This window comes from Chamaea fasciata, unplaced genomic scaffold (genome assembly GCF_029207755.1).
Source record: "Chamaea fasciata isolate MVZ Bird 193981 ecotype frontalis unplaced genomic scaffold, bChaFas1.0.hap1 SCAF_4, whole genome shotgun sequence".
Taxonomy (NCBI): Eukaryota; Metazoa; Chordata; class Aves; order Passeriformes; family Sylviidae; genus Chamaea; species Chamaea fasciata.
Genome location: NW_027094089.1, coordinates 45,603,946 through 45,727,901, shown reverse-complemented (window position 1 = coordinate 45,727,901; position 123,956 = coordinate 45,603,946). Strand labels below are relative to the sequence as shown.

Here is a 123,956-nt window from a genome sequence, read left to right as displayed (position 1 = left end):
CCCATGCTAATACCTCTCTGACAGTGCTGGGGTGATGGTTGTACCTTGAGGTAATGGGCTAGAGGGGAATGCATGGGGGAAGGTGGGCTCCTACTATGTGCCTGGCTTACAGGAACTGGAGCGTTTGTCACGGAAGTGACAGAGGTATCAACAGACTCTATGGGATGGTGAAGTCAGGCATTAGGTCCAAAGGCATAGAAGGAAGAAGAGTTTTAGATCAGGTTTGGGTCATCTCCCCTCTACTTGAGTAAGCCCACGACATTTGCTCAGGGAGACAATGGAGTCTGGTATTTCAACTTTGTTTCTAATTCCTCAGAGGAGGGGCACTTGGGGGAGAGCAAGGACACACACCATGAACATTACTCACATCTGTGAAGCATCTCACATCTGTGGTGATAAAGGAAACACAATGAGCAGTTTTAGCACCACTTAGCAGGATTGCTCAAAAGGCTTTCAGCTTCCTCAGAGGCTGAGCCCACACTGAGCTAGTGATGATGGGCTGAGGATAGGGACAGGAGGCATCTCCCTACACTGCAGGTAATGGCCAACAGCAAGTTAACCTGTCTGGAGCTGATGGTGTGAGATGAACAATTAATTACGAGGTCATGGGGGCAAGTAAAAGCAAAGGATCCGAGTTACGGCTTGCTTGCTTCAGTACTGGCAGAGGTGTGAAACATTAATTTTGAAGAATTAAAGATTTTAGTTAAACCAGATATTGCTGAAGTAAGACGGATAGACTCCCCTTTTGATAAGCAGAAGCCGGACTTAAGGAACTGATAAATCATGAGGCCTGTCAACTTATGTTTGTGTATTCTGACTAATCAATAGGCTTCAAGAAGGACAATGAATTCATAAATCAAATACTCCTGGGGAAACAGGATTCAGTTGTCATGCAACACTAAAAGGTTAAAAAGTCAAAGCGAAGAAGACTCACTTCATCATTTTGAGACCCTGCCCCATAAAAAGGACCACCGACCCATTTCAAAGAACAAACCACGCATGCTTAATAGCTTTTGGCTAATTACCATACCAAGCGGGGAATGGGATGAACTAAAGTCATGAATATACATTTGTGTTTTGGGTATTCAATACTTCTGTACATAAAAAGACCCTGTGATCTTCTGTAGGGGCGCGGGTGTTTGGGAGCTATCGCGCATGCTGCCTGGCGTTGTAATTAAACATACACTTTCTAACTTTAAACTGTTAGAGAGTCTTTTGTCCATCATAGTTGGATATCAGCATTAGGGCGATATTCATATTTTTTTTAACAATTCAGGTGCTGGCAGGTTTAAGGTTGGATTTGATCCAGGTGGGGAACAGATCTCACCTCACATAGGAATGGATGCTGTGGCTGTGCCATGGTGTCTCATGACCACTCCTGTGGGCACTGACCCTGGGGGGACCATGAGAGAAGCTCATCAGGCAGCAGTGCATTCCAGGGATAGTTCCCTGCTTTCAACAACCCACAGCCCTTTGCAACAATTCCCAGTGCTTCCTGAGGCCACCTTTGGTGTGGCAGGCCACAGTGAACTCCTGAAGCAAGGTACCCACTATGTCCTGCGTTCAGAGAAGTTATTGCCACCAGCCCCAACTTGACAGTGCTTAGGAACAGGACACAAAAGTTGCATATTTATTAGCCTGGAACAACTCCGGAGACTGCTTCATTTTGCACAGGCAAGCATAAGGTGTTAAAAAGTTAAACCACTACTCTAGAAATAATGATATGTATAAATTAAGAACTGTTTAGCCAACAAATGATGAAGCCTGCAGCTGTTTACACTCAAGATTAAATAAACTCTTCCTCTTGCTCTCATATATGTGGCTATTCTTAGTTCATTTCCCAATCATCACTCTACTTTGAAACAAGTTTGTTAATTCACTGGATTTAAAACAATTCAGTATTTCAGGACCTGCAAGCCCTCTGAAAACTCCTCAACAAAAGGCCACCACACAACAGCACACCTCTACTCAGTGTATCTGAAGCCTATTGACAATAAGTTCCCTGTTTTGGTTTACTGCTTTACATGATTTGCGGTGCTATTAGTCCACAGATCTTTCTTAGTGGCCAATGTAAAGCTGCAGCATGGGAACGAACTCAAATTGGCATCTCATTCTCCTCAGAAAACACTATAAAGCTATGAGAACCTCTTCCCTACTTGTGCCAAGATTCATTATTTGACCAGTTGACCTGCATTTCAGGCTGTGTTTCGTTAAGTCCACTCAGCAAGTATTATCAATCTATATCTTAAATAAGTGATCTCTTTGGTGACATACAGAGCGTCTAAGCCTGGCATTGCAAATTAAGGCTGCTTGGGATCTCTCTTCAAGGATCAGTAATGAAACCTTAAAACTAACCAAGAAGTCCTCCACAGTGACTGAAAATGGGTCATCATCACCTTCAATGCCTGTCCATATCCCACAGTAACAGGTCCTTGTTCCTCTTCAGAACATCTAAGTATTTAGTATTGCTAATCTGTGTGTCTCCTTTGCTTGGCACATTGTGTGCTGGACACCAGTTTAACACAGTAGGGCCATCATGTTCAGTCATGTTCATCTCACCTTTCAGGTGAGCCAGGATGAACACTAAGGTAAGGTCAGTTCCAAGCTTGGACACCAAAAACAAGTTTCTCAAGGAAATTAGTAATCTATCCATATCACATGGACTGAAATCTGCTGGGACAAGCAAGTTCTTGTTATATTTTAGCTCCTCTGTGTTAACCACAAGGCAGTGAGAGTGTTCCACAAACAGAACTATAACACAAGGAAAGTATACATTAAGATATTTACTTTTCTTTTCCATATTCTCAGAATAACTGAGATAGCTACACAGTGAATATTAAAAAAAAAAAAAAAACAAAACACAGCCAGCTAGAAAGGAAGCTGGAATCCCCAGGTGTTGTTAGTTAGCTTGTTCTCCGGTCCTTGATATGGGTTAAAAAAATCCCCCTTGCAAAGTTCTAGGCCAAATCAATGGGTAAAAATTAAATGTGCCATCAATTAGCAAAGCTTTTCAAATTGATTTTCCTTTCTACAAGTCTGCTTGTAGAAAGGTTCAAGCTATTACCAAATCTGTTACAGTTCTAATTTGCAGCAATTCTAAGGCACTCAATTACTTTGGGAAGCAATTCTCAATTTCTTCAAGAGTAAAGCAATTGGAATATACTTCAACTTATTAGCTGTTATAAATGATCAGAGCCAATTTCCAAAATCAAAGATTTATTTAACAAATTTGAAAAGCAATTTTGGGAAACGCCACAATAAACTCGGATAACATCGATCGAATGCTGGGTGGACAATCCGGGAGCAGCAAAGGGTGCGTCTCCGGAGAACTGCCCACAAATTCGGGGTCTCAGGGTAGGTGTTTTATAGCATTTTTCTACCCTGAGGCATAAACAAAACGGTAACAAAGAACCCAAAGAACATGACATCATGTACATAATACAAACATTGAAATGTCCGGTATCCAAGGGATATCTGAAAGAGTTTCCTGAGAAATTGAAAGGATGTCTGAATGAAAAAGTTTTGAATCTTCTGTCGGAAGGTTTCTGCCACCCTCCGCCCACATTGGTATTGGATCTTCTGATGAACTGTGAAGATGTGGTCAGCCCGTGATTAATGGGCCGTTTCCCGGTTATCTCTCTGGCAGATGTCGATGTAACACCCTTGGACTGTGAAAAGACTGTGGTATGCAAAGAGATGCCCTAGAACTGTTTTTAAGAATTCAGGGGTTTTTACATTCCACTGCGAAGTTTTAATACACACAATTTTAATCCACGAATTTAATACTATGTATCTATTACATTAGCCAAATTATTAACAGATGTTACGATCATCAAACATCCAGCAACATAATTGAAACATACTGATTGTATGATCTGACAAGTGAATTAAAAGCATTTAATAGAATCACATTCTCCTGTGCCAGCCTTCCAGGAATATCTGATCTTCACACTTTTACAACAGCTTTTCCAAGATTTTCTCCCTTTAACATCCCCATAAAAGCCATTGGCATGTTCTCAAATCCTTCAGTGACTTGTTCATGGCACTTAACTTTTCCCTGTCAAAAGAAAGGAAATTGCTGAATTTTCATGCATGAAAACTGAATAAATTGCAGTAAAATTTTCTCCAGTATATGTATTTCATTTGAAACATGCAAGCTGGCATGCACCTGGATAACTGCAAAACCAGGTAGGCTCTTGTGAGGATGTGTCTTTTTTCTAAAACCTTCTACTTGGAGATATAACAGGAAGCAAAAGTCACTGCTGTAAAAACATACCAGGACAGATTCATTGCTACTTGCTCCACAAACAACTGACAGGTAGGGGGTCATACCCCCAAAGCCAGGCCTGTCTCTACCCATACAGAAGTATGGAATTGCAAATCCAGTGATCAAAACCTGACCCATCCCAAATCCTCATGACTGTAAAAGCTAGAGTCTCTTAGCCTTCAGTGTTCACACTCACAAACTTCTCACAGCCATGAATCAACTTGGTTACTAACTCAACCTCCATCTAGAAAAATAAAATATAAGAAATTCCCTATTAAGTCCCTTTAAAGCCCAGGTCCCAATACTATAAAAACATTAATTCTTGCCAGTAATTTCAGCACAATACTACAATGGAAAACCTGGCCCATACTACAAATGACTGAACAAGAAATACAGGAATTACTCTAAATAGTAAAATCTTCATTACCAGACAAGTATTTTGACTTATTCTGAAAGCATGCTTCTTCAAAGCCTACATGTATTCTGGATTATATCAGAGTCTACAAGCTGATATCACATGTCTCAGCAAAACAGAAGTGATCAGGCATATTTACTATGGTTTAAGTGTCCCCAAGAGTCTGAAGGATCAAGTCAGGGAGAAGGAAAGTGCCATGCTGGGACCTCACTTCAACACCTATGACAAGAGATCTCTTACAAAGATGGAATCTGTGGTGTGAGTACACCTTACAAACAACTGCTCCTTCCCTTCTTACCTCCACGACCCATTTTAGCAGGGCCTGCAGACCTTCCTCCCTGCGGTTGTTCCATCGGCTCACAATAAACCCTTCCATTTGAAGCTCTTTGAAAATCATGGGAATCTGCACATAAGGCCCTGCAAGAGAAAAGAACCAGCAAGCCACCGGTAATATCAGTTTCATAGAATAAGTCCCAATGCATAAAGTGGCTAAAAGCTCAGTAAACACCACTGAATCACTGTTTCAGCCAGAAGCAACAGATATTTTTTCCAAAGAGAATTTCCACCACAAAAGACCAAAGATTCATGGACAGACAGTCACCTAGGGAGACAAAGGCCTGATCTCTAAAGCTAGGGACTAAACAATTCTGAAAACAGTTCCACTCAGAAATAAAGTGGCCTCAGCTCCACCTGGGGGACTTGAGCTGAGTCTCAAAAACACTGTTTTAACACCTTGTTTGATAGCCTGACTCTCATGCTCTACCTCTCAAAATTTAAATTACAAACACCAGAAAAACAGTTTCTTCAACCACAGAAATGTGTGAAAGTCTCCTCATTATCAAAAGCCCGTTCCATTTTTTTAAGGTGATGTGGGAGTCGAGAGCGGGTCAGCTACCAAAGAGATTGCAGTCATCCTATTTCTTTTAGAAGGCAAATCTGGAAAATTTAATGCTATTGAAAATGATTATTCATTCAGCCACATTTTTCAGCAGTTTTATTAGTAGTTGAAATCTTAAGGGGAAAAAAAAAAACCCAAAAATTTTAAGCTGAATACTCTAAAAACCTGGGGGAAAACCATTATCTCATCCTAAAGTATGTACTTCTGTAAAAATGACATCCTGACACAGCACCTGGCTTCTGCTGCTCTATATCTGCATAGGGCTGTGTGGAGTCCTATTTTAAGCATTTTAGCCACTCCTTCATTTCTAATCAGGAGATGTTCACCATATAGTGTGCACAAAGGAGGATGAGTGCATGTGCACACAAGGAGCATGGTCCCAGTGTCCCACAGCAGGAACAAGTTACCCAAATGTATGCACATATAGACTTAAATGGCACAGGGAAGTAAAAAGTAGAATGCCATTATGTCTTTCTGCCATCACCAAAGAGAAAATAAATTTAGACACAATAAATGCCCTCACCTTTCTGAGGCACAGAGTCATTGTACTGAGAGATGGCACCACAGACTGCAATCCTTCCATATTTCTTCATCTGGTTGATAGCAACACTGGCAAATTCTCCACCCACCTACAAGAACCAGAGCATGTGCAGCATTAAAGAAATCCAGTGTTTAACATTGACTGCCAGAATCTGCTGACATTGTATTGTTGCACCAACAGGTTCAGTCAGGGGCAGTGATTTCCACTACCCTGAAGACTTGGTGGCTGTAGAAACCCTTGCATTTATACAGTGCTATGAGGATTCAATCTCACTCTTCTAAAAACTAGTTATGAATGTAGGGAATGAGTTTTAATTCCAAATCTGCTTCACGAGGCTTGGTTTGGAAACATCAGGCAGGACTAACACATAGATCCCTCCTCCTAAGCATGCTAAGAAGCACCAGCTCTGCTTTTCCTACACACCAGTATCTTTACATCGTGGTGATGTAAACTTTTTACCTTATGGTTCTCATCTCCAAAACAGGGATGTGAAAAGAAGCTTTTAACAGTGAAAAGCTGTTAGAAAATTTACTGCTGTGGAGAGTTCTGCACTGAAGTTGGAAGTGAAAATGAAGGGAATGGACATGACCATAAAACCTATATAACACCTTAGCAGCACAGGACATTAAATTTGGAAGGCTAACACAAAATGGCAGGAGCTCCTGCCACAGAGATAAGCACTTTGCCCTGACACCAAACATCCCTTTCAACTGCCAGAGAAAGGCAAAACACCACAGCCTTTATCCCTGGATTGGCAGAAGCACTGCTGAAGAAAAGACATGCTAAAGAGGTGATGATGGCTTCTTTTAAAGCAGATAGCTAGCCAGAGAGTTTAAGGCCAGTGTATCTGCTAATACCCCTGTGGCCAAGTATTGTATTTTCAGATATAATGCATAGGTTAGCTGTAGCAGGAAACCAAAAGAGACAAGGTTAGTTCCTTATGTTGAAAGTGAACTGACATGAATTACCTGCACCCATACTGTTAAACTTCCTTAGCCTCAGAATAAGATGTTCATATTCAAACACCTATCAAGAACAGCAGATAGTCCCCATTAATTCCAGCTATATTTGGGAGATGTCAGAAACTTTCTGAGGGCTGAATCAGGAGTTTTGCAAGTGGGCCTTTCTACGTTTTGCCTTCAGGTACCAATGCAGCCCCCATGACCACATAATGAGGAGCCATCCACACTCACTCCCCTTTCAGCAACAGCAGAGAACTGCCTGTGGTCGAAGGTGGGGCCAGGAATGGACTGGATCAGTTTCATGTTACTGTGACCATCACCTCCCCAAAATGTGCCCCGCTTTTCAGAGAGTGAAGTAAAACTTCTCTCTCTCCACTCACAAATACTGCCAACAATCCAGCTTTGCCTTTTGAGTTTTGTTCTTTCTGTTACTGCTCAAGTCAGCTGAAGGAAAAATATGTGGGAAGGGAACAGAAAAGCAGTAAGCTCCTACAGAGACCACTGCTTGATTAAATGGATCTCCATATTGAAATCCTGGTGTAGACTCCAATTAGATTATTACAATATTGAGTTTGTGCCACAGTTTAAAGAAAATGACGGCTTCTCAAGGCAAGGCCTTCTCTCTCAACTTACATTGTCAAAGAAACAGTCGTAGCCATCAGGAGAGGCTTTAGACAGTGCTTCATCCAGAGATTTAACAGTCTTGTAATTAAAGGCTTCATCAAAGCCTATTTTTTTCAGATAGGCAACCTTGTCATCTGAGCCAGCACAGCCAACCACTTTGCAACCCTGCAAGGAAAGGACAAAGACACTTATAAACATCCCCTGACAATACAGGCTGACACTCAGAGTGCTCTGGGTGAAAGGCTCACCCTTAAAGTAAGGCTGTTGTCAGCATATGAGTTCCTGAAACATTCAACTAGATTTGCTGTGTTTTCAGGAGCTTTTCCATCTCAGGACCCTAGTGTAGGCATGCCTTCCGAGATGCTTGTCCTACTGATCATTCATGGCCTTGTTGCCTTTTTTAAAGCTATGTCTTCTCAGCAGCAAGTTCAAGTCACTCACCCCAATTTTAGCGAGCTGCCCCACCACAGAGCCCACAGCGCCAGCTGCAGCATTAACCAGCACTGTCTCTCCTGGCTTCATCTTGCAGACCTCCAGCAGACCAAAATATGCAGTGAGGCTGCAAAGAAAAAGAAAGAATGTCCAGCCATGAATAGAAGATGACAGACACAGAGACATGACTTGACCCCCTGAACCAAAATATCATCACCACCAGAACAAGATTAAGTTTTCCTACATTGTGAAATATAAAACTTAGTCCAACCTTCTAAATTTGGCTTTTTCACAGTCATCACAGAAAAAATCCACAGATACACTGCTGGGAAGAGAATGTTGAGGCATTTCTCTCTAAGGTGAAAACAGCATTCATTGTGCTTATTAGTAAAAAGAAGAAACACAGATAACTCCATGACAACTCAGTTACATACTGGAAGAGATAGTAAATCCAAGTGAGAGGTCAGTTGCCAGTTGGCATCTAGTAGATTAAATTATACTCATCACAAATCAAAGATGGCAGAAGAAGATAAAAAGGGTGAGAAAACTTGCTGAACTGATGAGCTCACTGCTCCTGAGGACAATTGTGCTACAATCTTAAGGTTGGAAAAGACCTCCAAGACCACTGAATCCAACCTTTGACCAATTATCACCATGTTAACTAAACCTTAGTGACAAGTGCCACATCCAGTTGTTTCTTGAGCACTTTCAGGGATAATCCACCACTTCCCTGGACAGCCTGTTCCAAACCTTGACTACCTCTTCTGTGAAGAAATTTTTCCTGATATCCAACCTGAACATTCCCTAATGCAGCTTGTGGCCACTTCCTGTTGTCCTGACACTTGTCACCTGGGAGACTGACCCCCATTTGGCTACAGTCTCATTCAGGTAGTTGTAGAGAAGAGTAAGGTCTCCTTGAGCCTGCTTTTATTCATGCTAAACAAGTCCAGCTCCTTCAGCTGTTTCTCATTAGATTTGTGCTCCAGGTCCTTCATCAGCTCTGTTGCCCTTCTCTGGATATGCTCCAGCAGTACAAAGTCTTTCTTGTAGTGAGGGAAAAACTGGAAACTCTGTTTCAGGTCTCACCAGTGCACGAGCAATCTGTAGGAACCACTAAAGTAGCTCATTGACTGGCCAAGAACACCACAAAACTCTTCTTCTAATTTCTAAATTAGAGCTTAGAGTTTCCTACGAGGTCTCAACTGAAAGAACTAACTCAATCCCTCTGTAAGACATCTAGAAAAAACATGGATCTTGACAGATGTTAAAATGAAATCTGAGTAGTTCTCCACTACAAACAATTTTACAATCATTTTGAAAGCCTTCCAGATCATTAGGACTGACTAAGTCCTGATCTCCCATAAAAACTACATGATGGTAACATAAAAACTAAATGAGGTAAGAAATGCAAGCAAAATGACTGAGAGATTCCAATAGTAAATATGGATTCTAGAGCACAGCAGTTCTGTCTGCTTCAGTGCAATTTAAAGGACATCTATTTTGCTGCATGATACAGCATCTGTCTTTTGCATTTTGGGGTTGACTCTGGAAATACAGCAATAGCAACAGAGTCCAAGCAGTAAAGCAGACTAGTCCAGGTGCCAGTGAAGTTTGAGACTTTCCACTGAGGCTGACACAGACTGAACTAGATTCTTTCCAGCTCTTCCTGAATCCTCCTTCTGACTTACTACAGCTCCTCAAGGAGAGGCACAATAATCTCCAAGACAAATGTCCTCTGATGCAGAGGATGGGCCAAACTTCATGCCCTATACAGGGCAAGGGCATCCAGAAGCACACCTCTTTTACCAGTGTGAATAGATAATACACTGATAGAACAAGACAAAGGTCAATACAGACAGCCAGAAACCTCCCGGAGACAAAAATCCAGGGGATAGTTGCCTTTTCATCTCGAAACTTACCCTGGCATGCCAACTGTTCCAAGAGCTAGAGATTTGGGGAGTGATTCCGGCCAGTTGGAAGGAAGGAGTTGTAGGTCTTTCCCATCAGAGATAAAATGAGTTCTCCAGCCCTTATCACCCACGACAAAGGCCCCCACCGCAAAAGCAGGATTTTTGCTTTCTACAATCCTGTTTAAAAAGTAAAAAAAACAAAAAAAAAAAACCCAAAAAACAAACAAACAAACAAACAAACCCCAAAAAAATCCCCACAAAACCCCCCCCAAAACCGCACCAAAACCCAGAAAAAAACCCCAAACAAAGCAAACAAACAAACATATCAAACAAAAAACCCCAAAAACAAAAGAAAAACAAACAAAAACAAACAAACAAACAGAAACAAATTAATACTGGCTCTTCCATTCTTCCTGTGATTCAGAAAAGAAATATTTCATGTCATGATTTTTATCCCATACTTGCTGATGCTGTAGGTGTCAATTGTCTTTCCTAAAATGTCTACAACCTCTTATCATGAGGGAGATACTAGCAAAATTATTTTAGATTCAGCCCCACCAACAACAAACTAAATTTTTCCACACAAGTGCCAATTGTTTCTTTGACTAGAACCAGTTTGGTTTGAGATGAGACCAGGCTTTTGTGAGTAAGAATGCAGGAAAGAGGATGCTGGGATTAAGACATGGAACAATAATAAGGAGCTGCTGATAAGCTGTCTGTTCTCAGACAACCTGCACATCATTTAAAAGTTAAAGATCCTGAAGATGGAAACTCTTATGGTAATGAAACCAAATAAAAAGCAATATCTAAAATCAGGGAGATATCTATATGAGCAGATTCTATGCCAAATGAAAATTCCACTTTCTTAGCTCAACAAGAAAACTGTGTTGGAAAGGGGTATATAGCCGCCTTAGAATTATTAGAAACAGTTGACCTTCTGTTCATCAGACTCAGCTGTTAATGTATCCCAGCCCTCAATGTTTCTGCAGAGAAACAGAAGAATGAAAGGCCACAGATGTTCCTAGGCAGCACAGCAGGAACAAGCTGACAGAAGAAACATCTGTGCAGCTACATTGTCACAAACTTGGGAAAAGGATGGATTTAAGGTTATATAACCCTTTGGCTAGAGCTGTGTATTTGGTCATGCAGAGGCATTTTCAGCTGGAGTAAATAGCATGTGTAGGAAAAGAGAATACAGGTGACCTTGTCCCTGATAAGTACCAGCTGTGTTAATTACCCAATACAGCTTCACCATTGATGAGTCACAGCTATAGCCAATAAGTGTGATAAAAGGCAGTGGATTAGCTGGTGAGGAGGATTACCATGGAGGATCATGAATGTGAGGCTCATGAAGAACGAAGATCATAGGGAGAGAGAACCACTGCTGTGAGGTCAGTCTGGGTCTGCAGTTAAGAGTCTGTTGTTGGAACTTGCAGTCATAGTCTAGCCAGGTAAAAGCCTGCATTCAGAGTTTTCAAACTAATACATGCAGTCAGTTTAGCAGGAAATAACCAGCAGTCAGAGGCTGCAAGGGAAACATACAGTGGGGGCTTGCTGCAGCCAGAGTCAGTGAATAGTTGGAGTCAGAACGGTTCAGCTGTACAGAAGAATAAACGAGGACCTTTTTCATGATGTGATAAACAAGAAGTCTGTGGCTCAGCTCATTTCTACCGTCTAACAAGAGGGCTGTTACAACAAGCATATATGGTTGGAGCCATGCAGCTACTAGCACATCAGGTTTTAAAATGAGAAGTTTAAAATGTGTGGCAAGTACAATGGTCAATCCTTTATACTTGCAAAAATTGCCTTTGAAGACATTATCACCAGAAACAACACACAGATTTTATCACAGGTCTAAATGCTCTCCAGAAAGGCTAAAGAGGTTCTTAGAGGAAAAACACATTCCAACCAGCTACAGGTAAACGTCAGTAGCAGAAGCATGTACACACAAGTCAAGAATGGGTAACAGGCTGCAGATAGTCTCCAGTGTCAGCACACTCATGTTGAGCTCTGCCATGCACATTGATAACAGGAACTGAAGGTCTTACCTGGCAACCTGTGTGCCTATCATTATGTCGCCTTCCTTCATGTACCTTCGACTGTAAGGTCTGCAACAGAGGCAAAACACAGATTACTGTATGCAGCTTTAATAATATTCCAGACACACAATGAAGTAGTAGAACTGTTTCACCCAGGGAGAGAGTATCAGCAGCGTTGTTGAACAGATCACAAATAGCTTATATTATCATAACAGCATAATCAGATGTTTTCCCAAGCTAGCCACTTGGGCATCCTGGGCAGGAGTGTTGGAGGGATGATAGCATTCATCTTCCCAGCATGGTCCACCACTACAAAAAGCCTGACACTCAGAGAATTATCTCTGACTGCGGTGTCCACAATACCTACCAGTCTCCCTGTGTTTCAACAACTGCCTACTGGGTTGTCCTGGCTTAGGGCAAATTTGGGAGGAAACCTCCAAATGGGGTCCCTCCCCCAACTGGTCCAGGAAAAAGTTTTCTTAGAGAAAAGTGGAAAAAACTGTTTATTCAACGAACAAGTGTTCACAAGCATAAAAAATGAATATTAAACAATAAAATCTCTCTCTAAAAAGAGAGATGGCAAAATTGAGAAAGTCCTTGCTGTGGGTTGTAGCTCAGCTTGCCCAGTTTCTCATCAGCCCCTCCGGCACTGGAAAACGCCGTCCTGGGCCCCAGTAGGCCACAGGCATGAGCTCTGGGTGCTTTCTGGGTTTTCAGTCCAGAACAGGTTTAAACAGTTCCAAGAAAAAAAAAGTCCAGGGAACGTCTCTGCCTCAGCTAGCTAAAACCTAACTAACAAGCAAAGGAGAGCTCTCTCTCAGTCTGTCCATAGACAGCACAGTCCAGGAGCAGAACGTGGAGGAGCAAGTGCAGTTTCTGCAAACAAACTGTGCTTCTTCTTTCCCCCCTTTCGCTCTCAGAACCAGTCTTAAACATGTAGAACTTAATACCCAGCATAAACAGAACAGACAATTGGGGATACAAGCATCACAAAGTCACCCTAAGACATGGGTATATCAGCAATGTCCAACTTAGAATATGTGTCCTTAAGTACTAGTTTGCTACATTAAATTAAGCAGGAACTGCTATGAGGCTGCGGTCTCATTTGAGTACATTGCATTCCACCTGAAGACATGACAAGGAACAACAGCTGATTGCAAGGAAAGTCTAGGGAAGCAGAAATGTTACCCCAATGTCTAGTTAAATCTGTCACAGCTCCATATTTGGAGTCTTGTAACATTAACATAAGTTTTTTAAAAAGCTGACAAAGGCATTGGGACTCTAGCAAAAGTGGGTACTGCCCACTGTTGTTTTGAGGTTTAAGTGGCACATCAAATGAGGTGCTTTAACCAGAAATTCAGAAATGACAAAAAGGCATACCTCATGTAAGGATCAACACTGAGAAACACTGATTCAAGCAGCAACTCTGCAACGAAAGACAAAGCAAATTCCTGGATATTAACAGTGCAGTAGAGCATAGTTTCCACAAGTCAGTCTTTCATCTAAATTGATATTAACTCCTGACAGCCCAGAACTCCCATATCTCATCTTTATTTAGGGAAAACCTACCTGAAACAATTACTACATTCATTAGTTTTGGGTTATTGGTATGCTGTTGAAAAATAAACTTTCCCCAGTGTAGCTTTAGGAAACTATCTTATTTTCAACCCTGCAACTTTGCATGTGTTTCCCCTCTCTACAGATGGGTCAAGCAGCCAGAATTCCTAAACTAAACTCTCATTTAATTTTGATGTATATAAAATGTCATCCCATGATTCAGCCAGAAGAGGGTGGCACAGGTCAAATACAAACTACTTGGCTGCCTTAAACAGAAGGCATTAGTTAATCTTTTTTAAGTAGCCTAATCCACTTTACTGTCTCTAATAACACCAGTTCTTGGGAAAGACATTGTTAAACATGTTTTAAACTTCTCATTTACACAGCACTTTTAGAACTTCATCTCCACCTACTAATATCTTTCACTGCCTGTACTGCAGTGGTATAGCTAGTACAAGCTAGAAATGTACTCAGATGTAAATACCTTTCCATTACTTGAGAGTGAGTTGGAAAGCCAGGTAACATAACAAGGAAGGCCATTGCCTTTAAAAGTGTTATGGTAGTGTGAACTTATGCCTCTTTTTGCTTTAGGTATTAAAATAGGAAGGAAAACAATACTCCATACTCCATATTCTTAAATAAGTGTATCCGTATATGTAAGAGAAATTAGTTTTCAAACATTTAAGTTGTAAACATAATTGGTACTTTAATATCCTTCTGCACAATTCCTTCTGCACACCTTATAAATTGTGGTGATTTTTGTAAATTACAGGTGGTGGGATGAGACTTAAGAAAATATGGTACAAATATCTATGCGAAACCAAAAATCCAAGTTCATTCTTTTATCAACAGCTCTTGATGTTGATAAAGATTATCATATTCCTTACTCTTTACAAAACAGAGAAACACAGGAATAAAAACTGTCCTCTTTTTTTCTATTTATATTCAATCCCTCTTCTTGTTGCAACAGATCAAATAAGATCAGGACTGGCAAAAAAAAATTTAATGCAGGGAGAAATCCTGCCATCCTACTTCTTGAAAAAAAAGACCAATCCCCACTGACTTCAGTCCCAAGGTCCTTCAGCTGCAAGTTCTTTCCCAATGCAGTCACTCTGCTCGCCCACAGCACTATCCTCAGTATTTTTCCTATCAGCATGAAAAACTCTACTGAAAACCTACTCCTATAGGGTATAACGTTCTGTATCTTTTTCCAAAGGATTTTGCAAATTAAAGTAGATAAAAATATTTTACTAGTAAAATGTGTCAGGGTCTTCATACAGTTACTTCATCGGTTCTGTGTCACAGTCCACTTCTCTGTTACTGCAATAAACAAATCCTATTTTCCTCGAGGTTGTCGGTTTCGAGGCCATATCACTTTGGTAATTTTTTCCACTTGCAAACACATTCAAATGCCTTTGTCATCAGGCAGCAAGTGTGATTAGGCAGCATGAAACTGTGAAAGGTATACCACAATAGCTGTGTAATGGACTTAGAATTCAATCATTGTTTCTAATGGCATTATCAGAAGGCAAGGTGTCTTTGAAACCACCAAACCCATACCCCAAGAAGTGTACTTCTTCAGCAGCTGTCCTTCTCCCTTAAGGTGCACAGCTTGTATTTCTGAAAGCCAGCAATTTTTGAAATTCCAAAGAGAAATGTGCAGTTTTAAAGATTCACGGCCACACATCAGCAATCATATAACCTGCAGAAAAACTAGTAGTAACAGATAGCACTCTGCTTACCTCCATCCTTTAGATCTGGTAGCTCTATCTTTTTCAGGTCAAAGTCACTGGTTTTGGGAAAACCATCAAAATGCTTCTTTAGAATCCATGCTTTAGCAACCACCATCCTGTGCAACAAACACAAAGCACATCTGTCAAAGCGATGTCCAACAGTGCTGGGCTGCTCATAGGGCTTGTTTAGATTTAATCAGGCAGAACACCTATTTTGATAATGTGCCATCACACAAGAAAGCCTCTGCTTGCTTCTGTGTTAATATCAGCAGGTTAAGAAAATGTCAGAGAAGTCCCCTCATTGCTTTAGCAACCCAGATCTTCCTGTCAGACTTCTCTTCCTGTCTTCATGTGGGAAGTCATCTCAGTAAAATGTACAACTCCCACTCTAAAGATACTAAAGAAGGAAGATCTACTATTTTTAGAAGGAAAAAAATCCCTTCAGAAAAAAAAACATTAAAACTTAAGTCTACTGTCCCCCTTACCTGAGGCATCTACTGAACCTAAACTTTTACATGGTTGAAAAACAAAGGCAAGCAAGACCTCTTTCTGTGATACCTTCTGTCATACTGAAAGAAAACGCTTCTCCCGTTGCAAAGCTTGGAGCTGGGAATTGGGACCATATTGCATACATACATTGCAACATTTTCCATACAAGACAGAAACAAACAAATTACTTTCGTTAATTCTATCCTCACAGGTCCTTTTCCTTTCTTACACCCAAGTGCATCAACATGAACAAAGAAAGAGAAGCTTATACTTAGAGCAGGCAGGTGAAAACTGGGTCTTCTGCTGACAAGTCAATAACCTTCTGCGTCCGCTCAGTCAGTGGCTGGACTCCTTCAGTCACACACCCTTTAAAAAGGTGAAAATGTCTGCTGTAGGCACCCGCCCTCAGAACACTTCCCCCGGAGTAAATGTAAACCCGCAGTAAACATAGCATAAGGCACACCCACTGTGATTCACCTTCTTCCCATTAAGATTTGAGATAAACCCTCCCAACCCCCCCAGTTCAGTGCCCAGCCAGTTGCATAGGCACGCTGTCAAGGACGCAACACTAAATGCATAAACCCCGTGGTTTATGAACCCACAAAATACTGCAGTCCGGAGACCAAGACTATCCACCTCAACAGAAGTTTCTTCAAGTGATATTTTACCCATCCAGCCCTGAAACTCTTAAGAGTTCTACCTCTGTGCAAAAATATTTAATAAAAATTAATGTCCATTTCATTGCTCAATTCATACTTTAACACAGCAAATGACCCATACGTTCGCCAGTCATGGTGTGTGCCCTAAACATTTTCGCTGTTCCCACCGCAAGGAGAGATTGTATGGCTAAGCCTCTATCTAGGAGCCACCTTAAGAAACAATAGCAAACTTTATCATTTTGCCCCAGCTATGTTGCAATGAGGTATGTTGCAATGAGGTATGTAGCGAGGGAGAAAACAGTGCAGGGGATTGCCTTCAGCTTTTGTTCTTTTTGTGAAAACGCACAAGTACAATATGAAGGGTGAAAAGTGTAAAGAAACCAATACATAGCCGACGTGTTCAACTACAAAACCGCTGAAGACAGAAGTGCTAATTAGTAACAAGGACCTGAGGAAGAAAAACAAGATGTGTTTATTAAAGATGTACATGCAATGATCAGGGAGAGCAGGGCAAGCTCTCAACTATTTAGATAAAAGAGTAAATCACCAAATCCAGAAACTAATCAGCACTCAACAACTTTCTGTGATGAAACAGATATTCCGTGTTTCTCAATGACAAAGAAAGGCAAGTGAAGGTTTCTTGCGCCACAAATGTGTGCTGCGGAAATCACCTTTCACAAAATGAAGAAAGTATCATCAAAATCAATGTCAAAGCATCCTACAGTAGGTAAATGGGCAGCCAAAGCCAGCAATTATATCTGCTCCTTTATGTATATTTGCTTTGATATCAACAGTGTTTGGCTGTAACAAAGGATACCATCGTGACGCAGCGGCAACAACAAAGCAAAGCCAGGAAACACGTTTACAGGAGCAAAAGGTGAGTTCAGAGTAACACAAAGCTGATCCCATTCACTAGCTTACACTCACAGGCATTGAGAGGGATTAGTCCCACCTGTGTGCCCTGCATTCGGATAGGTACCCAAGTGCTCCAACCAGGAATTACAAGGGACAAATGGATGCTGGCTAGGCCGGCAGCCACTCGCTGATGTGTACCTGTACCCTCGGGGAGCCAACAGTGATACAGAAATGCTTTGTCTTCGACCCTGCCACGTGTTTTTGAACCATCAGTACTGACTCCCTGCTTTTTGTCTCCTTCGTCAGTATGCCTCCAAGGCACCAGCCCTGTTCTTTTCTTACCCACTATCCTATCTTAATAGCTTGAGTCTTCAAGTCTGAGTCCAGGAACCTGTTACTTGCTTCGGGATGTCCTTTGTTTTCCCTACCTGGCCCTTTCAAACGCGCTGTGATCATGACGATCTGCAAATTTACGTGCCATCAGTACTGGCCATTTCTGTCTCTCTCCTGTTGTTTCTCTGGGTGCTTCCACTCTCAGACCTCCCATTCACACAAATCTTCACCTTTCTATCGAAGACCTCTATTTTTGGAATACACAGGTTTTTTTCAGCAGAGCAATGATCCTGCCTAGGAACAATATTAAAAAACTAACTTCACTAAAGTCCTTTTTTTTATATTTAGGCCTAATTTTGGAAACAGGACAAAATTTCTGTTTACTATTTCTCCTTTTCTACTGAAATCATATCATTATAGCCACTTCAAGGCTAGGAGACTTTCCTGTAGGTCATAAAGCAAAAAGTCCCAAACCAAATAGAAAACAACACAGACACATGCTTGATCTACAACCTAATTTCCAGGATAATGAACCAAGATTATTTATATATTTAGATATAAAGTCATAAGAAGTGGTAAGGACTGCATTACTTAATTTGTTATATTAAATAACTCCAAAGGATAAACAGCAGTGATACAACATTTGTGGGCTCCAGTTAAATCTTCCTGGACTAAGCATGTCATAGCCACAATCTCAGTTTCAAGGACAGTAACCTGCTCCTGTAAACTGTAATACTACTTTGTTTTCAACGCCAGTAGGTTTGAATAATACATTTCTTTTGACAGTCAGTTATATTTTAGTTGGCCAGGAATTCTGTGATTTTAAAAAAAAAAAAGTGCAATGAACTACATTTAATTAGTTTAAAAATGTTTGACTGTGATTTTAGCTGGTTTTGATTTAGATTTGCACTGACTGAGTGTCAGTAGAAAACCCTGAGACATTGCCCCACTGCACTTGCAGAAAGGAACTTCATGGACCCATACATGTTAGAGAACCTAATCCACAGTTGAAGAACAAAGTTCCTTAAAGAATAATTTAATGGTTATCAATTAACTAGAGATTAATTAGATGTCATAGAACAAGATTAATTAGATGTCATAGAACAAGAATGATATCTTGAGAAAGTTGAGGAGTCAAAGGCGTATACATCCCAGAAAATTAGATTAATACATCTCAGGTGCAGTAAGGGAGCCATTTCATAGTTGAGTGCACCCCAGAAAACTTAATCAATAGTAATTGTCTAACTGGGCCTGGAAATTTAATAAAGAACTGTTTAGCTGGATAAAACTTGGGTTATCCATTAAACAAAGGCAGATTAAATGTTCTGGAAGTAATTAAAAGAAACAAAACACATATACCATGATGCAATAAATTAGGCAGATTATTGGGAGTGTCTGTAAAAAATCTTGGATGTTTTACTGTACATAAATGCCTGAAAATTGCTGTTTCTTTGAACACATTTCTGACAAATAAATTCCCAATATGTTCCAAATTTTGACTCAAATTTGTTATTAGGAATGTTCATTGAACCGCTTTTTGCTGGTAGATTTAAAACTCTTTGTTGCACTTCCATGTGTTTTCAGTATACAGTGTTTCATAGACCATTACAATCACTGCAGTAAAGAGACTGCTATGATAACTGGAGAACGAACAGCCCAGACAGTGGTAAGAAGACTCCTTTAAAAAGAAGGTGATGCATTTCTGCTTGATTTTTTTACAAAAGAACCATCGAAGCCTTTGCTGAAATTGAAGTACAAGACAGCATTTATTTTGATGTCCTTCAAATCCTCCTTGCCCTGTGGTCAAGCCCACCAAGTTATCAAATAGTAAAGACTATCAAGGAAAGAAGTAATGGATTGGGAAATCTTGGCTTTTTGCATTAATACATGTAACAAAGCAAAAAGCCCATGTCTGTTCAGACACTGCAGTTGCTGCAAACTGCAGCAGAGCTGAAAGCAAAGCACCTTCACACAGGTAATCATAGCTCAGTCCCCAAAATCAGCATGGGTAAGGAGGTTCACAATTCAGGGGAAAATGGAAGAGAAGAAGGAAGAGGTGAAAACTGGAATACCATAATACATACTAACAACTAGAAAAGGAGGTCAGGAATAAAAGAGACAGACAAGTTTGAGAAAATTGGAATAGTTTGACTGAAGGTTGAAGAGCTGATGGTGATACCTGAAATCTGGGAATCATCATATTAAAGTAGAAAAGTAGTAAAGCTTTCAAGAGAGCGTGAGTCAAATCAGAAAAGTTTACCTTTCTTAAGTAACCTCAGCTGTTATTCCTGACTGGTGTGGTACGGTTTCCTAGCCTGGACTTGCCCAAATCTAACCTTGAGGACAAAATCTTCTTAGAAATCTGTCAGTTGCATGACTTCAATTCAAATTTTGGGTTAGCTTAACAATTCATCTTCCTGACAGTCACAGTTTGCAGATGTGATTGTGCCATTTTCCCTTTTATCTCCTTTCTGAAGCAGTTACACCTATGCTCACACCCACAGTGGAAGAAAAGGGTATGATTAAAAGCTGAGTAAAGTGTATCTCAGACATAGTTTGTAGATTGGTTCTGAGGAGAAATTCACCCATGACCACAACAGCAAGTTTTTTTTGGTAATTGTCACCTTATCTATTTTCTGCCCCCAGATCTAATTTATTAGTCTTCTGCAACATTTCAAAGCAAAGGGCCAAGAACAAGCATAAGGGACAAATACCTTAAAAACAAAACCAAACAAATCAGAAACTACAAACACCCCCCCACCCCCCAACATAAAAGGACTTCTTGGCAGTAGATATTGCCAAGGGAGTAATAATGCAGAGGCTACCTCAGGACTTCCCATGCACATACAAGGATTACCAATTACCTGGGAGCGAACATGGCCTATATGCCTGCAAGCTTTAGCAAAAATTACCTGATCCTTCTCTCTGGCTTAGTTCTTACAATACTTTTTCAATTGTATTTCCTTTCCCCTGTGCTAAGAACAAAGTAAAGGCAAACCATTCCCATGCTACTTCTGGCATACTGCAAATATCCAAGCAAGCATGACACTGCATTATGAAACAATAAAGCTGCAACTACACTTACTTACGCAATACTATCAAATCTTGGCAGAAGGTCAAAGATTGGAGGTGACTAGTTATCACTCTGCTAAATGACTGTGCACTTTGTTACAAGGTTGCAATTCCAACAGAGGTTCAAAGGAGCAAGTTAACATGGGGAAGTGAAAACAGAAATCAACACCATTATGGAAACACTGCATTCAGCTCTCAGAAAATGCACAGAAAGTAAGACCTTCACACTCTCTACAGCGATCTGAAAGGAAGCTGTAGCCAGCTGGGGGCCAGTCTCCAAGTAATAAGTGACAGGATGAGAGGAAATGAGCTTAAGCTGGGCCAAGGGACATTTAGTATAACTGTTATGAAAATATTTGTTACAGAAAGGACTGTAAAGCATTGGAACGTGCTGTCCAGGGAACTGGTGGAATCACCATGCCTGGAAGTGTTCAAAAAACATGTGGATATGGCACATGAGGCCATGTGTACTACATGGACAAACTACATTCATTTACTGTTGAACATGGTGGTTCTAGGTTGGACTTGATGCTCTTAAAGGTTTTTTCCAACTTTAGCAGTTCTCTGGTTCCACGGGGCACAGCAGCTGATGTGGGCTGAAGCTTCAAAAAAAAGCTGAGGCTTCTTGAAGGGCCAGCTGTACTTCCCCAGTCACTGCACAACACCCTAAACTTCTTTCAGGCACTTTTTTTTCTTCTGCCTTACTTAAATGTTGATACACAACAAACATGTAACATCAGTAAACGCAAAATTTCATCAAAACTGTAGAGACATCCTACAGCCCAGTTTCACTTAGATTTGCAGCAACAGGCCTGTTACTGCCCCACAGAGAGAAATGTTTAATCTGCTTGATTTTACAGCTGCAAAACAAAACTTTGAGTCTTTAAAAGCATAGATTTCTACAAAGGTCGAACACCCCCTTGCGGCGTACACATCTTTTGCAGCATAGTGTGTGCTAAGTGAACTCGGAAGGGAAGTGACAAACTTCAAGCTGGTGCTTTCAAGCACCAGTGATCTCTCTGAAGCCCACTGCTGGATTTCTGTAATATTACAAGGGTAGTTTCACCACTGAACAAGTTCCTGCTTTTTATAAGCACAAGCAATTTCTCCCTCAAGATGGAAAGTCACTGCTCCATCCTGCATAGCATATACATACCTCTGATCTGGTATCTGTTACCTGTGATCTTGTAATATTAAGGAGATGGATAAATGAAAAATTAAAGGGACATGAGGAAAAAAAGAAGAGAGATGTCAACTAGAATCCAAGAAAACAAATTTTAAGAGTGGAAGCACAGATCAGATTGCACACAGACATGTGAAGTTGTATTGCTTTCAAAAGATAAAGATTTTACAATCTCTTCAGGCAACTTGTTTGAATATCTGACCTTGACATGGTTTGGCAGAAACCAGGAGGAAATCTCAGGACTCTCCATGTGCCGTTGGAAAACACTGTTTAGCAAACAACATTTATCATCTCTTACTGTGCATTCCCCTCAGATGAGCTGGGTACCATTCTCTTAATACTGTCTTGCTAAGCAGCTAAAGAAGGCAGCAGAAACAGTAACTTTTGTTTCTGGATACTGAACAAAGCCATTTCTCTCTTGGTTTACCTTCATCAACTTGGTGATCCTACACTGAATTTGTTCATGTGTATCAGCGACCTTCTTCTACTACGGAACTGAGAACTCTGGATGCAGCTGGATCCAAGTTCAGGGTAGTGGGGAAAGATTCTGCCCTTCCAAGTCATGACTGTCTAGGTCTTTCATAAGGATATCAAAATTTATGGCTAGTAATGGGCTGCCAACTGGACTTAGTCCTGCAGCGGACAGTCCTCCAATTTAGGGACAAGTTTAACTCACCAATTTGTCTCTGAGGTAGGGCTAGATGAGTACTCACATTTACAGACCATAGGAAATATCTCAGGCAGGGCTCACTTCCATGACCAGTGTCAGTCAGGGGCAAGAGATAAATCTGTCAGGTGCCATACGTCACTGCAGAATGGCTTCTCTGTCATGACACTGGGACCCCTAGGATGGCATTTTTCACAGATGCAACCCTGCCATTAGACCTACAGTTATAGTAGGAAACACTCTGCTACTCCAGTCCCCACCCTGCTGTTCACCTACTCCAAGGGTGTGGAAAGAGAAATGGGTTGCCAGTGAAGACCGAAGCAAAAAAGTCGTTGAGCACCTCAGCCTTCTCATCCATTGCTACCCATTTGCCAGCCTTGCATTTCCCACAGTGGTACGTGTGTGTACGCTTTCTTTGACCTCTCCTGAGTCACATATCTGTAGAAACCTGTGGGAAATGGATTTGTAGAGAATTCTCAAAGCCTGACAGAAGGCTCACATAGTATGCATCTGTATGCAAACATCGAGATTAAAAATGCTGACTTTGAAATGCCATGGAATAAGACAGACATTGTTGAGAGAGAAATGGAACTGTAAAGAAGTTTCAAAGGATGGCCTTGCAAATAAGACTAGATACTTTTGAGAAACAGAACTATGAAAGGTGCATTGTAGTAGCACCCACGAGGGTTGATTTTATATGATTGGCTCTAAGGCAATAACAGCATTGTGTGGTGAAACCTGATAGGCCAAGAAATGCTTATAATGCACTGTAATTAGGAAATAGTTGGCTTCTGATTGTGATGGCATGAACTGTAACATCTGTACTGTCTCACCCTTCACATGAGACTGAAAATGGAATAAAAGTTTTTAAAAAGCCTCTCAGTTGCCCCATCTCTGGGTCAGAAAAGGGGATAATCCAACAGAAACCCTTCTTGTTATTCTTCACATGCCTTGTCAAGTTCAGCTCCAGATGACCCCTGGCCTTCTTCAGCCCATCCCTACATAATTAGACTCCTTATACTCTTCCCAGACACCTGTCCCTGCTTCCACTGCCTCTGCATTTCCTTCTTGCCATTTAGTTTGACCAGCAGTTCCCTACTCACCCATGCTGATTTCTTGCCTTCCTTACCCAATTTATTGTGACTAGGGATCACTAGCTCTTGTGTTTTATGGAAGGTGTCCTTAAAAATACGTCAGCTCTGTTCCATCCCTTGTCCAAAACGACAGTTTCCCAGAGGGTTTTACTGACTGGCTCCTTGAACAGCTGGAAGTCTGCTTCCCTGAACTTCACTATAAAGTTATTGGAACAATAACAAAACCCCTCCTAGATAGCCAGCTGCTAAAAATATATTTTCCTTCCTCAAACCATGTGTTATATTCATTCCAGTGTGCTAACTGCATGTTAAGTAGGTACAACTGGATTTTGTTTCTTAAAATGAAGCACTAAAATTTAAGCCTTATAATGTAAAAGCTATTACAGATCTATTTAAGAATGTATTTCTTAATATTTATTATTTTTCTTTCCCATGTCATACATAAGTAGGGAACAAACCTGGCTTATAGAACAAACCTTCATAGGATGAAGTCTCTCATATCAGAATTGGTTTTGCTTTATTTCTATTTCCTTATTTCAGGCTGTGGTTAGTCTGGATGGAAAAGGAGTAGCTGGAGTAGGTAGAGTACTATTTCCCCAGCTGCCAGCTCCACCAACCACACTTTCAGAATGACTCTAGCCATTTGAAGGTGCCACCTGCAGTGTAGTCCAAGCAGCCACTTTTAACAGGAACAAAACAGAAACCCTCCTGCAGGCAAGAAACACTCAAGCACATTTGCCACAGAAGGTAGATTCAAAAATAATTTGGGAACACTTTCAGTTTGCCAAATAAAGAGTGGGCTGTATAGTTATACAGTATCAATCTGATTCTTGTCCATGCTTCAAAATAATTTTTCCCAGTATAGTTTCCAGATACAAGCAAGTGAACAGCAGATGAGGGACTATCTGGTGCTTCTGGCCGCAGTACTTCCAGCGGCAGTTCTGTCACACTAATTCTTTAAACAATTGCATCCAATGTAATTCCCAAAGCAAGCAAATATTTTTCCCTAATGTAATGTAGACCCGCAGTCCGGATTATTTCAGTAATCTGAATTATTTCAACTTACTGATATAACATCAAATGCAGTAAGTTTTGCAGCAGACTTCAGCAGTAACACGGTCCAGCTGACAGTACAAGACTGGAGCCCGCCTGCAAAGTCCTGGTCTTACTGCACAGCACGACAAAATCAGGCTCAGGAATGAGTAAATGCATCCAGCCGACTTCGTTTCCCTGCTTTGACCAGTGCAGCAATAAACCGACAGCTACTGTTCCTCCAGTAACACGTACTTACAGATTTTGAACAAGTTCTCCTAATTCTGCTTGAATGGAAGCATGTCTATATAAATTAGAGCAACAGACTTGAACAGGCATAGATGGCGCTCATCTGTTTTTTGGTTTTTTTTCTTTTTTTTGGGGGGGAGGGGGTGGGGATGGCACAGGAGGAATGCACGTAGAAAGTACAGAACAGCACTTCCTTCATTTTAATATAATTTCAGGGAGATGCAAAGACACTTCCCGCCGCAGCCTGGAGTTAACGCTCAAGCTCCTCAGCCCCGCTACAGAATCGCCACGAAAGCCCGAGTGCCTTCCCGCCCGCCCCCTTCTCCCCCGGGGACCTCAGGCCCTCTGCCGCCCTCCCTTACGGGGCCGGCACCCGCCATTTTCCGCCGGGTCCCGCCCCCATCAGAACCGGAGGAGCCCTTTCCCAGCCATGCCCGCCGTGCCTGCCTGCCTGCCGTGGGGCGTGCGCTGTCCTTCTAGGCCGCGTTTTCACTGCGCGGCACCTCTCCCATGAGGAGCTGGGCCCGGCCCCGCACCACCCCTCTCCCGCCGGGGGGGGTGGGCCGGGCTGAGGGCGAGGGGCGGTCGCCATCAGGCGCCTCCCCTAACGGCTGCGACGCTCGGCGCCAAAATTTGATCCTGGCGGGCATCGGGGAGCGGCGCCGGACGGGGCTGAGCGAGTGAGGCAGCGGCATCAGCGAGCGGCGTCGGACGGGGGTAGGCGAGTTTCTCACCGGGACCGGAGAGAAATTCGGCATCAGAGCCGGCAGGGAGGGCCTGCTGGAGCAGGGTCACTGGCGGGGCCGCGGGGCCAGCGCGATGAAGGCGGCGGGGTCGGGGCTCTGATGAGTCCTTGTTCGTGGTGCCTCAGAGCCGAGGCTGCCAGGCCGCTTCCCTGGGATTTGCCCCTCTCGGGCGGTGTGGCTCAGCAGGTACAGCAGTTCTGCAAGCGGGAAAGGGAGAGGCTCTGCCGTGTTCTGTAATACCCGGGCCTTTCCTTCCCCTTCGCTGGCAGCCAGCTTTGCGACAAACCGTGGTTTTGCGTGCGGGTCTATACCCAAGTGTCGTGATAAAATTTCTGTAAAGGTAGGTCGCTTAGAAATGCTGAAGTACAGGTTATTGTTGGTCTGGATCTGCTTGGTCTGCCTGAATCTGTGGTCTTCTCGGGTTTTTTCGTTTACAAATGCATTGTATTTTTGTTGTAAAAGGCATGCATTCCGTTTTCTCACAGATCTAGTTGTTTGTTTGGCAGTATGATTGATTTGGTTATTCTTTTTTCTTTACTCTGCAATGTATAGGCTTATAATCCAGATACCTTTCTTAGTGCTTCTGAGAGGAATACTTTGCCTGGTCCCTTAGGAACATTGAGAAGATGTACATCAAGTCAATCGTTCTCGAAGGTTTTAAGTCCTATGCTCAGAGGACAGAAATTAAAAACTTTGACCCGTTATTCAATGCCATTACTGGGTTGAATGGTAGTGGCAAATCCAATGTCTTGGACTCCATCTGTTTCGTGCTGGGAATCAGCAATCTGTCGCAGGTAAAGAGACGGGACACTTAAGAGAGGTCTTCTGTCAGCAACTTCTTGTGTTTCTCTAGTGAGTAACCTCCCACGGAAGACCGGAAGTGGTGCTTCTTTGAAAGAATTAGTTTCATTATTTGGATTTTTCATTACATATATCTGGGTCTCTGTCAATCTTAGTTTCAGTTGATCAATCTTACATTAAGGCTGAGTTACAACTTCGTTCACATACCACAGTTACACAAGGTATGTGGCTTAAAACAATAGATTGAAAATAACCACTTGAAAGCTAACAAATTCAAACTAAAGGTCTTTTGCATATAAAGGCACTAATTTACTCACTTGTAATAAATGTTTTCAGTTCTGGATTGGGTCTTAAAATCTGGCTACTTGGTTCATCTGAAAAAAATTTAAAAGGGGTTTTCATGCAGCACCTTCTGTTTAAGAGATCATAGATCTGCTTTATTTTCATAAAAAACTGTGTGCTTTGACATCAATTTTCATCTCTGTTTGAAGGTGATTTTTTAATTTCCTTTTTTTCCCATCCCTATCTTCCCCCAGTTGTAGACAAAGCCAGCAGATAAGCCAGGAACACTTTCTGAATCATTTTCCTGTGAACTGAATTATGAAAAATAAATATTTGTTAAATTATTTTACTATCAGCTAGCTTTTTTTACAGATGTATTCAGTGTTTGTCAGGAGCCTCATGCAGAAAAAGGTAGCTGGATATGTAAAACTAGACTGGCACACACTGGTTGTGGTTTTACAGTGGTAGCACCTTGCAGGTTCCATATATCAGTTCACATGAACCCATAAATACGCAGCTAGATCTTAATTTTTTTCATTCATTTCTTCAAAACCTACAGTAGTACAATGAAAATGTGAAGTTAATCACTTTCAGAAAAGTATTTATCTGTTTCCTGGACGTAGGTGCGAGCTTCCAACTTGCAAGATCTAGTTTATAAGAATGGGCAAGCTGGAATTACAAAGGCAACCGTGTCTATTAACTTTGATAATTCAAACAAGAGTCAAAGTCCACTGGGATTTGAAGCTAATGATGAGATCATTGTGACTAGGCAGGTGAGTCTTTAATATTTGTATATTTTCATAACTTCTATAAATTTTTATCACGCTCATGAGCGGGCAAAGAAAAAGAGGTAATTTTTAAAGTCCCTGAGTTTCTACAGTAGAGGCAAGGCTTCTATGTTGCCACTACAGTGTAGTTAGTTACACAAACTCTAGGAGTAGATCCAGTGTACTAGCTAGAAATGTTCATAAAGCAAGTTAAATTTTTCTATCTTGTGACTTTTTCTCTTAATATCTGAACTGTGTATTAAATTTGGTGTCCAAGAACAAAGAAACCTTTATTTTTCTGATCAAGATGTTGGGATTTTGGTTGTTTGTGGGGTTTTTTTGTGGTTTGTTTGTTTTTTGTGGTTTTGGGTTTTGTTTTTTTGTTTGTTTGGTTTTTTGGGGGGTTGGTTGGTTTTTTGTTTGGTTTTTTAAAGCAGAGTTTTTGGAAAATTTCTTGACAGTATTGTCCTCAATGACTAATCTTTCTTGTATTTTAGTTGAATATTTTAAATGTCAAATAAGTTCGATTTTGGTGTTCTGCACAGTATGCACCTACATGTGTATACAAAGATATAACACGTGTGATTTGCTCGGACTTTTTATTCTTTATTACAGTTCATATACTCACAACACCAAGCCATTTTTTGTCTTTGTTCTTCAGGTTGTTGTTGGAGGTAGAAGTAAGTATCTTATCAATGGTGTAAATGCTACCAGCAGCCGTGTGCAGGATTTCTTCTGTTCAGTTGGACTCAATGTCAATAATCCTCACTTTCTCATTATGCAGGTATTGTGTGCATCTTTATAAAATCCAGAAAGAATAGGGCTAGCCCTAAATTTAAGACAGGGGAGATAGTCAGAAAACATTTAATTTCCTAATTAGAGTGACTTCTTATCAAGTATAAAATGAAGTCTGTTAAGTAGGTAAGATTTCCAGTACAGCATTGTTTGACTCTAAAACACATCTTGTATCACAAGACCTCATGTTAGCAAAATTTTCTGAAATATGTTTCCATTTTATTTTCTTTTTTTTTTCTCCTTAAGAGATAGGTATTGCTTTTATAAATAGTCTAAAATGATGGATTTTATTTACTATTATTTGTGCTCTGTGTTAGACAATATCTTGAATGGAGATATGTACTTTCTTAAGTCACAATTATCAAAAGAAAGCTGACAAATTGAATAGACTGGAAGGGACTAGGCAAATCCTGGAAATATTTGCAGGAATAATAAAACAGAGCAGGATTTATTGTTTCAAATGTAACTGCCCCAAGTGGATGGCAAAGGTGGGGACAGTTTTGTACATACTTTCTTTCTCCCTGTTATGTATGAGTTACATCACCAAAAAGCTGGTTTGTGATTAGGAACTTATTCAATATTAGCAACCTAGTAAGACTCTAGGAACATTTGCATTGCTCCTTTAAGATGTAATCAGGACTGTGGAGGATGAGCCTAAGATACGATGTATATCCATTTCAAATATATTACATGGAAGAGTGACTTACTTGAACTTTGAAGAGCTAAACAATTGAGTAAACTAGATTTTTGTTGTAGAAAAAAAAAATGCTTGAACTTATAATGCAATGTATAAACATGAGTGGGGGTTTGGAGTTTTAGTTTTTTTTACTACTGCATGGTATACAACCACTGTTCTTGTTTTATCTTTCTGTCACCAGGGACAAATTACCAAAGTTCTAAATATGAAGCCACCAGAGGTAGGAAAGTTGTGCGAGTATTTTTGTCTGAAGTTTTACTGAACTGATTTGAATGATAAGAATCTATATGTTGAGAGGGGGACAACAAAAATAAAGGTTGGAGGGAGATGAGATGTTCAGCTTAATTGAACCAATCTAACCTAAGAAGAAACACCAAAGTTTTTTGCATTGCTTTGTTTTAGATTTTAGCTATGATTGAAGAAGCAGCTGGCACTAGGATGTATGAGTGCAAGAAAGTAGCTGTACAAAAAACCATAGAGAAGAAGGAATTCAAACTGAAAAGCATTCAAACGGTACTACGTGTTGTAAACTATACTTTCATTCATGTTTGTTAAAGATATCTCAACAACAAGTAGTTTAATGGTGACTTTAACTTGAAGAATATTTAATTTCTGTGCCTGGAACTAGATATCCATTCCTATACATGTTTAAAGTTTAGAGTTCAGTAAAATTAGAATATAAATTTTCTCTTATGTGTTTCAGGTCTTAAATGAGGAGATCACTCCAACTTTACAGAAACTGAAAGAGGTATGGAAAAATTAGATGGGTGGTAAGGTAGGTCCTTCAAGTAGTGGAAAAATTACTTCCAACTACCTTGAACCAGTATGTTTTGGCTAAAACAATAGCATATTTTCAAGCTCTGTAGAGTCTTGTAGGAGAGGGAATTTTGTCATATTTCCAAATACAGACAATGTGACGTTTTGGACTTCCAGGAAATCCTAGAGAGAGATACAGGGAGAAGGAAGAAAACAAGAGAACTAGATAAAAATAGATTTTAAGGTGTCTTCGTTCTTAGAAAAACTTAGTCAAGTGGTATTTCTGGTGTGCAATCAGTTGTATGAATATTATTTTAGCTGAGAATAACATGAAGAATACTTCCTCTTACTTACAAATACTGATGTTTAGAGGTGCTTAAAAGATTTCTGTAGTAGTCTTATGTAACATTGTTTTTCCATCAAATTTTAGAGCTTTTTCTTTGTCTACTCAGGAACGAGCATCCTATTTAGAATACCAAAAATTAGCACGAGAAATAGAATATTTGAGCCGCTTTTGTGTAGCTTATCAGTTTTTTCTGGCTGAAGAAACAAAGACATCCTCCACTGAAGTGTTAAAGGAAATGCAGTCTAATGTACAGAAGTTTCAGGAATCAAGGGCTGAAATTGAACAGAAGGTAAAACAACTTAATGAAGACATAGCGGAGATGGAAAAGGAAAAGGATAAGGTAAATGAAAACAGAGTTGTGCTCCTCTGAATATCTGAATACAAAGAATTTTAAGACACTGGAATTATTTTTATAGATAATATACCCTTGAATTTTTATCTTCTGGTGTGTTGCTTAGATTGTGCATTATTCATTGTCAGTTCATTCTTGGTTTTGTCCAGAAAACATCCATTTAAGGGGTTGTTTTTTGTCTGAAATGCAAATGAAAAATAACTGAAGCATAAAATCTGTTTGCCCTCATGTTTCCACTATGTGCATTATAAGCTTTGCCAGAGACTTTTTTTCTCCCTTTTTGTTAATGTCTCAAGTAAGCAATGTTTCGTTTGACAATAGTCAGTACTGACTTCAATGTTGAAGGCAGTAAATTTAACAAGATACAGGATGGCCCATAGAGTCTTTGGATTTAGATATCTAAATCCACCAGAGGTACGGGGGCAGTGTCCCATCTACGGAGTGATGTGTCTTCAATCGTACCTTCAAGTTAGGTTGGATTTCAGAGATACAAGATGGTCTGAGCTATTGGTATTGGAGACTCTTACCAGCTTGATCAGATTTCCTTCTACATAAAGCTCTGAACGGAAGACAAAATACAAATACTGCATTTGTTTCAGAGGCTAAATTAAATTTCCTTTATTACTGATTGTAGGAAGTTGGTGGTAGACTCCATGCGTTGGAAGCTGCTCTTTCAGAAAATCAAAGACTTAGTACAAAAGCACAAAGTGCTCTTGATCTCAAGAAGGAAAATTTAAAACGTGAAGAGGTTAAGTACAATGAATTGGTAACACATATGCAGAAGGTAAGATACTTGTATATAATTTTCTTCAGATACTAAATTAATTCAGATTGTGGGAACAGCTGGGGTTTTTTTCCTATTATGGTATGAAGAATCCTGTGGTTGGCAAGAGTTACATCAAGAAAGCAGAGACAAATGCTAAGGGCACTGTTTAATTTGTACAGCTAAGGTAGTAGGTTCCCATTAGAAAAAGATATGATGCAAATACAAATAAAGTGCAACTCCTTATGGTTCCAAATTTTCTCTTAAGCTCAGCAGAGGTCCCTGTAGCTTCAAACTATTATGCTCTCTGGACATATGTTACTCTTAAAATTAAATGAGAAATCTCTGCCTTGCATATTTTTGACAATCAATTTTTTTTTGCAGGAGGATAATTTTTTAGCTATTGGGAAGAGCAAGATAATTCTCCTAGTTCTTGGGCAGTTGTTATCACTTCCTGTATTTCATGTCTCTGTAGATATTCCATACACTCATGGAGGGAGTAGCACATTTGAAAATGTACAAAGACATATTGCAAGATCACAAAATCTGACAAATGTCATAGAAATATAGTTGATGAAACTACTTAAGTGCTCCTCACCTAAACAACATGAATTTCAAGATAATAGACTCAGGTTTTTTCTTAGTGTTGTGTTTTCTGGTTTTTTTTTTTTTTTTTTTTTTTTTTTTTTTTTTTTGTTTTGTTGTTGTTCTTTGTTTTGCTGAAGGATTCTAAAGCATTTCTGTCAAAGGAGGAAAAAGTAAACCATCTAGAGAAAGAACTGAATGTTTTACTGGAAGAAAGTGAAAAAGATGCACATGCTTTAGCTGCAGCACAACAGCATTTTAATGCTGTGTCTGCAGGCCTGTCCAGCAATAAGGATGGTGAAGAAGCTACTCTTTCTGGACAGATGTTGATCTGCAAAAATGAAATTAGCAAAGCAGTAACAGAGGCTAAACAGGTAAGAAAAAAACCTCTGCCTGTCTCAGACCTGCCTTTATGCTTTTGAAAATTGTCTGAAAACCAATTGACTCATGCTTGAAAGATCAACAAAAGAGGCACAGGACATCTATGCAAGATATTTTACATTTTGGCATATTCATTAAACTAACTTTTTGATAAAATATAAACAAAATATTCTTGCACAGGAAAATGCTGTAGCATTGCTGCGAGAAAGTATTAGAAACTGGCATTTGAGATGTAAAGTATGATTTACTGTACTCAAATGATCAATAGTATTGAATAGGAAAAAAAATAGGACTGTTATCCATGATACACAATTGAAGAGATTTCTACAATTAAACTTAATGGAATCAAAATAAGGATGCCTGTGATTGTGAAAGGGAGAGTTAGGAGAAACTATTTTCTCCTTAGTTAAATTGTATGCTCATCACACGACTGAAAGAGGCAACACTTGTTTTGTCTTAAGATAGAAAACCTCTGCTGGACTAGTTCTGATAGTGGAGCTTAAATTTCCAAAGATCGCTTTCCTTGTCTGACAGAAATTCTTCTCCTAAGAGTAACAAGGACAGCTGTATCACACTTTTTTTACTTTGTTTCTTCTCAGACTATTCACATTCATGTTACAATAGTTATGATCTGTGTTTTTGTTTCCAAATAACCTGTGCCATTATTTTCAAAAGCCAAGGCTAGTTTTTGTCCTATCTGCAACCAGTGGAAAATTTTATAAAATACATAGGCAGCTGGATAGTGCAAGTGTTCTAAATTTGCGCTTGCAGTATTGTCTTTGATGATCTAGTTCCATATTTGCTTATTCCTTATAGGCTGAAATGAAATTGAATTATGCACAAAAAGAATTAAAGGCAAAAGAAGCTGAGGTTAAAAAGGTGGATGAAGGCTACAAGAAAGACCGAAAAGCATTTGAAGCTGTTGAAAAAATGAAAATAACCCTAGAGAAACAAATAAATGAGTTGAACTACTCAGGTCTGTACAGGCTTCTGATGCATAATTTTGGGGCAATCTGCAAAGGAGCATAGAAGTGTTGTGAATTGACTCTGACTTGATGGTGCCAGGTGTTCACCAAAGCTGTTCTATCACACCCCTTCTGAACTAGACTGAGGAGACAATATGCAGCAAAAGCTCGTGGGCTGACATAAGGACTGGGAGACATCACTTGGAAATTACTATCATGGGCAAAATAGACTTGACTTGGGGAAATCAATTTAACCTAATTTCCCAGGCTCTATTTTGTTTCTGATTTTCTGTACCTCCTCTCCATGAGTGGTGCAGGGGGATAGGGAATGGGGGCTACAGTCAGCCCTTCACACATTGTCTCTGCCACTCCCTCCTCAGGGGCACCTTTCCCCTTCTCTGCCATGGAGTTATTTCCAAGAGAATCAGTCCTCCCTGAACTTCTCCAGTGTGAATCTTTCTCATGGCCTGCAGTTCTTCACAAGCTGCTCTAGCATGGGTCCCTCTCACGGGGTACAGTCTCTCAGGAATGGGCTATTCCCATGTGGGTCCCATGTAGGGGGTCACACATCCTGCCAGCAAACCTTCTCCAGCATGGGCTCATCTGTCCGTGGGTCTGCATGTTCTGACAGGACCCTGCTCCAGTGTTGGTTTCCACTGGCTGCACGTGCTACACTGTGGACCTCTATGGTCCATGTCGCAGGGCACACCTACCTCAGCATGGTTTGCACCTCCTCCCAATCCTTCACTGGCCTTAGTGTCTGCAGGGCTGTTCCTCTCACATATTGTCATTCCTCTTTCCAGCCACTGCAGATAGATTTGTCCTTTTTTTCCTCTTCTGTAATATGTTATCCCATAGACTTCACCACCATCATTAATTGTCTTGGCCAGTAGTGGCTCTGTCTTGCAGCCGGCTGGGGGATGCAGAAACAAAGGAAAACAAAAGAATTTATGTTCTGTTTCCCATAGGAATTAGGAGGCAATGTTCAGCCACTTCCTGTGAAGCCACTTCCTTCCTTCCTTTGTCTTTGTTTTGGAAGACAAAGGCCTTGATAATGGATGCTCCCTTCCCTCCCTCCCTTCCTTTCTCTTAGCTTTTACTGATGAGCACACCTTCATAATAGCACAGAATATCCCTTGGACCCCATATCATGTCTATGTCCCCTCCCAGCCTGTTGCCCACCCGCAGCCTACCTGCTTTTGGAAGAGGGACTGGAGAGACAGCCTTGGTGCTTGTGCCAGCATGCTTAGCAGTAGCCAAAACTCCTTTATGTTTCTACTAAAAATGCCTTTTTAGTAGAAACATAAAGAACAACACTTCGAGGGCTGCTGTGGGGGGTGTTAACTCCATCTTACCCAGCCCCAACGCAGGAGGGAAATGAAAAATCAAGCACACTGCTTTCATGCTTAAAGAAATTTCTCTAAGCTGATCTTCTAAATTGATCTAAGTTCTGCAAACTCTCAAACTTCCACAGAAAGCAGCTTAAAATAATTTGATTATATTAACTTTGTGCCAAACATTTTGAAGTTTGACGGCAAAATTAAATCCCAGCTAAAATTTAGATGGAAAAAAGGATCAATACCCCTATTGCTTTCTGGTTTTCTGTACCTAAAACATTTCTTAGAGTTCATTTCTTATGCCAGGTAACATTTGTTTCAGACACTACTTAAAACTGTTAGCTGACATTCCAGATTAACCTTTAGAAAAGAACATTGCACTTGAAACTTTTTCTTTACATGTTTGGTGTCATGATGGTATTAATTTTTTTAGTTTGAAAATTTACAAAGGTTTTTAGAAATTTTTCTTTACATATATGGAGATAAACAGTGTAGGATACCAATTTCTAAGCTAATAAATTTCTCTGCTCTGGATATATGTCTACTGCTTGCATTCAACCCTGAAGAAGAGAAAGGAGAAGCCCTCCTAGCAAAAAAGAAGGCGTTGATTTCTGATATCAGCCAGCTAAGAGAACTGAGTGAAAATTTAATGGCAAAATTTCCTCATCTACAGTTTACATACAAGTAAGATCTCAGTGTGATCCTGGAAGACACTTGAAAGGGCTTTTGGGGGCCTTTTACCAGATAATTCTACCAATGTCTTAGCTCTTTCTTTCCTTTTAGTGCCAGTGATTAATGTCTTACCGTGCTGCAAAGTGAAGGGGAAGGTGAGGGGGAAAGTCAGGAAATGTTATAATCTTACCAAAGTCACTAGAATTTAAAAGTTTAGTCTGATGGCGTTTTCAAGTCATAACTTCAGTAGCGAAAGTCATAGAATCCAAAGGTCTAAATTGGGAAATATGTAATTGTTTCCTGCCTCTGGACACAAGTAGATTTGCTCTTTGGAGGTCAAGTCCAGTTAAATATCTGTCTCCCCAGGCTTAATTTTTTATGTAATAGGCTGAACATACTCCTATAGCTGTGGTAATAACCCATTGCAAAAAATATTGAAAAAATGTGTAAATAAATCAGGAATTACATTATTTTAATGACTAAGTAACTGACCCTTTATTATCAAATCTCTTCCCATGAAGTATTTAATCCAACCATTTTTTTGCGTGGGGTTTTCTTTCTGATAGAGTTTAGAATTGCTTATACGAGAATAATAAGCATCATGGGGTTTAAATAAAATTTTTTAAAAGATATATGAGAGAAAAACAAACATGATTCATAGTCGTAATTTATATTTGTTTTAAGACATCCAGAAAAAAATTGGGATCTAAACCACGTGAAAGGCCCTGTTGTGTCTCTTTTCACTGTGAAAGATCTATCCAATGCCAAAGCCCTGGAAGCGGTGGCTGGAGGGAAGCTCTATAACATTATTGTGGACACAGAAGTAAGTTTTTTGCAGTAGTACAGAACTCTGAATTTTGAGATGTGATAATATAATTCGGGGTTGGTAAGCATGTGCCTTGCTTCTGAATGCTTGAGAGGGGTTTGGACCCATGTACCTGTTTTAATTGAGTCAAGAAAGTCATGCATAGTCACGTCAGTGGCAACCGTACTTCCAATGCCGTACTGTCTCACTTTACAAAATCACTTGTGTACTCAGGTATGCTTTTTAACTATTTTTCATTTGAGGTTACTGGCAAAAAGCTTTTAGAAAAGGGTGAACTAAAGCATCGATACACCATCATTCCATTAAACAAAATTTCAGCCAGGTGTGTTCAAGAAGACACAGTAAAGCTGGCCCAAAGCTTGGTATGTAAATAAATGTACTCTTTACACTATATTGCTTCTGTCCTATTTTCATTTTATTTTTGTACTACAAACTTGGGATTCTTAATGGTTATTATAATACAAATTTCTACAGAGTTTGAGGATATACTGATTTTGTTTTCCTTTGTATTCTTTCAATTTTGTAAGGTTTAAATGGGTATTAATTGTCCCACTTGTAACTGAAATAGTTTTAAAATGTAATGGTGCTTTTAGAAGAGTTATTATCAACAAAATACAAAAATCAAATTTGAAACTTCTTCTAACTTAAGGCATACTAATTGCAATTCATTTGATTTCTAGGCTGGCCCTGCTAACTTGCATTTAGCCCTTTCTCTAATTGTATATGAATCTGAACTGCAGAAAGCAATGGAATATGTCTTTGGAACAACACTGGTCTGTAGTAACATGGATAATGCTAAGAAAGTGACTTTTGACAAAAGGATAATGACGAGAAGTGTTACTCTTGATGGAGATGTGTTTGATCCCCAAGGAACTCTGCATGGAGGCAATTGCTGGTTCTATTCATTTAACACTAATAATATTGTGTGTCTGTTTTATGCTTGCTGCTCTTGCATGTTTTTTGTAAAAATCAACAATTACTTTTTTGTTTAGACCCATACTGGTAATAATCTGAGCTAAAGTTTTCTTGAGCTGAAATATTATTGATTACTCTAAGAGAAAATTACCGACAAACTTCACATAAAGTAATTTAGATTTTAAATACTTAAATCTTATTTGACTGTATAATCCTTATGGAAGCAAAAGTGCTTGGAATTTAAGCACTTTTTGTAGTAATTCATCATTGATTTGCGATAATTTCATAAATTACAAAAAGTTATCTGTTTGCATAAGACACACGTGTAGTATTCAAAGCCCACAGAACTAAGTTCTGGAACAGAGAAGGTAGCCTTTCTTCTCTGAGAACTCTTAACTGTAGCCTAGCTGCCTTACCTCAACTAAAATCATCAACCTGGCTCATTGTTGATGTTTAGAATTTGCAATTACCAGTGCTGAATCCACTGGTCTAATTCCAATTAGCCTGGCTTTTTAATTTTTTAATTGAACAGGTGCATCCTCACAGGCTGCAGCAATATTGTCTAAACTTCAAGAAGCGAAAGATGTTGAAATAGAACTCAGGAAAAAGGAATCTGAACTTGAAGCTGTAGAGAATGAGTTGGCAAGCTTGAAGGTGGTTGCTGAAAGGTAAGGTTGGCACTATATGATGCGTATCATTTCTCTTAATGCGACTGAGTAAATTTAATATAAGGAGTTGTTTTGGGAGGCCATAGGTTTTTTGAGAATGTAATATGCAGAAAATAATTCCCTTCCTCCCTCTCCTCCCAATATAATTAATAAGTTCAGCAATCAAATAGCAAATTCAGTTTTTAAATAACACATGCAAAACCCCTTTATTTTGGATAATACAAGGCAAAAAAAGGGTAAACACTGGTGGCTCATTGAAATTGATTGGATTTTCATGAAGTCTACTGAAGAATGGATATGTTACAGACATACTTTTAACACCATTACAGAATTCCAATTTGTGGTCAGTCTTATTTTTCTCACAAGAAAATAAAATGATGTTAAAAAGAACTATCTTTGTATTGTGATACTACTGTAAGCATTTAAATTAAATAATTTTAGGTATATTTGATTTTCAGCTATTCAGTTACTGAATACCGTATTAAAAGATGGAATAGAAAAATATATTTAGTTACTTCTGCAAAAATGCCATAAGGAGGTAGTGTTGCATAACTTGCTATCTACCGGCTGGATTTATTTTTTCAAATTGTTTTGAGCTGCAGTAGACTTCCAGAAATATAGCCAAGAGGAGGAAAGAACTTCTGCTTTTAGATATCTTTTCTTTAATTCTTCAGCCTAACATCTGTCATGCTGCCAGTTGGGAAAAAAGTGGTCTCTGAATTGCTGCCAAATTCCATGAGTTGCATTTGTTTTAATATCTCAGATCAGGGCTAAATAGCAGGAGCAGCATATATAATAACTTACATGTGTACAAACCTCACAATTATTATTGAAGCAATTATATTGGATTTTCATTCATTTAAGCTTATTTACCCTACTGTCATCACTGTATTTCACATGAGAAATGGAATATAGATATTCATCTACTTACTTCAGCTTTGAAAGTGAGATGCTGAGTACCCTTCCATATAACAGTGTGTGTCACTACTGTCTCCAAAGGTACCAGCAACTGAAGCAGCAATGGGAGATGAAGTCTGAGGAAGCAGAGCTGTTGCAGAAGAAGCTTCATCAAAGTGCTTACCACAAACAAGAGGAAGAGCTGCTTGCCCTGAGGAAAACCATAGGTGACAAATGTGTTCTTACTCTTTTAACTGAAAACTAATTGCTGAGAATGAGATGGATATCAGGCCGTTTGAGGAACAGAATCTTTTTTTAAGAAAGAAGTGCTTTTCACTTTAAAACTACTAGCTTTATATTCTGGAACGTGCAACAAACACAGAAACACAGTTGCATAGAGGTGATCCACTTAAAAGTGGTCATTCTCTTATAGTAAAGGTTATACTCTTATTTAATGTTTTTACAAACGTAATAAAGGAAAATATGTCTTTATAGAGAAGCTTAAAAATGGATTTAATCCCATATTTGAGTAGCCTTTGCTTTTTTCAAGCTATCTGTTTCTGTAGTGCTTATTGTTAGTATTATAGTTTGCATAATGAGAAAACATTGGAAAGAAATAGTGTTTCATATAGCTAAGAAAAGACAAAATTGCACAAAATGCAGCAACAAGTAAAACGTCTAAAAATGGATAGACGTGATACCTCTCTGGACATAGTGTTCTAGGGATGAGGTGGTATATTCTTAGGTAGTCATTTGATTAATTACTTTTTGATCCTGAGACTTGACGTAGTGACTCCCATAGTCCTCCCTCCATCAGAAAAAAGGTCATATTTTCATAATGACTTTTTGGTCCTCTACCAATAGCCAATAGCAACAGCACACTGTATTAGAGTAATCATTGAAATATCTGACTTCAGCAACAAGTGAGAGTTCAACCACTTTTTTTCTGTGGGAGGCAAAGAGAGATTTATTTCAGTTGGTGTTTAGGATGTAAATTTAAAGATAAGAACAGTGCTCAATCTCAGTACTCTACTTTTGATTCAGCGGATTGTGAAGAGACATTAAAGGAAACTGAAGAGAGCAAAAAGAATGCAGAAAAAAAATACACAGAATTAGAGAATAAAATTAAAAACGCAGAAGCAGAGTGTATAAAAGAACGAAAAAATGCAGAGCAGAAACTAAACATTGCCAAGAAGAAGGCAGACACTTCAAGCAAAAAAATAAAAGACATGCAGCAGGTAAAGCTTCACTTCTGTTGGCAGTTCTTTCTATGTTGAAAGTGGCTGCAAATATGAGAAAGTTTGATTCTCCTGAGGTTTTAATGCTCTCAGTTTTGGGACTTAATATATTACTATGTAGTCACTGACACAGTCACGGACTGAGGTTTTTTGTCTTTCTTTGTTTTTGTGAGATTGCACCCTTGCTCAAGAATGGGTGCTCTTAATCTTCTACAGCAATTACTACATCAAACTGAATCTTAATTCTTTCCATTTATGCATAACTAATAAATTTGAAAACATCTCTCTAGGAAGTCAAAGCTTTAGTTCTGGAACTTGAAGAGCTGAAACAAGAGCAGGTCTCCTATAAGCAACAGATAACAGCTGCAGAGGAAGCAATCAAATCCTACCAGGATCAGGTTAATGCTATGATGGCTGAAGTGGCTAAAACAGAGGTAAAAGTGAATACTGTGTTTCATCATCTGTTTTGATGTTACTCCCTGTGATCCCCTGAATCTCACATTATAATGTGTATTTTTTTCTGCATAACTGTACCACACTCAATCAGCCTAGGTAGTTATTTTTTTGCTTCACGTGTGAATTTTTTCTCCTTGCTCTGTCAGTTCTGATCAGGCTTTAATGCCAGCTTTAAAAGAGGCCAATAAATGTCTGCTGATATGCTTTTTCAGGAATCAGTAGAGACAACACAGAACGAGCTTGCCAAGCAAAAGGAAGTAATCGCATTACATGATAATGCAATTAAAGACAAATCAGCAGAGCTGGTAAAATACAGAGAACAAAATAATGAATTACAGCTTAAAGTTAAAGAATTAGAACACAGCATCACCAAACGTCAACAAGAGTCTGCTGATGCTGCTGCCAAGGTATTTCAAAACGGTATTTTTCTTCACATCTTGTGACCAAGAATGGTTATTTCCCTTGCCACATGCAAAGGGAATAGCCTTTTTTCTTTAAGCGCTGTCATATTTGCAGCTCTTAATATGAAAAGTTTTATCTGAGGGAGTGGAAACTGTACATTGTCGAAGAGCTTATCTGTATGGAGTAACAGAGGATAGATCACAGTGAGAAAGTGATCAGTAAGAACATTCTGGCTATATGGACAAATTAGATAACTAATTAAAGAAGGTAATTCCGTGAGGTAGTGACATTGGTATAGTTCTGATGTAGAAAAAAAGCACTTCAAGTTAGTATGTAAGATAGACATGAAATGTACCTTAAATTCTTGGTTTGTCAACTATGAAGGAAATCACACAAAGCTTTGTACCTGTGCTGCACTGGAGTAGAAGAATTAATGTGGTAGAGTAATTTCAGAATGTAGGTGGGGTTTTTGTTGATTTTTTTTGTTTGTTTTAATTTTTAGTTCACCTTTGAGAAGGATAAGGAAAAAGCTTCAACATATCTTTTTGTTTACAGGTGGCCAAAATGCTGAAAGAATACAAGTGGATAGCTTCAGACAAACCACTCTTTGGCCAGCCAAACACAGCCTATGATTTCAAAAACAGCGACCCTAAAGAAGCAAGTCAGAAGCTGCAGAAATTGCAAGAGCATAAAGAGAAGTTGGGAAGGAATGTGAACATGAGAGCTATGAATATGTTTTCTGATGCAGAGGAAAGGGTAAACATTCTGTGCTTTAATCTATAAAGATTGAGCAGGCTGGTCATATGGTATATATACAATACATTTAGATATATATAATGTAGCTTTATGTTTTCATGTGCTCTATTTCTCAATACACCAAAAATAAAACTAAACCTTCCTGAGATAGCAGAAAACCTTTTGCTGGTTCTTTCATACTAACCTTACATCTTTGAACAGTTCATTGGCACACCAGGTTTTTAGATTACTCATGATCTTGACTTTGGATAGTAAAAAGTACTATTTTATTCCTTCCTACCCAAGTTCATCCTAAGTCGAAGCATTAGCAAACTTTGTAGCATCCATTAGAGTATCTGAGAACTATATACTGTGTAAGAAGTTGCAGACCAAAAAAATGTTCATCTTCAAGCATCATAGCTTGATGGTGTAGCAAGGTTGTCTTGAATTAATCTGTATCTTCAGGCTATTCCAGGATTGTCTGAAAACTGCCCCCTGATTTTATCCTTCAATTTTTCTAGTACTGTTTCCTCCTATCAGCCACCAGAAGCATCCTTTCTTCTATGGAAAGGCAAATTGGAAGTGCAACTTTCAGACCAGTATTGTCCTTCCCCTTTGCTGATTGTTGAAAATTCTGATGCTTTAATTTGCAAATAATCCCAAAACTTACATCCCTCATGCAGCTAAATGAATATGCACTGGATTTTAATCTTGTGGTAAATGACTATTTCATAGCTACAGAATGATTCAGTGAAGCTGTAAGATTAGCACAAAATGCATTTGAGCACAAAGTTCATTGAAATCAATCTTTTCTTCTCATTGCACCAGTACAATGACTTAATGAAGAAAAAAAGAATTGTAGAGAATGACAAGATGAAAATTCTTGCAGTTATTAAACAGCTTGACCAGAAGAAAAAAGAAACTTTAGATATTGCTTGGAAAAAGGTATGACACCTGAAATTTATCTTCATGTTTTAGTAGAGGATCAGATTTATCTGATTACTGTTTTGCATATTTCCTTGGGAAAAAGTCTGTTTTCAGAACTAATATCCCTGACCTATGATTAAAAATAACCACTTAATTTCTCCTATTTATTCCACTTTTGAGAATAAGACATGAATTTTCTGCAAATTGTAAAGGTCCAGTTAAACCTGCAAAACTACTTTCTCATTCTCTTTTAGTGCCCACAGAATTTCGTTAAGATTAAGGCATATTGAAATAAAGTCAGGTTTTATTTTTAGTATTTTTTCTTTTCTTAAACCAGTATTTTACCTGAGTTAAAATTTTCTGGTTCTGTGTTGTCCTCTACAGTGCAGGGCTGTGGACCTGGGGTACTCCTCCTGCTACTGTCAGGATACACAATATTGGGGTAGAGCAATGTCTGATTTATGTTTCTGTTACCTAGGCACTCTGCCTTTTTACCAGGTCTCTCATATAATGAATTATAACAAAAGTATAAAATAATCCCTTTCTATATGGTAATCTTTTGACCTTTTTTTTTTCTGCTGTACTAGCAGAACTTGTGCTTTTTGGCCTTCAAGAAAATTGATTTTAACCAAGATTAAATTGCATATAGATGAAGTGTCCATTTAATTATTAATTATCCTGCCTGTACTTAGGATATCCCTGACGAAATGGTACCTTTCCATTGTAAAAACTGTGTTTAGCAAAAATTAGTGAGCTGTAATACAAAAGCATCACAGATGGTGGAATAAGTGTGTTTTCAGACAAATTTCTAAAACTAGGAAATTTTAGTTCTGCATTTACAAGGTTGCATCTCATCCCATACCTGGACATGGCTTAAGTAAACCTGAAAAGAAAAAAGAGTGGGGAGGATGCCAGAATGTATCTCTTACATGGTGCTTGTCCTTTTAGTAGTCCATTGATTGGGAGAAATTGCAATTTTCCAGTTAATAAATCTGAGTGAGGACATAACCATTTCCCTAGCTGATAGCATAAAGAAGCCTTCCAATACATCTTTCACTGGATCCTTCTAAAATGCTTACTATGAGGTGTCAAATATCCTTTGGTGCTGCTTCTCTCTTCAGTACAGAAAAAATAAAAGCTAGTGTTTTCTCACTGTCCTGTATGTGATGTGGGAATTCACCATGTTGCACTGGGAAAGATGTCTTGAGTGCTGTGCTGCTTGCCACTACATTTTTCACTCTTTGTGCTTTTGATCAAAACATATTCATACATCTTTTGTGATCTGACTTCTAGGTGAATGAAGACTTTGGTTCCATTTTCTCCACACTCCTACCTGGAGCCAGAGCTGTGCTAGCAGCCTCTAAAACTCAGAGTGTCTTAGTTGGTATGGAGTTCAGAGTTGCCTTAGGAAACACCTGGAAGGAAAACTTAACAGAACTTAGTGGAGGACAAAGGTTGGTGAATTCATTTGTTTTCCATTGTTTTTGTCTATGTAATTGATATGTATAACTAATTAAAGTTCTGGAAAACAAAAAATTAATCTTGTCAAGTCAGGGATTCTGCCTCCTTTCAAATGGACTCAATATTGGAAGCACTGTTAATACAATCTGACTTAGAACAATGCTTTACTTAGTATAAGATAACAAACAACATTTCACTCCTGTCACACAGAAGTGGCAAAAAAAAAAAAGAACTGAATGGTGAGAAAACCACATTTAACCCTAGGTAGTACTGATGTAATGTTGAACCAAATGCTCCCCTCCTTGGGCTGTAACCACAAAAATCTATATATGCAAGTATTTCCCTGGTATAAAAGTAGTGTCGTGGCAACAGTTTTCTTCTCCAGTGTCTACAGTGACCGTGTAGAGCATGTTCTTCTTTGCAACTTCTAAGGAAAAAAATCTGAACAAACTAAAAAGCACAAACAGAATTTGGGAAGAGGCGAGATAGAGATACAGAACTTATGAAGGGTAGAATACTTAAAGAATCAGACATGGAAAAACATCATTGGAAAAGTCAGAATTAGAACAGAACAACAGCATAATTTTAAATATCATCACCCAACTAACATGATCTTTCAATAAGAAGTAATGTTTGCTGTTTCTGAAGAAGACTTCACATTTTGAAATGGGGAAATTATCATTCCATCTCTTCAGAATCATAACAATAATGTACCTTTCAGGGAGTATTTTAAAATCATAGAATCATTTAGGCTGGAAAAACTCTCTTAAGATCATCAAGTCCAACCATTAACTGCCATGTCCACCATTAAACCATGTCGCTAAACCCCACATCTACATGTCTTTCTAAATCTCTCCGTAAGCGCTGACTCAACCACTTCTGTGGGCTACCCATTCCAATGCTTGATAACCATTTCAGTGAAAAAGTTTTTCCTAATATCCAATCTAAACCTATCCTGGTGTAACTTAAGGCCATTTCCTCTTGACCTGTTTCATTACCTGGGAGAAGAGACCAACCCCCAGCTGGCAACACCCTCCTTTCTGGCAGCTGTAGAGAGCAATGGGGTCCCTCCTGGGTTCCCTTCTCTCCAGGCTTAACAATGCCCATTTCCTGCTCCTCATCAAAGTCGTGATTCACCCCCTTTACCATCTTCTTTGCCTTTCAACAGTTGTTTTCAAAAGCCAAAGTCTTCCAGACTAGAGTAAATCATATTTTTCTTGTCTCCATACTAGATCATTGGTGGCCTTATCCTTGATACTAGCCATGCTCCTCTTCAGGCCTGCCCCAGTTTACATCTTGGATGAAGTGGATGCAGCCCTTGATCTCTCTCACACCCAGAATATTGGGCAGATGCTTCAAACTCATTTCAAACACTCCCAGGTATGATCTTGAAATTATTGTGGCAATAGAATGGTTTGGGTTGGAAGGGGCTTAAAGATCATCTGTATGCCCTGCCACAGGCAGGGACACCTTCCACCAGGCCAGATTGCTCAGAGTTCTATCATTTCCAAAGGCAGTCTGGCACTGAGACTCTGAGCTGTTTAGCTCTTTTATCCTAGGGATGTGTGTTATATTCCTGAGTTGTTTCAGCTGAAGGCTAGACTGACATGGCAATGGCGAAACTTGAACTTTGTTGCCTGGTTAAAATGGAGCAACAGGGAGCAGTATTTGTGACACACTCAGTTTCAGGCATGACAACATGCTGAACTTTTTTTTTGCTTAGACATTTTTAACTTGAGGTAGAAGATATTTCATATTGACCCCTATTGAAGTAAGTCAGGCACTACTGGAAAGGATCTCTGTATCATTGTGACTTGTACATGAAAAAAAGACAGTACCCATCTCTATTTAATGTAAAGACTTGTCCATTCCAAATTATAAGTGAGGAGGGGAGTATTTGTTACCAGTATTGCAAAATTACTTAAGTAGTATCTTTTGACTAGGTAAGATCCTACATTCTTTCATAATTAGTGGCACAGTTTTTTTCCGTGTTTTCTTCCATCATGAACAGGCATCCTGCATTGTGGACTGTATCCCAGGCCAGGTACTAGGATATAGACAGAAGTGTAATTAGCTGCAGAATAAGTGGGTGTACATTGACCTGTGTGGCACATTCTTTTGGGCCTTGGTTAGTTTTAGAATATTTTTTTTAAGATTATTACTGATGTATTAGCCAAATGAAGGACAAGGAGTCCTGTCTTTGGAAACTTCTTCTAGTGTTTGGATAGCAACATTTAAGTGTTTCTGGTTTGTTTCAGTTTATTGTGGTGTCCTTGAAAGATGGAATGTTCAACAATGCAAATGTCCTCTACAAGACCAGGTTTGTGGATGGTGTATCCACTATTGCAAGATACAGTCAGAAAACAAAAGAAGAGCCTGGTCACAAGAAACCAGATGAGAAAAAAGGTAAAATATTGAAGGAAAAAAACAGCCTGCAAAGCCAGGAAGGAGTGATAGTTGAGGCACACTAGCACCTTCTCAACTGTTCCCTGTTGCTTTCAAATTTTTTTAAAATGTGGTTTAAGATCTGCATCTTATTAAGAAGTGAAATTCATGGGAAATATTCTGGCACAGTCTGTTTTATTAAGAAAGCTGGACAATTTTAATCTTTATGGTGTGCCGTAATTCCTGTCATTCCTCTGTAACATTTACTCGTAAATGTACATAAGCGGTAGCTTTGTAAACTTAAAGCCTTCAGATGAGGAAAAGCTGATTCAACTACCAGTGTTCTACAGCATTTAGAAGACTTGTTGCAAAGTATAGTAACAATCATCAACAACTAACTCCCATGGTATTTCTACAATTTTTAACCTATTGTTATTAAATATAGCTACACAACCTGGTTGTGTGTGCTTTCCCTCCTCAAAGTTCTTCACTGAACATTGCCTTCTCAGAATTTAACCCTATCTCAATTTTTAACTTACCTGAATGTATCCTGCTGCTTTCACTGGCCAGAAAAGCCCAAACCCGCTTTATCATAGCACTGCAGAGCAGGTCTCACCGCAGCAAAACCCATGCACGATCTGTGTATGGTCTGACAGCATTTCCCTTGCCAGATGATGCTTCAGCCACTTGGTGGCCAGCATCGGTGAGACTTGTGTTTGAGTGCTGTCCTCTGCTTACCTCATTTGTGTCCCTTCCTTGTTTTTCTTGCTTTCTGAATACTGTTTAGAAAAGTAAATATAAGTTGCACAGGGGGTAGGGGACGGGGGGAAATGTGTGCATGTCTGGAATAATTTGGAAATAATGAAGTTCTTGAATACCATTTCAGTAAGTTTTCGATCTTATGGCTTCATCTACCATGTATAATATATACATAATTATATGTATATATAATATATATATACACATATATACACAAGATTACATATATAATAAATGCAAAGCATGTGTCTGTGTAATACAAACATGTCCTAACCCTGCCTGGTTGCAGGAGACCAAGCTATGGGTTCAAAAACACAGTTCCTTCCAGGACTGCAGAGCCACCATGTGTCTCTGTGAGGCCAGGGCAGTGGGCCAGCACGGAGCACAACAGTGGCACACTGAATCTGGAGCACAGGAACACTACACAATACCCACCACAGGAGAAAAAACACTGGCAGTTACTCCAAGGAACAGGTCATGCAGCTTTTATTTAGTTTTTACCTTTTTGGTAAGCAGGAAGGTTTTCTTTCAATCAGACCATTCACGTTTGGACAGTACAGATTGCAGTAAATTTGATGGAGATCTTGCAACATTAGAAAACTTTTCTCAATATACATCCATTTAAGCAACAGCTTGTAAGTCAGAGCAAGAGTGCTAGAGTCGAGTCTGTGCACTGCACTCCAGGTATACGAAGCATCACAGCAGCACAAGAAATGCCTGTGCTGGGCGAAGTACAGTGTGTTTTACATAGTGCAATCACTTTCAGAAGAGAAACTCTAGGAAGGCCACATCTATTTTTTTTTTTTAATCCTATCAAGTCTACAAATGCGAGGGGGGTAGAAATCAAACCTCTGACTTACTTAACTTTTGTACAGGTAGGTTTTGTGTATAGGCACATGCTTTAGAGAGGAGCTCTGAATCTGCTCTGTAATCACGAGAAAGACATATTGCTTTGTGATTCAGAAAGTGTCATACCATCTCTAACCTTCCCAACACTCTTGGCCAGAGTTGTTAATCCAGCTGTTTTATAGAGTTCCTAGAATGCGCTCTTCCCTCTAGTGTAAATCCCCAATAGAGAAATTCAGGTTGCTATTGACAATGATTACAGTTATTCTACATACAGTCATTTGACCATAGTAGGCATTGCCTCTGAATACTCCAGTCCAGAGTGAAAGCTCAAATTACCAGAGATATGGAGGCTCTTTCTTTTCTGTTACTGTCACTCACCAATATGAAGAAAACCAAGTCAGACAATGAACTGCTACAGCAAAGCATCACTGGTAATATTCACCCAATACACAAAAAAACCAAAAAAACACACACAAAAAAAAAAGGACTCATGACACTACATGTCATGGTAAGCAAGTTTATAAAGATACTGCAAAATGATTTGCCCAGTAAAATTTTAAAATGTACACTGTGCTCAATAGTTCAAACTACACATAAACAAAGAGCAGCTCCCTGCAACAAGGTGTAAATCAAAACATTATAGCACCAGCTCCCAGCACCGAGGAGTTGCCCACTGACCAGTTCTAATGTACAATGCAATAGTGCTTGCTGAGGTTTCCGCTATACAAGAGACACAGTGGGACAGCTCTGCCCTTTTCTTCCTGACATTCTCTTACCAGGTGTGCACAAATTACATTCTTTCCTATGGAGAGCAAGTCAGACAACAAGACTGTTACAGTACCAGGAAACACTGATTGGGGAATGGCACCTGAGGGGAAAGTAGGTACTGCATACCTGAATCTGAATAAATGGGCATGAAGGAAACATGATATTATCTGAGCAATCCTCTCCTTAACAGAGCAGATCTGAAAAGAGCTGCAGACTGCAAGAAAAGAAACAAGCCTTCTGGTGCTGAAAGCCATGAATATGATATTGCCCACACTAATGATTTTATTTCACCGTCAGCAAAGCATTTATCCCCAAAAAGTTGTACACATACTGGTCAGATTATAGAGCAGTGCTATATATTCATACTATTAAATTTGTTGCTATAGTGGTCAGATTTGTCTTTTGTCAGAGGAGGGAACAAAAAGGAGACAGGCAGCAGGGCCACATCACCATATAGCAATTTTACTCCCATGTTAATGCAGATATTATCTTCTTAAGTGCAAATTGCTAGAAACCAGCATGACTGGGGCTCTGATAAATGACAGATGACTCAGTTTCTTACAAATATTGACAAGTCTAAATTGTTATAGATTTCCAAAGCAAGAACAGGTTTACGAACAGGAAGGGAATAAAACATTACCACTCTTAAAAAATGGGTCATTTCAAACTTCAAACGCTCTTCAAAAACATATCTAAAAAAGATTGATTTCCATTTTTTTTATTTCCTGGAGCTAAGGAGTGTCCATGCAAAACAATTTTGAGAAGAGCAGTGTTCCACCTGGGTACCAACTGGGCTCAACTTTGCCCCACACAGCTCAGTAAAGTGCTCTCTTGTGCATCCTTTGGGGGAAAAGTTCTCATTTAAAGTTTGGGAAGCCGAGGTTGCCAGCTGGGAAAGGCATAGTCTCGGTCAATCCATGCTGAGGTCAGAGAAGGAGGGAGGAGTGAAGTTAACAGTACTCTGCCTTTCATAATGCACAGACAACAGGCTGCAAGGGAGGAACCAGCAGAAGCAGAGGTGGGTGTCAGATGAAACCCTGCCCCTGGGAAGCCACAGGAGTCAAACACAGGCCTCATCAAGGGAAGCATTTTGTTCTGTACAGATAACAAACACCAGCACTACTGGAGTAGACACCAGTTAACAGATCTCTACATACAAAAAAATGTGAAAACTAAATATGCTTTTTACTTTCTGTGCTGGTGGATTTTGAACAGTTTTTCTGAAGGACAAAGGGGGTCTGAGTAACATTCTTCTGCCGATTATTTAAAAAAAAAAAAGCATCTTGCCCTTGCGTTTTTCATGTTGCACACTCACAAACATTCTAGGGCAGACAGACATATTTGCTGATAAAACAACTAACAATCAGCTTAAGAGTAAAAATAATATTAATGGGGAAAAGAATTTAAGGCATTTTTAATTTTGGCCAGGAATGATGCATCCTAGAGTAATCTTCATTTCCCCACTTGTTTTTCAGACCACTGCACTTTTTTTTTGTTTTACATGGCACTTTGAAATTTATGTTTTACAGCTTAGTCAAGATTTTCAAGTGTTTTCTTCAACACAAATGCCCTCTCTTGTAGCTCAGGTCTGCTATCTGATGCCATCGTAGACAACGAATGAATGAGCTGCTCTCTGCTTTCTTGTGTCAGGCTTTCCCACTGTTGAGCTTCTGTGCAGATAAAGACAGACAGACATTGGACATGAACACCAGAAAACAAAACAAAACAATTCCAAAAGCACATTGCTTTCCTCAGACAGGCTAAAAGAGTGACTGCTTCAACATTTCACTCACATCCATACTGCGCTTCCAGGAGAACTCAGATTCACCTGGATGCTCAGGTGCATGTGCTGCCTCTTGCCAGGGAGTTCATCTCTCTAGACTAAGTGTCATTGTCTAAGCCTGCAACATGTAACCACAAGGGCCACAAGTTTCCCATGCTGCAACTGGCTCATAAAAGAGGCATGTAATATTTTTGCCAGAATATAGGAAACATGAAATGCAAACCAGAAACCCAAAGGAAAAATTTGCTACCTAACAACTGCAGAGACTTACAAACCTGAGACCTAAGAAGACCTCATCCTATAAATTCAGTTCTGCAAGGCTTGAATACTAAATAATAATGAGAAACCAAACTTGACATTGAAAAGGTTAACAATCACTTTTCTGTACTAAGAGGAGCATCCCTTCTATGGACCTTGAATTTAGCTCAGACAGATCTGCTGAGACAGTTCTGTGAGCTCCATGTGAACGTTTTCCTCACCAAAGGAATACCCAGTACTTAAGAGCTTGATATTAGCCTTGGTTACTTCAAGGCCTCTCCTACATCCAAGTCCCAGCTTCCCCTGAATCACCCAGTGCTGCAAGGAGAAGGTAAAGAAAGGCCATCTCTCCAGAGTTCCAGGCCGTACAGCCAGGTGCCATCTTTACCAAGCAGTGGCTCTTCCAGGCAGGAAATAAAAAGTCTTACCTTGTAGTTTGGTGAGCAGCAGTTGTATCACAGACAAAGCTTCTGTTCTTATGGACGTGTAGCTTTTGTTTTCTAAGGGATTTAAAGAAAACAACAGACAAGAAAACCCAAAACCACATTGCACTAACCTTACAAAAAGCAGTCACCTCTGTGATCTCCAGAACACTTTTGTTAGTGCAGTTCACTGAGCTCTTGTTTGTGCTGTCAGTCTGCAGTGCCCACTTGAGCAACAGGCACATTTGAATGGCAGAAAGTCAACAACTGGAGGCTGACCAGTCAACTAAACCTTGTGCATTGCCTCTGCCACTACCACAGAGCTACTGTTCCTTACATATTCCAACAGGAAACAAAATGCTGCCATGGCTGCATGGTGATGGCAGACAACTTCTGTGCATAACAGAATGTTCTAGCCAGTACAACTGGCTAGAGACCATGCAAATGTTCACAAGTAGCATTAAGTGAGGGTACATAAACCCCATGCCAGCCATCATGCACAAGCTTGTCACAGAAAGTTACTTGGTCTCTGAGCTAAAATCTTACTAGGGTGAGGGACCCTAGTCCTCATTCCAGGAGGACTGATACCTGAAACAAACTTTCTCCAAAGGGATCTCTGAATTGGCAGCTAGCACTAAAGTAGGTGCTGTCTTCAGGCACATCAGAAACAAGACCACATGTAGGTATGAGATATGGGGCACTGTTACAGTCACAGGACAAGTGGGAACACTACCAAAGTAACAAAGAGGCCCATGACTGTCAACATGACATAAGCAGCACTTAAATATGGGTGGCCTGCTCTGGTAGAGCCTCTAAGCCTTGGAGTTTCATGCACTGGCTATCTGAGAAAATTTGGGATACTTTTTGGATACTATAATCTTGGCTACATTATACATATGTATCTAAGACGTCTGAATGTTGGTGGAGAAAAGCTTGTGTTTCATTAAATCAGGAATAGATTGATTGAGTTCTGAGAGGTTGCATGGTCTGCTGTCTGCCTCTCCCTCCCCTTGCAGAACTCTCCTGCACCACAGGAATTCACTTCTCTGTGAACTGCACAGTACTGTCTTGAACACTGCAATTTCACAATAATCACACTGCAGTGCAAGGAATGGCTAAATGTTACCTCTGACAACTTCTTTTAATTCTGCATTTCCTCTACCACACAAACCTCCAGAGGACAATGGTATAAACAAGCAATTCATCACCCATCACAAACCAGAAGTCCATTTACCTAAAGAATGGGTGATAGAGGAACAGGTTTCCAACAGTATTTCTGTCAAAGCCACAGGGTCAGAGTGCTCCTCGTCAAACAGCATTAGCCTGTCAAATGCAAAAACAAATCAGGCACCCTGCATCACTGGGACAGAAGTCTGCTCAACTTTGCCAAGAATTCAGTGTCATTAAGTTCATTAAGCAGTTTAAAGCAAAAAGGAGAAGGCGAATCACTGAAGTGGACTGCAGAAAGAAGAATTACCCTTGAAAGTAGGCATTCATGGCTTGTAGCACTCCAAGCTGCACCTTCCATGTGCTGAGTTTCAGACGGTCACACATTAACTTGCAAAACTCTTGGCGATAGCAACCTATAGGAAAATAAGGACATAACCGTATTACCACAGGGAAAGGCAGAAGGAAACACTTACTGGTCTGTCTCCAAAGTGCTCCTTAACAAGTGACATCAAGCTAATCACTGCATGTGACCAAGCAAACATCCTGTAATGAGTGACCCTGAAAATCTTCACCACATCAAATCACTCATTACAAATGCTGGCAGACAAAACAGCTGCATTACACACTCTGGCATGCTAAAAAAAGCAACCTTTTCCCATCCCTCTCCAGGTATTCCCAATTCTTCCACCTTGTACCAGCTTTGACGCAAACACGAACATGAGAGCAGCAGAGTTAGGCTTCTTGTCATTAGGCAAGCCACCTCACTCGTCCTGCATATCTATAAACTTAGAACATTTTTGTGAAGTGAATTTAAGACAACAGTAAAGATTTTTCTCAAGGATAAGTTATTTTGCAGGAAAGCTGTTGGGGCAGCTTTCTCACTGAAGACCCTTACAAGCTGCCTGCAGTGAGATCCTGCATCTTCTGCACTCTTCACACTGTGCACATGATCTCCAGGTCCTTCCCTTCTTCCACTTTTCATTTTAAGAGAAAATAGTTTGTTCTGCATGTCATCAGCTGACTTACACTGTGTCTCTGGGCTCCTCGGCCAGGCTTTGCCCAGGGTCTCGAAGGCACAGATCAGGGACTCCATCTGAACCTCTTTCTCCCTCATTTCCTCATCCTCTTCATCATGCTTTGGAAAAGCTGCTCCCACGCTCTCCAGAGAGTTCTGCGGAGGCCACGGGGGATGGTGTGACTGACAGAAGGATGAGGGCAGGCTAGGCACACAGTCTGCTGCAGTCTGCACACACCAGCCCTCGTGCCCAGCTCTGGTGCTGCCGGCAGCCTGCAAAGGGGCACAGCGGGCTCTGCAGCCTGGCACCCAAACACTCGCGTGCCTGTGGTACACGTGTCCCACTTGCAGAGCTGCAAGGGTCTGATGATAGTAAGCCCTCTACACAGCTTCCCAGGAGCCTTTTGCTGCCTGTAGAGCAGCTAGGAATTAACTTTTCAAGTGGTAACAGGGCAGTGGTGGACATCCCAGGCAGGACTCTGTCTAGAGAACAGCTGGGCTAATTCAGAATTTGGGCAACACAGGTAGAACCACCCCGGGGCTCACCAACTGTCTGGTATTCAGCCGCACCAAAGACTGGCTGAGTGTGGGGAGTTCCCCACATCATCAGCCCTCTGGGCATACACCGGGCATGCAGCCAGCATCACTAGGACTGTCACCACTTGGATGTTCTGCTTTGAAAGAGAGAAAACTCAAGAAGTTGAACTGTCACCTTCTTTATCATGGGAAAGATGATAACAGCAAGTTCCTGGAACCGGTCTTCCTTTGTTGCCTGCAGCACTCCAGCTGCACAGCGCAGTGCCACCATCTTATACTTCAGGTTTTCTTTATGACATTCTTTCAGGAGAGCCTGGACAACATCTGTGATGGTGGGCTGACCAGGCACTGACTTCTGCAGCTCTGCACTGAAATGCAAGGCACACGGACGCTATCATGTTAATCTCTTCCAAAAATCCGCTGTTCCCAGAGAGGAATTAATTCCGGTGTCCGGGCACTCAGTTGCCTATCAGTAATTGTAAAGGGAGTTACACTGGGGTGCTCTTTCTCACTCCTTGTGTGTTCTCCCTGGTTTATTTTCTTTTCTCATATTCTTCCAAGGCACTTGCTCCCTTTACTACTCTTCTACCTCTTCCTCCTTTTCCCATTTAAGGTCTGTCTTTCCCCTTAGTCTCCGCTTTACCCTTAGCAATTGTGGCTGCTCAACATCCTCCTCTTCCTCTCTAAACCAAGCATTTACTTCTGCAGATCTCTCTGAAACATCACTTGCTCCTCGCATGCTGATAGGAGATCAGACTGGTGATGACAAACTTTCTAGAATCTATTTGGTACTGCATGTACTACATGCAGTAACACTGTACAACAACCTCCCTTTTGATACCTCAGATCCTGAGGGTACCACCTCATTCAAGCCACTTACCTGCATGCAGAAACAACACTGGCAATGGCCTTTAACAGCTCCTCCTGCAATGACAGAAGAGACATCAGTGAGAAGTGCCACACAGCCAAAATGCACAGTCCTACTGCACAGGGCAAACCTTTGTGCTATTCTGCGAGGGGCAGTGGGGAAACATGCCTGTTACATCAGTTTGGAGAGGCAATGTCTGTTTATCTCCTGCCACACCTCATGCAGAGGACTTTGCTTTCAATCTGCACGGAACTGGTAGCAGAAAGGGGTCTTGCAGGACCTCCTGAGCACATGCCAGTATCCCCCCAGGCTAGGAATGGTGCAGTGGAATTAGTTGAAGTGGGAACTTGACTCCTAAGGCAATCTGAATTTCATCTACCTATCTCCCCAGTCATTTCCGTATCTGCTAAATGTCGGACAAAAGGTAGACTCTGCATCAGCATTCTTATCATGCTGCTCTGCAGCAGAGAACATTGCATTTCCTGGCTCAAGGGCTGCGCACTGCTGGGCTCACAGTAAACCATGAAATCACAATTCCCATTTTACCTTCCCAGTCCAGGTTCTTCCTGGCAGGCCTTGCAGCAGTGCAGAGAGCACCATTCCCAGATGTGGCGGTGCAAGGGAGCCTGTCTGTTTGGCAATTGATGCCATGGCAGCTGCTCCCTGAGCCTTCATCTTCCAGGACTGGGACTGCAGAGCCTTCTCAGTGATGGATATCAACTCCTGCAAATGCAGTCTGATCCCACCCTGAGTACCTGCATGTCAAATGGAGGAAAACTAATTTTGCTACAAAACAAACAAACCTTTGACCTTACAAAAAAAAAAAAAAAAAAAAAAAAAATCACAAAACAACACAACAAACAACACTACAAACGAACAAGCCTAGCCCTACCCTGAAAAAACCAAAAACCAACCAGTTACAGATCTCTTGGGACTTTTGGCTATGAGACACATCAGAAAGGTCTACTTCAGGCCTTTGTGAAGTGTGAAGAATCCCTCTCAGCCTGATTGAAGATGAGTTATTTTCTAAAGGTTCCAAAAAAAGTCTTTGCTGTGTATTTAGACACAGAGCTCATTTAAGTCCTTCTGCATAGCAGACATTGTGTTAGCCTGTTTCCAAGAAATCTAATGTGTCTTTCTTTTTTCTTCCAAGAACAGGTTACTAGAAAACCTTTTTCAGCTCCTCTCTCAGACTCCATTAAAAATCATCTGGTGACTGAGGAACCAGATCTGATATCTAGAAGTGTCAGCAAAAGAATACTATAATGGATCCAGATCTTCCTCTCTAGAAAGAACTTCACTTCTATAGCACATATTTGCTCACTGAAGCTAAAATCACAGGTATTACCACAGACATCTCCAACAAGAGAGAAATGCCAAAGACCCTGTAACTTTGAAGTGTGCAGCAGCCCCTAAAGGCTGGCATCAAAATTTCCAAAGATGCCTAGTTATCTGTACCATCAGGGCCACACTACAATGGCACTCAGTGTATTACAATTTTAAAATACTTCTACTGTGCCTGTCCATCCTTGTGATTAATGCTCCTGTAATTATTTTAAATAGCCAGAGAAGGTAATCTTCATACAAGAAATCTAGAGCAAGGAAGAAAATGGGAACAAGCTTCCCAAATCTCTTACATGAGAATTCTGTATTTTCAAAATGGAATTCCAGAAAGCATGCTATTTCTTATCCCATGATTCCCAGAAAGCTTCACTATTCTTAACAAAACATACCTGGTACATTTTCCTGCCAAACTTCAGTCCACAGAGTAGAATTCTCTTTCTCTCCTTTTTCTTCCTCAGGAATTTCATGCATTCCAAGAAAAGCCAAGGGCAGCACCTGCTTGGAATGGTTCTTCAGTACATCTGGGCTGTAGCGTCCCATAGCATGCACAATTAAAGCACAGCCTGCTCTGTAAACTGGCTCTGAAAGAGCAAAACAAGCACATTATGACTGGGAGGCAGGATTATCCTTTTAACTGCTTGGTTTGCCTCTTGGAAAGCAGAGTAATGCACAGTATTGTGTAACACTGTATAGGAATTATTCAGCCAGTGAAACCAAACATCACAATATAGAAATGTTTCTTTACTAGCTTTTGCTGTCACCAGGAACTTCTTCTGCACTGTGTGCTGTAAGTGAATACCCCAAAAGCAACATACCTTCCTTCTCCATGTACCAGCTGCTGAGTTTGTGCAGCAGCTTCTCAGTGCTACTGTCCCGGGAAGTCTGTAAGAAGGAAGAGACTCAAATTATTCAAACGCCTCAAAGAAGACAACCAATGAAGAAACAAAATAAAACTTAAAGCCCAACTCACTCTGACTAGATGTCCCATGGCAAAGGCAAAAGACTTCTGTACCACACTGTTGCGATCAGTCAGGCCACTAAGTAAAGCGCTCAGAAGTTTTCCTGTTGGAAGAGATTTGACTTTACCAAAAGCATAATGTTTTATTGCTATGGCAAGAATTACAATAGTCTGCATTTCATTAGACTGCCTGAATTTATGCATTTTTCCTCATTGCATGCATGTGGGGTTGTAAGTCCTTATGTTTAAACTACTGCTAGTGTTTTGCACACCTTGACTGATAATGCTCCTATATGCAAACACTCCAGTTGATCACGCTTTCAGCTTCATTTCTATTTAGCAACTGAAAAGTGAAGTTCTTTCTACTATCAGAAGAGACCCAGTGAAGCAAAGTCGCTGTTCATGGTCCAGCCATAGCTCAAGTTGAAGAAACAAGTGCATATTGACAGTGCTACACTAACAAAGGCATTGTTAGACTGCTCCAAAAAAGTAAAGAAATACTTTTGCCTATTTCTGCTCAGTGCTAGTGAATTCCCTCAACTCCTTCCTTCCCCTCTTCCAATTTGGTGAGGTACTGAGCCTACTCCAAGCATGCCAATCTCAAACAAAAAAGTTAATTTCAAACAGCTCTCTGATAAAAATACACACGTAAAGATCATTCTCATGCTAAAGAAGAAACACCACAGCAACAAAAAGCACCTTTAAAAACCTGATACAAAGAGACTTACCTGAATAAGGTGTTAAGTCTTGCGGGCACTGTGTAGTTAAAGATACAATTACACTGGCACAGCCCCCCTGGAAGTTAGCACGGGAAAACAAACATAAGATAAAACAATATTGGCCGCTGGTTATTATTGTTAATACTTGGCTGTGGTGCTACCTGCACTTGTGAGACATGATCTACACCCACTTACCTCTATTCTCACAATCCAAGAGCAATAAAAGTAGAAGAGGTAAAACTTTGCAAAACATGAATGCAAGAACTGCAATAGGAAATGGAAAATGACCCACACTCAGAACAGATGATCCTACAAGATTTGCAGCAATCAAGAATAACCTGTATTAATGTGTCACAGAGCACAGCAGCCATGTAGCCTAGAGGAGGCTAGGGCAGCACGCATTCAGAAGAGTGATGCTGTGCAGTGGGACTCAGATGTCAAATGACTCCAGTATGTTTGAACCCAAGCTGTTGCTTTGGAAGACATAGTCAAAGGAACAACATTTACATTGACACTGCTCTATACTCCCTTCTTCATTTCCAAAAGAACTATTAAAACCACAGACGTACCTTTGTGCCAAGGCCAACTCCACTTTTGATAAGTTCACACAGCCGAGGGACCAACTCACCAAGGACAGACACATCCAAATACTGCAAGCTCTAGAGAACGGCAAGAGACAGGGAGAGAGAGACAGGGAGAGAGAGAGATAGGGAGAGAAATAGGGAGAGAGAAAGAGAGAGAGAAAGAGAGAGAGAAAGAGAGAGAGAAAGAGAGAGAGAAAGAGAGAGAGAAAGAGAGAGAGAAAGAGAGAGAGAAAGAGAGAGAGAAGAGAGAGAGAGAGAGAGAGAGAGAAATTTTTTAAAAAGAGTAATGATGGCAGACTTAAAGTTGGTGTATTTCCAGCAGAAGCTGCCTCAGCAGTGCTGGCTGGTTCTCAGCTGAATCACAAGAGTTTGCTGCATGATGAGAAAAAGCCAACATGAAGTGGATTCTACCACATACAGATTCTTGTGTCCCGCTTCTCAGCTGAGCTGACCTTGCTAAAACTAACATTTGCTGGAACTGATGTGCTCCTGCACTCCAACTCTTCAGGAAGCCTGAAACTAATACAGCAGTGAGAACGAGAGGCAAAGGCATCTGTATCTTAGGACAAAACCCAACATTTCCCCAGCTCTCTGAAACCAGGAATCAATAACATATATCCAAACTAGACAATGACATGAAACCAGTCAAGACAGTTTTTAAACAGGTCAAGACAAACAAGTGGCATAAATGACATAAAGGTACAAAAGGGATGTGATTAGTGTAATTTTTAATCTGCTATGCCTAAAATGCCACTGGATAAAATAGAAAGCCTCATGTTACCAGCACTCTGTGTAACACGCTGCTTGGAGAGGGGAGATCCATTCTCTAGCAAATTCAAGGATCATATACTAAGTGAAGGTAACTGAACTTCCAAAGTCAGATCAACTGTCACTTCCCCCTCCATCACTGGTATGATGAAGGAAATTATCCATATAATCTCCCAGCCAGTCCCAGAATATAAAGAAGGTGGCTCAAAAGCCAGGACACCTTCACAATACTCCAGGCAAGTAATTACTATCTCTTCCCTACCCTACAAAATCCCAATCAATGATCAAGGCACCACAGCTATTCCCCCAGGGTTGGCAGGGTAGGGTATGGCCTGGAGGAGGGACGGCAGCAGCTGCTATAGCCTGCAGGACTGCAGCAAGTAGATTTTTACATGGAGCCTTTCATTCCCAACTGCTTTACACTCTATTAATAGAGACCACTTCACCAGACACCAAAACTCAACTCCACACACTGTTATGTACATGGGGGCTTGCTGTTGCTGTTTTTTTTGTAGGTCGAAGAAACAATAAATTCCTCTTTAGCCACCAAAACTTGCTCAACCCTCACATTCTCTACCTGCCCACACTGCCCCCGGCTGTGTGCAACATCTGAGCAGAAAAAAAGGGTGGGTTTTTTTGGGAAGGGACAGGTTCCTACAGAGGACAGGGAGTTCTGCCAGGACAGATCCTACACCACAGCATCTGGGCATCAGCAACTCCTCCTCCAGCAGCAGGAAACTCTGGTGCCAAACACCACTTGCTGACAGTGATATCACCATTTTCTCTAAAAATATATTTCCACCATGAAAGTACAGACAAGGCCCAGATAGGAATATCTAAGGCACCACAAGGCAATGGTTGAACAGCATTTATGCCTTACCAACAATAACTATCATAAACTGAAGGCCCAGGTGAAAAGTTGGTTTTGGAGTTGTGGCCCAGAAATGAAGAGAAATGCTAGCGAACATAACCCAGAACCAGCTAAGCCCCCATCCAAAGAAAAGCACTTGAAGGAGCCCTCTTCATCAAAGCAGGCAGGTCTTCAGATGAAGAAGTCATCTATGTGACTCCAAATGGAGCCAAAGTTATTTACAACTGATCTGAGGGGCAAGCACTGGTGGCATGATGAGAAGTCTGTACATGAAAAAGGAAGTGGACAGACAGCCACATGGAGATACGATTAGAAAATGAACCCTAAAGAGATATTCCATAAAGCTTCCATTTTAATTCCTATTCTTCTACAAGACAGGAAGACTATGTTACACTGGAACCCTATTGAAATCAATACTTACCATGTTAATGGTTTCCATCATGGGAGATGACTTGACAGCACTAAGTCTGGCACTATCCATTGCAGTCTTCAAAAAAAAAATCAGGAAAAAACAAATCCAAGTGTAAACACAACATGAAAACAGTAGAAAGGGCAACATCAGCTGTAACTCACTACCTTACACTAAAATCTACTTCAGATGCATGGAGAAAGCAATTATGCCTACAGACATGCTCTAGAGGGAGGCAGAGAGGAAGAGAAAACGGGGGTGGGGAGAAGAGATAAAATCTCCCACCGGACTACTGTTCATATTGTTCACTCCCTTTTCACTTGCAAAGGGCTAATCTAATTGACCCTCTCCCCTCCCACAACAAAACTACCTAGATTTGTTTCTAATCAACAAATTTCAACCACTTTCCCAAGACGACCGTGATTGATTAATACGGTTCTTTAACATTCTTTAACAATAAATGGATGTGGTGCTGACAACATCCACCTCCAGCCCACAGTGCTATGGCACACCTTCCAATTTAAGTTATATGAAGTCCTGAAGTTAATCTCTTGAGAAAAACAGCAGTGACATTTAAGAACAGATTACTAAGACTGCTCTTCACTTTTAGAAACACACAGCAGTCTAGAGAATAAAAATAAACCAAATCATTCAAAAATACTCTCAGATTTATCCAGCCATATTCTGTGACCACACTTTTTAGTAACTTATTAGCTATTTCTCTTTGCTTTTTGAACACCACTCTACCAATCTGCTATTTTTCTGTTCACTGAATGAAGATTAAATGTTTGTTATCTCTGCTGTGTTTATACTTCCCTGTTATAGCTGCACTTACTTTCTCTTGATCTGTTGCAGAAAGGCTCAAATAATTGAGGACTTGGGGCTCCAGCACACTCAAGGATTCCAGCAGGGCTGGGATAAGTTTTGGTGCATGAGGTTTCAGCATAGACCCAGCACTTTTACTGATCTTCACAAGAGTGTTAATGCTGGAAGAAGATGGAAGGGAAGGTCAACAGAGATACACACAGACTAATCTGAAAAGCCTCTCTGATCTACTGTAATCCAGACATACCAATATAAATCTTCCTTCAAACAAAACCATGTTTAACTTTTGCTTAAACAAAATTATTCTGTAGCCCTGAGCTTCCAAGGGATGTTATATACATTTTGGCCAGAGACTGTTTACTTTGGCTCTGGAATCACAAAAGGAGTGGGCAAAGAGGCGGTATTGCAGACAGATGTAGGAAGAAATAACACACCCTGATGTTTTAAACAAGCCTTGGGCAAAGTCACTCTGAGACATCCATTGTCTCTGCCCAAGAAAAGACAAGTTACAATTATCTATTCAAACCCTGCTAGTCAGTTTCAGACTGATCACATCTCTCATGCTGCATTCTGACAAAGGGTTTTCTTATCTCCAAAAGAAATGAAAAATGTTGAAGAAATATTCTCCTGTTAGAAGCCTTCCAGCCTTTCTAATAATTACTTTTGTGAAGACCAGCTAGCTACCCTCCAACTCTGAATTTTCCGTATTTTCTGTCCCTCAGTCAAAGTAAAGAATAAACAAGATTATAAATTGACAAGCATATTAAATCCCAACACACATCAAGGGATATTGAACTGTTACAAGACATAAAATGTATTTGAACAGCGTGACAAAATGCAGTCTCATCTGGGATGTGAACTGTCAATATTCACAAGCACTTGTGAAATCAGACATGGCTGTTTGAAGAACCATGGGACTTTCTGTTTGCAACCAGTCCAGATATGCCAAGGACAACCTTAGCACGGCACACTGCTTCTGGATCAGCCTGCCATTTGTACAGGGAGAAAAGAATCTCCTGCTGGGAACTGAACTGAATCTGGGCATTGCAGAGAGGCCACATACTCCCAAAAGACAGGCAGAGTTCTCAGGGCTGCTGTTTAAACTGTGTGAAAAAAAGAACTCTGCAAGAAACCTCTTCTGGGGAGCAACTTGTCACTTCAAATGCAAAGAACATTTTGCAGCTCAGGTGAATAAGCTTAGTGTCATTGGGACAAGTCATGACTCAACCACCAGAGAACTTACATGGTGCAAAACCAACCTGAGAGATCGGACTTCAGCAACTGTGCTTACTATTCCTTTGTCTAGGAGGCAAGGGAGCAACACAGCTATCGTCTTCTGACCTGCTGCTCCTTTAGAGGGGTCACACATTTTCACACAGACCTAGGGACAGGTGAGAATCAGTGCTGCAAACATGTACAAACCTCCCCCTCAGATTATATTAAAGCACCTTCTCCTTCAGATAGAAGAAGCTAACAGCAATTAGACAAACTGCTCAGAGCCAAGCCCACGCTCTGTTAAAACTTCATCTTCTCTCCACAAGGTAGTCAAGTTGTAAGAGTCATCCCTAAAAGGGGTTTCAACTATAATCCAGTTTCAGAAAAGGCAAATTCAGAGCCTAGGAGGTCTTGACTTGAATCTGGATAAACAGATGAACCAAACAGCCTCTCAGTTGAAGAACAGCCTATCTCAGCCACAGGGACTCAACCATTCCACAGAGCAGAGCAGCAAGTCCCAGACAAGAACAGATTCTGCAATCCCAGCATTTCACTACAACACTTTGGGACCAGATCCTCATTTGCAGCATTAAAATGTCATGCACTATGAAGACTGTGATTTCAAATACAGCACTTTAGATCCACTGCCACCAGTGTGACTTTTTTAGAGGATTACCAAACAAAACATCAAGTGATGTGTGTGTACGACACCCAGAAAAACATGCCAGTTACAGCATCACAGAGAAGTCCATACACAATTACACCGGTTCATACCAGTGACATACCACCAGGCATGGTCAACTAGATCAGTCAGTCTTGGTAAACTGTTGAAGTTACAGTAAGTTTACTTAAATTCCACCTCCAAGTAAGGAAAAAGCAACATCAGAGGCAAAAAACACAGTTAATTATATCCTTCCTTTGCTTGTATAGACCTTAACATTGCTTTACCCTCAATCAGCAGGACTTCACTAGCATAAGTAAAAGTACAGGGGAGTATGTGGTGATGCTTATTTTGATCGCTTTCTAGGAGGCTGTTCAGTCTTTCACAACTGGATCTTACACTAGAGATCCCCTGAAGACAACAGTCTATAGTAAATATAGTCTATAGTCACTCCTGACATCAAAACCATACATGTCCTCATGTGCATATGACAATACTGTAGAGTTTTACCTTGCTCAATGTTTTTAGGGCTAGTTCTGCTGCTTTTCGCACAGTCTCCTATAAAAGAAGTCAACAATTATTTCTGTTATTTTTATTCTTCTAGAATTATTATTATTAACTGATACTCATTAACACTAGAATAGACAAGGCTATCTTCGTGTCTAATACTTAATATAAAGTAGCAATATCTTTAGAAGAAAGTATTAGAACATTGTTAAAAGAAATTCTGGCTTTGGTTCATTTGAGTATCTGGTACAATCAATATACTGACAGAGCTGAAACCTGAAAGGACCCGAAGACTCTGACCTCATACATCCAAGTTCAGCACACCATATATCAGTTCAGCACACTAGCATCCCATAATAAATGTTTCTATATTCAAAAGTTAAGCAACTACTCAGGAATTCGTTTATGTTAAGGAAAAATCTCAAATCATCTAGAATAAGCACAGCAGGAACAAAACCCAAACTTCAAACATAAAGAGAATTTCCAAGGTGGCATGGAAATTTTACTTTCAAGGAGCATGAATTTCTAGTCTGCTTAATACTCGAAATTCCCATTGGCTTCAAGCTGATTTGTCAGAGAATCTCTTTAAACACCTCAGAGCCTGATCACTACTGTTTGTTGAAGATTCCAATTCAGTTCTCAGTTTCATTACCTTAATGTCATCTTGTACTCTGAACAGGACTTCCCAGATTTCTGGAAGCTTGTCTATGATGTCATCCAAAGGTCTTCCTCTTAGTAAGTCATTTAGGGCCAGACAACTGCAAACAGGGAATTTTATTTCTCTCACACAGTGTTCTTACTTGATATATACAGGTGTATATATACAGATATGCTTATAAATATAAATAAATAGTTCAGATAAATGAGAACTGTTTCACACTCCTTACTTTCCCCAAATGCTAAATCTACTATGTCACAAGAATGTCTCCTTTAGCAGAGACAAAAATGCTCAGTTGTACAGGTAAAACCTGAGACAGGTGACAGAATGTGAAAAAGGCTGCTGTGGTGAAAACTGTGACTGCAAACATTCCACTGACAAAACTGTTTTAGTCTCCTTTTCTTTAAGCATATGATAAGAGGAAACCAAAATAGTACGAAGTATGGAACTGAAATTAAAATGGAGGTTTTCAATATAGCATAGCTACACGCCATTAAAAACAAAAAACAGTTTATTAAAATAGCATCCTGTTGCTAAGTACATAATTGTCAGATTGACAAGGTTTTCTATGAGAAAGCATTATTTCAGATTCAAGGATAGGCAAGAACTAGTAACCAGAAAACTCATTCTGCAGAAAATGTTTAGTATAAAGCCACATGCAATAAAAAATTTCAGGCAAATAGCTTCAAGATTGTATCATACTTCCAAGGGCAGGCTACAAGGCTGGGCTCTATTCTGACAAAAGAACATGTCCTCTTCCCTCTCAACTTCTTCAGATTAACAAGTTTATGGTGAACAAGAGAAAAGAACCAAGTTCAAAGACAAATCTAATACTTTTTCTAGCAATACCTGGATTCTCTGATCCTCCATAGACTGCTGGTTAGGTTACTGATCAAATCCTCAAGAATTTCCTTCATGTACTTATCAATCTATAATTACAAAAAAGGAAAAGTCATGAAACAAGCACATCTATGCATCCTTGTCCAGTAGCCTGTAAAAGAAAAAGAGTCCTTTTGGACAATACAACTTGTTTTCACCACATCAGATGAACTAATGTTTGCCAGTGCTGTGCAAACTTTCTCTGACTCTGCTTTAGACATGCCTTAAGCACTGCTCAAGTGCTTAACATTGTGAAAGATGCAACAAGAAAAGCCCACTAAGGCCTTTATCAGCTGAACTGTTAAAATGCAACACTAAGCCTGTATTTACTCAAGAAGCCATTGTGCTTTGATGAGGGATCAGAGAGAATGACTTCACATTAAGACCAGCTCTCCTAGAAGAAAAAAATGCAAACCCAGTTCCAAGCCTTGCAGAACCAGAGCAAGAGCATCTTACGAAAATCACTTATTTCTGAAATACAAAAATTCTCCTCAAACTGACGAAACAGCCATGGGCTTCCTTCCACTTAAAAACTAAGGATCTATATTTAGATGCTCTTCCTTTAGGAAGGTATCTTAGACCATAAGGATTCCTGAAAAGCTTCTCATAGGCAGTATCAAAGCAATATCAAAGTGGAAGGACCTCATTTTAAGGAACTCATAAATTTTAATGCTGGCTGCACAAACAAGGTCTGCAATATCCTTTCACACAAGAGACAGTGTAAAACCTCTATGCAAGCTCCAAGCTCATCCATGGATTCAAACATCTCATTTCCAGTGTAATACCTCTTTCTGCACTGCCCCTCCTATCACAAAATGCATGTGTTCTGTGAAGATCTCCAATACTCTGCTGGCTGGCAGTAAAGCCCCTTGATGCACTTTGCTGTTCACTCACCATCGACTTGTCAGTGACCAGTGCATTCCAAATGCTGGTCATTGCCTGTCGAATGCCCAGGTTGGGGTCAAACTGGTAACGGTAGAGCCGGGGAAGAAGCTGGGGCAAAAATGGAGCCAGCTGCTCTCCAGCCTTGGCAGCTATCACATTAAAACCAAAAGCTGCTCCCTGAAATGACAACAAAGTAGTATGTGCTGAAACATTGTTCACTCAGTTATTGCTCATGGGCACACCGCAGTCAGAGGCAAAGCTGACTGACATGGTACAGATTCAGACCAAATCAGAAGGTCTAGAATGGTACTAGAATTAGCCCATCCTCACTGCTGCAGTACAACAGTGATCTCAAGCATACAATCACACTCAGCAGACAACATACTACTTCAAAACTTTCTTCCAACCTTCATTTCAAGATACTGATTGATTTCATTTGCAGAAGTAGTACTGGTGAATTAAAATGATGAAGATTTAAATATGTTCTTCCAAAAGAGATTCTTTCTTGGCAAAACTGGTGAGGGTGGGCCACTGCTTCCTTACAATTCTGCTGATTTAGAAGAATTAGAGTAACTTAGGAACTGAAAAACTAAAACCAAAATAACTCCACCTTATTTCTAAAACCTGAATTTTCTGGGGATTGTATTTCGCATCTGTCCATATTTCCTTTAAACTTAAGTATTCTTCTATGACCTTTTCTTTCTCCAACACTGACAGTTCCACTGTCACTTCTAATACAGTGGAAATGATGCTTGCCTGTGAAGTCCCATGGGATTTGGCAGGATAGCCCAAGAAGAAATTACTCAGTGAAGGCAGTGCAGTGACTGCCTCTAATGACTCCATGTTTTCTGACTTGCAGCGTCAAAAGCTGCCACTCAAGACCCCACACTAGGGACTTCACAAGACAGGATGTGTTGGTTGGGTTAATCTAGAAAACAGCAATAAAGACACATTTTCAGTTAGGACCACTGCCATGAAATGCAAGAAGGCACAGAAAGTATAAGGAAAAGCAAGGCATTGCCTCCAAGGCCCTGAACAGCACGCTCCATTTAGCTTTTGTAGGGGGTTTAGAGCACAGATTTCCAGATGTCCCCTTCAGCTTAAAAGATTCTGCAAATTCTTCAAATGTCAAAGCTCAACCCACACCTTCTGAGTGGATTTTCTTGATTCATCCTGGCTGGAGAAATTCCACAAGGGTCAGGAACCTAACTATGCACCTGTGCTTTTGAGGTCACAGTGCAGAGCGAGGTCTTGAGGTATGTGCTGAATTGTGAAACTCTGGATAACAGTTAAAGCTGGGACTTGTTTTTTGCACTAAGTGGTGCTGTCAAGACTCAAAACAAGTTCTTCCATGCTTCTGTAAAGCCAGTGAAGAGTCCCCACATAAAAGCTCTGAATAGTACACCTAAATTTTCAAACTTATGATGCTCCTTTTTCACCTGAAAGTGGATTCAATAGTATTTTGGCTTTGCTAAAGCTCCCAGCTGCTTTTAAATATCAAACCTTGAGTTAAAAAGGGATACTTTTGACAACAGTGCTTCTTAACAACTTGCTGATTACTTTTTGCTCTGCCTCCTTAGACAACAAAGACCACTTTCCTTTGCATCCAAAAATTCATCCAGTTTACAAAACACTATCACTGTTTGAACACATGAAGGACTGTCTCTCTAAGCACACTTAAAAAACCAAAAGGATGTCAGTTGATTCAGAAGGGAATGTAGGATTATATGAACACCCTGATACCAAAGTTTTGTTACAAGAATTTCAAGTAATCTTGAATTTTTTTTCTCAGCCTGCTAAATTTGCCTTGGACTGATACCAAAGCATCAACACCCTCTACATGCAGCTATTCATAAAACCATATAACCAGTCATAAGATATGGATTTTTGCTTCGAGTTCACAGTGGGAATAGAAGTTGTAAGAAAGCAGAGCGTTACCTTCCGAGAATTCCACATGGCATGATGGTTGGCCAGATTCATGAATTTGTACACCAGGTCTGGCTGATTGAGGTCACTAGCCAGTGAACAAAGCTCCTTGTAGGTAGAAAGACCTTGACTTTGAAAAGCAGAAAGGAAATCAGTGTTACTATTTCTAAGTAGGCAAATGCTACAACACCTAAAGCTATTTTCAGTTCATATCCTTAAGCAGGCAGAGAAAGGGGACTAACACATCTGTATTTCACAGAAATAGTTACGGTAACTTAGAGAACAAGAAAGAACAAAAGGTCAGGAAGCAGACTTTTTAGGGAATTCCGTTTCAGCACTGACTGTGTCTCTGTCAGAGACTATCAGTAAACTTACCCATCTGGGGTTTTACTCAGACCTCCCTGAAATACCACAGTTTCTCCAGTCATCTCATGTTTAGCTCTGATGGAAAAGAGGTCCAGTATCAGTGTTACCAAACTCTACTGTTGAATACACTACACACTACAGAACAGGTAATTTTGTTCTATTAACTCAGGAACTTCACATTTTTTTCAGCTCCAATCCCACAAAAAACATATCGGTGTGCAAAGCTACACACACTGCAAAGAATGTCACCAACCTGTACCACATGTAATGTTAAGGATACATTGCAGCAAGTGAGCTTCACTGTGCAAAGGCAGAAAGTCAAAATACTGAATGATGACATTTTAGTTCTGCCCAGACATAAGCCATATAATGGACAGCAAATCTCTACTTCAGAATAAAAAAATACCATTTCCATTCATCTTACTTCTTCCTGCTTACCACCACTGAATCCCTACACTCCAAGCCTAGGTTTTAACCATCCAGTGGCCAAACCTATAGCAGGTTAGACAGGAGAAGTCTATTAAAGAGCAATTCCAATACTGACCAACATGATGTCCAGCCATGCGTCTTGTAAAGACCAGAATTTTTCATACTAAAGCTGACAAGGAAAAATTGTACTTCCTTAGCAAAAGGTACTTTTCAGCCCAAGCAAGTCACCACTTCTGCAACATTCACAATGTGCAGAGCTGCTGCAAGTGGTCACTGTTCTCTGCAACTACAAAACACAGCAAGTAGCAAATCTAACCAAATCCCAACTCATTTGAACTGCTTGAATCAGGACTGATGTATTATTTTGAAGCTTTCTTGAATGGAACAAAACCACAACAACTTCAGTCACAAAATACTCTAAGCTGATTTAAGAAATGTCTCAGTTTGAATCTCTGTGAATGGACATTGGCTTGCCCTTGGCCCCAAAACATCTCTTTCCACCCAAAAAAGAGGAACATTTTTATTCCCACAAGACACATAACTCAGAGTACTCTCTCACTGTGTTCTGAGTTCACTATACCTTTTCCCAGTCATAAGGGTATCAACGAGTGTAGTGACTAGCTCTTGCTGGTCATGTTCACTTCCTAGTTCATATATCAGCCCAAGACCTTTTGAAGCAACATCTTGACTAAGCTCTGCAAGAGATTTCACCATGCAAAATTCAAGATAAGCACGTAACTAAGCAGTAAACAAATTTATAAAGTAAGGTTCAACCAAAATCAGGACATAGCAAACACAGCTCTGTGCTGCACTTCACAGCTCTCCATTTAAGTGCACATCTAGTCTGTCATGACACAAACTTTGCATTCTGAAGCTGCAATTTGTTCTCAAGGCCTAAACCCCTTCAAATTAGGTGACATCTTCACATAATTATTGTTGCTGCAAGTTTTGAAACAGCAGAAAGAGTTCCAAGAGCCATTGGTATTCTGACATCCTAGCTGCACCTGAAATCATTCGTGGTAATACTCTCTAAAGCTTCAGTGAGCTGTGCATAGGCTGCTGGACACCACTCTTTCCACTAGCTGCCACGGGTAGAGCTGCAAGCCAAAATGTGCTAGCTTGAAGAGATCTCAGAGTTTCTGTACATGCAGAACCCTGTGGTGAGTCAAGTGGCAATGAATACATCCTACTGCCCAAAACAGAGCAGAAGTAACACCACTTCTGTTACTACAGCCTGAAGGGGCAAATGCAGTGTACTTTTTAGCCAAATGCACAAAAAAGCTGTGCTTCTTATCTCTGCAAATGATGCTTAGAAGAGAAATCATTCCTATTAACATAAGAAATGGGGGAAGTTTCTACAGTCATCTTTTAATGCTGACTGACAGAGCATAGTTGACTTCCTGCCTGTTGAAAGATTCCCTCCAGCCTGCTGAATGTCCAAAATAAGATGCAAATCTTTAAGATGCAACAGTACTTACCATCACTATCTGACAGAATTGAAACAAATGCACTTTGAATATCCTTGAGGTGAGACTGTAAGATGAGACAAAAGGACATTATTTTGGATCCTTCGTTTGGTCTCCAGGCAAGCTTCCAACAAATAAACAGTATCAATGGAGTTGCCCATTTGAGCTATGCTTATGACAAGAACTGCCCTTCTTTCCAGACAGGCAAGTAGCAGCCTGACTGGCATTCACAGAAGATAACAATTAGTTGTCCAGCCCACCATGTACATACACCATGCCATTAGTAAACCACGTATTTCATTTTCCTTGTTTAATATGAGGCAGCAATTTATCATCAACCTGGCTTGTAGCTAGATGGGGTTTTCTTCATCCCCAAACTGGTGAGTTTTGTCACCTCCCTGCAAGGTGCACTGTTTAAATGAGTGCAATATGTGGCATGTTTTATATATAAAAGTTTACAGTCACTAAGCAGCTTGTCCCAAAGCTCTTTGTCAATATCTGGAGAGTACAAAATGGTTACCTGGTCCCACCACAGTCCATACTGCCTCTATGCAGATAGAGGACATGTTGGTTGGGAATGTTTCATTTAGCCCTTTTTATAGGACTTTTCACATTCTCTCATTATGGACAAGCACTTTTAACTATAAAGTTCATAAAGCATACCAAAAATACAGTACATGAAGCACATCACTACTGCTCCTAGGTACTAAAGATAAACACTGTGAAACTGTAAGTTCTGTTTTCCTTCTTCTTCCCCTCCTAGACCTCTCTTAAATATTTTCCCAATATAAATCCTACACACTATACAGATCCCAAACTCTTTTTGCCAAGGGAAGATATAGTGATACTTCATCTTACAACAGCTACTTACATTGAGCTTACTCTGACTTGGATGCAAGTCAGATGTTTACAAAGGTGACAAACACCCTTGTGTATCTGCCAGATAGTCTGTTCCTCTAGAAACAAAAAACAGGTCAAGCCTCAAGAAGCCCTCAGTGAAGACTGTACCAGCAGGGGGAGAAAAGTGGCAACAGAAGTGAAGGGGAAGGAAGGGACAGAAACAAGGTGAGAAGCACGAATAGGGAAAAGGAGCCAGTGTTAGGAAAAGGTATATTTCTTACCTTAATTGCTTTGTGGGTGCTCAGCTTCTTCACCAATGACAGAAGCCAGATGCAAGCTGCCTGCCTCACATGTGGGTTGGGACTGATGATGTGCTTGTTCAAAATAAGGTCTAGGACCCAGGGCACCACATCATTCACTTTTAAATCTATATGAAAAAAATAAAGGTGGAAGCGAGGAACTCTGAGAACTGTCCACACCCATTTAAACGAAAATAAAGAAAAACCTAATGAATTCAAGAGTAATGAGAGGACACCTTAATCTTTGCTTATTTAAGAAATCACTGGTGTCACTGGGAAAGTAATAATAGCAGAATAAACAAAAGTAATACAGAATCCTCCTAACCCTTCATGAACATGTTTCAGAGCCTGTGGCCAAGAAGGGGTACCACTCACACTGCCTAAGACTCAAGGCAAAACTTAGGGTTTTTTTGTTAGGACTCACAGTTTCTGGAGTAATGACAAGGTTCAATTTCTACCACGTGCTCAGCTTTGTGTACACTACACATCTAAGAACACTCTCACAAAATTAAAATATGTGTTTGCAGGTCTGAGACTAACATTTACAGTTTACTGATTTGAAGCTAGCCTTCTGTCACACTTTTATTTCAATGCGTACAGAATCTTAGTCCTTAAATAAAATTTCTGCATTTATAGCACATAAATTTCACTTAATTGTCTTACTTGAAGTTTTTGGAAAACATGTGCAATTTGATTTTATAACCCTATTTTCTTGTTCAGGCTTCAAAATGGTATTTTAAAAGTTTTGTGTATTAAAAATCCCAAACTGACTCAACATGGCAAACAAAAAATAAAAAAACTTCAAACAAATACAGAGACAAGTGGCAATGAATTACATAAGAAGCTCTTCAAACAGCCCATGAATACAATCTTCTGCCCTCTGAGCAGATGGATATGAAGAGGTAAAACAACCTGTATATAACCACAAACACAAAACCTCTCTTGCATGTTCTGTTACAAACCAAACACCACAGAAACATAGCGTGGAGCCAAGTTTTAGCCCAGACATTTCCCAACCCAGCCCCTACATTAGGAAGGCCTACCTGAAGGAGGGTTATATTCCTCCTCTGTGACCATCCATGCATCCCGTGCAGCCACTGAGCTGGTTCCAACAGCAGCACTGGTAATAGCTTCACCAACAGTGAACTGCAGCTCTATCTGTTTGGTCTGAAAAAACACATCAGAGCATCACAAAGAGTATTAACTAAGCACACACCAAAACTTCTGGCACTTAATCCACAAAATCACAGTGTCTTTCCCAGTCCCAATGTTCAGCACACTAAGACAAGTAAGATCAGTCTTCTGGTGAGCTCCTGAGACTACGTGACACCTCAGACACACTGAAGTTGACGGAAAATGAGGCAATGCCAAACTGTCTGAATTGAATGATAACAGCTAAAATTCCTACATTTTTTAAAGCATACCTTTGACAAAGTATTTACTAGTCTCTGCAGAAGCTCAACTTAGTGAAAAGAAAGAATTTAACTGAATGAAATAAAAGCAAGTTAAAATTATGAGATAGTGATTAGTGAAAATTACTACAGCTTTACTGTAATAAGGAAAGAGTCTCTTGTAATTCCATCCAGCAACTGATCTCTTAAAAGATGCAGAAACCTGTTTTTCACATTAAAAGAATCCAGATGGTACTTGTTTTGCTTCCCTGTCCTCCTTACACTATTCTCTGAGCCTTCAGGAACATGATATGCCAGTTTCTTGTCTGTATTCATGATGAATTCTGCATTGTAAGAACTTGTTTCTATAACCACAGAGTACCTTCTAGATAGCTTTCCTTGTACGCCAGAGACACAAAATGCTCAGGCTCTTGAAGAATTAAGCACTTAGCTTCCTGCAATCTAAGATAAATACATTTTTTCAAGTACATCTTTTATAAAGAAAGTTGTAATTTCCCCATGCAGTTACAGGAAAAAAACATGGCATACAGAAACATCTTCTGATGTTTGGGTACACAGTATTCTCAGTATTCTAAGTATAGTGATAGGACAAGTGGTTAATGGCTTCAAACTGAGAGTAGGCTTAGATGAACTATCAGAAAGAAATTCTTTACTGTGAAGGTGATGAGGCACTGGAAGAGTCACCCATAGATGCTCCAACCTTGGCAGTGTTCAAGTCAGGCTGGATTGGGTTTTGAGCAACTTTGTCTAGTGTGAAGTGTCCCAGCCCACACCAGAGGGCTTGAATTAGATCATCATTAAGGTCCCTTCCAACCCAAACCATTCTATAATTCTATGGTTCTTGCATGTTTGATCACATCAGATTTGGAGGACCCAGCAAAGCATGCCTGTCTGATACTTAACAGCCATTTCTACAATGCAAAATCCCATGTCAGTATCAGCAAGGAAGAAAGGTAAAACAAGCTGGAAATGAAGGACACTAAAAAACTCCTTTTATTTCATTTTATTTTCCAGCACATTGCAATATGTATGGAAGTTCTTGTACTGTGAAAGAAGACAGTACCTTTCAATGACGGATTTAGATGGATAAGAGATACATGTATTCCCATAAATGTCTAATTCAAATGAGTTGTATTAGCTGATGTAGTTCAGAGGTATTTATACTACCTATATTTATACTACCTACTTTCAGAGTACTTTTGAAGGCCAAAGTACAGGCCTAAGGCTTCATTAATATAAACTCTGGAGATTTTATTCACACAGTGTACAAAAAAAATCCATAAGCCTCCTGAAGGAGAATGAGTATTTGTCTCAGACTGAGGCAGAGACCTGGACTAGCAAGTTTTTAAACTGTGGCATAAAACCTTTTACCAGGTCCAAGTCTACCTCTGCTCTCTATTTCAAGGCAGTTTCAAAAAACCCGGAGGCACTATTACAAAAAGTCAATTCCCTTTGTAAATCTGGCTCTAGAGTACATTAAAAAGCATCCCAAGAGAAATAACCACTGTAGTATAAAGGATAATACATTGATAGTGTCTCACCTCCACAGAATCCATTAAACCCTGCAGCAGTAGCTTCTGGTGGGGAAAATCTTCATCTCCCACTGGCAGGTAACCTAATGTTTGTATTGCTCGTTCCTTCATCTTAAGCACAAACAAAAAATAACACAATCATATAACCTACCTGTAAGTCCAGAAGATGCACTTTAAACCCAGTATTTCTCACCCTTGCTGAAGTTTCACTCAAGGTATCAGAAAAACACACAAGTGGCATATTAGATCAATTAGTGCACCTCTTTTCCAAAGTAGATCAGAACAAATGCCCTGCTACCTTTGAAGATTATGTGCAAGTAAAAGAAGATCCTCCCATTTTTCTTTAATTAAAATTAAGACCATTCACATTTTCATCTTTTAGGGCCCTAGTTATGACTATAGAAAGCACAAGTGGTAAGTGCTAAACAGTATTACAAAGACCCTGACCCTACCCAACTCACTAAGGCCAACAAAAAGCCTAAATTCTTTAAAAAACGAGGCAGAGTCTGGCAGGTAATACATACACCCAGTGAGCATTCAAGAAATGAACAGGAATCATAAGAACTCTACAAAAATCTTGCCTTATTTGTTTCCTTGCTGGAAGGGATTCGGGCCAGTAAGTTTTCAACAAGTTGCAGCTTTGTAAATCCTGTTCCTTCATTGGGGATCGGCAAGGGGCCATTCCTGCCAATCTCCCCAAGAGCCATACAAGCACCCACCACGAGGAAGGGAGAGGTACTGTCCAGAAAAGAACCTACAGAGAAAAGCAAACCAGGATGACTCAGATTTTGTATTATTATTATTTAGCAGTGGACAGCCACTTATATTTTACCCAGGCAAGAAGCAAAGCATTAATCTCCTCTATAGCTGGTAGGAGGCATTATGTTAGAAAAAAACAGAAGTGAAAGGAGACATTGAGAGGAATCTAGGCAATGACACCACTCCTGATTGTGTTGTGTTGGTCTGCAAGTCACAAAGGCCCCCTAGGTTTTGCTGAAATGTCCATGCATCTAATCAGATTACATTCTTACAGACTGTAAATTCTATCACAAAATCTGAACTCAAGATTACACTATCCATAGGCTGAGTATCTCAGAAAAATCCTCAGCCTGGGGTAGATTTAAAACAACAACAACTGTTACATGCAGCAAAGTCTTAGGCGGGAAGTTACCTATTGTCTCTGTTGTCAACTTTATAAGTTGTTCTTGCTCCGGCATGACTGAAGTGTTTGGTTGTTCTATGTGATGTAGCTCCATTGTTCTGATTTTCCCTTTGGCCAAGTACCTTCCTACTGTAAATCCCAAAGCCAACAAGGATCCATGTTGGACCTCCGGGCTCTACAGACAACACCAACAGTGCAAAAAATCTCATTTTCAAAGTAAGTAACACTTTACACAAAGCACTGATTTAAAAACACATATGGACAAGCCAGATCAGAAGGCACCCTAAAGAATGCAGAGCTCTAACACGTAATAAAACAACAGAGAGTTTGATATTGTTAGTGCTCTCTGATGAATGGAGTTCTTCAAGATTAATTAACAAAACTTAAAAGAGATCTAGGAGACAGATTAGGAATTTATAACCAGCACTCACATTCCTAAGGCTACCCTTTGCTAGTTAGACTTAAAAAACCTTCAAACGACATTGTCTCTACTTAAAAACCAGACATACGCAGACTAAGGGGACAAAATGTACTCTTTGGTAAAAAGCAGTAGAGGATGATTGTTCTACATTTGCACGGCTAAGAATGAGAACACAACTGGCCTATGCTGAAGGCAATGCCTCTACAGTTTGGCAGGCCACAAATCGTGAAACCTAATTAATATAATTAAAATGCCAAGACACCAATTTCTCCAATACTGATTTGGTGCTGGAACTATTTAATGGCCATGTTTATTTGTACAACTGAATTCTAGCAAGAGGATTTTGTGGAGAAACAAGGCTGTGAGACTCTAACTAAAAACGAAACAACAAAGGAAAGTGGCTTAAACTTGGATTAGTTCATACCTCTTGGTTTTTAACACTACAAATGTTTCACTGGTTCAATTGTGCTGCCAGAATGGGATCCTCAACCTAGCCTGGTCACCAGGGACTGTTACGTGATGTGGGCTCACTGCAGCAAAGCCAGAAGAAGATGGATCCTTCCTCCATCTCCACTTTAGTTATCCATTCACACTGCAGTCCTTACTGAGACACTAGGATCATCCCCCCTAGCTGTACAAATCCAAGTGGTTTTGTACAGTAGCAGCAAATCAGAGCTCTACCTGACTCAGATTCACAAAGGCATGGGAACATCCTCCTTTTTTTCACTTTCACAGTTCACATGGGTGAGTGGGGCTGAAAACAGCAGTGGGGTTTGGGACCCATCTATACTGGCTACATGACTGCAGGAGCTGTGCCCTACACAAAGCTGGGCAATGACATGGATTTAGCTCACAGGCAGAGCTTTCACAGATTCAAAACAAATCATGTTTGTTAACTACAACATAAAGCGATCAGCACTTCTTGTCAGCCTGTTACCTGCAATATAAAATGGTGGCCCTTTAAGTCCTTCAGAGGGACTAATACAAAACCATTTTGGGGAAACAGAACCTAGAAATGCTACGTCTTTCCTTCCCACACATTCAAGACACACCAGCACAGAAACCAGATCAATTTGTTTTCAGGACTCCTTTTCCATGCTTGCAGTGGCAAAATGGAGAAATAAGGGTAAGAGCAAGCAAAAGGAGCTGCTGGAAAAGGGAAAGCAGGCAAACCCAGCACATAAAGACACAGCTGTGGAGGGCTGCTCAGGAGTCCATGCGGGGCAAGAGGGAAGAAGGCACAACCCTAACACAGCATGAGATCCTGAGGCAGCAAGGACCCAGGAGGCGACTCTGGCTCAGGAGGGGATGAGTTGAACATTCCACAAGTTAAAAAATTTCTTGATTCTGTGGGTGCTCAGGAATAATGAACTGGTAAACAGTTTCAGGTAAGTAGTGTGATCCATTACCACTCAGTGGGATGTGGCTATTTACCTGGCTAAAACTGGTTAAACTCATGATGGTGCTTTGCTTGGGACATGCCTCCATGAAAACCTCCTACTGACATTAACAGCTCCATAGAATAATTTATTTAAAGATCTGCTGCACTCACCTACAACAAAAATCCCTTCTCACCATTCAACTGAAAGTCAGCTAGTTAATTTTACACTCAGATTAAGGTTAATACATCCTGGACACATGCTGAGATAAAAATATCCTATCAGTTACATGACACGAGAAAAAACAAGAAGCAGACAAAGGAAGGTAGTTACATGGTTGTCTTTTGTCATCTTGATCAGCTGCTCCAAGGACGCTCTAAGCTCATCTCCAGACAGGGTAGACAGCACTACAGAATAAAACAAAGCTGCAAGCTCACGCATTTCCTCTTTGTTAGTGTTCATCAAGTTCTGTGAGAGTTAAAAAAAAAAAAAAACAACCATGAAATATGGAAGCAGCTTCTTACCCAGTGTGCTCATAAAGAGCTTCAATATACAAAGACAATTGTCATGGGGATACATAAATAGTTCTTAATTCAGAAAGCACCCTTTAAACCAACAGCATTGTCACTTAGTAAGAACAAAAGCCCTCAATTCAACAAAGCACTCATTACACACTGAGCGTTTTGGAGAAAGAAGACCGCTAGCCACAAGAGGGCCACCCACCAGTCCTGTGTCAAAAACATACATATCAAATTCTTGGCCAAATTGTCTTCAGCTAAGAGCTTCCAGGTTTTGCATTCATATTGTGCTAAAAAAACCCACAATCTAAACCACTACTTTCCCTAAGCTGCTAGAGGCTTCCATACCCTTCTTATTAATCAAAGGGAAAAAAAAAAACCCCAGGAAGGTTAACCATTCAAATCCAACCACAACAAAAAAAAGGGTCCAGAAAATCACAGTTCTCAAGGCAAAATTATCCAATTTGTACCTGAGATCTTGTGTTGTCTAAATAAGTTATTAAAATTTGAATTTTGGAAGCTTCGGGTAATTTGTTATGACATAATCCTACCTCTACCAGCAATTTGATGTATAATGCAACACATTCCCATGAAAAATTCATACCCAAATCCTTGAGTGCCTTGGGCCATCACAAAGAAACCACAAAGAAACCACAAAGAGCACACAAACAAACAAGAAATGATCTGTCAGGGTCACGAAATGTAATGTTAACTTCAACCTAGCATCAGATCACATATCTGACTTCGAACAAACCCCTCAACCTGTTTGTTTCACTTGGCAAGGTAAAAACACATGAAATATGATTTACAACACTATTTCTGAAACTCCGTACTATCAATAACTACCCCAAGAAGCTTAATTCTGCAAATGGACACTAGGCTAAGGACAAAGAAGAGTTTTCTATGAACAATGAGAAATACTGAAAAGGGGAATGTTTTAAGTACTCTCCTGTGCAGTCCATACCTGCATATAAATGAGAAGTGATAACCTGCATACAGTGAAATGCAGCAGAGATATCACCAGGAGAAGCTATTAGAACATTCTATCCTTTTTAACCTTGTCTAAGTATTTGTTTCTGCCAGACTGCCCCAGTAAAAGCAATGGCTGCCTATAAGACCTCCGAAAATCCTAGATGTTTAAGGCAGATCATGAAAAAGCAAAGAGTTGCCTGAGAAAAGAATCTAGGGAAAGCAGAATTCTCCTTAGCTTATTCCCAAGCAGACTCCAGTGTACGGGCTTTTTTTTTGGTCTGGGGCTAATAAATAGGGAAAAAAATCTCCACAGAAAGGTCTCTAAAACAACTAGGGACGTAATTAATCTCATATTCTAAGAAGTCATTCACATCTTCCCACTGGAACATTCACACCGTCAAAAACGTGCAGAATTTTGTCTTCAGTCTTCTTCCACAGAGAAAGAAATGGATGCCTATACCAACAGGATAGATAACTGACTATCTAGAACATGTAAGTGAATGAACAAAAAACAGTAATACAAAAGAACCAAAAAAATATTTTTCCCCATCCTGGCACATACAACATTTTATCAAGTGTTGACTCAGAGTAGGAATACCAGATTTCAAATCAAGTGCATATTTGGAAATAATACTCTGTTTCACCATGGGAAATGTTCCAGATTTTGCTAATGCCAAATTCCATCCACCCCCCAAAAAAACACCAAAAAAAGGGACTTTCACAATACCTTAATCCAATTTATTTTGTCTACAAATCTGGTGGCTAGTTTTTCTGGATACACTGAAACAACTTCTAGAAGACAATACATGACTGGCAAACCTAAACAATAATTAAAGAATCAGGTCACAACAATGTAACATTCAGTGCTAAAAAGAAGTAAAGAAGTAACAGGCATTTCAAACATTTATTTGTAATTCATTAGGAATAACAAACAATAAAGAATAAGCTATAATGTTTCTCAGACATATTAGGGAAACTAATAAATACAAACACTCTAGTAGCAATTTGTTCAAAATGCATTCAAATGTTTTAGACTACACTTGCGGCAGACAGGCTATTATCAGGGTGAGGAAGACACAGCATTCACTGATGAGGAAGCTGTTACATACTTTGGCTTCATAGCTGACATAATTTTACACTATTATGTCAACTGATGCTGCAATTTTACAGCCATGCTTTCTCCCACCTACAAAATAGCACAGAAGAAAACAAGTTTAAACTAAATAGTATATAGTCTGTGTTTCAACTCTGTGATTGCTGAAGCAAAGCTCAAAGCACAAGACAACTCATTTCTAGTAAGAGAAGACATTTATCTTTTCAGGATACTGCTGCACACAGCTTCTTACCTCCAACACCAGCTAAGAGCTGCTGAAGAAGTCCAATATATACATGTACAGGGCTGGTTTCCGCACTTTTTGAAGTGGAGGAGGAGGAAGAGAAAGATATGTGGTTGCCAGACATAAGGTTTCTTACGTAACGTCCAATGGCTGGAGCATGATCTTGCATATCTGCCAAGCTCTGTGAGGTTGGCATCACACCAGCACTGTGAGCAAGACACATCCGCAGATAGAGAACTATCTAAATAAAGAAGATAAAAACACAGGATCCTGAATGTATAAGCATTTGAAAAACCATGCACAAGACAAAAGAGCAGAGAATACACTGTATTCAATGTAACCAAAATGGAATAGATTTTTCTTTTATCAAATATAGATGGAAGACTTAGTATAGAGACAGGAACAAATATAAAACGTAACAAACCTTAGGACCACTTTCTGCAATAGGCCTGACAACCCTACATCACTCCCTAAAGATTAAATCATATGCAGCCTTTTGGTTTATCATCAGCTGATGTAACTCCTTGCAGGGAGTTCAGCCTGTACCCTATACCAATTTGGCATGTGTACAAATGCAACCTGACACATTACTAATACAGATCTCGCTCATCTCAGTTTCTGTCTACACATCACTGAAGCCTGGGATTCTGCTAGAAAAAGAGCCCCAAGGAGCATAATGGGACCTCTGCACAGAACAGCCTGCCTGATATCTAAGGCTACTCGATTAGAGATGCTGCAGAAAGCAGTGGAGCAACCCTCTTGTGAACAATACTCCCAACCCCCTCAATGAAAATCTTGTTCAGACTGCCATTTAAGGACAAAGGATGTAGAGTTAATCTCAACATCCGTTTCAAAGAATTTTAGAATGTAGGGTGACTTATGGTACCTGTTAACTTCTTATGCTGTCCTCCAGATAAATAGTGGTACACGTATTTGAGGAAGTAAAACCAAACAATTACCTCTACAAATGTGGCAGGATTAAAAGGCAAAGCTGCAGTTCCAGTCATATACTTAGCTGGAGTTTTCATTCGGTGAGTGGCCTAAACAACAGGGTAAGAGTGGAACATTCAGACTCATAATAGCAGAGATGTTGGAAAGCTCAGTGAAATTTTGCTGATGTGACTGTGTTAATCCTCCGCTTAGAAACTGAAAATGTGTAACAGTTCTGTAACAAAAGGGCACAGTGCACTTGGTAATAGTCAGATCAACCTACTTTACACCAATTCGTAAAGTGGAAACTCTGAATGCACAAGAGGGACTAGCAGGGGAGGCTGAAGGAGTACAACACTCTTTCTTCCTTTCAGGAAACAAAGAAGCACTTTAGAATTTAAAAGTAAAGTACCTCCAACTTCCAAACTCTGAGCCTTCCCCCTGGCAGGCAGCCAGAAAGCTTTAAAATGGCAGCTGTGCCTGGAGAGGCTGCAGCAGCCAAGCTTCCCTAGTACTGGGAGGTAGGTGCTCTGTGCTGCGCCAGCTAAGTCCAGAGAGCCTCTCAGACTGAGAAAAACTCAGAAGGAATCTCTCTGCCTGCTATGTGAAAGGCTGCAGCAGCAAGTGAGCAACTTCTTTCCATGTAAATGTTACCTTTGACAAGCAGGAGAAAATTTTTCTGCTGATATGTCAGCAGAAAAACATCCAAACAGGAGGTTTTAAGTGACACCCACAGCAAATGTTGCAGAAAAGCAATATGTATATATCAAAGAGACAACATGCACATCAGTGGTTGGGCTTGATTCAGTCAGGCAGCCTTGTACTTAAGTAAACACACAGAGCAATTGCAGAAGACAACAGATCATCCCTTCCCTCAATACGCTGTGACCTTTAGCAATGCTAATTTCAATGACGTACAGTAGAATTATTAAAGAAAACCTGATTAAGTGAACAGACAGTGACTCCCTAGAGGAACGGTTTCCCACCCATACCCAACAGACCCATGGGTCCTACTCTCACTTGTATTTTTCGTTCAGAAGGAGAAAAGGATCATGCTAAATCATGCAGTCATTTTTCATCTCAGCCAGCTGTGCCAAGCAATGCATACAGACTTCTACAACATCTCCAGAAGTCACCGATTATTGATAGTATGTGAAGAATCACATTTTGAGATAACTAAACAAATAACTATACCTCTAGGGTTTTTTAATACACCTTCAGGACACGTAAAGAGGATATGGAAAGTGCTCGGAAAAAAAAATTAATTTCCCCCTCATTGAGGGACTCTTGCTTTTATCAGTAGTGATTAAACTACACTGATCCATAATTATTTCATGATATCACAAATATTGTGGAAAATTTTTAAACTAACTTCAGGGAGACAATTTAAGAATGTTATCAAAAACTCAATCTTGGTTTCTCCATTTTTTCTATCTACTTAAATAGTCAGGATTCTGGACAAAAAAGCAAGTTTTCTCATAGAACTTCAAATACTTCAGAGTATTAGTAGAGAACAACATCATCAGAGCACACATTTCACAAGAAATCTCTCAGGTGTAGGAGTTCTGCTATCACAGGTCTTTTGCAAAATCATATGTGCTTCAACATTACATAGTTCTGACACTTTTTTAAAAAGTAGGCTATCACAGGAAAAAAACTGCCAGTGACTCTCCACATCTCCTTTACTGCTTATAAACCTAATATAGCTACTATACACAGAAGTGTGTAACAGAACTATATTTTAGCACTTCTCCAGATAAGCTCTCAGTACAAACAGTTGTGAGTAAGTGGAGTGGCACAATTTATGGTACATCATTCCACTAAACTTGTGAAAGGCTATTTACCTGGCCATTATTCCACAAATTGCAATGAATATGAAAAGTTAAGCCTTTGGATCAACAAATCAGGCTTCTTCTCTTATCCTAGTATCTCCTTTCTTAGCCTAGGATTGTTGGGGGTTTTTTTTTGTCTATGTACATTATTGTTCACTGGACCAAATAAAAAGTCATTTTCTTGCACTTTCAGGAACTGTGTTTGTGAAAAATGCTGGACTACAAGCCTTGAAAACTGGATTCCTCATTCCACATATCATCTATATAAATTGCAAGAAAGCAAACCATTCTCTTTGTTAAAAGATCTGCCTCGCTACTTAACACTTGGACCTCTTGCAATTGCTGCCAGCAGAAAGTGATGACAAGGGGTAATTTCGGCAATGATATACTGTGTGGTCCTTACTTTGATTTTCACTAACTTTATTCCTTGGGGCAGCTGTAGCAAACAGACACAGGGAAGGCAAGACCACACTTAACCTATATCTGAGCATCATGTAACTATTCATCATTTACTGTGACAGAAGCACTGTACCTTGTCCTGAATGTAATAGACCATTTCAGGGAAGGAAGGCATCTGCTTCCCAGAACTCTCCTTTTCATTTTTTCCAGAAAATGTTCTCAGTACCCGCTGGGCTTCTCCATGTACCTCCTCCCGCCTTTCAGAAGAAAATGTGAGAAACAGACGTTATTAGCATAGAACAAACAGCCTTTAATAAGCAATAAGACATGTTGGGAAGCTGGGGGAGAGAGAAGTTTTTAAATGAGATGTGGGGGTTTTTTTAAAAGAAAGGGAGAAAAAATTTTCTACTACAACTTTGTTTATTTTAGAGACTGGAAAGAAAAAGGGATACTACTGAGTGGTCTTTGCAAAACTGGATGAGCTCACTTCCATTCCTTTTCCATCCTTCTATGTTCACCATCAGTTCCTGGTTCCCACATCCTTGGATTTCCTATCTGCTACTTCTCCCTATCACTTCTAATAGTCAAGCTTCAGTTGCTACCTACCAGGTTTATCATTATCTACTTAACAATAGATAACTACTCCTGAAACAGTGCTGATACTGCAATGACAGAGCTGGTTGTTGCAACTGATCTGTTTAGCTTTCCTTGATTACACAATAGCTACTCTCATCAAAAATTCAGTAATTAAAGTAAGTTGGAAAATCCCCCCCACAATTCATACTGCAGTAACAGAAAACCACAAAATGAAATGATTACTGTAATTTAACAAGTCACCTACTCCTAGCAGAGAGCGGCAATTCTCAAAGCTGCATACTCAACTCTCTGCAAATACAAGCTAAAAACAGACTGATAGAATTTGTCAGGAAAAAATAATTTCTGCACACTGTAAAAGTGATTTCAGTTAATGCATTTTTACTTTTGCAATTGCAACTGATCATTAATATGAAGTACTTTAGTGAGTGTAGTTCATCTGAAATAAGAAAAACAAGCTTCAGACTGTCACTGAGTGCAGGAACAGTTCTCCACGGGAATATCAAGAATGTGAAGTTTGATTTCCAAATTACCACATTTAATTCTGAGTTATTTCTGTGCAAACTTACACACACTCAGATACACATATTAATATTTAATCCAAATATATACTGAATGTACATACATGTGTGTGTGCATATGCATATATATATCTGAGAAAATAATTTATGAAGGAAAACAACTTACGGGTCTCCTGCAGCTAACAGGAGTAAGTATCTGGAAGGGATATGATCTGGAGGGAACACTGTACTAGCAAATTTTACAGCCACTTGACGTACTTGAACTTCAGGCTTAAAGGGAAAAGACACAAAAATAGGGTTGAATTTTAAATGACAGCAGTAACGACCTTCACTCACCACTTGTACATCATCAGTCATTTGTTTTGACCACTGGTACCAACATGATTCAAGAAGTCTAGATATTTTTGAGACACTACTCATGTTTACACTTCATATGGCAGGAAATAGGGCAAAGAAAAGCAAACTTCTCATATATACACAAGTAGGGAATTAAATGTTTAATTAAACACATGCACACTTTGGGGAATCATACTAATTCTTGAAAAACTGAATTGCTCCATCCAGGCAGTTTTGAAATTAAACTGACATGTATTATCTCTCCACAGAAAACAGATCTATGCTTAGAAGCAGCACAGCCAGATTTGGGAAGGAAACATCAGCTTAGGGTGGTCATTCTGTCTGTAAGGTACAGATAGTCTCAAAAAGGTACTGCCTGGAGATTAAGACTCCTAGAACAAAGGAGTTATCAGCATGAAAATTATCTCTTATGCTAGAAATACATACATCTCCAGAGTCAGCCTGAGTAGCCATGCAAACACAGAGCATACAACGCTCACTCCTTCTGAAAATTCAGACTTCTGGATAAACAAGGTACTCAAAGTATGAGTAAGTCAAGTCAGGTTTAGTCTAGACTAGTGTCTCAAGGCTGAGCTCCTGGAGAGGTTCACGGGTGCCTCATGTCAGATATCACACAATCTGCTGAAACCCCACTCAGAAGTGAATGATCCTTTCTACAAAACTCACAATGTACCCAAACGTTTCAGAAGACTGTCCTTGAAGCATCTACTTCTCAAAGTTTTCTAAGGAGAAAACTATGGGAAACACAGAATGCAATTGCAATGGATCTGGTTTTTAGCTAAACAGAATACAAATAGAGAACTGCAGCGTTACCTTCCTTGTGCTCACCAAGCCATGTTAAAAACATCAGAGCATACACACCCTGCCTTCTCCCAGACAGGCCAATACATTCAGTAAGAAAAGGAATATATGCTCCAGAAATACCTAACAGGAAGTGTCAGGAAACAAGAAGACAATTAATTGCTCTTTTTTTAAGGTATGTGATTTTGACTCCACTGAAAATACCTTTATTAAATAAGAAGCTACAAGAGCTTCCATCAGGGTACGCTGGGCTCCTTCCAAGTTACTATATGCTCCAACCATCATAGATAATGCCTCTTGAATGGCAAGCCTAGTATCAGCATCTTCCTGCAGTTAAAAAACCCAAGAATTTTTACTTTACAGTGTGCAGCGTCAAGAATTGAGCAAAATCAGAAGAAAACAATAATGATTTCCCAGAACCCCATCAGCACCCACCTTGCATAAGGCTTCAAAAAACTGCTGTACCAGCGCTATATCCTTGGTAAAGAGCTGAGGCATTCGGCTGAAACAAGATATTTTGGTCCATGAAGCTTTTTTTTTAATTGAAATGCTTCACACTTCATTGGTCTTCCCCTCATTCCAAATTTTAGGTGTCAAACAATTAGAGCCAGTACAGAAAGTTTGCCCTATCTTAGCCATATCCACCATTAAGCAGCATATTCTCCCTCTCTTAACACAGTTTGGAAAGTGAGACATTTTATGGACAACCACTTAGATCACCAGCACATAACTGAACAGACCACTTGCCTAGTGTCATGCACTCTGGTCTTTGCTCTACATTCCTTAAATTTGTGTTTCTCGCAATCCAGAATGCGGAACCATTTCTTAAATTCTGTGCTTAATTCATGAGCTGCCATTAATCACTGCTAGAGAAGCTATCAGCTAAAAACATATTTTTTTATTTATATCTCTGGAGCTGTCACAAGAAAAACGCTTTCCCCTGTACCATGCACTCAACTGCAAAATTGGCAGGTGGCATAAAGTTTGCTGCTGATAAATTAACTGATTACTCTGGAAAAGTTATTCAATGTCCCATTGCTTAAATGACGCTTCAGTTACCTGGAGAGCTTTCCAACTGCTGAATATGCCATTGATAGCAGTTTTGAATCCTTGAATAATAAAACAATATACAGAATTTAGCAAACCCAGAAATACATACAGGTTTATCTTTTATAAATAAACATTTACTTTAAATTCTGACTTCAAATTGCTCAAGCAGGCTTCCATGGAAAGAGAATCCTAAAATATAAAACATTTCTATCCAAGAATAAAAACATTACATAGAAACAGGGAGCACACTTCTGTCTAAGAAAAAGAGAAACTGCAACTTGTGGCAAAATGTAAATCTCTCTTCTGGTCTCAGCTAACTATATTTTAGCTCAAGACAAAGAAATAAGGAGATTCAGTGAGTATATGGAACAGTAGCAGAGGGACAGAAATGTTCCACTAAATCTGCAAAGCAGCTATAAAAAAAAGGAAGCTGCACAATGCATCCTGTGGATGACCAATACAGTACATATATACACAGGGGCTTACTTCCTACTTTTTCATTCCCTCCCCAATGGCAGGGTGTCCCACATATTCAAATGCCAACTCAGGCCAGAAGGTCACATTAAAAGTTCAAATGAAGCAGCAAGAAGTTCAAAGCTGCAGAAGAGGTGATATGCAACATGACCCTTTCTAAGGTACATGTAGGAGTATCATGGGGAATTTGACTTCTGAAATGGCACTGGAAACACCTCATCAGGCCAGACTGGCATTTGCAATTCTCTTTGGTAACACCCCATAGTAATACCATCCCTGGATAGACAGGATGGAATGTATAACAAGCAGGCCTATACAGATGCTTAACACAACGGGATAAACATCCAGAGTTAAGGTCCTTGTGAGCTGTCTTTATATTACTAATATTATTGTTTCCTGAGATTTTGCAATTGGTGCCCAAGCACGTGGTGTTAAATAACTGGAACAGTTTTCCTATATAGCATTTAAAAATATTTGCCTCTCTTCCAAAAAAAAAAAAAATCTTATAAGGTATCCTCTGGCAGCCTCTCAAGCAAACACCAAAAAAAGATACAACAGTTTCCATCATAAGTTTATTTATCTTTTGCTTGCATTCACATGAAGACTTACAGTAAAGAACTTTTCATCTTACCTCTTTGTATTCATTGATCAGCTTTGTAAGTCCATTTAAAAGCATTGGACCTAAGGGCTTTATTTTACTCTCTGGACAACTGCAATTAGAGAAACCAACAAAGTATTATCTTTTACATCTCTGAAAAGAATCTTCTCTAGTATCACTTCTTTCAATCGTGTTAAGATGAGAAATTACAATTTATTGTGTGCAAGCACAGACATACTGAGCTTTCAGGACTAAGTAAAAAAAAAACCCCTACTTTCTCTAAGTTTTAGTACTCATTATTTCAGTTATATCCTTATTAAACAGAGTGTTTTCTAGGCAAGTAGCCTAAAAACAGCCTAGGCACTGTGCTCTCTGAGCTACTTACATGATACAAATATGATGCACGAACTGCAAAGAGAGACTTCTCAGTTTTGCATTTGTGTTTGCACTGAAGAGTCCATCATATACCACCTGACCAAAAGGAAGGAGCAGATTAGAGAGTGTCTGGCTTCACTTTCAAAGATTTTCATTCCTCCTCTCCTTTAAGCACTATCATCAGTAACAATGCTTCCTACCTCTAAGTACTGGAGGAACTGTATCATCAAACTGATTAGGCAGTGTAACTCTGGAAAATAAGCATCACCTGAATGTTAGCTGGGAACATTTCTGCAGCTTGCCGGGATCGTAGAAGATGTGGAACTATCTTTAATTTAACACGGGTGCTGACTGACTCTCGTTTCATTTCTGGTTTCAGAACAGATCCCTGTCAGAAACAGAGATAAAATAGTACATCTTTGGACACCAGAAAATTACTTTCTGCAGCAAATCAGACACACTGGCACCGAGAAAAGAATTATTCAAATAGCATAAATATACAGTGAAAGCAGATATCAAAGGAAGTGATAGATTAAAGAAATACTTCTTTTAAATAAGATAAGACAACTAAAATTACTTCTTCAGCAATTAAGAAGATAGAGGACTCTGAAGGCAAATCTTACCTCCTTGGTTTTCAGTGGTATATCCCCAAGATACACTTTATACATTTTGTTGATGATAGCAGGATTGTTCCAGTCAATTAAACTGAAGAAAAAGACCACATTGAACACCAACACGCTATGATTCTGATCTTTGACTACTTCTTAAAATACAGCATTTTGTATCACATTCACCTTATTCCCAAAATTTACACAGAACTCCTCAGTTTGACTTCTAACCACTTTTCCCACATTCACATGATATATAATCCTAAAGAATGTAAACTAATTACACTTTAACAATTCCTGACAACATGATATCAAGTAATTTGTTAGAAACCTACATGCCCCCTTCTCTCCCACTGAAATAAGACATACAGATCACAGTAATATACCAGTTGAATATCAAATGGTAATTTGTGAAGTAGCACATATTTCTCATAAAAGACATTCAGCATTACATATTGCCCACAGCTATTTTTCTCTCTGGCAAAGAATATCAACTCAGAAGGAAAGATGAGACAAGCAGCAGAGACCAGCTTCCTTAACCAGGCTTCATCATTTAATAGAATCATCTCCCCTGTCATGACTGAGGTTCATGAACAGACTTCAGTTGCAGACGATTCCACATTACAAATCTGACTCCATGTTAAATACTCCTACAGAAGACACCTACACATTTCAAAGATGGGCCTGTCTTGCTCCAACCTCCTACATGAGCCAGCAAATCTCCCACTGTCCATGTCTCAGCAAACAGTATCAACAGCCATTACTCTGGCCTCTTGATGAGTTAAAGACAGAAGCAATGTCTTTAGATGCTGAAAGGTGAACTGCAGGTGAGCCAAAGTTTCAGTGATAATGACAACAGAGTTTGCCAAACTTTCTAGACTATGATCTGTTTCACAATTAGTCTCCTTTCCTTCCTAATAAATTAAATGAAAGCATACTTTTCTGGGAATCATTTACTAAAACCTTATTGACAATTGATAATCCACAGGGGCAACGTGGAAACCACCGTTATTCTTTGTGATTTGGTAAGAAAATGGCTCAAAAGTGATACCAAAAATGATCAAACTCACACAGTTAAAACTGTCAGCTCTGGAACAAAGTGGAATTTCCAGCTGCAACACTCCAAACCACACCATTCCCATCCCAGTGGGAACACATGGAGGCTTCGCAGATTTGTAGGGGACTTCAGCCTTCCTCCCCTCAAACACAGCCTCTCTGGAGCGCTACATTCATTGCAGCTAGCTGTTTCAAGAATACTAATACCATCTTTTCCAACCTTCCAGACCTTACCTTTGCTTGCTCTTTAGTTCAAGGTCTGCTGCAGTGGCAACACTGTGTCTTGTATCACTGGAGGCCACAACCAGGTGTACAACAGCTTCAAGTTCGGGCACTTGCTCAGCTTCAATGAACTTAACTATCCCCAGCTTACACTGCTCAACATCAGAGAAAAACAGTATTACTGACAAGAAAGTGGATGTTACAGTAACTGTAGCCACTCAGCTGTCTGAAATCATGGCTTCTGTTTGCTAAAGGAGAAGTTCACATGATCTCCATCTCTTAGCTCGCCTCCGGCCAAAGGCATCCGCAGCAAAGTACCAGTTATTACCATTACGGGATACTCTGTTACACCACTGCTAGAAAGGGATGCTTCAGAAACAGAAGACATTGTTGCAACCTTTGGGAGTAAAACACAACTGTAGGCTGCAGTTATGGCTGCTTCCTAATCACGTTCCTCCCTACCCCACCACTACAAAATTCCATAAGGCATCATGCAAAATGTCTCAATAAATTCCCTCAGGGCAACTAAAGACCTGGTCAGAATCAGTTACATATTTTCCCTCTGGCTCTCCATTCCTCCATCTGCAACTGTCCACATTAGCACCCACAGCTCACCAAGGACCAGCCCCACAGCCCTAAATACCTGTTCTAGCAGCTCTGGTGTCCACGGACTATCTCCAATTACCCTTTTGGCTGCATAAAAGCTCATCCCTGGAGGTGGCTGAGGGATTCCAGGACCTCCTGCGCTACTTGATGAAGACCCCTGGGCCGAGGGCATGTTTTGTCGACTTTGAGATTCATTCAATACAAACCTAAGCAAGCAGGGAAAGACATTTATTAGAGCCTTTTCCAATCCACATTACCAGCTGGATTAGATTCTGGAATTGAGAAAGACACATAACTTGTCCAACTTGATTATTTTTCTTTAGTTAATCCCATAACATAAGACAGAATTAGAGGCTCTGCTACCAATTATCCCAACATATTCTGCAAAAGCTGTAACAGTGTCATTGTAAATGAAAATAAACTTTAGAAAAGGGATTTCCAGAAAGAGTTCTTAGCTTACAAACAAGAAAAAAATTATCTCTTCTGTATTAGAAGTAAATACTCATGCAGTACTACATGCAAGAAACTCATGCTAAAATCTCCAATAACATTTGTATGATTTCTACTAAAAACACAAACCTAACAAGGGAAACAATGACGCAAATGCAACACAAGTGGCAGGAAACAAATCCTGATATTAAAAAAAAAAAAAAAGATACTGTCCTGGAAAACGGCAATTTTAGTACTGGGCAGGGAAGGAAAGCAAAGGAAAAAAAGAAGTTTACCCAGCCGGTTTTTTTTGTAAAACTGGCTAGTCTAGCTGCCCTGTGCTCACCTCCATGCTTTCATAAAAGCCACCCTACCTCTCCATGTATCGTTGGAAGCTGGCCAAATGGCCTCAAAATTGCAGTGCAGAGACCAGCATGAATTATTTTGCCCCAGCCAGCCTCCCCATTTTGCATTCAGCACTCAGGCAACAAAAAGAGGTAAACAACCTCAACAATAAAGATTCATTCCAAGTCTCATTAATTAAAACTTTAAACACTTTCTTATGAGCTTTAAATCCTACAGTTAAGCTTTCTGATTGCTTTATTGCACCTAACAGACCAAGTTCTAACAAGTATAAATTAGCTGTAATCCAGTGCAAACAGCTTCACCTCAAGGAGCAAGACTTTAAGAGACAGACATCCAGACCCACAGGCTAGCTCAAGACACTCTCTAGCACCTTCTGGAAATTAAATTAAAACCTTCACCTCCTACTTTCAGTGCCTCTGAGTATTTGCTCAGAGGTCTCTTCCAAACAAAATGATTCTGTGATTTAAAAACTCATGCTTGGCCAGTGTATTAAGCATGGAATGGAGTGAAGTCTCATTGGAAAGCCCAAGGACTTCATCTGTTGAAGTTACAGCCATGAATGAAGCTAAGAGCAATTAGCCTGGGCCAACTGAAGAGTGTGACTCATGGACAGAAGAAGAGGCATTTGAAACTATAAACTGCAAGATTCTATATATTCAAACAAAATGGAAGTGGGCCCAAAATTATCTGATGGGGAGCATGGCCTCCAACAAATCTACATGGAGAAAGACCATGTGCTTGCAATTTTAAACTCATTCCTTTAGGTTAATCCATTAAGGTGAGCAAGAGTTATGAGCTCAAAAAAATCATACTGGCACCAATCCTATGAGATTTTTATTGCCAGAAAAAATGGTAATGTGTTCTACCATCAAAATTATTTCTATTCTCTTTCAAAGCAAAAGCTCCTCTAGCAATACAAAGACACAGGAAAAACAGTCAGTGGAAAAAATATTTTGAGAAAATATTGAATTTAGACACTAGAAGGTTCCTACGAAGCAGTGATCAGTAAATTCAAGTTCGTCTGTGCATACTTCTTCCTTTCAAAAACAGTGTTCACACTAAGACAACATCATTGCAGTTTGAAAATTTTTCACCAGAAGACAGACAAAAGACAAATCTTGTTCAAATGTTCAACTCTGGAAAGTACAAGTTTTTAGAGATTATTCTTGCTTACGACCTCAGGGGAATAAGCCTTAAAATTCAATTGCAGAAAGATGAGCACACATTTTTGTCAGGCTTCTATTTGAAAGGGTTGCCTATTTAACAGGTAGTTCACAAGTCTCATAGTTTCACTTTGATCTCAAAATAGGTAAGGACAGAAATCTGTAAGACCTAATCAAGTAAAAAAGAGATGTTTTGTAAAATAAGGAATATGGGATCCTGTTCTTAAAATTATCAACTTCTCTTGTACTTTTCCACTGGTTTCATTCAAGCCAGGAAGCAACAGTGTACTTTAAATGAGTTTTCAAGGATGTAGTTTGTACTGTTTCACAAATAAAGAACATTTCAATTCTAGAGAAGACTGGTATCAACTCACCCATAAGGCATAAGAAGAACATCCAACATAAAGTCCAAAAGCAGCTGTACAGTCTTTGGTTTTTCAGCAAGATTAAACGGAGAAGCTGCTGCTTTCAGTGGTTCAGCAGGGTATTTCATGTGAAAAAGGGTTGGTATTAGAAGATGCATGAGGCTGAAAAACAATTACATTTACTGCAACCATTTAAAAAAAACATACCTGTTTGTTTATAACATACAAGAGAGAAACCTTTTACAACAAACCTCTTCCTCAATAGCAATTAACAAAAGTTAAACACATTCACAACCCAGTGGCCTCTATTTACAACCTGGGGTACTTAAAAATGGAAAGCAGAAGATATACTGGGATTTCTCCTTAACAAGGAACACATGTGCCTGCATGCATACAGACACTTGGAGAGATAAAGTTATTGTCTTTGACCAGATTTTTGGCAGTTTCATAATTATGTCACAAAAGACAGTCTAGGACTGTCTCAGCCGTAAGAAACACTGGCAAATACACTGGTTGTATACCAGTACAGCCAGATTTTCCGAAGGTCTCTTAACTCACATACTGGCATTTTCAACTGAAAAAAAACATGCTCCAAGTACTTTCACAATAATCTCATGAATGGAAGCAAGATTTTACTGCAAGACCTTTCAGTAATGTAATTTTAAAAATATTTTTACACCATCACAGTACGTAGAGTGAATGAAGACATGATTTTAATGACATTTTCCAATGTCAACACAGTGGAAACTCATCTCACTGTAGGTAAGAACCAGGCCCATCAGTAACAGTTTTCTAGAGGCTCTTAGTATACAGCAGTCCCCAACAGTCTTTCTGTCACATATTACAACTTAGCTAAAATTCCAATTTACTTGAAATACCATCTCTCAATTTAAAGAGGCCAATCTGAGACATCTATAACTACTCCTGCAGATGGTAAGAGGGTATCTACTGAAGCTCTGGCCTTAAGATGGAAACCAGAACTCGATGAAGTTGCATGGGGGATACGGACAGGCATTTCACTTCCATCATAATACAGATCCCTTATTGTATAGGGAGTCTGCTGCTGTCTATTCTTTGTATTATTACAGCATTAGACTCTAAGAATATTTTGTATCACCCAAATGACTGAATTACTGATCCAAGAACATCCTAAGTAATGAAGACAGCACTTAGAAAAAAAATCTTTAAACAACTGATACAAATTATTTTACTAAAATAATACCAACAAAATTCACCCCAAGAATAAATAGTTATACCTGTCTTGTTGCGGTTGAGGTTTCCCTTCCATTGCAGTCAGAAGGGTTGGAGCCAATTCACACTGTTTTTCCACAGGCAAACGGGGGTATCCCATCTTAACATAAATTATGGTAAAATTCTAAAAGGGTAGAAAAAGCACACAGTATTGATGCAATGGAAAAGAAGTGTGTGTTCCTTAACCTCTTCTTGTATGTTCTGTTACATAACTGGGTATTGCAAATGTATGTTTTGTAAGACCAATTTCTCAAGTCTAAGACTTATCAGACAGACAACCATTAAAGTGGAGACTCAGCAAGGACTACTCACAGCAGGTCTTGCTGGGCCTCTGCTTTAAAAGGTGGAAAAAAAAATGAAAAAACCTCACTCTGATTTGTCTTTTTCACTGCCAATTTCACCAAAAGCATCTGCAACTAAGCAACAGCTTAAGAGAAAGCAAATGTAATTATCTCTCTTACTTATTTCTGAAATGAAATAGAAAGTAATTTTGAATAAATACAAACTCAGCAGCATAGACAAAATATCTGTTGAAAACATGTTTCTAAATCACCTTATTTCAAAGCTGCACATGCAGTTAAGAGTGCAGTGACAATACAGTACAGCAGAACAATACTGAATACTGGACTATCTAACTGTTACATTGTTCACCTAAATCCAGCCAAGAACGGCAGCAGTAAGAGTTGTGTTCCATGACCCGGCTGAAAGAAGTGCCAAAGAGGAGTGCTGCAGTGGACTACATTACTTTGTAGATGACACTTGAGTTAAAATGCTATGAAGCCTTATGATGCAAAGCAATATATGTATCGCTGAGATACATGAATGCAAAGATGTTTTAGACAAGTCCAGGCAAATGCATAGTTCGTCAAGTATGTCTTTAAACAAGATGGTTCATTTTGCTCTACAAAACATATGCACTACAGAAGCCTTGGTCATTTCTAAAAAGTGAATTACAGATAATGCCACTTGCTTAGGACAACCTAAGATTGTCACCGCTGTTTAAAGTCTAAGTATTTCCCCAAACAATTCTAAGATGTTATATTTTTCATTTATGCTACACACAGGACTGAATAGTAAAACAAAAAGTACAAAGTTTCCCTATGATTTAATCACTTTTGTTACATGATGATGATTTGCAACAGACCTATTAAAACTGAAATATAAACTGTTTCACAATTTCATAAAAACATTTTTAAATTATTTTCATTTTTTAAATTAGATTGAATGAAATAATCTATGAAAGTTTCACCATCTATAAAATAACTTTTTTCACCTTGCTCAGCTAAGGTCCTGATCCTCAAACCACATAAATATACAGGTCCTCATATGTTCAAAGAGATAAAGGTGTTTTAAGTAAAAAAAGTAAATCTGATACTGCAGATATCAGGATACGGGTTGGTAGCTGCCTGAAAAATGCAGCGTCTACCAATGAACAGACCCTTTACAATACAAGCAATGACAATTCATGCAATCATGAAATATTAAGACTGTCAGTAATTTGAACAGCAAAATGCTTTATGAAAATAAGTTTCACCCACACCAGACTATAAAACTGAGTATAAAAAAATCTCTTAAAACATCAATCTCTTAATAATTACATACTTGCTAGGAAAACTGACAGAGATAAATACAGAAGCTTTAAAGAATATTCCGCTTGCTAAAGTAAAGCAGCAGTCTTGTAAGAACAGACACTCACAGTGACAAATGACACTGCAGAAGGATCTTGATATTGAACTAGCAATGTCTCTACTGGAAGCTGAATTTTTGGTCGACTTTTGATGCGCTTATTCAGATGAACCAGCAGCTCCATGACCTGACAGGAACAGAACAACAAAAAAAAAACCCTTGAAAGAACCACCATTAATGTTGCTACTTCGGAGTCCAACCATCAAGCTCAGTCCATTAGGCAGGCTTAGTGTAAGCAAACCAGATTTGCTTAGTATAAGCAAATCAGGCCTGATCAAACAGATTACTTAATCTGTAAGAAAAACAGCAGCCATCATGTACTATCTCATAAGTACTATATTGAAATCACATCACTGTTAGGACAAACACAGAAGTCCCAAACCATGCCACAATCGAATACATCCGTCAACAGAAATATCAGAAAGAGAGAATTACTAAAGATGACCAGTTCTCTCCACAGTTTGGTTACTATCTGTCAAAGCTGACTCTGGCTTGGAAATCTGCATTGCTGCTCTATACTGACCTGCAGAAAAACTCCAATTCACAGAACAGACCCCCCCCAAAAAAAAAACAAAACCCCACCCATAATAAAGTTACCAAATAAGTGTATAAGAACTGTTGGAAGTGCAACATTACAGAACTGAAATCCTTCAAACAAGAGGAGAAGCCAGCAGGAGGGCTGTGAATGTCAGGCAAAAGCAATGTGCAGTCCCACCTGGGCAGGCAGAGCCCCAGCAGCAATGCCAATGGGAACAGGCAGTTGCTCAACGGGAATGACCCAGAGCTCTGACAGACAGCACACAAAACTGGGGCCAGAGTGTGTTGAAACAAGAGAGGTGCACCACAGTATTCCCTTATGATCAAGACTATCAAACAGTGCTTGGGACCCAGAGGGTTTGTACAGTCTTTATCCTCAGAGGTTTTCCAAGACCCATCTCAATAAAATCTTCACCTTCATCCTGAACTGAACCTGCAATGGACTGTTTTAAATAGGAGAATGGACTAGAGACCTCCTAAGGTCCCCTGCAAGCTGAATTATCCCATGATTTTACAATCATATTAGGTAGTTCCTTGGCATCACCAACGTGCCATTTGTAAATCTCCTGATGGAGGTATTATAACTGAATGAAAGAAAGGCTACAATTTCTACTCTGGAACAATTATCCATTCTGAGAAATCACACCGAACATCTGCATCTTGCTTGCAAACTTTATCAGATTCTCAGAAAAGCTGGTGCAAAAAAATGGAAGTTAGATGGACGTTAGATAAAGTCATTCAGTTCCAGCAAAACCAGCCACAGCCAGCCCTAGATTCATGTTGACTTCAAGTAATTCAATCCAAAAAGCCAGGGTGTCACGTGCTTTCAAAGAATCATTGCCTTGGTCATAGTACACTGAAAATGCAGCTAAATTCCTGACACTGAAGCCCATAATGGAAACTGCAGAAGCATATGTACAGTGAGCTGCACAAGAGCAGCCTCTTAGACATCATCTTTACATCTGCTCCATGACTAGGTCTCAAACAAAATAATGTCCAGCTATAATCCAGAGAAACTGAAGAGCTGACTGCATGCACGTGACTAAACTCAGAGATTAACTAACAAACTAAGCAACACTGACAGCTACCAAATTGTGCTGCTATAAATTTATTGCAACCATTACAGACTCAGAGTAATTTAGAGAGGGAAAAAATCTGTCTGCACAGACCTCTCTGAGAAACAGTAGGAGGTACTAAGAACTCAAGAAACATGGTCAAATTACCAATGGTGGCTGGTAAAAAAAAGACATGGCTGGATTTGGGTATGTGTGAGGGCTCTGCTCATGTTCTGTTCCTCTAGTAATTAGTGTCAAAAAAGTGAGCTAAGGATCTCATCAATAATACTCTTCAGACCTGATTCAAGAACATGTCTGCACTTTTGACTTCTTCTGTTTTCGCAGGCCTCACATGGGATTCATTTAAAGTGACAAGAGTATCCAGTCTGGCACAAATGCTGACAGTGCAAAAACACTTCTTGGAGCTCATCTGAAGAAGCAGAGTGAATTCATCCTGGATTAGTTCTTTGTGTGACACCACTAGGATAACTGATTTTGTAGAAGACATCTTAGAGTAAAATTCAACCCATTTGTCAAACTGTGGTCTGAAAAGGGATTACTTCTTCACCCTAAATGGATTAAGAAGGTATAGGCATTACAAGCTTAACCCCACAGTTAAGACTACATCCTGAATCTGAAAATGTATGACGGCAATGAGTTCAAATTACTTAATGTTGCAGCAATAGTGACCTAATAGTCATAAAATTAAGGGCAGCAATAAAACCAGCAAAGGAATACATTAAGGCAACGGGAAGAAAAATGGAATTTAATTTCCCCTTTTTATTCTAGCAGTACAAGCACGACGACAAAGTTAGTCTGGGGAGTAAAAGTAAAATTAGAACATAATTAATCCTTTCAGTGTACTTGTGAACCAAATCACGCCTCTGAAGTTGGGTGAAAAAAGTCCTTGAACAACTGTAATGTTCTACACTTAGCAGTATACTCAAAACACACAAATTTCTTATTTGCTCATATCTCTACTATCAAAAGCTATACTGTCAATTCATATAAAATTAAATAAGTTTTTAAAGGATGGTTAACGATATTGGCACACTTTTTTTATTGCTGCTGGTGGTGGGTATATGGGTTTTTAACCACAACAATCACTGCAGGAGAGAGACATGACATAGGGTGTCAGTTCTGTCACTGGTAATAGGAGTCATTGGGTTAATAAAGAGTTTGCCCCCACTTTCCATTCTATTTAATTTCTTAGCTTTATTAGACCAGTTTTCCAATCACCTGAGAGCCCATGTTAAAAAACACGTTTTAGTTTTGCTTACATTGCCTTAACACGATTTAAGCCAGTGTTGAACAACAAGCACAATCTTAGTTATCCACCAGGCAAAATTAGCAATGGAAAGTTGGGTATTTGAAGAGGCAGTAGAATTTTAGCATTTAGCATCTTTTCCCACTACATTAAACAACATATAAGATCAAGAAAATTGACAAGCTGAGTTCCAAAGTAAGTAATGGAAAAGGGGAATGTGCACATGGAAGAAATTTACTTGCAGGTCATACACTACATAGCAAATGTTCACTGATACCAATTAGAATAAAACACTCACAGTTTACCCCTCACCTTTGTCTCTCAGATATATTGTTTTGCTATGTGAAAAACGGGAAATTTAAAAAAAATCAACACATACAGAGCCTTCTGTCTACAATTTGAATTTATTATGAAAACAAAATACTGAAAAAGTCAAATGCCCTTCACTGATATGGCAAAGGCAGAATTCAGGGTAAGCTACATGACTGCAATGAATTTCACAAATACCAAGAAGTACATGGAAGTGCTAAAAGTGCTATATTTTATTACTATCATCTGGTGTGGATGAAAATCAATAGTTTAAACACCTAAAAGGAAGAAGAAATAAATTTTATTTCATTATTGTTGAGGGTTAGGTTTGTTCCTTCTTTCTCTAAAGAATCTTTTTCCCCATAAGTTACCAAGAAGACCAAGTGTTGGATACTTGAGAGTACTTAACCGAAACAAAGAGGTGGACAAAGTTTGAAAGAGGAAATAACGCAAGACAGAGCTTGAGGCAGCTGCAGGCTGCTCTTTTTTCAGCGTTCGGGGGGGAGAGAACAGCTGGGCTGTTGCTGGCTAGAGAAGTTTCACTGTGGCCAAAGGGATTCAGTCCTAGGAAATCTTCTATCACCGGTTCGGCTTGAATCATGAGCCTTCTGTGTCACCCACGGGAGCTGAGCCAGCCCTGCCTCGCCTTCTTCTTCGGCGCTGCTCCTCTTGCTACAGTGTGACCCTGCACCCCCTGCGCTGCCGGGACATCCTGCCTCTGCCTGCCGGGACACTCTGCCATCCCAGCTACCAGCCCAGGACTTTCCACTGTTTCAGCTTGGTGCTCTGAGGATCCTGTAGGGGCACCGAAACCAAACTGCCCTGGGTTTTGTGAAACAAAGCCCTCAGGGTTCTCGGTACTGTTTTCTTTTGTCATTAATGCTGTAATTGTTTGAGGCTTTTTTGTTTGTTTGTTTCGTAATACATACTAGTAAAGAACTGCTACTCCTATTCCCAAATCTTTGCCTAAGAGCCTCTGATTGTAAATTTATAATTGGAAAAAAAAAAAAGAGGGGTAGTTTACACTCTCCATTCCAAAGGAAACTCCAGCTTTTACCCGGCAGATACCTGTCTTCCCAAACCAAGACAATTATTCACTCTAATGCAAAAACTATTAACTACTACTACAATACATGCTTAAGTAGGCTGTGTGATTTCAAGAGGCCTCTTAAAATTTTATTTTCAAAAGGCTAGTCCTCTCCATTTCCTGAATCTTCCAACACTCCAAAACAACTGACAACACATTCCAGCTTAGAGAAAAAAGTCATACAGAAATACCCTAAGAAATTTCACCAGCTGGTTAAATGCCTTTCTTCACAGCATCAAGCACACATGGTAAGTAAGTATTCAGAAGAACACCCCATCTGAGCTGGAGTATATGTCCTTCAGCACAGTGGAATGGCAGACATTCATGGATCCACTTTCACGTAATCACTCTTAGGGCCACATTGTGTGCAGAACTTTTGAGAAAAATCTGTGGTACAGTTTCTTGCAGGTTCTGAAATCTACTTATAAATGCAGTGACAGTATGATCATTTCCCTATTTCTACAAGACAGAGGAACTTATGAAGTTTCTTTTCCACCACTAGCCCCCAAAACTTCATCTGCACTTTGCTCCAAAACGTTACAGCCCACTCCTATTACTGGAACTAAAACCTAATGCAGGAAACTGAATTCCCCAGTTACATGTTAAATTCTACCACTAGAAATGCTTGGTCCTTACTCCTTATGCCTAATTACAGGCGAAACCCAAACAGTTTTGGTCATTCAAGTACATATTAAGGTACCTGAATAAATTCTGTGATAAAGCTGTCCTCTGTACCAGGGAACTGAATTTTTTCAGGCAGGAATCACAGTTCACCTTCAGAATTACTTGGTTCTTGCTCTTATTCCAGTTATTAGCCAAGTGAATGGCATCAATGAGTATGGCTACACGGTATTTTGTGCACAGAAGCAAGCTTGCTTCACAAGTGCCCTAAGTCAGGTGGAAGCTCAACAGCCCTGGGAGCCATGGCAACTGTCCCTACGGCAGTAAGCCTTGTTCCCAGGCTAACACAGAGCTAGTTGGCCCCAAGTGGAAACAAATACAGCCTCCACATATCTGCAAAGCCCATGCTGACACAAGCACTCATGGCTTTGTTTAAGCTCTAACAGGTATAATGAACCAATTCTCTATTATGGTAATGATAATTTTTCCTCAAAAAGTAATTTTCTCAACAGAGAACATCCAAGCATAGCAAATCATGCTACATCATGGGCATTTCCTTCTCCCTGATCAGGACAATGTATCTTTACCTTTTTGCGAACTCCTTCCTGTGTGCTGGACAGCTTGAGGAGAACAGGGGGTAGGAATTTGGAAATAATGTTCTGCAACTGTTCATCTGTTTCTGCATGGCCAAGACGCAAGAACACACGCTCCAGTTGATCTGCAATTAATTAAAAAAAAAAAAAAAAAAAAAGAAGAGAAACTGGTTGAAACTCAGAATTCCTGTAGCAAGAAAATTCCTTCTGAATATCCCCTAATGGACTTACAAGAAGCGCTGCACAATGTCATTAGAGTACTTATATCTCAACAGCAATTATCACAGATTTTTAACACTGAGAAAACTATTGATGGTAGAAACCAGCCTGATGGCTTCCAGTACCAGCCTTCACAAGTACATGGAGACCCCTCTTAGCAAAGACAAAAGCAATTAAGGCTGCCTTTGCATGTACAGTCCACACACCTGAAAGCACAAGAAACAAGCTAGAGTGAAAAATCAGTTTTTTGAAGCTCAAAGTGTTCCAGGGTGAATTTGATACTCACAGGTTAGGGTTACAGAAGTATTCATATGACATCTTGACATGGGCTAACCTGTCCAGCACCCGTTCACTGGGGCACTTAAGGTCTCACAGAAAATCTGAACAGATGTTGGATGAACCAGTTACTTGTTTGTAGCTGATCTATTTTCAAAAAGACAGCACTATCATCAACAGCAGTAAGAGCAGAAGCGTGAAATGTAGGACGTGCGGCTGTGATCCTATTATCACTCTACAAAGTGGCTGGAGTGTTTTAATTCACCTTCCTCTGGCCAGCTGATCTACTCCCCAAACTCAGAATGGAATGAACAAAAAATCATTTCACAAAAACAAATGACAACAAAATCTTCTGTCAATAGCTCAAGCACAAAGACTGAGGACCATTTGTTTTTATAAAAACAAGGTTAAAAGTCGTTACTTTAAGTGCCAGCATGCAGCTGCCCCAACAGCATTTCTGTCACACCAGAAACAAAGCAAAGCCTCCCCAGCAGCAATCCCAACAGCTGGACTGAGAAGAGTCCTCAAGCACAGGACCAGGAGTATCTGTTTTTCATCCTGCAGCAATGGAGCCCAGACCCACAGGTAGCAAGGAGACCTAATGCTTTTGAAGGGTTAAAGATCTTAAGACATCCTACAAGGAGGAAATCATTTCCCCAAAGACTAATATAAAGTGACCTATAGCAAGCTGAGATTAAAAGGAGACCAAGGAGAGGCCTCCTTCAGCAGAGGAGGATCATCAAGTTGACTGTTAAGGACTACAGTGGGGAAAAATAAGAAAAAAACACTGGGGCAGGGCAGCAGTAAAGACTGAGGTGAACAGATATGGTTAGAACCAAAGCAAACAAAAGGAATGTTGAAATGCAAATACAGCTCTAACCAGCAAACCTATGATGATTTAGCTTCAGAAGTGTTTACTGTCCTATTTTTAAAATCTGTGCTATCCCTGCACTCATAGCATCTTTCCTCCTCTGCCAGATGCAGATTAAACAAAAACATACCACTTCCAAGATTTCATTTTCTGCTGAGCAAATATGACAGGCAGCTGAACAGACAGAGGACAATGAAGTTTTATTGTCAAGGAAACTACAAGCCAAAACAATGCAGTTTATTTGTAATCTATAATATAAACTGAAGATACAAGTCAATGTCGTCTCAGAGCCACTCACTGTCAGCTAGTCAATGGCTTTATAACACTTATGTTTCATTTTTCTAAAAAAATCACGACATTTGATTTCTTTTCAACTTCCTTTTTGTGTCATCCTTCCCCTGCCCCTTCCATCCCAATAAGCCCCCATTCAAGGACCTCCCTGGTGTATCACTACCTCACAGGCAGTGAGAGTACTCAAACAATTAATAAAAACTATCAAATCTTTTTCCCCTTGGACCTAGAACTCCAGGAGAACACTGCAGATCCATCATCTTCAAGTAAGTCAACTGAGGAATTTTCTCAACATGTTCTTTCACATAGCAACAGACCAAAAACAATTGTAAGAAAACACAAGAGAAGTTGGTTCTAAAGCCATTTGTTGGTAGTCACTGGACTACACACACACTTTCTGAAAGGCAGGGAAAACACTTCATATGTGCACTCAGGAAAAGAAGCAATGCACTGAATTGCAAGCACCTGCCCCATTTCCAGCTTCCTTCATCATTCTCTTGTTTCAAGGAGCAACCACAATGGTGATAATGATAATAATAATAATAATATCAACAACAATAATAACAGAGATCAGAAGGACAAAAAGCTACCCCCTTCTTTTTGCTGCCTGTGAGATAAGTTTATTACTTTTCTCATATCTCTGCTGCAAAGTCAGTTAAGCCCTAATACTGTCATCAGGTATTTTTCCCTCAAGCATAACCATGACAAGACTCTTCAGCAAATTCAAGGATACTGGTGACCTGGATGTAGTTAAGAAACTGGTCAGGAGTTTGTCAGAACACTCTTCCATCATACTGATACAAGCTGTATCCATAGCAGTGGGACAGGAAAACAAAGAGCTACAAAACCTCTCAAGTATTGTACATCAAAAGTTTCCTCCACTGTTTTTATTCCACTAACAATTAAGACCATTTCTCAAGCTGACAGCATTCATTACGGGAATGCATAAACACTGGAGATTTAAAGCACCACACACAATGGTCCAGGAAAGTAACTGCGGAGAAGTATCTGGGTCTCAGATGCTGTATCCTGTCTTCATGTGTGCTGCAGACTTCCTGGCTGGCATGAGCAAAGTATCTTTCCCTCCTTCTTGTCTCTTCACAGCCTCCACTCAGCCTCAGCCAGCAAGCAGACCACTATGCACCAGACATCAAACCAAGAGTGTCTTCTCACAACTGGTCTCAATTCCCCACATCATGCATTTCCGAAGTTTTTAAGTATAAAGCTAAAATCTTCTCCATCTGACCTTACAGCCCTTACTGCCAACTGAAAAACTACACAATTGCAATTTCAGGAGCTTATCTGATAGTAGAAATAAGTAAAACAAGATGTCCAACTTGCTTTACTACATACCAAGGAGGGTGGGAGGGGGACAGAAAGGACAAAAACTGTTTGGAAAAAGCCTTAGCAACTGGAAAACAATCTTAGAAGCATCATGTGTGCCACAGCTATGAAGCTGGCATTTTACTGTGGATTAAAAAACACAACACAACCAAGAATAAGGTGCATGAGTAAAAAAATCAATAAGTAGTTATACTTTTAAAATACATACCACTAAGTCCATGCAGGATTTGAAGCAGTTATTCAGGTATTTTCACACAATCACTTCTTTTCATGCTGCTGTGTAATACTTTCACAAAAAATGCCAATTTTATGGCCCTTTCTTGAGGAAATAAAAGGTGTTTACAAGAAGGCAAAGATAAATATGGAGAACCAAACAAAAGGCATTGCATATGAAGACAACATTTCCTTTCATTGTATGTAAAAGAAACAAAGGGGCAGAAAAACAAGATTTATCTTTGTATCCTTATTTCTAACACCAGTGTCTAATCTGTGTAAATTGACATGGTGTATTTGGAATCTGCAATTCCCAAGTTACCATGGCAATGCAGCTACCTATCTGTGAGAAAACGCATGCTTCACTTCTGGTTCTTTCCAACCTCCATTTAAGACTACAAGGAGAAATACAGGTTTCCACACTTAACAATCTCAAGAAGACAAAAAAGAAAGGAATCACTTTCAAAACGCAGATAATGGATACAAATTCTACAAAAAAGCTACACTGACAATGAGACACTAACTTCCAACTCCTGCAATACCACCAATAGAAGGGTCAGAGTTTTTTGAAGTTTTGTTACTTCAGAACTGACCTTGTGGTCATACAAGGTAACAGTAAAACCCCATGGCCTGCCCACAGACAAAACACGCCCTTACCTTCAGTTTGGTAAATACTGACATGGAGCCTGTCAAAGAGAACTGAGAGACACAAAAAGAATAAAAATATGGATAACCAGTGAAATAGCTACCTCAATACAGCCAAGAATACAAAGTTTACCCTCATTATTTAAAAAAAAAAAAAAAAAAGAAGAAAAAAAAAAGAAAAAAAAAGCCTGGCTTTACTGAGGTAGCTATGCCACTGTTTATCTGTACTTTTATCACAGAAATCTCTCAGTTCAGCCAAGCACAGTTCCATTTCAAATCAGCTACCTCTGACATTTATGGATATTATGTACAGCACACCAGTTATTCCAAACAGATCTCTCAGCAATGTGCATTTGTGTACCAGAGTATCAAGTAAAACACACCCCCTTCCTTTTATGAAAACTGACTCAAGGAACTGCTGGGGCTAGGACATGTCAAACTAGCTGTACTTCATAGTTTGACTGTTAACCACAAAACATCTGTGGAACTAAAAAGAGTGCCTGAGACACTCTGCAAAACAGAGCAGATCTGTGCATGAAGTCCGAATTTACCTTCACTTTTTTGAGAACTATCAGTTTGACAGATTGGTGGAACTGCTACTTGTAATTTCTACAATCGTTTCAGTAAATCAGACAGAAATCCCTGAAATCCTCCCCTATTACCTGAACTCTGTAGAACCATTACATGCACAAGCATCCCCCCACACTTACTCCAAAGGGCCCTACATCATAGAGAGTCCTGGGCACAACAGCATTGCAACTTCACCTCCGGGATGGCAGAGGTGGTTTTAGGGGCAGGTTCCTGCTAAAGCAAAAGCTCTAACACACCCTTTTGTCTCTCTAGAACTAAACAACTGCTTCTGCATTATTCTACATGCAGAAGAAAGAATAAAGTTCTCATCTGCCGTGCAACTACTAAAATAGGAGTCAAATTCTTGTTCAAATGTTATTAGACTCTGGGAGAAAATATGTATAGTACGATTATAGCAGCAAACAGTGAGTCAGGATTTGCTGGTGCTATTCCTGTCTCTATCAGTAACCCACTGTGTGCCTGCAACCAAAAACCTTAAATGGACTACTTGTACAACCACGCCAGTCACCAGGCTGTTTTACATGATTTGACTGGACAAGGCTGGGAAGGCCTGTTGGAGGGGGGATATTATTGTTATGTATTATGGGTTTTTTCCCATCTTATTCTTTCATTTTATAGAAAAGCTTGTGTAAAAGCTTGAATAGTACACCAGAGCCCAAATAATTTGCAATATGCCAGACACAGGTTCTCCATTTGAATGGATGACTACTATTATTTGAGGTTAACCTAGCTCTCTTGCAACTGAACTCTTATGGCTTTAGGGCAAATTTACTGATTTTGCATTAATTTTTAAACTGTCGTATCTTATGCTGTCTTCAAATGCAGCATAAGATATGCTGCTGTCCTCTAAAATGAGAAGCATCCCTTACACAGGATTTACACAGAGTTTCTGTGTTTGACTGGGGCTATAGATGAAAGCTTCCGACAGCCATGTGAATATAAAGCAAGGAGAACCTAGTTTTTCAATCTAAAACTGATGGTAATTATTCTCGTTGTTTCAGGACTAGTCATCATCCTATAAAAGAAAGGATTTCTTTCCAAATATGCTGAAATTTAACTATTTGAATGTATTAAAAGACAGTAAGCCCACATGGAGGCTTTGTTTCTCTCTCTACATGAAGTTACTCTTTTTTTCATTAGCTTTAATTAATTTTTGTTTAAGATTACAGTACTTTCTATTCAGTGAGAGAGTGGTACCACAAAACACCCAAACTAAACAAAAAAAAATCCAAAAAGAGATTCCTCCCCCCACCCAAAGAAAAAAGTTTTCTAAACAATCCAATAGAACTCCCTCATTTTTGAAGGATGCAGTGGTCAAACAACCTGAATGACATAATGTAGTTATTAATCTCAGTCTAGGGACATTTGTCTTTTTCTCCCAGCTTAAGAGAAAGGGCTGTGTAGCAATAGGCACGTGGTCAACGACTAATTTTTTGCAGGATCAGATTTGGAGCCTGGAAAGCTAGATTACATACAGATAAAAGCCAAGGAGTTACAAAGAAGAGATCTCACACCGACTGGTTTCACCAAGGGGATTCACATTAGCACTGTAAAACTAACAACAGAATCTCTTGGATGACAGCAGCAGTGAAAGCAGTGAGTGATGACAATCCTTACATCAATTTATCCCAGTTGTCAACAGAAAATACAGATCGGCATTTGGGTCCTCCAGTTCTAGGATCAGTACAAGATCAAGATTCTTCTCTACTCCACCACAGAGCCTTGACTACATTAGGGACATCCCTACCACTATCATATCATTTAGCCTAGTTCCAGTAACACCCAACAAAGAGCAGAATCAGGATGCCGTCTACACAGAAGCTCACAATTAAAAAACAAAACAACAAACGAAGAAACAGCACACAGAAATTCTTTAGTACTGAAAGCCAATAGTGCTCAAATATGCTCAAAGTATTTCTTCTGCCCTTCCTCTCTGACGACTGCCACGTACTATTTCAGGGCCACCAAAGGCCCTCTCATTTGGCTGAGTCATATGCTATCTCGCTATTAACTCTTCACAGATAAGAACCAGCCTTATGCCAGGCCAGGAAAAGCAAGGGAAGAAGAAACACCTTTTTTTGACGTCCCATAAGCTTCTCCAAAGGAGCAGCTGATCGTGCGCTTTCTCAGAGTCTCTGAGAAAGGGTTTTGGAGGCGACAAGAAGGCAGGGCCGAGCTCCGCCGTCTCGAATGCTCGGCGGCAGCGGCACCTCCGGTCATGCGCCGAGCGCCGCAGGGCCGGCCGCGATGCGCTCCGGTACCGACCACCCGGCACAGCACCCCGGGGCGCTGGGGGGAGCCGCCCCTGGACGCGCCGGCCTGCGTTGTGTTCGCACGGCTGCTGTGGTTCAAACACGGCGGTCGCACAACGCAGGGCGAGAGCACCGACGGGCAGAGGCGCTGCCGCTTGTGGCCGTCCAGGAGCGGCGGGAGAAGGCCGCTCCCCCTGCGCCGGGGGTCCTGGCGATCCCAGGCTACCTTCCCGGCCAGGAGCCGCCGCCACCTCCCCGCAAGGTCACGCAGCCGGCGTGTCCGCGGAGGGGCCACGGATGCGGGAGGTGCCGCTGCTCCCGGTTTCCGCTTCCCGAGATGGCCTCCCAGGGCCGGTCCGGCCCCGCTGCCGTCACCGCCCGGCCGGGCCCCACCACAGAGGAGACACGCTGCGGGGAAACCCCGGGTCGCCGCCCACCCGCCAGCCCCCACTGCGAGTCCCTGCGCCGCGAGCACTTACTGAGCTCGTCCTGGGCGGCCGCGGCCATGTTGCCGGCTGGGGAAGGAGGAGAGGCGACGTGAGACGCTCCGCGCCTCCCACCCCTCTCCGGCACCGGGCCGGCAGCCGCCTCTTTCCTCCTCCCTCTCCACCTCTTCCACCCCCTTCTCCTCCTCGTCCTGCTCCCTGCGGCTCTCCTCCACAGTGGCAGCGCCCGCTCTTCTGTTACTGCCAGTTTATATTTAGGGAGAGCCGCCGTCCCCACCGCCCGCCTCCGTCGCGTACACGGCCCGGCCCCGACGCCGCCCCGCCCGGCGGGCCCCGAGGAGGAGGTTTACGCGGGCAGCACTGACCGGAGTCCGCGCTGACCTCCATGGCGGCCACGCCGACTCCGAACTCGGCACGGTGGCGCAGGGCCGGGACGGGAGCGGCATGGGGCGCCCCCGCGCGGCTGTGGGTGAGCTAGCAGGGGGAGGGCGGTGAGCCCCGCCCACAGGCGAGCACGGCCCCGCCTACTAACCACATGGTCACGCCCCCCCCACCACCGGCGCTGCAGAGCCTCTATTCCAAAGCCATTTCCCGAAAGGGATAAAGCTGCTCCGTAGAAATCCTCGCCTGCCGTTCTGGGGTTGCTCAGAGAGACCACCACACTGCGTCTTTCTCCCAAACTCTGCGATGCCATACGTGATCTCTTCAAGGAGCATGTTGGCAAGATGCCACAGCTGAGGCGTCGCTGGGGCACCTCTGGAAGTAGACAGCGTGGCGCCCTTTCCCCAGTTCCCTTACTGCTTCCTGCAGGTGGCACGGGGGCAGCTCGTGACGTCTCCCTAAAGCTCCAGGGCTAGTCCTAAGGCAGACTTGAGTGTCAGTGACAGGTGTCAAAGAAATAGCTTGTTTCTCGAGTCAGGAAAAAAATGCAAAAGGTGACAAAAGCTTCTGTGCACCATTTTTGCTACATTTGCGCAATGTGTGTGGTCGAGCTGGAGTTAATTTCCCCCTGAACAGCCGTCATCTTGCTGCACTTTGCATCGATAGTTAGAAATACGCTGGTAACACACCAGTGTTTTGGCTGTTGCTGAGCAGCACTGGCCCAGAATCAGCGCTGCCTCTCCAACATTCCTCCCTCTATCCAGGGGGGTTGGGGGTGGGCAAGATCCTCGGAGGAGCACAACCAGGCCAGCTGAGCCAAACTGACCAAAGCAATATTCCATGGCATATGATGTCAGTTCAGATACAAAAGCTAAGAGAGGAAGGAGGAACAGGGGACATTCATTTTTTTACAGTGCTTGCATTCCAGAACAACTTCTATGCATCCTGAAGTAGCACTCTCCAGCAAATGGCCAGACATGGCTTGTGGATGGGAAATAAAGAATAAAATTATTTTCTTCCTCTTTCCTTGTGCGTGCATAAATTTTTGCTTTTGCTTTAGTAAACTGCCTGATCTCAACCAATAAATTGTTTTGCATCTTATTCTCTCCCGTCCAGCTGAGAACAGGAAGTGATAGAGCAGCTTGGTGGGCACGAGTCACCCAGCCCAGGTCAATGCACCACAATTTTTTAAGGTCAGGGTCTGAGGAGTTGACACACAGCCTCCAGTGCTCAGAGGCTGGGCTCTAACGAACTGCTAAGAGGTGGCTTTATTTATTTATTTATTTATTTATTTATTTATTTATTTATTTTAAGCAGATTTGGGACCCATCCACAAGTGATGGAAATTATAAGGATTTATTAATGCAGAAAGGAGACAGGCAGAGGAGACCAGCCACATAGGAGGCACACTCATTTCTAGCTTAAAGAACAGCATATGCTCTCTGATGACCTGAGCATTTTTATGGTGATTATTTACAGCATCAGGTCCGGATCTGCTTTCCTAGGAAAGGCCAAATGTTGAGGTGATATTCCTGCTGGTTACACCAGAGCAGATGTAATCCTCCTTTTTAGGAGGTCTTGGACAGGACAGGGTACAGAACATCACAGGTGTCAGACCTACTGTCAAAGCCATCATTTCAGGGAGCTGTGCATACAGAATCACTCAGAATCACAGAATGGGTCAGGCTGGAAGGATATCTGGTCCAACCTCCCTGCTCAAGCAGGGCCACCCTAGAGGACATAGCACAGGATTGCATCCAGACAGTTCTTAAATCTCTCAGGTGAGGAAAACTCCACAACCTCTTTGGACAATCTGTTCTAGTGTGCAGCCACCTGTACAGTAAAGAAATTCTTTTTTGTGCTCAGGCGGAACCCTATCACCCTCCCTTAGGATAATTCTAGATATAGATGAGGTCACCTCTCAGTTGCGATTTTGGGCAGCTGCAGCAGGAGCATGTACCACAGTTCTGTGCCATAGATGGGTGCACAGGGCAGTTCCCAATGTGGGACTGCCAATGAAGTTGCATTGGACCCCACATGACAGGTGGTCACATGTGGACGTTGCTAAACCTGTTAAAGAAATTTCTAGGGCCTTGCCCTGGAAGAATATACAACTTGTCCAAGAATAGCTTAGGATGAGCAAAAAGGCTTCCCCCCAGGGTGCTCTACAGCTTTATGTTAATCCACCCCAGTTTTGCTTTTCCCATAGGCCCATGGGCCTTGCCCACGTCTATTGTTCATATATGTCCCCAGTTCGAGAAGGTTTCTCCTTTCCCTGTTTCCCCATTGGTTGTGGTTTCCCTGATGGTCTGCCCCCATATTCTCTATAGGTCACTGCCCTTTGCCCTGCCCTCGTACCGCCCCTGTGTTCAGACCATTGGCTCCGGACCCCAAACTTAACCCTGAGCACAACTTTGATCAGGGTCTTTCTGTCCCTGAAACCTTCCACGTGAATCTGCAAAATAAACCTCGCTGGAACTTACAGAGGAGACCCTCCCTGCCTTTCTTTGCTGAGCAAGCCGTGGTGTTTGTGTGTGTGGACTTGAGTGCCTGCCTGTGTGTCCACCCGAGCAGCTTCTCCAGAAGAGATGCTTGTCAGGGAGAGGTAGCAGCAACCACCATCTGTCTCCACGCTGCTACAGTCGGACCCCGAGCTCTGCCAGGAGAAAGCCTAAACCAGACACAGGCTCAGAAAGTACTTCAAAGGTTTCTTCCCAGGAAGAATCACAGAATCATTGGGGTTGGAAGGGACCTCTGGAGATCATCTACTCTAATGCCCCTGCCAAGGCAAGGGTCACCTAAAGCAGGTGACACAGGAATGTGTCCAGCTGGGGTTTGAATATCTCCAGACAGAAGGACTCTACCACTTCCCTGAGCAGCCTATTCCACTGCTCTGCCACCGTCAGTGTAAAGAAGTTCTTCCTCATGTTGAGGTGAAACTTCTGGTGTTTATTATGGCCTTTGCTCCTCACACCAGCACTGGGCACCACTGAAAAATCTGGCACCACCCTCTTGGTACCCGTCCTCGAGATATTTATATACATTAATCAGATCCCCCAGTCGTCTCTTCTCCAGACTGAACAGGCCAAGCTTCTCCAGTCTCTCCTCAAGAGAGAGATGCTCCAGACCCCAAGACACCTTTGTGGCCTCCTCTGGACCCCTTCCAGTATCTCCGTGGGGTTTTTTGAGCTGTGGAGCTCAGAGTTGAACACAGCAGTTCAGATACGTCCTCACTAGGGCTGAGTACAGCGGCAGGATCACCTCATCGACCTGCTGGCCGTGCTCTCCCGAAGGCATGCCAGGATTCCGTTGGCGTGGGTACAACGCAAGGGCACACCGCCGGCTGGAAGAACTGGGCGGCAGCAGCTTGTGAGGAATCAGGGACTAAAGACCCGTCCCAGCGCACGGCGACCCGAGCAGGCCTCGCCGCCTGTCCCGCCGCCCCCGAGCGCGGCTGTGCCGCGCCCCGCCCCCTGCCGCGCCCCGCCCCCCTCGCCAGCCCCGCCGCCGGCCGCGCGCACGGTGCGGAGCGCGGTCCGGTCCCGGCGGCGGCGGCGGAGAAATGGCGGCGGCGGCGGCGGCGGCGCGGTGTCCGGGCGGGTGGTGGGCGCTGTGCCTGTGCCTGTGCGCGGCGCTGCTGCCGCGGCCGGCGCGGGGCCTCACCGACCGCCTCTACTGCGGTCGCCGAGTCTGCTACGAGGTGCTTGGCGTCAGCCGGCAGGCCAGCAAGGCGGAGATCGCCCGCGCCTACCGGCAGCTCGCCCGGCAGTACCACCCTGACCGCTACCGCGGGGAGTCCGCGGGCGGCGAGGGCAGCGGGGCGCAGGCGGCGCACGAGAAGTTCCTGCTCATCGCCGCCGCCTACGAGACCCTCAAGGTGAGAGAGCGGGACCGCCGCCGCGGCCGGAGCCGCTCCGGTAAGCAGTCAGGGAGGGGAGGAGAAACACCCCGAAAAATCCTTCCGCAGCCAGCGCGAGAGTGCGGGAAGGAGGATGGAATGCTCTTGAAAATCCTTTTGTGTCTAGCATCGGTTCTTTTTGTATTTTATTTATATATATATATATATATATATATATATATGTATATTACCAACCGACTGGGCTTTATTTTGGAGGTATACCTTTAAAAGTAGCAGTGTCTCGAGTAGCATGTGGGATCTGTAAGGGAAGGCTTCTCAGGGCAAAACATGTGTGACTTGGCAAAGATGAAACCCAGGAATGGAGGAAGACCTGTAAGTGTTTTAAGACTACAAGGGATTAGAAAAGGGAACTTTTTTTTTATTATTATTATTTTTCTTTTTTTTTTTTTCTTCTTTTTTTTTTTTTTTTCTTTTTTTTTCCCCCGGAGGGGAAGGGGGGACGGAGTTTGAAAGGAATGCAGTTGAGCCTGGCAAAATTAAACTTCCCATCCCACAATTACATGGAGGAAAATGATGAAAAACTCAGAGAACGTGAGAACAATGAGGTTTTGAATTGACCTTCCATTGGACAGATTCCGTAGCCCTGTAAACTAATTCCTTTAAGTTTTGTAAAACAATCTCCTAATAGGTTCTTAGTCTGAAAATCTTTTCCTGAGCAATGCTTATTAACTCCAGTCCATCTGGACTTCCCATTCTGAAGTTAAACAACTTACTCTGTGGATTTTAGTTGCGTATGTTTTCTAGTTTTAAATGCCTTTGTACAGTGCCTGCTTATTCATTTTAAGACTAAACATGTCATATGTGCATGGGCAGATAAGTGTGAGAACAAATTAATTGTGAATATGGGAAATGAACAAATTTCCTCTATTTCATACTCACTTGGGCTGTCACCAGTTTTACAGCAGCTTGGTCCTTAATGAGATGTAAAACAGAGGTATAATAGAGCAAGTGAAAGCAGAAATTAAAACCTGAATGAGTTTTTTTTCTCATCCTGCAGGATGAAGAAACACGTAAAGATTATGACTACATGCTGGATCATCCTGAAGAGTATTACAGGCATTATTACCACTACTACAGCAGGAGACTGGCACCTAAAGTAGATGTCACAATAGTGATCCTAGTTACTGTGTGTGCCATCTCCGTGTTTCAGGTAAAATTTCGTGTTTACATCGTACTGCTCTGTGAGTTTCTGAACAAAAAGAGAAGTAGTTGCAGCTCTCATAATGTGCCATTTAACAAAAAGTGTCAGTGAGGAGCCCTGTTTCCTGTGTGCTGTGGTCCCGTTCTGGGCGGTGTCCATAAAAATCCTGAACTTAGGTGGTACTTTGCAGATTTTTGACTGCCCTTGGTACCTTGAACAAAGGTAGAGATTAGTTTCTTTTAATCTTGTTGAGACAAGGTGCATATTTACTGAAGAATTTACACTGTTCTTCCTGGCTGGCAGTAGCTCAGGCAGGACTAGTGCCCCAAATAATGTGTGTCAGTTTGTCCAGATGCATGAGTAAATTAAAAAAAAACCAAAAAAACAGACTAGTAGCAAACTGAATTCAAGACTCAATTCAGATGATAGGACTGAATATCAGGAGCTTACTAATGTGTGACTCTTGCATTGCAGTGTATTTTTAACACCACATAGATGAAGTCAGGAGAGAAGCAAATTCAGTTCTTCAGAGTTTACTCTGAAGGTGGTAGCTCCAAGGCCAAGTGTGTTTTAGATGAAAAAGCTTGTGCTGTTGTTGGATGAAGAGGATGAAAATGCATAACTTCTCTTTAGCATCTTTAAAATCACTGGTTCAAAACATCATTAAAAACACAGAAGAATTCTTAAAGATGAAGATATAGTTTATGCTGTGGTGCAGGTAGCTCAGTGTTTAGTGGGATATTGGAAGTTAGAATAAAAAGTATGTTGCTCAGAATTTGAAAACTAGGAATGATAAATTCTAATGGTATATTCAACCAAATATCTTATTTCTCTTCAGATTTAGTTCCAATGGCAAAGTTTCATTCCACATCTTATTTCTTATTTTGTCTGTAAGTGCAGACACTCACTTTCCTGGAGTCCAACTGCCAAATGGTTCTAAATTCAGCGTAAGCATCTGTGTAAACTGGTTTGCCTATCTTGCTTTCTATTGTTTCTGCTTCTTGGCCTTTGCTAAGGTTGTTGTATAGTGGGTTTATAATAGTGGGTCTGCACTTTGTCTTGGTAAATGTTGTGACATGCGTCATTGTTGAAAGTGTTACTTCAGTGAGACATCCTTGGATGTCCCAAGAATGAAAGTGAGCTGCTAACTTCTTCCATCCTGTGCCTACCTAGTTTCTTCCATGTTTTCCATGCCTCATCTCAGGTCATTTACAGGACACTCGATGAAAACAACATCAGCTCTCAGCTAGTCCTTTGTGCTTCTTCTGTCTTCAGAAGGAAGCATTCTCAGGGTTGTGTTGCACAGGGCTAGGATTCTTGTGGGTCTCTTCCAATTCAGGATGTTCTATGGTTCTGTGTTGGCTCAGGCTGTATATTTCTGGTTTGTTATTTGGGGTTTTTTTCCCCCACTCTCTTGAAATCCAGAAGGCCGCTGGAGATCAGAGAGGTATGTTGAATCTTGTAAAGTGAACACTGCCAGACTAATGAAATTGTCATATACTTTGTCTATGTTCAGTGAATTGTTTTAAATGGGTAACAATTTTATACTTAAATGTTCATATACTAGCTGCTGTATTTATAAATATAAGAGGAGGGGCTTCTGAGAATGGCTGGCACAAGCCTGGTATTAACTTGCAGGAGATTGCCATCTCCTTGGGAACAAAACTGTTCAGAACAGTGTCTGTTTGGCCTTCCTTGTCATCATAAATTGTTATGAGATACACTTCTATACATCCATTTTCCAGGTATTTCACTGAGTGTAGAGGGATGATTATACCTTCTGTGTTACCACAGAAGTATGGTTAGGTTCACTTTTTGCCATTACTGTAACGTAACTGTGGTTAAAAGTATGTGACAGCATTACTTTTTTCTTTTCCTGGCAAACCTCCAAATAGAAATATGTCTGTATTAAAACATGGTTTTTACTTTTACTGTTCTTAAATTACAGTTCTTCAGCTGGTGGAGTAGTTACAATGAAGCTATCAATTACTTAGCATCTGTGCCAAAATACCGTATACAAGCTACTGAGATTGCCAGGCAACAAGGTTTACTCAACAAGACTAAAGAAAAAGGCAAGAACAGGCGGTCTAAAGAAGAAATTCGTGAAGAGGAGGAAGAAATTATCAAAGACATCATCAAAAATAAAATAGATATAAAGGGTGGTTATCAGAAGCCCAAAATATATGATATCCTTCTATTTCAGATCCTTCTTGCTCCTTTTTACTGGTGTAAATACATAGTTTGGTACTGTTGGTGGATTTATTGTTTCACTATTAAAGGGCAAGAGTATGGTGTGGAAGAGAAGTTGTATATCATACGAAGACACATGAAAATGTCTCAGTCTCAGTTTGACAGTCTGGAAGATCATCAGAAAGAGACCTTTCTTGAACGGCAACTATGGATACGAGAAAACTATGAGGTGGGTAGCGATACTGAAATTGGCCAGGAAATAAACTTTCTAACAATTTGAAGTATTAAAAAGCAGGCATTCCTTATTACAGCGCTGGACACACCCAGAGCATATATCCTCTAATTGAATGTGTGTCGTGAAACTTTACAGTGGGGTATTTATTCCATCATGATTATGCATATTCATTACAATATACTTCCTAGCTAATACATATGCATCACTTTTCCTAGAGCTAATTTGCATACATCCAACTCCTGCTGGAAGTCCTTTTATGGTTCTAGAGGGTTGTCTGAAGGGCTCTGTGGTGGTTGTATTGACTGAGTACTTCACTATTACAGGTGACCTTTCTTGAACTTTTTCTTTGGGAATGTGCTGTTGGTTCTTATTATGTGCCAAAAATGCCACTGTATTCCTTATTATCTGTTCATCCATTGGTTCCAGCTACTTTTACATTACATAATTTTTATTTTTTTTTTAAATTTTATTTTATTTTTTTTTTTGCTAATTAGTCTTTAAGGTCTGTCCAGCAGCTTCAGGGAAACTGAAAATTTCTCTTCCCTATGTTACTTACCAGTAGCCCTGGTGAAAAAACTAATGTTAGTTTTCCAGCACTCCCAGAGCGATAATGGCAGTGTGCTGTTATGGTAGGTTGAAGACTATTGTCTCTTCTCTGAACAGTAATAATTTGTAATAAGAATTGTTTGAATTGTCAGAAACTCCTATTTCATCAGTCTTCTAGGCTATTAATTCTTAGCTCAGGGGGTTTTGATTGTTTGTTTGTTACTGTTTTGTTTTGATTTTCCAATCTGTCCTTTGATAGTTCCTTGGCCTGTGGTGAGTCATGGACTGTTCTTACAGAGCTGTATACCTATTCAAGTAAGGATGGCCTAAAAACCTCCATTGGGCACAACTTCTACTCTTGCAGTGGATAGTCAATAAATCAATAGTCAATACTAGATAGTCACTATATAATTTTTAAAAATTCTGTGAGAGCAGAGAAGGTACATCAGCCACAGCATAGAATTTGCAGTCCAGAATTATTTGGGATGCTGGGGCATGGCATGTTGATAAAACCCTTCTGTTGTAACACAGAGGTGCGTCTGCGGGCCATCTGGATGGGAGGTTTCTAAAGAAAAACATCAGAATATGAACTTGGTCTGTGTAAGGGGAAAAGGAGGTGGTGCTGCTGTTCTGCATATGCTGGGAAAAGAGATAGGATGGTGGCAGGACACCAAAGATAAGTGGATATTTCTTCAAAAGCAGACAGGTGATTTACCCTACAAACTTGAAGAGGAAAATAGTAAAATAAGTGTTAATGTAAGGAAAGGATTAGCTGCCAGGTATGTATACGTGTTCAGTTAGGATGGGTTTGCTAAAAAAATAATCTGTAAGTTCAAAGACTGAGAAATGCTGCCAGTAAAAGCTGATGTTAATATGGAAAAAGATTGGATGGATATCCTGTAGTAGAGAAAAAAAGCCCTGGTTTCTCATTCATGAAGTTTTTAACTAAGGATGTTTTGGTCAGTGCATGTGAAAGAGCTGTATTTGCCGCTGGTGAAGTGTTTCTAGCCCACATTTGTCTCCTGTGAGTTGATTTTCCAGCAGTTGATTTTCCCTGACGTATACATGACAGCTGCACCTCTATAATAATATTTATGCAACATATTTTGCAGCTTTGTGACTTTCAGAAGAGGAAAAGGTGTCTTTGTGGGTAATTGCTTTAATGAGTTTTTACCTAGTCACTTGAATGCATTAAAGTTTTCAGTGTCTGCTGTGCCATATGGTCATAAGTTCATCAATACTTCTAGAAGGTGGTAGAAGAGGATTTTTTTTAAGCCACCTGGACTCCTGCTCATTCCAGTATTACTGGAAATGGAGAATAATCATGCTTTATTCTGTTCTTGTGTTAGCTGTGCTTTTTGGAACCACTGCCGTAACCTTACTGGAAACATAGTCATGTATTTTGTAGGCTGAAAAGTAACACTGTAATGTTTATCCCCAAAAGCTTGTCTGTTCCTTCATCACAGGAGATGTCTATCTACGTATTATTCAGTTCTCTAGTGTTGTTTTAGGATGGGAAAGCCCAGGAATTCAATACACGGGTGCTTTATAGACATCCACAATATTTCTACTGTTTCCTACTGGTTCTTAAAACCTTTATGATCACTGAGCATTGAGTTTGTGTATTCTTGTAGTCATCTATAATGAAATTTTAAAATCTTGTTTGCGCATAGCAGAGCTCTAAATTTAATTGGTGTTTGAGTCAGACTAAGTCATATGGCATTGAGATGATAAAATCATGATGGCATTGAGATTTATGCTGACTGCATCTACATAAACTCCCTTCCAGAATAAAAATGCAGATGCTGTTGCATTTTTTTGGCTTTTTGTTTAAAGATATTGACTTTGCTGATAACTGTAGATTCCATTGCAGTGACACCATTTCTTGACAGAATATAATTGTTTATCTTTTAGTACTGTAAATACTGGATGCAGAGATATTTGAGATATTCTCAACTTTGTTGAGAACCTTACTTAGGAACAAAAAGTTCCCTAGTGGTGTTCTGTTAGATGATGACTTTGGAAAAGGAGAACAGCTAAAATGAAGAGCTGAACAGCTGCATTGAACAGTATATGTGCTGCAAGGGACTCACAAGGTTACCTTTTTAGAACATTAGCCATTGTTTAGTGTCTGTTTTCTTTTGTTGAATTCACTGAGCATCTACTTCAATAGCAAAAAAAATGTTTTGGAGGTTACAGGAAGGTACTTCTGCTCTCAGCAGCAACACAAATCATCTTGACCAGCACTAGGCTCTTGGGCTGCAGGTGCTCCAACACTTTGTGTTGGTCAGGGTCTGCTTCTGCACTGCAATCCAGTCCTTTGTAAGAACAATAAGCTGGCAAATGATTGGAGTATAAACACTTACACCCCACTTGAGGGTCAGTTAAGCTTTTTGTTCACCCTTACTAAAAATTTCTGTCTTACCAGGTGTATAAACAAGAACAAGAGGAGGAGTTAAAGAAGAAGATGGCCATGGATCCCCGATGGAAGAGATACCGGCGGTGGATGAAGAATGAAGGACCTGGAAGACTGACTTTTATTGATGATTAAAAGTTGGTGAACAAAATGTGTACTATTCCTGAAAGTGATTTGCAAAACTTCTCATTACATCATTCAGAGTTTTGTCTGCTGTGGCTTAGCAGTGATCTAAAACTCAGGAACTATTACATCAGGCCGAAGCATAATACAGGTTTACCATTTTTATAAATCACACCTATTAAACAGGCTCAGCCTCATGTATATATGCCATTTACTTGGGGATATCAGTGTGGAATTCATTATTCCAAACCATGGTTTTTTTTTTCTAGATCCTTCATATTCATCATCAATAAAACCATAACTCTCGTCTTTCTGAAAATGTTTTTAGTTCAAACTTTGACATGTCCCAGTTTTCCTCTTTAAACTGAAGGGTTCCTGCAGGTGGAAACTGAAAATGCTTATAAAGGATTCTGAAGCAAGGACCATTTTCTGTTCTCCTCTTTCCCCCCTACTTTCCAATCTAATTTCTAAGATGCCAAATTGATTTTGTTTCATGTAAACAATATGGGGATTATACAAGACTACTGCTCTTCCTGCTTCACTTGGAAATGGATTTTATTCTTTGTGGGAATAAATGATGCATGATTGATCATCATTGTGATGCAAACAAGCCTTAATTCTTCGTTCTACAGAGTAATTCATGAAACAGTATGCTTGGATATCTTGTGGGTTTTCATCTTGTACATTGGATTATACCTGCTTGTTCAGAACAAGTATACCAGTAAATATTAGTTTATTAAATGTGACATTTCTTTCACCAAAGTATTCATTAATGGGAAAAATGACCCTTTTGTTTAAGAGGGCAATTTTGATGCCTTATGTAAATAAAAGTTTATACATGCATACTTAATTAGTTTTACATTCTAAATCTTAAATATTCATTATATTTATCTCTTCTGATGAGATCTCTGAGTACTTAGAATAAATAATGCATAAAAACAGTCTGTGGTTTCCTCTGTAACAGCACAGGTCAGAGAGTTCCTGTGATTTGCTGGTAAAAGGGATTCTGCTACCTTATTCCTCTTCAGTAATTTTACTGGGAAAGGAAAGATGGGAGCATACTCTTTCTCCTATCATCACACCTGTAAAAGTGAGTTCCTTAGAAGGAAACTGCTGAAAACAGTGCCTTGTTAGCTGCCATCTGTGGAGATCGGTTTGGGGAGTGCAGGTTTTGAACTTGCTGCTCCTGACCTTTTTCACCTTTTTGAAATGTTGTTTCAGTTTTCTGTTTAAAATAACATATTCAAAACCACATGTTGTAGTTTTATGCCCAGCTGGAGATGAAACACCTTATAGCCACTTGTTCAACTCCCCTCTCTTTTCCTCTCACCCTGGTAGAATGGGGATGAGAGTCAAAGTAAAATTCGTATGTTAAGATAAGAACAGTTTATTAATTGAAAAGAAAGCAAAATAAAATAATAATGGGAAATAATAATAATGAAAAGAAAACAAGTGATGCACAATGCAATTGCACACCAGCCACTGACCAAGGCCAGACTCCCCTTCCTGTACCCAGATCCACCCATCTTCTGGGTAACCCCCCAGTTTATATACCAGGTGTTATATTCTCTGGTGTGGAGTATCCCTTTGGCCAGCTCAGATCACTTGTCCGAGCTATACATGCTCCCACTTTGGTGTATCTTCTCACTGGCAGAACATGAGACCAGGAGAGAAAAAAAGTCCTTGACTCAAGCACAATTTAGCAAAAACCAAAACATGGCTGTGTTACCATTCTCATTCTAAATCCAAAACAGCACTGTGACGGCTACTGAGAAGAAATCACCCTAGCTGTAACCAGGACAATATCCACTTCTTATTCCATATCATCTGTGTCAGGCCGAGTGTGCTGATGTCATGCCGATATGCTGCCCAATATCACTTCACCTTCCTATTTATCTGTTTTGATAAATATACAAAACTCATTCTCTCAGTCAATGAAACACTCTGTTAAGTGTTCATAAAATGTCCACACAATAAAAAAAAAAAAAAAAAAAAGTCTGTTGAATTAATTTAGTCCATGACTTTGGCCTTCGTCCTTGGTAAGAGTCTTTCAAGCAGAAAAGATGGTGTGAGGTGTTGGATTATTGCATGCTGCACATTTTGCACATTCTGATCCCAATGCTGCTGTGCTTGTTCAGTTTTATCAAAGTTCATTCTTTGTGACTGCAATGATCAGCGGGAAGTCAGATCGAGTTCCCCAGAACAGCTGTGGTTAAGATTGATGCCATGAGGTGCTCTGTGAGGTGATACACACGCAGCTCTTATTACCACTTCTACACACAGAAGTGGCAACAGACTGTTGCATAGTGACATACATCATACAGTTTAATTCATTAGCAATTTTCACATAAAATCAAGTCGCCTTGAGGCACACACAGGACTTCTCCATCCTCCAGAATTACCCACCAAGTGCAAATAGGTCCCTGAGCAAAAGCAATCCCACAGATGCCTTTGCCTTTGCCTGGGGCAGGAATAACCCAGACTGTTTTCCCCAGCATGGCTTTAGTTTGCACTACAGGAAATTTATCCACTTCTACACTACATAAAAAACTTTGGGCAGGGCCCAGCCTGGTTAGCAGATCCTCTGGTATCTAACCAGGTGGCCTTTGCTGAGTACGTATCCCAACATTTCAATGTCCCACCACCCATTGCTCTCAGTGTAGTCTTTAACAGTCCATTACATTATTCATACTTTCCAGAGGTAGGTGCACGGTAGGGAATGATACATCCACTCAATGCCATGTTCTTTGGCCCAAGTGTCTATGAGGGTATTTAGGAGGGGAGTTCTATTGTCTGATTCAGATCTTTCTGGGGTGCCATGTTGACACAGGACTTGCTGTTCCAGGCCCAGGATGGTGTTCTTCCAGGCAGTGGCATGAGGCACAGGGCATGTCCCCAGCTATCTGGTGGCTGCTTCCACCACTGTAAGCACGTGGCACTTGACATCACAGATATTGGGGGAGTGTGATATGGCCAATCTGCCAGGCCTCCTAGTATTTATATTTCAGCCATCATCCTCCGTACCAAAGAGGCCTGCTTGACCTGCTTTATGATAGCTCATGTTTCACATTCATGAATGACCTGTGAGTAGTGTCCTTGGTTAAGTCCACCTCTCAGTCCCAAGCCCAGCTCTGTGTTACATCTCTTCTTGGTGTCCCAAGGTGTCATGGACCCACCAAACTAGAAATAATTTACCCTTGAATTGCCAGTCCAGTACCTGAGGCTCCTGGAAGCCTGATCCACTTGCTGGTTGTTGCGATATCCTTCAGTGGCCCAACGCTTGGATACATGACAGACCTTCACAGCCAGGCTCTCCATCCAGGCAGCATTGTGGCATCTTGCCACAATGCCGCAGCGCAGATGTGTTTACTCCTACACTGACAATTACTCTGCTTCCATCACTGCAACAACCCCCACAGGGCATTTGCCACCATCTGTGAATCAGTATAAAGATTCAGCCATTTCTCTCATTCAGCAATGTCTAAGGCCAACTGGATGGCTTTCACCTCTGCAAACTGACTCGATTCACCTTCTCCTTCAGCAGTTTCTGCGACTTCTTGTGGAGGACTCCATACAGCTGCTTTCCATCTCCAGTGCTTTCCCACAAGACAGCAACGACCCAAATGAAAAAGGCAAATTGCTCCTTCCTTTCTGGTAATTTATTACATAGTCTGGCCTCTCCAGCACATATTGTCTTGCCTTCTGGTCAGTCCGTGATCACTTCTAAGATTCCTGGATGATGATGATGTTTCCTATCCAAGCTTGTTGTGCAACCCACTTACTCCATGTAACATTGGTTGCATGATGTGTAGAGGAGATCTTCCCCTTGAACATCCAGCCCATCGCAGACAACCAGCATACCAGGAGGACCTATGCTTCAGTACCTACCACCTCTAAAGCAGTTTGGACACCACAAGCTGCCTTGCATCTCCTTTTTCGTTGGGAGTATAATAGGCATCAGATCCCGTGTGTGACCAGTTTGAAAAACCTAGGGATCAACCCCATGCTTCACCTGGTGCTTTCTGTCAGAGGCTCCAGGAATAACCATTATTCTCTTTAGATGTAGTATAAGGCACATTTTTTACATCTTACCCTATTCAAACTGGACCAAGGGATACACCATGAATTATCTCCTGTTTGATTTATTCAAAGGCTTGTTGCTGCTCAGGACCCCAGTCAAAATCATTCTACTGTGTCACTTGCTAGAGGGAGCTTACAATCAGACTAATTTGAAATGTTCATTCTCCAAAATCCCACAGTGCCTAAAAAAGCTTCTGTTTATTTCTAATTAGTTGGTGGGCACATCACTGTTATCTTATTAATAATGGCCATTGGGATCTGGTGATGTCCATCTTGCCATTTTACTCCTAAAAATTGCATGTCCTATGCAGGTCCCTTTACCTTAGCCTGTTTTATGGAAAAAATGGGTTTTAGAAGGACCTGGATTATTTCCTTTCTCAAAAACTTCTCCTGTAGTATTTTCCCAAACAAAGATATCATCAATATATTCCAGATGTGCTGTTTTACCCTGCTCCAGTGCAGTCTGGATCAGCCCATGGCAGATGGTGGGTCTGATTTTCCATCCCTGGCACAGTTGGTTCCAAGGTGGCCTGCCTTCTGCTGCTAGAGGGATTGAAAAAAAAACCCCATCAGCAATGTCAGTGGTGGCACCACTTGGCTCAATAAGTCTGGGCCAGGCCACGACATGCTGCAGTGATTTGGGTCCTCTCTGGGCTGCCAGAATGACAGCACACTTTTAAAAAGTAGT

General features: G+C 40.5%; 4 protein-coding genes across 13 annotated transcripts; 2 read left to right on the top strand and 2 right to left on the bottom strand.

The window, feature by feature from the left end:
- Positions 1-2,768: 2,768 nt before the first annotated feature.
- On the bottom strand, positions 2,769-25,567 carry PTGR1 (prostaglandin reductase 1). Of its 5 annotated transcripts, none has more exons than XM_066181446.1 (11): positions 25,455-25,560; positions 16,139-16,233; positions 15,388-15,494; positions 13,469-13,514; positions 12,098-12,157; positions 10,059-10,226; positions 8,149-8,266; positions 7,717-7,872; positions 6,104-6,209; positions 4,981-5,099; positions 2,769-4,057 (listed from the first exon to the last, which is right to left on the bottom strand). In XM_066181446.1, the coding sequence occupies exons 3-11, from the start codon at positions 15,491-15,493 to the stop codon at positions 3,947-3,949; spliced, it is 990 nt and encodes a 329-aa protein (XP_066037543.1). In that variant the 5' UTR covers position 15,494; positions 16,139-16,233; positions 25,455-25,560; the 3' UTR covers positions 2,769-3,946. The 5 variants fall into 5 exon arrangements, with proteins under 5 accessions (XP_066037543.1, XP_066037544.1, XP_066037546.1 ...); XM_066181447.1 differs by having other exon boundaries at positions 25,459-25,559; XM_066181450.1 differs by lacking the exon at positions 2,769-4,057 and adding an exon at positions 7,090-7,147 and having other exon boundaries at positions 5,012-5,099; positions 25,455-25,567.
- A 64-nt stretch (positions 25,568-25,631) lies between these two features.
- Positions 25,632-61,194, top strand: SMC2 (structural maintenance of chromosomes 2). Of its 3 annotated transcripts, none has more exons than XM_066181444.1 (26): positions 25,632-25,728; positions 26,310-26,551; positions 27,464-27,613; positions 28,269-28,391; positions 29,281-29,319; positions 29,502-29,612; positions 29,803-29,847; positions 30,308-30,541; positions 31,188-31,337; positions 32,042-32,275; positions 33,099-33,258; positions 35,151-35,268; positions 35,941-36,079; positions 36,325-36,444; positions 36,763-36,967; positions 37,530-37,665; positions 38,665-38,789; positions 39,607-39,800; positions 40,091-40,234; positions 40,469-40,663; positions 41,214-41,414; positions 42,222-42,338; positions 43,614-43,774; positions 45,014-45,161; positions 46,040-46,187; positions 61,104-61,194. In XM_066181444.1, exons 2-26 carry the CDS (start codon positions 26,384-26,386, stop codon positions 61,115-61,117), a joined length of 3,579 nt encoding a protein of 1,192 aa, XP_066037541.1. In that variant the 5' UTR covers positions 25,632-25,728; positions 26,310-26,383; the 3' UTR covers positions 61,118-61,194. The 3 variants fall into 3 exon arrangements, with proteins under 3 accessions (XP_066037541.1, XP_066037542.1, XP_066037540.1); XM_066181445.1 differs by lacking the exon at positions 61,104-61,194 and adding an exon at positions 55,754-57,078; XM_066181443.1 differs by lacking the exon at positions 61,104-61,194 and having other exon boundaries at positions 25,634-25,728; positions 46,040-47,142.
- Positions 47,388-108,682, bottom strand: ECPAS (Ecm29 proteasome adaptor and scaffold). Of its 4 annotated transcripts, none has more exons than XM_066181440.1 (49): positions 108,603-108,682; positions 101,084-101,214; positions 95,631-95,747; positions 93,940-94,058; positions 92,693-92,845; positions 90,398-90,566; positions 89,767-89,906; positions 88,492-88,573; positions 88,137-88,256; positions 87,879-87,964; positions 87,527-87,605; positions 86,431-86,480; positions 85,807-85,873; positions 85,576-85,698; positions 84,380-84,483; positions 83,232-83,355; positions 80,897-80,977; positions 79,947-80,178; positions 79,328-79,419; positions 77,444-77,578; positions 75,320-75,485; positions 74,730-74,902; positions 74,158-74,259; positions 72,248-72,371; positions 71,187-71,332; positions 70,078-70,132; positions 69,180-69,294; positions 68,180-68,245; positions 67,817-67,934; positions 65,888-66,055; positions 64,964-65,043; positions 64,109-64,214; positions 63,460-63,507; positions 62,333-62,454; positions 61,084-61,234; positions 60,261-60,326; positions 58,186-58,275; positions 57,626-57,692; positions 56,910-57,001; positions 56,755-56,821; positions 56,329-56,520; positions 55,142-55,350; positions 54,608-54,651; positions 53,903-54,095; positions 53,202-53,346; positions 52,483-52,588; positions 52,240-52,328; positions 51,012-51,083; positions 47,388-50,212 (listed from the first exon to the last, which is right to left on the bottom strand). In XM_066181440.1, exons 1-49 carry the CDS (start codon positions 108,622-108,624, stop codon positions 50,073-50,075), a joined length of 5,538 nt encoding a protein of 1,845 aa, XP_066037537.1. In that variant the 5' UTR covers positions 108,625-108,682; the 3' UTR covers positions 47,388-50,072. The 4 variants fall into 4 exon arrangements, with proteins under 4 accessions (XP_066037537.1, XP_066037536.1, XP_066037538.1 ...); XM_066181439.1 differs by lacking the exon at positions 108,603-108,682 and adding an exon at positions 108,271-108,559; XM_066181441.1 differs by lacking the exons at positions 80,897-80,977; positions 108,603-108,682 and adding an exon at positions 108,271-108,559.
- Positions 108,683-112,165: 3,483 nt separating this feature from the next.
- Positions 112,166-121,177, top strand: DNAJC25 (DnaJ heat shock protein family (Hsp40) member C25). The gene is made up of 4 exons (XM_066181436.1): positions 112,166-112,495; positions 113,535-113,687; positions 115,627-116,097; positions 119,078-121,177. Exons 1-4 carry the CDS (start codon positions 112,181-112,183, stop codon positions 119,198-119,200), a joined length of 1,062 nt encoding a protein of 353 aa, XP_066037533.1. The 5' UTR covers positions 112,166-112,180; the 3' UTR covers positions 119,201-121,177.
- Positions 121,178-123,956: the final 2,779 nt, after the last annotated feature.

Coding starts and splice junctions, on each gene's coding strand:
- PTGR1 (XM_066181446.1), bottom strand. CDS start 15,493: ATGGTGGTTGCTAAAGCATGGATTCTAAAGAAGCATTTTGATGGTTTT. Junction 10,227..12,097: donor ATAGGCACACAGGTTGCCAG/GTAAGACCTTCA, acceptor CTTTTTAAACAG/GATTGTAGAAAGCAAAAATC. Junction 4,058..4,980: donor TGCTAAAATGGGTCGTGGAG/GTAAGAAGGGAA, acceptor TTCTTTTGACAG/GGAAAAGTTAAGTGCCATGA.
- SMC2 (XM_066181443.1), top strand. CDS start 26,384: ATGTACATCAAGTCAATCGTTCTCGAAGGTTTTAAGTCCTATGCTCAG. Junction 28,392..29,280: donor CTCACTTTCTCATTATGCAG/GTATTGTGTGCA, acceptor TTCTGTCACCAG/GGACAAATTACCAAAGTTCT. Junction 40,664..41,213: donor CTGCTGATGCTGCTGCCAAG/GTATTTCAAAAC, acceptor TTTTGTTTACAG/GTGGCCAAAATGCTGAAAGA.
- DNAJC25 (XM_066181436.1), top strand. CDS start 112,181: ATGGCGGCGGCGGCGGCGGCGGCGCGGTGTCCGGGCGGGTGGTGGGCG. Junction 113,688..115,626: donor GTGCCATCTCCGTGTTTCAG/GTAAAATTTCGT, acceptor CTTAAATTACAG/TTCTTCAGCTGGTGGAGTAG. Junction 116,098..119,077: donor GGATACGAGAAAACTATGAG/GTGGGTAGCGAT, acceptor CTGTCTTACCAG/GTGTATAAACAAGAACAAGA.
- ECPAS (XM_066181439.1), bottom strand. CDS start 108,298: ATGGCCGCGGCCGCCCAGGACGAGCTCA. Junction 87,606..87,878: donor GTGCATCATATTTGTATCAT/GTAAGTAGCTCA, acceptor CTCTAATTGCAG/TTGTCCAGAGAGTAAAATAA. Junction 80,179..80,896: donor ATCCTGCCACATTTGTAGAG/GTAATTGTTTGG, acceptor TTCTTTATTTAG/ATAGTTCTCTATCTGCGGAT.